This window comes from Leptosomus discolor, chromosome 6 (assembly GCF_034619465.1).
Source record: "Leptosomus discolor isolate bLepDis1 chromosome 6, bLepDis1.hap2, whole genome shotgun sequence".
Classification (NCBI taxonomy): Eukaryota; Metazoa; Chordata; class Aves; order Leptosomiformes; family Leptosomidae; genus Leptosomus; species Leptosomus discolor.
In genome coordinates, this window is record NC_141396.1 from 50,658,720 (window position 1) to 50,802,898 (window position 144,179).

The window sequence follows — 144,179 nt, forward strand, 5'->3', positions numbered from 1 at the left end:
TGCTGAACTTGTTTCTTATATATATCGTCATAAAATGGTTGTAAACTTCAGAAGATGATCCTCTCAGACCATGTCGATGGGTATTCTGGCTGTATTTAAAAAAAATAAATAAGTAAAATCCATGAGGATTATTTTAGTAGACAATTTAAACAGCCAGAGATTGTTAACAGTACACAATTTACAGATTTAATGTGGTTAAGACATAGCCTGAGAAGGTCTGATAACTAAAGCACAGGCTATTTAGATACATAACCTTCAGATGAACATGTTTAAGTTTTTCCGCAGCACTCATAACTGGCTTATAACATATATTCAGTAAGCAATTACATAGACTTCAGATTATCAGACCATAAGTGATGGAAGAAAATTGGTGACCTCTGCAGGTCATGACCTAGCTTTCTGTTTTGTTGCTGGAGTTGCATCTGGGTAAAACTGTCCAGTTGACTTCAGAGGCTGGGAAATGTGCAGGGCAAGATCAGATGAGTCACTTAAACTCTCTTTTCATATCATTCCCATAGACAGAGTTTATGAACAGGTATTTTGTTTTTTTTTTTAATTTAAGTGTATTTACTTTGCCAGAAGCATACCATTTTGTCATGTACTACCTGTATTGTGTAACTTCCACAAAAGACAACAAAGTCAAGGCTTCATGTGTAAGTTCATGGGCTGTCTTGCTGGAAACTTAGCAGCCCTGCTATGTATGAAGAAACATGCAGTGTTCCTTCTAATACTGGTTTATTTTTAATTACAGAAATTTCAGCCAACTCTTGCTGTCTAGTGTGGCTTGCAAAACAGTGAATAGTTCCATTTCTGCTGTCTAGGTTAGAACTGAAACACTGGGGATGCCCAGTTTTTATAAATCCCCTGTCAGTGCAGCAGTGTCGTTCACGTTCATGTCACACGTTGAGCACCTGTGCTATGTTTTCCTTAACCTAGCTGAGAACTTCATCCTCTCCCTTCTGAGAATAAAGGCAAAAACATTTATTCCCCGTTTATTTTCTCAGATGTCAATAAGACTGTTCTCCTTTACTGTGGTTTCAACTCAGCTGCCTTTATGAATGCTTTGTAAGCTGAATTATTGATGCTTGCACTATTTAAAAAAATAATGCTATGCAGTACTTCACAATCTCTTTCTGACCCAGAAATTTTTTTTTTTTTTTTTTTCTGTTTGGAGAACAATTTGCTTGAAACTTTGTGCTTTACTGCTACAGAACTGTAGTACTAGACTTCTTGCAAAAGCGGAGCTTACAGGGAACATCATCCTATTGAAATTGGTTTGCTCTTATATAATGTATGATAATGCTTTTGTTAAAATGTGTTCGGCATAGTACCTGTTGTGCCTAGTGTTCTCTGACAATATCACTTATGCTTGGTTTGCCCAAGGATGGGAGTGTTACTGTTGGATTAGACTGGTATCTTGTGTAGAGAGTTGAGGTCATCAGTTGTGCTTAGAAATGTACCGGCTCTTCAGTTGCTTCTTGTTGGTAAAGCCTGGTCTTTTGCTATTTCCTCCATACAGTTCCTCTCAGGCTTTGGGATTACACTACTTGAAGGCATACTAAAAACTTTGATTTTTGTTGTCAGGGATTTTTTTGTTTGTTTAGAGCATTGGGAATTTTTAGTAAAGATGTTGCCAGGTGAAAAAGGGTTGGATAGGGACAGTGCAAAAGCCTCTTCCTTACTGCTGCATCTCTCTCCAAATTGATTATTGGTAAGAAAGGAAGTTATGCCCAACGTCACTCCCAGAAGTTTAACATGCAAGTGGCCTGGGATGTTGCCAAATGTCCTTAGCTATTTATTATCATCAACAAAACAGCATCCTGGCTATTTGAGCGTTGTAAACTTTGGATGAAACCACTAATCCATTCAGTCTGACGTCCCTTCTGACACTGTGTGCTTCTTTGCATAGTAAGCCTTTTGAGGAACATCCTGTCCACCTGAGTCATTTCTTCCTAATTTCCATTCAGTGAAAGATTTCAGGTTTGTTTCTAGGATCTGAATTGCTCCCGCCTCTTTCCAAACCTTTTATTGCAGTGCCCTCTGAAAATGTCAGAAATCTTAATCTTTAGAAATGTTTCCCCCAAACTGTATGACTCAACAGCTTTTGCATGAAGCCGTGCAAAACAAGAGGTCAAGAAATCTAAGAAGTGATGACTCAATTGTATCACTTTTGCTAATTCCTGTCAATTGTGGATTCTAACTTCTTTAGTGGCTCTACAAACATTGGTGTTCCAGACTTTTCTAAAAACAGAGGGAGGGAGGAGGGGGAGTACTCTGTTTATTTCAACAACCACAAGCAACACTTCCAAAATACACTTCTAGTTGTATCACAGAGTTATGAATCCTAGGTTATCTAATGGTGACTAACATGGTGAGACAGTAGCCTAATATGTCCACGCTTTATTTAGAAAAGGTAGTTCCTATCGGAGACAAGGAACATGAGGGTTTCATTCACTGGTCGCTGAATCTCTCAGTACAGCTATCAAGTCTGTCAGCAGTTCACATTGCAAGATACGGAAACTTGCCTTTCAGGGTCTGACTGCAAGTTCTTAAGGATTTTGCAGTACAGAAAGAAACTCTCCTCTCTCCTTCCACCTTCTCTCCTTCCAAATGTACCTTTTAGGCTGTCCTATGGTTTGATCAAAGTTAAGAAAGGGTTGTGATATCTCTCGATCGGATAGAATTCACTTTTTTTTCACTTACATTGTGGTGAATTTTTTTAACCCTGCATTATCTCGCTGGCATGATGGTTCACAAGTAGACTGTAACAGCTTTTTAAATTCTTCAGGCAGAACATAGATTATACCAGTCGTTACATTTAGAGAACCCTACAGGTTAAGAAAAAAATTTCTTCACTGCAGCGTTTAACCTGTAGAGTCTAGGTGTGTGTCTTCAGTAAGACAGCAGTCTTTTACTGTTCTGCCTATTTAAAAATGAAATGGAAAAGAAAATCCTCCCTGGCAAACTGGGAGATCCTCAGTTTTGGGGCTATATACAGTTTGCATTGAAGAGAAGTTGGGTTGGAGGCCACAGGCTTTGACACAAAACACGTAGTTTTATTGCAATAGACAGCGCAGCCGAACTGGGAATTACTGAAGTCTGTGGGACTGTCCTCCCTGACTTGCCACCTTCTCATCGATTCAGAGTGTGGGGAATTGTTTAGCCCTTTGGCAGTAACACCAACTGTGATGTGCAGCTGATAGTGAAAGAATGAATGATTTGTTGTCCCAGAAAGACAGAGAGAGTTTGTGTTGGGTTTTTTTCATTTTTGGTTGTTGGTTATTTTTTTTTTAAGATAAATAAAAAAATCCTCTGTGGGTCATTTTAGACTCTCACAGAAACTTGAACATGCTGAACGAGTGTGGTTCCCTAGCTGAGCCAATAGGGATGGCCAGGCACAGGCAACACTTTCGTCCCACAAGAGGGAGGAGGGGTGAATGAGCTGGAAGATATAAGCTGAAACAAAGCCATGCTGTCCTTCTGAGTCATTCGCATACACTGGATGGGTAAGGCTTCCTGCTTCCTGGGACACAGAAGTGGGGTCATGATTCTTACAATGGATGCTGGTAAGTCATTTTTTATTAAATTTGTCTGTCTTTTTTTTTTTCTTTTTCTGGGAAGTCTCTCCTTCCCCTCCCCTCCGCAGCTGAAAAGGTATCTCTAAACTGGGAAGCTGAATTGTTAAATAAATGCACACTTACTTTAGACTTCCCAAGCTGTGTGCGCTTTGCTGTGTGTTACACTGGTGTTATTTCTTGACTGTTACTCACCGAAGCACATATCCTCTCTTGCAATGCAAGACCTTGGTATCAAAAGTGTGTATGCTGATTTCTAGTAAATTGTGAAAAAGTAAATTGTTGTAAAACTTCTATCTTAATTGGGAAAGAAACTGTGGTCTGAAAAGTGCATGATGTCTCACTGTCTTTGATAATAGAGGTGCTAATCTCTGCAAGATACAGGCTAGATCTTACACTTGCTGTAAAGAGTTAGTGGTGAACTAGTACATTGTCTGTGGCTTCCCCTACTATGTTTACAGAATTTTTTTGCTGGGGAGGAAAAAGGAGAAACTGCGGCATTTGTGGTAGTCAGTTCTGCTTTATAGCCAAGGAAGTCTATGTGAAAAAGGCACACACAGCGTTTTGTTTGGTTTTTTTTTCCCAAATTCAGTGCAAAAGTGAAATCTTAAATGTAATTCCCTGGGTGATAGGGAGAATGAATCCAAACAGTAAGATGTAGAGTGGTTTCTATAAAAGAAACAAGCAGTCCCAGTCGTGCTTCTTGAGAGGGGGTGTGTTTCCATGTCATAACTCGCATCCTTCAAATTCCATAGTAATAAAAAGACCTCGGATTTTAAATGGTTATGGATAGGGCATGAAGCACCAGTGGTTCTGCTCTGGCAGCCTGGTCACGGCTGCTCTTTCTCTTACCATTTGCAAGCATGCCTGCTGCATTTTTAAGAGCTCTGTTGAACTTTTGTCAGCAGTTGGTTCAGCTACTATTTTTCAGTGCAGTGCACAATGTGACAAGTTCTACAAGCTGTGTTCAAAGTGATAAACTTATTCAGGCAGATCTTGCTGGTCTGTTTTATCTCCTTGTCACATGCTCAGTTTATTCCATGGTAATGAAAAGTTCACTGTCCCCTGTGCATCTGAATTGATTTAGTTAGGCATTTTCAAGGGCCTAAAGGGAGAACTTTCTGCCTTCTTCCAGCTCTTTGACTTCTCTGAGACTTCCAGAAGGTGACCCAGCTGGGTTCTTCATGCACAATTTAGAGGAGATAGCAAACCACTTCATTTAACCCACCCACACTTAATTGCAGTTGCTTTGTTGTCATCTGTATGGGCAAGATTGAAACCAGTGACTCTTTTTGTGTTCAACGTATGTTACATGCTTTGCAAATCAGTTAAAACCCAGGCCCTTTAACAGAGATGATAAAATTTATTGCAAGCTCAGAAAGGAGTAGAATGGTGTATTTCTGTGACATGGAGGTTGATGATTTTTGTATTTTGACCCATTCATTAGAGTTGTTTCTACAAAAGCCACATTTCAGGTCCTTCTTAAAGCAGTTTGAATACCAGGAATTAGCAATCCCCTTCTCTCCCTGCTTGTACAAGAAGGACTGATGCCTAGATGGTAGATGTCGTGCCCGGTATTATAGGAGGATGCTCTGGCAGTGTTCAGGATTTATTTTGTGGGAGATACAGATCCAGGCTTTGCCCACAAGACACTTCTTCCGCTTTGAAGTACCAGAGTTCCTGTACTGCATTGGAGTAATTTCTTTCTTTGTTTTGGAAGGACTGTGGAGGCATTAATAATACATGGTTTAAAAAAGATCTTTTATTTGTGTATACTTACATACTTGCGTTGTGTGGTTTCTTTGCACTGTGAGGTGAACTATAAGGATAACGCTGCTCACCCGTGTTTCACTGGATCCAAAGCTGTATCTTTTTCTGGAACACTGTCACTGCTGTAGTTCTCAGGAATTACTGTGCTCTAGTAGTCCTAGTGGTAATTTTCAGAGTTATGTTGACTTGTATGTTTAGTAAACATACAATTTGGAAGCTCCTAGTTCCTTAAGAATTCTTAAATTATAGTTCTCATCTTCTTTGTGGGAAAATGGTTCTAACTCCCTGAAACGAAACATTGTAATCCAAGGATTTATAACAGTGAGTTCTAGTACTTTGCAAGAGTATTTAAGTGATAGGAAAAATATGCAAGAAATTCAGTGCCTTATGCCTTAATCTGGGACACAGATAGTTTATCTGCTTGGTTTTGCCCACCTTTTAAAGCTGAGCTTGCTGTTCTGGTGACTGTTTGCTTGTTTCAAATTATATGTTTGCATTACAAGTCAGGGCTGATTTTTTTTTTTTTTTTTTTTTAATGCTCATCAAATTCTTAAGCTGTTCTGTTCCTTAAAATAATTTGAAGAATATTTGTCCACTTGTTTCAGTTTTTATTAAATGCATTTTGTGCTGCTGCATTTGTCTTTGCAGCTTTTAATTTCTCGCAGGAGCAAGACTATAAAAAGTTTTGGATGGGGGGAGTAAAAAGGAGAGCTGCAAGACAGTTGACAGTATAATTGGATTTGAAGCAGCTACAGGCTGGGACTGTTGCAACAGCTGATTTGATCCTTCTGAGTTTCAAGAGCTATTTATGGTAGATTAGCTGTATCAAAGCTCTACTGTTCCAACCATAAAAGGTTGGTCCTATGTGAAGTTGCCACACTGCATTTGGTTTAGTCCTCCGAGGTTGGAGATCCTATAGCTTTTTATGTGGATAAATCCAGTGATGGATGGAAATACTAAAGGCAGATCAAGGAATAACATTGTTGAGGACTTCAGATGGCAGCGAACTCTTAAAAGGAGATTTTCACTAATAAATTTTTTGCTCTAGTGTTTGGAATCAGCACTTGGATATAGCTTCTGCATATTTACTGCATTTGGTGAACGCATGCTTTTAGGAAAGCACTGTTCTAAATTTATCTGACTTATCTGAATCATCTTAACTGCACATGTACTTGCCAGCCTTGCATGTTGATATTTGGTAACTTTTGTGAAGTCAATTTTCTGTTTTCTTAGCGAGTGAGTGTTAGGTCCTTTGGAAAGGAATCTTAGCTGAAGTGAGAAACTGCTCTAGAACGAGAATTATGAAATTCCTGGCTAAAGAGAGCTTCAAGTGTTATCAGTAACTATTTTGAGAAGACTTTGACCCCTCCTGCTGCATCTGTACCTTCTTTCTTTCCTCCCTCATGTAAAGCCAGACAAGTGGATTTTTTACAGGATTCTGAAGTAAGTAGCACCTCATTCGGAGAGCTTGTATGCAGTTGCTTGAACCAGTTGTTTGAGAATATTTGCAGCTTTGTCAGGTTGAAATGTGAGTGGGTTTATTTCAGCCTGTGCATGCCAGTCATTCAGCCTTCCTTAAGGCATTTTGTGTTTTTATTCTTGTGGTTTTCCTTAGAGGATGAGTTAATTCTGCTATGAATGGAAAGTCCTGTCATCGGTTGGTTTGTGTGAGGTGTCTCTCTTCTTGTTTTCCATTTTAATGCATTAACCTTAGGCACAGTACTACAAGCAGCTATAAGAACACTTCTATAAAAACAAAATTTTTCAGTAGTAATTTTCTCTTGTGTTTAAGAAGTTCTATAAACACATGTGAATACTGTTGCATTGGATAGCTCTGTTGTATTTTGAGACTTTGAGTGTTCTGTAGAGAGCTTCCTCCAGCTTCCTATTCTCTTATTTTTAAACACTACTAGGACAGCACAGGTGAAAGTTACAGGCACTGTTTTACTTTCTTCTTCTGCAGCAGTATCAGCTGTTAAAGGCGGGGAGCATGAGGGGCAGGGGGCTGGGAAGAGGAGAGGTTCCTTGCTTCAAGGATGTTCCAGGTGGTGTATTTTAATCTCCAGAACCACAAGAATAGTGTCCTTGCTAAGGAAATAAATTTTCTGGTTATCAGTTTCCCTTTCAGGAACTAGCAATTTAAAGCCATCTTCCATTTTCTTTTGATTACAAGTCAGTATTTCTCTGCCAAATGGATCTCGAATTTGTATTCTGAATTACATAAACCTGTATTTTAGCCTAGAGAGTAATAGAAGACAGAACATATCTGTAGAGTTCCTGTTTAAAACCTGCTTTATCAGTATAGGGATAGTAATATTTTATTGGAATAAAAACCCCCATATGTTTAATCTTTCTCACATAGACCTTGTTAGATAAACATTTAAATACTCACCTCTATCTGCATATTTTATAGGAGATTGAACACTTCTACCTGCAGAGGCAGTGAGGGTTAGGAAGAAGCTGCCCGATCAATATCCTCCTTCAGATAGCCTGATAATTTTTGTCTCAATTAACAGATGCGTACTTCAGTTTGATACCTGTTTTTAAAAAGTTTTTACACTACTTCCACTCAAATTACTATTTTTAATAGGCATCCATTTTTATATGATCTGATTTTTTTTTTTTTTCTTTGCCAATTGCATTCTATAAAGCAAGTCAACATAAATTGCTCCACCATTTTCACATGCCTGTGCTGCACTACTATAAACCTGTTAGGAGATGTCAATGCTTGAAAAGCCTTAAAACAGACCACAGAGACATCAGAAATGGAAGTTAGGTACCCAGAGTCTGCATAAGAGCAGGAACGCACTGTTAGAGCCTTTAACTTGAGTTTCAGGCTCTACACTAAGGGTGTAATGCAGCAAACATTTTGATTGATGAGAAGTAACAATATCAGCTCCTCTTTGTGCAGCAGACGCTTAAACTTGTTGGAACAAGTAAACTTTCCTCCCTGCTATCTCTGGGGGATTAGTTAGTCAATTTAAGTGTTAATTCCACCTCTTCTAATGATGTTTTGTCTTGATTGCATTGCTAAATTATCTTCTTGGCAAAAATTTCTAGTGGGAAGGAAGATTTCAGATTTCTAGGAGCTTTATTCAGAAGAACTATAGCTTTGTACTTGACATTTCTTTGCTAAATTCCTTCCTTATATTTGGTAGTGTATATGGGATAAAGGTAGTGGGGACAGGCAAGTAGTTTTAATCTAGCTATGCCATTTTTACTTTTTATACACAGAAGAGGGATGACACTATATCCATACACAGAGCTCCCCAAAACTATCTAGGTGAGAAAGTGAAATGGCAGTACACATTTCTTCTTCACAGGGAGCCAAGGTAGACTTGGAGATGGTGGAGTTCAGCCATTTGTGACCAAGGCATTTCCAGACAGGTCAGAGGAGTCTTTTGCCAGTTTTCTGTGTGGAAAGGGTATGTGCATTACCCTGCACGCATTGTAACACATGACGAGCCAAGGGTTTCTCTCTTGTTTAGTTTTACGTTGATAAAGTGGTAGGAAAGGTTTTCGTAGTCTCAGTACATTTGTTTTTGCAAAACATGATTAAGAATGTGTAGAATATGTGGTTTGTGGGTTTGTTTTTTTTTTAAAATGCAATATTGTCATTTTCCTTGCTTGGAACATGTTCACAAGACCAGCTGTTGTCTATGAAGCCTTTCATATAAGGAACATAGGTGAAAATTGCACAAGCTTATTTAGTTTCAATTACCATTGTCAGAGTTCAGATTTGTTGGCTGTTGTGCGTGGTAATTTCACTGCAGTTTTAAAGAGGCAAAAGCTCTGGAATACTTAGCAGTAGCAGGGTGGTTGAGAGTATTCACATTGCAGTTCACAGTGTGGTTTTTTTTGCCAAATGCATAGGCTTCTGTTTCTCCATGGAGAAGCCTCCATTTGGCATAATGGAGGGGAATAGTGAGCTCTCAAAGGAAGCAGGGGGCAAAATGCTGCCAGCTAATTAATGCACTAGTTTTGCCACTTTCCCAACTAGACAGGTTAGAGTTAACAGGCACGTTGGAAGGTCGTGATTTTTAATGAGCAAAACATGTCCTAGTTGGAATCTGCCTTAAGCAGATAAGAATGCATTGGGTAACTGGTGATAAAAATGCTTCTGATGTCACTTACTCACATGGTGGTGTGTTGAAGGGAGTCTTTTAGTAGACAGGGTAGAGCAATTATGCATTAAGTCTTTGCTGATTTATTTGGATTTAGCTGATGGGATGGTCTCTCTTTGCTCTAATGATGCCAGTTTTCAGATATATATAAAATAAATAAATCTGTAAACTAAGACTTCAAAGACCCAGATTAATATAATTCAGATTTCTGAGGTTGTCTCTCTTCAGGTATACAAAAAAAGCGTTATAATGAACTTGGAAATGAAGCATCATGTGTCACGATAACTAAGGCCAGGTATATTTCTAAAACAACTTAATGTCCATCACACCTAATTTCCCAACAGAGCTGAGCTGTTTGATGCCGAAAGCTGCCATGCTGTTACTAGTGGTCTGTTACAAAGGAACTGGATTCAGGTGTTAGCCGAGAGATTGCATGCCAAAGTACTGTGAGAAGTTAATAGTACTTCCACGGAGTTAATGACTGCCAAATGTGCTTCTCATGGCTTATACCTGTAAAACTCTTGGCAGTCAGCAAAGATCTGCAGGATTTCATTCTTCTTCCATCATATCAGCCTTAGATTTAGACAAAATTACTGTCTGTTCTCTAAAATAAGACAAAGCTAGCACTGTCTCCTGTTAGCTCGCTTCAGAAGAAGGGAGGAGTGTGGATTAATGTTTCAAAACGGTTGCACCAAGTAATGTAGGGAATATGCAAGTCATATGTGCTTACATGCGACTTTTCCAATCTTGCCCTTTCTGACAAGAAGCCCTGTTGAGCCTCGGGGACATCTAGAATAACTCTTTAACTTTTAGAAAATAATTGCCCCAACTGTTTATATTAGAGTGAAAAATGGATGGTATTTCAATGTCATTTTCCATTAAGTGCCAACTGGCCCTGTAAACAAAGTGGGATCCTATTGGAAGCAATGCTTCGGGCAGCTGTTGGCACTCCAGTGGTGACTATGGGTTGGTAATGCTAACCCAAATGCTAACCCCTGGGAGCTGAGACCTGGGTTCACTTGCCTTTGCTATCGGTCATCATAACACCTGCTTGCCTTTAGTTTCCAACAAAAAAATCTTGCCTGATTTGTTAACACAGGCAGTAACTGGACCTGAACAACTGAGGCAGTTGTGGCTTCAGCAGCATTGGATTTCACTACTTCTTCCTAGGCATTGTGAAGACAAGTATCTATTTTTTGCAGTGAGTAAAGCTAACCTTGAGTGATGTGCTTCTTATTGTAGTCAAAGCACCCAGAGCATATAACTCATTTGAAAGAAATAGACTCAAGGATTTAATCTTGCCATTTCTAAGCAACATGATAAACTCTTGAAGTTGAGGCAAATTAAGCTCTTTGCATGCCTTAAAAACCCTAATCCTAATTTAAAAACCCTGAGTTGCACTCAGTGAAACCTCTGTGAATTGTACAAGCTGACTTTGAAAACATAGCTCAACCCCCATCCATCCTTTCATTCTGGTCAGATAGTGCAGGTCATCTTTGCAATCAAGGAATCTTTATGTTCATTGCTGGAGGTTGTTTTTCCATTTCAGAATGGGAAATTTAATTTTATAACTATGAAATGAACTCAAGTCTTTAAAAGTTGCATTACTGTTACATGTTTAAATACCAAATTCTGAGGCTGGGGTTTCTCATGTTTTCTTACTTCCATTTCTTACTAAATTATAAGTGGGAAAACATTAGTAGAAAAAGCCTGTCCCTTATAAAATAGCACAGAATACGTTTTGGTTGTAGAGCTCTACAAACTAAAATATTCTGATTATCAGTACACAGATACCTAAAGGTATGCCACAAATGTAATTGTGGCAGATGCAATTTTGATATTGTCAAAATGCATTTGTCAGTTTATACATGCAGATGTTGGAGTTATGGAAGTTTTAACAATTACTTTGTTAGTATTTGGGGTGTGGCAAGTCTTTCCCCTCAGCCCTTTAAAACTGAACTGCGCAATTAACACAAAAATGTTCCTGTACCTCTGCAAAAAAATCAAGAACTTGCACTTTCAGTCAACCTTAACCAACTGCACTGAGAATGAAGAAAACCATTAGAAGGTTTTTTTTTGTGGTCAGTTCTGCTGGTATAGCAATCCTTTAGAACTGTGCTTCAACTGGTTGTAGTTCTTTTGTACCCGAAACACTAGTCAATCAGAACACTTCTGGAAGAAATGTATTCTGTTTGCAAAAATTGTTTGTATTTAGTGTGTGGACAACTTTGATTTTTTTTTTTTTTTTTTTCCTTGTTGAAATTTCTAGAAAGGATAAAGGTCTTTTGGCTTATCAGAGCAAGAAGGAGTAACTGAACTAGTTGGCATGTAAGAATCTACACCAGTCTTCATCTAGCTACTGATTGCCGTGTGTATTTGAAGAGTGACCTGTCTAGCTGGAGATCTCACAGAGGTAGAAATGGAATATTTAAGATGTAGAAAACTTGGTTAGTTGGGCTCTTTGAAAGAGTAGCAAAGAATTGGTTGTCTTGCAGTCTCTCAGCGCTCAAAAGAAGAGATTTGATGATCATATGCTCACAGGTAACATTGTGCCACATAATAGAGGTAAGTGTTCAGCTCAGAGGAATTCTGATAGCTTAGAGTTGTGAAGTTAAAAAAGCTCCCATACATGCGCATGGTTGGCATTTCTCTTCTGACCAGAGGCTGGAAGCCTTTGCTGATTAGTCATTAGATGAAGTCACAACTCTTTATGTGTAAGGGTTCTGTTTAGGTGGGCACAGGAAAAATATCCACCCTGGCACTTACTCAGAGCCGTAAAGGCTTAGGTTTTCCAGTGTTAATCACATTTCTGGCTATTTGGATTATGTTTATTTGCTAGCTGTAAGGATTCATAATGGTTGAGTCAAAGGAGAATACATAGTATCAACATAAGTCCAATATTTTGCTCTCTGAGCTACTGATGTGTCAGATGTATTAACTAGGAGGACTTACAGAAACTACTAATTGCAGAAAAACATAATACCATCAAGAAGACTGTTCTTCATAGCTGCCTTGCTTTAAACAATGGAGGTCAAGAGCAGTCTTGCTGTTCACTTATCTGTAGGCTGGTGCTTAGGGCCGTCTTGAAGTGGGTTCAGGTTTCAGGCTGGTGAGTTTCAAATTCAGGTCTCCCTATTTCTTTTGGAAACACCTAGGCAATTCAGACACCATTTGATGAGGCCAGTCACATTCTTTCCTACTACTGTCAGGAATGATGGTTGTTGTCCATCTAAGTTAGACATTCAAACACCCCTACTGGTTGCTGCAAATGTTTAAGGCTAGGGATACCAAGTTCTTCTGACTACTTTAGGCAGCTGATGGTTTGGATTGGCAGATGAGAATAGTGGAAGTGGTAACCTCACTTTAAAATACCGGTTTAGGAATCCCTCTCGCCTTCCCATTCCCACTTTGCTCCTGAACCTCTCTCTCCATATGCGTTAGTTGGCTACATGGCCACACAGATTGGGGAACTGCTCTGTCTGACTTCTTTCCCCTTCCTCTCTAGCCCTCTGAGTTCCCCAGTCCCGCTAACTATGGCTATACCAGTCCAGGTGCTGATTTAGTGGAGGTAGGAGGAGTGGGCATTTGAAAAGAGCTGCTTGGTGTGGGAGTGAGAATGAAGGACAAGTGAGTAGGCAACACTATGTTGGCTCTGGTTAGATAGCAGAAGGGACAAAAAACTGGGGGCACTATGAGCTGTCTCAGTGCTTTGCATTGCTTTCACCACATCAGGTGGAATGTCAGCATTTAAATGTTTGTAACTCGAGGTCTGTCGTACTGTGCTCACAATAGCATCAGTTTGCTTGGTTTAGAGGCTTAAACAAACCATGATAAGGTAGGTAGGACAATGTGTGTGCGAGTGTTGCGCTAATATTCTTATGCCAAAGAGAACTCTTGTATTTTGAGACACCATATTGATTCTTGGACCAAGCCTACTGCTGTTACTTCTAGCCCAATGTTAAAATCGCCCAGTCATCTACTTGCTTCTGTGCCATGCTTCTGAGAGAGTGTCATGGGGACTTAAGTCTGAACAGTCTTCTACTTGAGGTTAGTTATTTCTGCACCTTTTGTTTGAGATGTATGTAAAATTTTGTCTTGAATTACAAATGCTTATATACTGCCTGTGCTGAGATGCTTGGACTTAGGTAAAAATAGATGTAAGTAAAGCTAGGGCATAGTTTTGAAGTGTAGCTACAGAAGACTTATATTTGGTATCACAGGGACTTTACAGCTTGATTGCAGCCAGCACACAAGTATCCAGTTTGAAGTGAAACATTAAATGGGTATTTCTGAATTAAACCTAAGGCTAGTAGTTGAGTAGACTTTTGAGAGTGACTTGCAATTGCCTGAGACTGAATGCAGACAACGAAATGTCATGACAACACAACTCTGTGAAAGTAATTGTCAGGGAAAAAAAGTGCCTCAACACACATTCCTCTTGGCAAACACTTAAGATAAAGCAAGAACTGTTAGGCTTAGTCACCCTGCCTTGTCTTCCTGGTTTCAAGCAGCCTTCTACAGCAGGAAACTTGGTCCCTGTGCAAGACTTTGGAGAGACAGAGAGGAGTGAAAGCAGGAGTGAAGAGAGATTGAGGATTAGGGACCTGGCTTTGAGACTGAAACCTACAGCTGGTTTCAAGGAGAACAGAGGGAAGTACTGAGAGAAGAGGAGCACTCTTATGCTTTTGTTTTTACTGTCTTGATTGGATAAATGGGCTAGTTTAAACAGGATCTTCAGGTCACCTCTCTGCTGGGAACAGGCAGGGTTGATATGCTGGGATAATAGTCTAAGATTTAATCTGAGTATTGTATCATGGGATTACACCCTAGGAGGTGTAAATGACTAGTTCTCAACATGACTTCACTTACATGTCGTGTACCCTGACAATGTCTTGTTCCATACCTCAGGATATTTTACTCTTTATTCATATTTTGATTTAGTGGCTGTGAAATGCAGCCTGCTGCTCAACTGCAGAATGTAAGAAATGGTTTGAGTTGAAATCAACTCTCAATTGTTTATCACTAGTATATTCCTTCTCTCCTGCAGCATGTGACAATTAGTTGAATTACCAAGTAGTTTTCTAGTGTTTGCATTGTTTCCATGAACCTGTATTTTTGTTCCCCCTGTTAGCAGGGGAGCAAAACTTAAGAGTGGCTGTTGCATGTTCCAAGACTGGTAGGCTGAAACCTAACCATGAAAGCCAATGCAGGCAGCAGGATGCATCTCAGCTGCAAAGGGATGCTTTACTGCAGCTCCTGCTGGGCAAATGTGTGTGAATCTTCCTGACATCGAGGAGTGATTTTGTCAGTTCACTGGAGGTTAAGCATATTCAGTAGAGTACAGTAAAAAACAATGTAGTTGGTGGTACTGTTCCCATGGCCATCAAGCTGTACTCCCTGTGGGTGGTCTAGCAAGGCAGACAAACTCTAAACGTTTGGAAATATTTACATAATTCAGGACCCTGACCCTGGCCAGCGTGGCTGTATATCCTACAAGAGTGTTGGGTGCCAAAAAAATTTGAGTATTCAGCTTTACCCAGCTTATCATGTTTTTCCTTGAAGCTAAAAGTCCTTCCTGCAACCACCTGCCAAGTGTTGTAGCTGTTTAGCTTTAAGGGTTGACAGCTACCCAAACCTGGTTTTGTTGCAGGCTAGAGATTTAGCTTGCAAGCCGCTAAAAATAAATAAATTAAATGCTGGGGGGGGGGGGGGCAGGCTGTGTAGACTTTTGCAGGGCAGACTTGGTTTGGGGTTTTTTTCTCCCTCTTTTTGGAGCTCTTAGAAAAGCAAAAATCCAGCTTTTAGCTCAGGAAGTAAATTATTTTAACCCTCTGTCGTTTTTTTAAATAATAATAAGAAAATCCCCATTCTGCTTCTAAAGGAGATCTCGTACAAGTGAAAGGTCCCCCTTCCCCCTCCACCACAAAGGATCTCTCCTTGTTAGGGCAAACAGGCAGCTTGTGACTTTGACAATAGGTCTTTGTGTTCTGAAGACATAGCATAAATTATTCCCTTATCAAAGAAAGCTGAGCAAGAAAAAACAAGGCCAAATAGCCTGGTTTCTCTACAGAAGCAAACCAGAAATATAGTAATTCAACCACAGTGATGCTGTGGTTGCTGTACCCTGTTGAGTGTCCAGGACTGCCTGTAATGCAAAGCTTTTCATCAGGTTTTGGTGAGAATTTACAATTGTATTCTGAAACACCAGTCTCTGGCCAAAACTGTGGCCTGGGAGCTAGAGGAAGCATCAAGTGAAAAATTGCAGGTGATGATGTTCTATAAAGCCATTTTATTTATAGCACTTTGGACTTTCTGAAGTGGCCAATAGGCTATTGTATCAGTCACAATTTTAGCCTTTCCCTTTTTAAAACAGGATCATGATTACATCCTTCAGGACTTCTGACCTTTCTTCTTCACTGTCTGAATTCCTGGTCTCTAATTTCCCCTCCCTTTTCCTTCAAGAATTATACCCTTTTTATTACTTAAGTTATTCTTTATCTGCATTTTTCTCCCCCTTTTCTCCTGCTAACCTTGAGGAGTCTACAGGTTCCATTTGAAGACACCTTTAGATATTGCATTTGCCTAATGGTACTGTTGGAAATAACTGTTCCAAATTGAAAGCTTTTCACTGCTTTGTAAATACGGAGCAGAAACAGAAAGCAGAAACTTTGAATGCTTGTTTATGACAGATCAGACCTCTTACCATGTTTGTTCTGAAGCAGTGGTGGTGAGGAGAAAATCTTAGAATAACATCAATTGTTCTAAGGTAAGGTTTGAAGATGCCTTCAGAAAGAAAGATTTAAATTCATTTTCTTAGGAATTGACAAAAGTAGTTCTGTGCTTTCTTGAGCTGCCTCTCTGCTGACAAAGGAGAAGCACAGCCAAAGAATTGGTAAGAGAAATGACAAATACCATTTGGCTTTCTGGTTTGGTTTCCAGTTTGCATGAATATTAGGAGGAAGCTTCTAAATAATTGACTAAAAGTACACCTGGCTTAATACATTTAACATAGCCTTAAATTTCACATGCCTTACAAACTGCACTCTGAATATTTGCTGCCCAATTGGATCTACCTGCACTATGAACTTTTATTGGGCTCTCCGTTTAGAACTGGAGATGCTTTATGTCTGGAGATGGTTGGGTCACACGTCTGTAAAATACAGTAATGTCCAAGCCAGTGGTTTAAAACTGCAGCGCTGTCACAGTCCTGAAAAAAATAAACTGTCAAACAAATTATACCTTTTGGTACAGAAGAACTGTTTATGCCTCTTGGTAATGGAATAATGTGTCACAAACTTTATTTAGCTGTTGCAGTGTGCTAGTTTCATCTGACCTGTAGCACTTGCTGAAGTAAGCTGACTGTGTGAAATAGTTGTCTGTGCCCATCTCAAAAACCCCTCTTGGTTTGGGCAACTGTTCTCTTGCAGAGGAGCAGCCTTTGACCGGCTGGTTGTTGCTGCTTGGCTTGTAATTGCAGTGGCATGTAGGAGGAGACAAACAGGAGGCGATAAGGGAGAAACAGGGTTTATAGCCTAGAACCCATGAGGCCTGTGAAGAAGCATCACGTCCAGCAGAGGGGTTAATAGGCATCCATAGGAGTAGCACTTGGATGTCTGCTGTGTCTGTTAATCTCTATGAAACTACCTAGATAGTTGGACCAACTGCAGGCTTGATACACTTTCTGACAGCATAAAATTGGCTTGTAATAAATACGCTACGGAAGCAGCAGGAATAATGGAACGTTTTTTGGGAACTGACATGCCATTGGGTTTTCATAAATCCCTGAAAGTGTAATGCTGGCAAATTAATATTCATAAACCAGGCTATTAAAATTTTAAGAGAACCTTGAGGGCGTGATGATGTCAGACTCCGGAGTTAATTATAGAGATGGTAAAATTCTTGGCTAACCAGGCTGAACATGCTCTCACAGTAGTTTTTTACACAGTACAACAATCAGAGGGAGCCACAGCGTTGGACATAGGTTCTGAATCTCTTAATATGCTCCCTGAACTGAAAGTCGACCAGTGTAGAGAAGTAGTAGTGTTTACATCCAGCTACTGTGGAAATAAATCAGCTTCTGGTAGTTGAGTTGCTGATCACTTCTTTTGTGCTTATTTTCATTACTGAATTGCTCCCAGTTTCTGGCTGGCTTGCTTGCCATAAAGTGCCCTGCTGGGCTGGGAAGCATGTGGTGGCTCTCTTGAAAATTGCCAGTTGTTAAATGAAATCTGTAGTATTCACTAGACTTACTGTGGGGGATATTGATGCTACAGTAACTTTACTTACTGAAAGTAGCTATCAGTTTTAAGGATTGTTGCTTTGTTTTAAAGAGAATGTTCCTCTCAAAAGAGTTATGAAAAATATCTGATTTCTCTTTCATAGGATAGCAGTATTTTATAATGCTTTCAGAATTGTGAGGAGTTGGAGGGCTACAGAGGTCACAGTTCCAGTCCCACTTGGCGGAAACAAATTGAAAAATCTCTAACTTTTGGTGGTGATCAGTGTACTCTTATTTTTCTTGTTGCATTTTTTCCACAGTATTGACTGAAGCTTTAGAAGAAATGCCGAAGCAAATCTCTCATGCGTGTCTTTGTAGTGGTACAATGGGCAAAAATGCTGAACAGGATTCTAGCTACCCTGGAATCAGCGTAGTTAAAGTCCTAAATTTTAGGACCTTACCAAAAATTAATGTTACTGTTCCACTTCAAATAATACATACTTCTCTTCTTAAATAGAAAGGGTGAAAAGGAAGAACGTATTACTGTATGTCTTGAATCAAGATCTGTAACACAGGACCCTTTTAACAGCATAACCTATAGGAGGAAGAGGAATAAAATAATACTTGGAATTTTTTTTAGATGTAAAGTTAAAATCTAAACCAAACTAGTAATTTGTTTTGGTCAAGGAACTTGAACAGCTCATCACCTCCTTTATTTTTCCAGAGCAAGGAACAGTAAATGCTATAAAAATAGATGAAGCAGTTCTTAAATCCCAACAAAAAGCCTGAAAACATCTGTGAATCTCAAAACATGCTGAATAGGATTCTGAAGGTTTGGGAGGATTTAGAAAATAGTTCCAACTTGTTTTGAAATTGAAATCTTTCTTAAGAGGCAACTCTTCAACAGTCAGTAAGTCTGACAGTGATGCTATATGACCATAAAAATGCAAAAAGTGTTTCAAAATTTAAGATAACTTTATCAAAAATAATGCTCCCAAGAGTTCTCATCAGCTGGGGGAGTGCAACAAGAAACCACTGCTATGTAGTGAGATGTGCTGCCATTTTGAGAGAGGGAAAATCACTTACTAACCTCAGCTTTCAGCAGGCCTTGTTGTAGGGTGACTAAAGAGACAGTGTCTGCTTTTGGGTGTGAAATGCAGGCTCCTTTTTTGACAGAAGCGTTGGAGTCCTCTGAGAGGAAATCATATTTATCACTTAACTAATCTTGCAGTTGGGTGATTAAGAAAGAATGAATTCTTCCACATTTACTGCTCAGTCTTTTTACTACAAAGGGACCTATACCACAGAAACAGTCTTTCCCCCACCCACCCCTCCCTGCTTTAAGCTTACCAAACATGCTTTAGCTGTGTGGCCTGTCTACATGAGATCAGGCAGGAAAAAAAACAACCCAATGTTTGCGAGATGTATTTCATGATGGAAAACAAAGCTGAAGACTGTTCTAGATGAGACCTTTTGAATCTAACTTGCAGGCAGGCAAAACTGTGTTGATTGCCTCCATGCAGGAGGAACTGAACAGATGCCAAACCTTCATCACAAGTCTGCCATCTGGGAAGAAAAGCCACGTTTGTTTGAAGTCCAGGCTTTTCCTTAGCAAATTAAGTGGTTTAGTAGTTATTTCCCCTTCATTCTCCCATAGTTGCCTCGTTGTTATGTTGCTACTGTAGTTGGTTTTCTTGTCTAAATTTTGCAGACTTTCTAGGTGAGGAATCTGCATCTTCATGCAGATGAAGACCACATTCAAGATTCAGATTCAAGAGATTCTTTGGGTACCCTCCCAAGATGAGCAGTATCCACAGGCCTAAGTACTGCTACAATCAAATCAACCATCCATCAAAGGATAGATGCAAATGGTTTCTGTCATCAAAGCCAGGTGTTTCCATGAACACTGTGGTCTAGAAAGGTTGGAAGTGAGAAACTGGCTTGGTGGTGATGGTCCACCCTAGCACCTGTGCTAGGCATCTGCAATGAAGTGGGACATTTTCTCCTTGGCTCAACTGCACTGAGCCAATGCTCCAGGAGGAGCATATACAGTAATCCAAGGTAAAGATTGTGCAGAATGTGAACTTCTGGAACAAAGGTGGGTTTTGTTTTGTTTTGTTTTTTTCTGAGGAAGATGAAAGTACATTTAGATAGATATCGCCTCCTTCTGTTTTGCTTTAATGTCTTTTTGATGGTTCCTGTATCTGACCTTAGCAATATCTGAGAGGAAGAAGATGGGGAAGAAAATCTGAATGGAACTTGATCGAGTCTTTTTTTCCAAAAGAGAAAAAAGAAAAATTGCTGAATCTATGGTAACTTTCCTAGCTGGGAGCATTTCTTGGTGTGAGAGAAAGTAGTGTGGACAAAGGAGATGCAAACAAATGCTGATGTTGCAGTTGAGGTCAGGTTGCAACTTCAAATTCCTGGGTCTCCTCTTCTCACTTGGTCTCCTCTGCCACTAATGTTCCTGAGACTCCTGGGAGATAGGAGTATCAGGAAGACGGCTGGCCTCAAGTTTTAGTTCTGTTTATTTTTGTCAAAATAGGCTGGTCAGTGGCTGTGTAAAAATAGTCTCTTCTCACTGTCTGTGGGAAGAAGGGGGATGTGATCTCAAGGAGCCATCTTGCAGGTATTGCAGTGAACAGACAAGTACTAACACCAACATATGAGCTGCATCTTATTCCTTGTTTTGGAATATTGGTGCCCAATTTGAAGCTTTATGTCCAGTCATTTTTTAGCACTTCAGTTAGCTCCCTGCTCCCCTCTCATTCATAACCAGTGCTGCCTGTGCTTTTCATATGACTGCCCTCTTATCTGGAGTCAGTCCTTACTCTCAAGAGCAAATAGGCTGCAATCCTGAAGATAGCACTGTGATAAAGGCAGTAAGTGCCCTAAAGAGTATGGGTGTGTGAGCTTCAAGCATTACAGGATTTATATGGTGCTCTGGTCTCTGCCTAAAAGCAGAGACTAGAATTCTCTTTCCTTTAATGATTAGTAAGCAATTACAAACGTGGCTTTTTTGTTTGTTTACTTTTTCAAATATAAACTCCTCATTTGTTTTTTTTTTGTACAGGGACAGTTAAAGGAGCATATGGCTGTATTGATTGTGCAGGGCTGCCACTCATTTTGCCAAGTTGTTGGTAGTTTGCATGTGGCCAGGCAGCATTTATGAAAAAGCCCTGCCCTGCCTGCCCCTGTATTGTTTCCAAATAAAGGCATGTATGAAAGGGGAGTTAAGCCTCCAACTGTTGGACCTTAAAAGAAAGGACCTTTTACCCATGGATTGAAAAGAGGTGATTTATCTGCAACAAACTGTTTCTTCCCCATACCCCCCCCCCCTTCCCTTTCTCAAATTAAATGAAAAAGTTGCTTTTAGATTTAAGTCATGCAAACTGGTTGTTCTACACTCACGCCCTGTAGCAGACAGTTCAGTAACCGAACCATCAGCCCTGGGGTCACCTCAAACTTATTAAAATGTCCAATCAATTTTTTATTTTATTTTTTTTACATTTAGAGTAATTTAAACAGAAAATTCTCGTGTTCCTGCAAGGTATTTAGTGTAAGCTTTTCCTTGCATATAAACTCTCATCTATGTGATAAGCGGAGAAGTTGAACGGCTGCCTTTATAATTTAAAGTAGTACTTTCAGTGACTTTGTGGTTTTTATTATTTCTTAAGCTAGAAGTACACTTTATCAGGCTTTAATACAAGTTTGAAGTGACATAATGGTGTTTTGCTGTGTATGACCTAAGGACATAGCTAACACGAGGTTGTTAGGAAGAGGTAATTTATTAGACCAGCTGGTATGGGGGGAAAAAATGAGACAAGCTTGCAGGCACACCAGCACTTCATCGGGTCTGAAATAGAAGCAGCAGATTTCAAGGTGAAACAAAAGTTAGAAAAAAACTACTCAGTTTAATCAGACATGCATTGAACTGTTAAAAGAAAAGCTTGCTGGTATGATACTCCTTCAGTGGAGGGGGGAGGGTTGAGCATGTAAGTGCTTTACTGGAGAAAGAAATAAGGAGTTTACAACCTGTTAAGCAGGGGAGGCTATAAAACCAGTACCTGATGAGTCCATGGCTGTTCTCAGTATCTAGGGGAATTAGGAAATGTTAGTTCTTTATCTTCTCTTTGGAAGGGTTTATTTTTGTAGGTTTTTTTGAGAATCAAGATTGCAAGATCAGTCATTTGTAGACAAGTAGGGTTGGGTTTATCTAAAGGAACTTTCTCAGGCAAATCTAGTTTCAGGCATTCTTTGTCAACTGGTTTCTATCCTTAGCCTACATTACTAACTTAAGAAGTTACATAGTAGTCAGTTCCTAGTTGTGAAGGTGGTGGCAGAAAGAAAAAAACAAACAAACAAACCTCTAGTGTTGTTTGGGTTTTTTTTTAAAAGCACAAAGTATTTACTTTCAAAATCAGATCAAATTATTCTAACAAGAAGCCCTAAATGCTAGTTGTTGTTTTTTAATCTATTATGTTTCTCAAGCAGAAACCAATTTCAGAGTTGAAATATTAAAATAACAATTTCAAGGCTTTGCAGAACAACAGACGCTTTATTTGTGCTGCTGACAGAGTTGGCAATGTGCTGGTTTTAAGGTTTGAAATAGGATGTTTTATCAACGTGAATACAATACATATCTGATGATACACTGTCAATGTATATTGGACTGCACACTGTGGAGAGCAGAGGAAAACTGGTGCTCTTTTTCTAAAGCTTTTCACTATTTTTCTGTAGTGCTGTATTCTAAAATGACTAATATTATTGTTAAAGGAATATCAGATTAAACATGTTAAAGTAGAAGTCTTCTAACTTGCATGTCTGACTTCTTAGTTCTTTTTAATGGACTGTCTGTACAAATGACCTCTAAATTAACCTCTGTATTTATTAACAGTTGCTTTTAAAGTAATGGTATCTCGCTTTATCATGCAAAATTGACTTACAATATCCATTATAATGCTCAAAACAGTTGATGCTGTTTGAGTGGTGTATGGAGTCCCGGGAACCAGCCTGTTCTTTTTTTCTGAGTCCCACTGCTGTATTTAAGAGGGCAAAGCTGTTTACTCAGCTGTGTCCTGTTAGTACCACAGGGGCTGGATAGGTAACCCTTGCATTTAACCCAAGCTCTGGGTAGGTGGAGGAGGTCAGAAAGGCTTAATCTAATTTAGATAAATTACCTGCCAGGAAAGGGGTGTAGCTGTGCTAGCATTTGTCTTTCTCTGCCAGAAGACAGCTTCCTCGAACCTGCTGAACCAACAATTTGTTAAAAGTTATCATGTATTGGGAGCAGTTTAACAGCAAGTAGGATATATTGGTGGAGAGACTGCAGCATCTTCTGTGATCCTTGGTGATGTACAATGTGGCATATCTGTGTCTCAGCTTCCTTGATTGCAGTTTTATAGAAACTTTCAAAGATGAAGGTATGTTAAAATATCCCTTTCACATGGTGCTTCAGTCATGTAAATCTTGGGTCACATGGCTAGCATTGGAGCCAAGGTTTTTTCAAATTTTTCAAGAAATTAGCTGTAACTAGTTGTGAATGTCCTGTACCACTACTGCTTTAGTAGTAGTACTACTGCTTTAGTAACCTGTCGTATGGGTCTTGGGAGTTTTCCTGAAAACCTGAGCTGGACACCAAGTCACCCTAAGTCTGGTCTTTAGGCATTAGATGGCTTGGGTATGGCCTCTGTGTAGCAGGTTCACAGGGAAACTAATCTTAGAAGCTAAAACTAATATATTGTTATAATATTTGACCAAAAAGGAGTAGCAGCACTAGGCATTCAAATAATTTTTATGTGGAACATGTTACAGAAAACCTGTAATCTAACTAGAGCTTAATGGAGAGAGGTGGCTTAGGTCTAATAGATATGGGCTTTGTTTGTATATTGGCTGTGCATTTTTTAAGTAGCTTTTATTTATGGCAGAGGTAGCCAGCATGCTCTATGAAGTTGAAGTAAGAATATTTATAGGATGCCATCCTGATGCGTTAATACTACCAGTGCTTGGAAAGAGAGAGAATAAACAAACTGGCATAACGTTTGTGAGATTAAAAATGGGGAGGGGGGGGAAAAAAGGTATTTATAGCCATTCCAATAGATGGAGATAGTTGTAACTATCTATTATTCTAACATAATGGGACCCAAAATCTGTTGTGAGTTCTTCTCACCATCTTATTTTCCAAACCCATCTCTTAGGGTAACTGGAAAGAAGTCAGAGTCCTGTTGCAGCCTCTAAATTGAAAAGTGATGTATCCTGTAAGGAGCCCACACTTGTTTATTTTCTTCACAATCTAAGATATTAAGGGGGAAAAAAAATATCTACAAACAGGAGCAGTTAAGCCTTTAGACAAGGAAATAGAAATAAAATGTAAGTTTGATTTTTTTTTTTTTTTTTTTTTGAGGGGGAGGGGCTGGGGAATAAATTTTTTGCAGTATTTAACAATGTGTGTTACTGGATGTTCCTATTGAGATATTTGCCACAAAGCAGTGAACGTGGTACACCCTCAGTGGCATACTTCACCCATTAGAAAAAAACCACCACAACTAACAGTTTATCACTAACACAGAGAAACAACTGCTTGACTTTTTAAATAAAACAATGCAGTGGTCTACACTGATGTAGATTTCTGGTATTCCTGCTGCTGATTCAACTTGGCGTCCCTTAGAAAGGTAAAGAAGAGAAAGGAGGAGACTATGTTAGGAAGTAATTTTTCAAGGTTGCTTACCAAACTGTCTGCTTTTCTTTGCTTCCCTATTTATTACAGGACAAAAAGATATGATAGGTGACTAAGACTCCTTCAATCAAGAGCTGTGTGTTTATACTAACAGAAAATTTTCTTATAGTCAATAGATGGAAAAAAACCTCAACCCCCTCCCTCTCCAACCAACCAAACTTTTTTCCTGCAAACCCTGTAAAATACAGTTTCTATAAAGATGGTTTTTACACACCCTCAGACCCTTGGAATATGAGAAACTGGATGCTCTCACACTCTTCCTCATCGTGACTTGTAAGAAATAAAGATAATTCTTGGCCAAAAAAAGCTCCCAGAAAAGCAACTAGTTAAGAACTTACATACGCCAAACTGTTTAATAGAATGCTTTCACATACATACACACATATGCCCTTGAGGGAAGAAAGTGAGAATTTGACTATAAAAATGAAATTATGCTTTCCAAGTGAAATCCCTGTATAGTGTCCTCTCTCGGAGCAGTCCTCTAGTTTTGTTCAGCCTTCATTAAATAGCATTCTAGTGCTCAGATCTCCTTGGATAGGATTTTGTTATTTTACTGCATCTTGTGAGCTAATGCAACTCCTGGACTTACTCCAGTCTGTGCTGTCTTGACAACTAGACTTTGGGTATAAGCTGCCGATTATGGTTTCAAACTTCCCAGGAAAAGAAAATAAAGAGCTGAAGAAACTGCTGCAGCTTTTCACAGTGATCTCATGCATGGCCACATGCTGTCAGGATGTTTAAGTTTCTTGTACTGAGCTTTAATGCAGGCATACTTTCCATGGGAGTTTAAAATACTGCTGTAGTTTGACTTAAAGCCATTGGCAAGCAATATGCTTACAAAATAGTCTAAATGTCTTGAATTGTAGCCTTGACTGAGCTTTTTTCTGTTTACTTGACTATTTAAGAACTTGATATTTTTAAGTCAAAGCAAGATATGTGTATGCTGAAGTGCAACACAAATTGTTATTTATTTAGAGAAGCTAGCTCTTCTGCTGCTTTATTTTATTCAGTTTTTCCATTAGCACTTATAAAAATCAGGCCAGGTGTAGAAAGGCTTGAACTTCAAAATCTTTGTGTGGAGTGTTGGTATACAACTTAATTGTAAATGTGATAGTATTGCTGGTATGCTGAAATAAAGTTCCTAAACAGCTTCTGGAGGCTCCCTGCTGTAGGAAGAAGGACTATTTTCATGCCATAAGTATACCTTTCTGTAGCCTTTGTGAGGAGGGCACTGTGCTGACAATAAACTATGTGCATTTTAGTGAATTTCTTGTGTACCTGTCTCGTACGTGCTCTGTTAAGGTGCTGAAGCTCATGTATAACTGCCGTTTATTGCTTGGATCACAAACTGTGAGTCCAGCCCTAGCTGTAGCTGTGGGGCCTGTGAGGATGATGAGGCATTTTAACAATGAAGCTTCTTGGGGTCCATGCACCCCAAAGTTCACCAAGGCTTGTGGCATCTCATTGCTCCTGAGTACTGCGAGGTCCTTGATTTGGAGACAGCGTGGTATGGGTGGCGAAGAGAAGCCTTGCTGCAGAACTTGCCCTGTTTCTCTGCTGGGTCTTGCAGGCCATCCTGAGCTCTGTCCTCCTGCAGTGACTGAATATGTTGTTGCTGCCTCATCTGAGCTAGCTCAGCATTTAGCTCGGCACTAGACTGTGTTCACATGTGACAGGCCCCTAGTGACTGAGGATTTTGTCGCATCACTTGGCACAGGGCTGTGTCCCACTGTGTCCTGCTGGCTAAGAAGCATTGTACTGTGTATGTCTGTGGTTTCGATGATAATGCACTATTCCTCAGTGATGGGTTTGCCTCACTTTTAGACAAATGCTACTGCAGGTATATTTTCAAAACCTGGGTTGTAAGAGCTGCCTTGCAAGGACTTAGTCCAGCACCCTTTCTGTAACTGGTTGTTAGTGTATTGCTGTAATAACCAGTGACCATCAAGACATCTAGGGAGTTCTTCGTTCTTTCCAGCTCTAATTTTTTCAAGCTGCCTGTCTTTTCTCTCTTTTAAGGGATCTCTTTTTTTTTTTTTTTTTTTTTTTTCCCCCATTACACACAGTCAGTGCCTCTCTTCAAACAGCACCGCATTCCTTTGATGCTATTCATGGGACAAGCAAGTTGACTGATGAAGGGAATTTACCTGCAAAAGAAAAGTGTCCAAGACTATCAGCATGCTTACATTATCACCCTCTGGTTGTTGGCCTGCTCCACAGTGTGCTGCTGAAGTTAAGCTTTGGTTCAGCTCTCACGAATGCACATCCTTAGTTTCCATGTGCAGATCTTGCCTGGTAAAGGGGCAAGTAAGTATCAGGTCTGCTAGATTGGACAGCCCTTTACTGAAGCCTCCTGGAGAAGGAAAACAAAACCCTGCTCAAGAAGGTGGCCTGGTTTGGGGAAGGGGTGGAGTGGAGTGTGTAAAGAGAGCCATTGGGGTGGGACTGGGTCTCTAATGGGAAAGTCTGCAGTGGAACCTGGAGAGGAGCCAGGGGAGAAGTGGAAGTAGACTTGGAAACACTGAAGAATACAGGTGCGGTGGGATTACCCATGGGAATGGGTTACAGGAGGAATGTGGAGGTATGCAGAAGGCAGGAGAAATAAAATCAGAAAGAGGGGTTGGCAAGGATGAGAGCTAGGAGGCTAAAAGTAGTAGATCTGGGAATGGCAGTTCTAGTCTCAGGAAGATCTCAAGAAGCTGAGCTCTTCCCATGTGGCTGTGAAAGCTGTGGTGTGGCAGAGCACTCCTTCCCAGCCATCACACAGGCATCAAGGTTGCACCAGCCTTGGGGACTGTCCTCTGTACATCCCTGAGGTGGCTCAGGGAGGCTGGACTAGAACAAACCTCTCAGCTCCCCAAGCAGCTGCCCTTGCTCTTTCATTTGTAGGCTGATTTCTCTGCTCACTACATTTCATTTGAACGAAGTCATGATGTTTTGCGTTTGAGCTTGAACTGACCATCTGTACACCAGCGGAAGAACACCTCCCCATTACCTCATTGAAACCCCATCTGTCTCCTCAGTGAGTTGTGCCTGCAGCACGTAATTGTTGATTACGTGGTAGGTGTGTTTCCTCTCGTGTGACTGAGGGCTGGGGTGGCAGTTGACTCGAGTAAGTTCGCTGGAGGAAGTGGCCTGTTTGGAGGAGTGTGTGCAGAAGAAATTCTTGAGCCTTGATTTAAAGCTGAGGTCTTATGTGAGCCATTACTCTGTTCTTTCAGCATCACCTTTGATATGCCTAGATTTTGCTGAAATTACTTTTATACCCTGTTGAAGAATTCAGTGAGAACTTTATTCTCTAGCTCTGCACCAATCGGGTACAACTGAGTACAGTAACTGTGCTTTGTCCAGAGCAATGAAAAAGCCACGCTTCTTTGTGAGGGTGGCTTCTCTACCACTTAGATGTCCTTTTGCATTTAAGGTATTCGGAATATAAATAAAAAAATGTTAATTCTTTTTTCATTTTTTTTCTGTCTTTAGCACGGTGGAGGAGATACTGCAGTATTTCTAAACTGTCCCAAAAATTCCTTCCTGAAGCCTGTCTTTTGGAATTCTTGATGTCAGTGAGCAAACATAGAAAATGGGAGTGTTAGAATGGAGAAAAGTCAGCTGTTACTTTACCTCCCATTTAAAATTAAAACTGCAAAAGCGTAAAAGCATTTGAAAGCATTTGCTAGTGTGCAGTTACAGAAATGGTCCTGAATTAACTCGTGTCAAATAAGCAGTGAGGGCATCTCAGTGTTTTTCTGGATGTGCCTGAGTTTATTGAGATTCTCCTTTTTAACTAAGAGGAGAGACAATGTTCCCCCTGCTACTTTGAGTTTGTTGGTGTGTATTCTGAGAGACTAGAAATGAATGAGTGAACCCATTTCCTCTAGCAAGTAGTGCAAGCCCGATAGGTTTTCTCCCATCCCAGCCAGGATGTGTGAACTTCCATAGTTCAGGACTATCCTGACTTCTTCCTAAAACTCTGTTTAATGTACACGCACCAGTCCATCTCATTCCTAGCGTGTTGTTTAGTTTCCTACAGCATTCGTGCTGCTGATCTAAGCAAATTTGACACAAAGTGAGATAGCTTGTTTTAGGACTACCTGTGTATAATTGAATCTGACTGGCCCTTTTTGAATCTGTGTGCCCCATTTCTTTGTATTAGTGAAGCATATATTGGGTGAGAACAGACTTTTAGCAGAAAATTGGCAGTTCTGAGCCAAGATTTGTGTGTGCATCTGGGCAAAGCTTCAGATGTGATGATGTGCCTAAGCTTACAAACTGTCAGCATGATTCCCAGCTGTGTTTTTTAACATGTGCTATTTAAAGAGTGATTTGGCTATATGGGCTATCACTTTTAATTATAATAGCGTGAAACACAGGTTCGTTGCAGGAACATACCTGGTAGCTTGGTTTCTTTCAGTGGGGTGATAATCATGTTTCATTTTACTCCCTGTGTGTTAGAGATTTTTCTAGCTGCGAGAATCATTTGGTAAATGTATTGTTACATCTGGTAGTACAAGGTAAGTATGTAGGCCTCATGGGGTGGTGTCATTTTCATAGTACTGAGGAACTGTGATACGGAGTTTTACAAAATGCAAGAACTACAAGTTTCCAGGGCAATGGGCAGGATCCTCAGTTTGCTCTCCAGTGCCCTGCCATAGACCTGTGCTCTCTGTGCCCATGCCTGCTGGCTGGGGACAGTTTCTGTGAGCCCTCTGCCTGCACTTGCTGGGGATACTTCATTCAAGGCAGCAAAGTGCTTAGAAAATTGGACGCCAATTTTAGAGATACCAGGGTACAAATAGCATCTGAACTGTCCTGGTATCTTACTGTTCAGTGCCAGACATGGGGGAAATGAAGGACAGAAATACACTGTCTGTGCTGACCTGCAGGGAAAAAGCTGCTTGAAGGGGGCTCTCACAGTGCTGCAGGACCTGAGGTGACCCATGCTGCTCAGAGCGGGATTGTGGCTTTCCTTGGGAAAGAGGATAGGATGGTGGCCAAATCTAGCATCTTGAAAGTACCTTGGGAGAGGTATAAAGGAAAAACTAGTCTGAATCACAAGAGAGGCAGCGAGCAGCGGAAGCAGGGGGTTTTTGCCAGATAGCTATTTTGGGGAGAGCAAATCATTGCTTTTGAAGCCGCCTGTCTGAATTGCAGTGGATCTCACCGTAACTGATGAAGAATGTTAAATAATTAAGTAGTAGTGTTCAAATGAGTATCTGTACCTTGCTTTCATCTAGTTCACTACATTGTGGTGTTTGACGAGTACCTGTCTGCTGTCTTGGAGCTGTGAAGGTGGCTGTTTATACCCACGCTGCTGGCCTACTTAAAAGCGATTCATGCAGTGAGAAACCTGATTATTTTTTCAGTCTAGTGGTCCTAAAATGTGCTGTGGAGAAAACTGTGCCTGAACTTGCTGCAGTTTCATGCTGCCTGTGGTAAAACTGAAGTATGTCTCCCTCAGCCGTGAGCTGTTGGCTGAGCTTAACCTCTCATGGAGGAGCAGCAAGAGCTCCTGACTTGTGCCAATCTGCCGAGATTCCTGGGGCTCTGCAAGTGCAGGGATGGCAGCGCGGTGGCACAGCTGTCGAGGAGGGATGGCCGAGCCCCCTCCGCCTGCCAAAGGGGTAGGTAGGCTCCAGCCGCCGCTGCGCTGCCGGCTTGCAAGGTAAACACTGGGTGACCTATAAGCCAGCCAGTCAAGTCGCGTGTGGCCTTATTAGGCAAGCTGCGGCGGTGGTGTCTGGGGACAGAACATGCTGGATGGTGACGGAGAGCGCGCAGCCCAGAACAGATCCAGCCCAGACCCCGAGAGATACGACCCAGTACTGCGGCGCTGACAGCGTGCTGCCAGGGAGCTGCTGCTGTCTGAGTCCCGCTGTCAGAGACTGAACTCTGCTTGACAAATATCAAGAATTATGCTAAAGATGGCTTTAAAAAATAAAATCCTTTTGTGTAAACGTTTATGACTGTAGTTCTCTTCCCTGACGTATTTTTCATGTGCTTGATTATAACCTTAGGACACCGGTTCATGCTGTTACTCTGTATACTGGAATGCTTTGTGGTGGCCTTTGCTGGGAAGTGTGTTATCATTCCTTGTGCTGCCTGCTTTCAGAGACACACCTGAATAAGAGGAATTATTTTTTTCTTTTGGTATGGCTTCAGGACTTGTTTCTTCTCTCTTCTTGTGCAGTTTTATGCCCTTTATTGGAAGACTGACTGTTATTGGCTAAAGCAGTGATCCTACTCCCGTGAGAAGGGGAATATTGGCACCCGCTGCCTGTGTGCAGACAAGGACTTGACTAAGTTGCTTCATACCCACCTCATAAAAACTGACTTTCACATGGAAGAAGGCTTTTTTTTTAAAAAAAAAAAAAAAAAAAAAAGTGTGTATTTTTCCTTTAGTAAAAATCCCCATAGTACGGTACAGGCAGATGCTGTGTGAGCTTTCCTGGGCAGCTCTGGGAAAGCTCTTCGGATCTGACTTGTGATTAACTTGCTATTAGTGACTGGTAGCCTGAGTGCTGGGCATATTTGTGATTTTTGCAGGGGCCTTAGGAGTGTATGAGGGCAATACAGAGAAAAGGTCATGGCTTCTATGAATTTAAACCTGCTCTCTAGAGAACAGGCTCCAGATCTGCAGCATCACTGTGCTAACCAGATTTTCTTTCCTCATGAATTTTTGCTTAGCCATGCTGGATGCAAATTAAGCCTGGTACACGTGCTTTTTTATAGTGACATTATTTTCAGTGACAGTACGTGTAGTTGAGCTGTCCTACCTTGACCATCAACTCTTGAATAAAGCACATGCTTTTACTTTATTTCTTTTACTAAATATTTAATTTTCTGAGAAAGCGTTGCAACATGCTATAAACAGGACGGAAGCTGGGGTCATGGATTTGTTGTCTGCAAGGTTGCTGTCTGCCTGAGGCTTGAAAATGACAGTTATATTTCAAGGTCGGTATGCAGGGATATGATGTGGCCTGTGAAATGTCACATCATAGTGGTAAACAAAATTGATGTTTTCCTTAGATGACTATCACAAAGAGCCAAAGAACTTTGTTATAAATTCTTCCTTGTGGTATGCATGCCTCTCTCTGCTCCCTTATTGGGCTTTTACATGTCGGCATGCGGACGTAGCAGCGCAGAGGTGTTGAAGAGCAGCCAGGAGAAAACTCAGTAGCGTGTCTGGGCTTTCTGTGTCACTTAACTGCATGGGGCCATTTGCTGCTCCAGGTGAAGAGACAGCCTTGTGCTGGTTGTATTGCACTCGGGCGGAAAGTTTTCTGGAGACTGAAGAGACTAGACGTGTCAAAAGATGAGGAAACCCATCCTAGAAACCCTGGCCACTTGTTTGGAGGACAGGAGTTCTGCAGGCAATCTCTCCCAACAGCAGTTTAAGCCCTTGGTTTTTGCAACAGCGAAGTAGTAGTAAAAGAAGCTGCTGCTTGTGTCACAACTTCAGTGAAGGGTGTCCACAGAGCTGTGGCTAACCCTGTGCCTTCACAGTCTGAATTGCAGCTGCTATACAGTGTGAAATGCTCTCAGATATTGTTTTGCTAGGTAAAACCCCATGTCTCCTCAAAGTCTTTGGACTGTTTAATCATTTAAATTGTATGTACTGGTGGGAGAAGAGTTCCTGCCTTATCCTCATTTCCATCCATTTGCTCAGTCTGTGCCTAACCAGGCCAGCCCTGTGCACGCCTGGCATCTTCTGTTACTGTTTCAGGCCCACAGACAAATAGGTCTGACTCACTTTGGATAATGTGCCTCACTGGTATATCCGATTACCACATGTGAGAGGGGTGCGTGGCCTTTGAACTTCCTTTAAGGAGGCAGTCTAGACTGATCCTACACCTAAAGAGGAAAACCTCGAAGATCTTTTAGTTATGCTACACTCTTGCCATACGGTTTTGTGAACGGTGATACGAGATGTAGGAATGTCAGGGGACATTACCTTCATGATCCTTATTCTAAAAATGTGTTGCAAGGTTGAGAGGTACCAAAAAATCCTTTTAGGAGCAATTCGTTGCTAAAATTAATGACTTGAGCAAGATTTCTTCAAATCTGAAATAGTAATCCAGAGACTGGAAGGTTTTTTTGGTGTGTGTGGAAAAATACCTGTTGTTCTTCCTTTACCCAGCACATGAGTAAATAGCCAGTACGAAAAGGCCATCTATATTCTTTTAACACGTCTGTCATCTTGTATTAAAAAACTTAGTCCCTTTTATAATACTTACTAATCAGCTTTTTTGATCTCTTTGCATATGACCTGTTTTAAAGTACACCACACATGCAACAGAATGCTGAAGTTTATCTGAAGACTTGTCCAAAACATAATCATAGCCAAACAGGAATCTTCTTGCCAGGATTGTTATTTGAAAACTGTTGCATGGTGGGAGTAGGGAAAAAAAGCAAAGTGAAAAGGATTACATTTGCGTTCCACTGGAGGGATGATACCATGTCAAGAAACTTTATCCTAGTTTAAAAGTCCTTATAAGTGCCCTCCATTTAGGAAATGAATATCACTTGCCCACGTACATGGGGTTTGGATGGCAAATCCGAAACTAACTGGCGTTGCCAACCCATCAATCTAGGATGACTGAACATGACTTGAGATGGTAACTTGCTCTTAAGTGCTTATACTACCAAAGTACTCTTCTGTTAGATTTTTGACCTGTCCTTTATCTTTGAGCTAAATAATCTCCTGAACACCGTGGCAGAAATTGTTGGAGACTGGGAGGAAGGGAAAATAAGAAAAAGGAGGCTTTTCTAGTGCCTTGCCACTTACCTTAGAAACATGCCTACATGCCAAAAACTGACAGAGTGGCTTGAGGTGGGTGAGTAGCTGGGGAGGGGAGGTCAGATGGAGTGATGGAAGAGAGTGGTCTGGTTTAGCCCTCTCTTCTGACCTTCATTCCTGCGATTATCCACAGCATCTCATATCTTGGCACAGCTCACTTTGACTTGCTATTCCAAGGGTGCTCTCCTTGTCAAGAAAAGCAGTGGAATACAATTCGTGAGCTCCTTTATATCTCTACTCATGAAGTGTGGATGAAAAAATGATTTCATCATCTTATACAGATCATCTCAGTTTTCCATGCTGCTCAGACTTCTGTTTACCTAACTAGCATATTTGCTGAAAGTTTCTTGCAGTCGCTGTGGGTTTTCTTTCCTCTGCATTCTTGTTTTTTTTTGGGGGGGGGGGGGTTGGTGGTTTTTTGTTGTGGATTTTTTTTATTATTATTATTTTTAGGCTTTCTTCAATCAGCTTTCATGGGCTTCTTTGATTTTTGTTTTTATGATAACTGCAAGTCACAACAAAGTATCTAGTTCTCCTTATCACAGAGGAACTCTTCTAAATATAAATTCATAAGCAGTCAAAATTCGGAAAGAAAAAAGACTTGATCTTGGTGAGACCCGATTCATAACTCTTCAGTGTTTTGGGGCTGGCAGCCCTGTAAGTTGGGAACAGTTTTGCAAGCCGTTTAAACTCCAGCTTTGATTACAGTGATTAGTTTTGCCAGACAAAGGAAGATATTTTCCTTCCCTTCCTGTGGGAAGCTTCAGAACAACATTTAGCTGCCAGCTGGTCTTTCATGAGCAGTCTCAGATTTGAAATGTATGCATGCTTAACCTCTAGCTCTGCCCAGATGACTGCAAACTTAGCTTCCAGCTGGGCTGCCTCCCTTTCTAACGTCTGAACTGTTGTTCTCTCTTTGTTTGCTTATGTTGGAGGCTGCTAATGCTCAAGAATTAATGATGGCAGAGGAGGACAAGAACATTACTACCGATTTGTAACACAACCTTGATAACGCATTTTGGCTGAGCATACTTCTAGATCCTGGAGACTCGATCTCTTTGAAGGACAAAATACTCTTCCTCCATCCCTCATCAAGTATTTGGAGATGGATTTCTTTTCTTCTGGGAAAGACTTGCTCTTAAACCTGCTGTTTCCAAATAAGCAGCAAAAAGCTAAATCTGAGACTTCTTTTCTTTATAATGTTGCTTGACCCTGCTGAGTTACTATTTTTACCAAGGTATCTTCTCCACTGCTAAAGCTCGTTAAAGGACAGCATGAAGACCTGTCTTGCAATAGGTGATCCATTTTTGGTGGAAAGGAGGGAGGGAAGTTGTTAGTTACCTACAGGTGTATCTTCCTAACTATCTATGTGAAGTGCATAGCATTGGTGTAATACCCTAAGGCTCCAGCATCTCATGGCTTTAAGAGTTTAACATCCTTCATCTTGAAGTGATGCTGAACAAACTGTGGGGTCACAAATTCTGCACAGTAGCACAGTTTCAGTATTAACAGCAGTGACATTAATGTGAATTCATAGATACCATGCACAGAGCAATGACTGGTGATCTCCTTCCAACCTAACATGAAGAGAGCTTGAAGCCAAACTCTAGATTGTGGGTAGGTTTTTTTTGTGAAGACCTTGATACAGATGTTGCTTTTATTGGGTATTTTACTTTCCTCTATAATAATTCTCTATGGTCCCATGAGATGGCCCCTGAATTCTTGACCTGCCAGCCATAAATAGTGGGGAAAGGAGTCCTACTTGCACCAAAGCCTATCATGAGTATTCCTTTAAAGGTGGTAGCCTATGCTCTAGGAGAAACTGGCTTCTTACTGTGTTCTGTGAGTAGCATTTGAACAGCACAAGCAAGATCTCCTTTAAAATATACACATTTGTGAAAAGGCACTTTAGAGTTTTTCTGCAGCTCCGTGTGCTTTACCTTCTGCACCCTGTTCACCAGGAGGATGCTGAGGTCAAAATGTTGGAGATGATGCATAGCAGAGGAATGTACGAGCCTGACCCGTCCCTCCACAAATACAAACACACCCCTCCTCTCTGTCATACGGGACATTGCCAGACGTGGGGGTGACAATCGAGCTGAGCTCACCTCCTTTGTTAGCCAGAAGGGTTGATCCCTTTCCTGATCATAAGATCCTGTGCCTTTTCTCTTTGTTCTGACACCTCCTGAAAAGCATACCTAGCAAAAATAAAAGGAAATATTTACCACCAGTTTAATCATCTGACTGGGTCACCAGGGGAGCAGGACCTAGCAGAGGTCCTGCAGAGAGAAGTGGGTAGGACTGTCTTGTCTTGGCAGCCATGAACTATTGCATCAGCTCAACTGTCAAGTCTAACTTCTCCTTCAACCTTGCTGGAGACTGCAGCCACGAGATTTATCAAACGTATGTTATTTATCTACATTTTATGAGAAACAGTTCCCTTACTGTGTACCAGATGAGTTAGAGGTGCTTAAAAATGCTCTAGCTAATAACGCCTCTATTCACAATATCATGGAAACAGTCTTCACACAAGCAGGGTTCAGAAAGAAGGGACCTTTTCAGAACTGGGTGTCTTTATTGATACACCTATGCAGATACTGGTCCAGAATGTCCCCATTACCTGTTAGCAGCGACTTCTTTGTTATTTCTCCACTGTCTTGTTTTTGTGTTTTAAGCACACCTGCATTTATGTCTAGGCTGTAAAGCAGGTTTTCAGGTTAATGGCAGGTTTGAACCAGTGTCGACAGATTACATTTTTTGTTACTGCTTTTGTATGTACTAGGCTTGAGTGAATACATGTAGGCCTTCACAGCTGGTCGAGAGAGCACAGCAGTGTTCGCTTTGTGTTCTACGGGTAGTGCTGTGAAGTGTTTAGAATTAAATGTAAGAACCAGTAAGGTTACAGGCAAAGGAAAAAATGTGGTATGTACCAACAAATATTTTCTGAACATAGGGTGTTACTTGGCGAACCAGAGGCAACAATGCCTTCTTCCTTGTGTTTGGTGACTCGCTTTCCAGGGAGCTCTGGACTGCTGAAAGATCAGCTAATAAAAGGTGCTTTGGTTAAAGTGATTATTCATGTTTAAAATAAATAAATAATTACAAATTGTAGGGCCATTAGACAAGACGGAGTGCATATTCTTCTATCCATCGCAAGAACTTGTTAGCGTGAAAACCAGCATTTTGATGACCTAGACAGGCTAAATACAACTTTGTGCTGAGCCAACAGAAATAGGTTTTTGATAGGTTGTATTTTTCACTTGTGGTTAAGCAGTGTCTTTCATGGCATCATTGCTTATTATTTTGCCTGTACCTAGAGGTTCCCAGCATGGATCAGGGTCCTGTTGTACCAGATATCACACAAACAGGTAAGAAAAGTCAAGAGCTTTAGTCTTGTGTTTCTAGGCTTTTCATGGTCCTGACAACCCCGCCCTTGTGATGAGTTTTCTACTGATACTAGTTGAAATCTTTTTGAAGGGAGGATGTCTGTTGGAGGGAAGCTAGTACGCGGTTACTGCCTTTGGTTGGATGGGGTTAAGTACATGGACCTGTTTCAATCACATAGTTAATGCTTCTTTGTGTGTCTGTGTTAGACAATCAGGTAGTTCTGTGTGGAAAACTGAGCCAGGGTTATTGCACCATTTCAAACAAATACTTCCAGACTTTCAAAATGAAATACAAAGGGTTCTGACACTTCAATCCAAAATCCATCAAATCTATTTAATAAAAAATATGGTAGCTAGACAGTACTTTTGTGCAATTTTACACCTTCTGTCTCAAATTAAAATATTTGGAGCTGTAGTGTCTGTTCTTAAATCCCCACCCCCACCAGTAATTTTGCTCATATGTTATCCATAAATCTTGTCTGTTTTAAATGTTCCAACTAATAGTTAGGCAAAATGTTTAGCATAATGATATGATTAGCAGAGTCCACTTTTTTGGCAGCCTGGATACTGTTTTTCTTAAGTAAGCACTGTAGTTTATCCTGATTAAAGATACGAAGGAATTATTCCTCTTCTCGGAGGGTTTTTTCTTTTATCTTTTTTTTAAATTTTTTTTAAGTATGAGGATTTAAGGGTTCTGCATTCATTTTGCAGGAATATAACGTGTGATTTGGCTGGGTCTTTGAAGTGGTAATATTATAAATCTCCCAATCACCATTGCCCAATCTGTTTTAGCATTCATGTGCCTAATTTCTGTTTGTAATCTGATTACTGGCTTGAGCTGCTCCAGCTTGCAGCCTATTGCTATGCATTTACTGTACTCCCTGGGACGCGATAGCCTGACAGCTCCAGTCCTGTGCTATGAAAAATCTCTACACGATATTGCTAAGACAGGCCTAGGGCTGTGGCTGGTTGAGAATTAGCTGCTATTGTAGTTTCTCTTTGCCGAACCCTTTGTTTGTGCAACCATGTTCAGAAATCCTTGGATATCCAGCTATTTGGGAAATGTTAAATACTCTGAGGAGCAAGGTAAGACTTCTAAGTAGATGGAAGAAAATGCAGTTCATTTGTGTATGTTTAATCTCTCTTATATATAGGTATGCATGTGTAAATATTGTTTGACTGGCTCTTCTGCAGCTACATTAGCTACTTTAGCAATCAGTATGCAGTTAAGTCACAGAGGCAATTTCATTATTTCCTAAAGGACACTTCTGAAGGATCGGATTAGATGGATCTTTTAATTAGTTTAGCTTGCCACCGACTTAGGGCCTTTAAATATACTAAGTAACACTGGAAGGTTGCATGTACTTTTTTTTTTTTAAAATTCAGCATTTTTAATTTCCTATGTATTGAATTATGGATAGTGGTTTTATCTGGTAGTTTGTACCTAAGAGGGAGGGGGACTGGACTGAACAAATGGTTAAACTTGTGAGCAAGTTTAATTTATAGTTCAGGAAATAAACTCTTAATTTTAAATACAAATATTTAAAATTATTTTAATGTGGTTATGAGTATGTTTAGAATTCTTTAGTGAAAGAAGAAACAAAATGCTGTTGCAGAGATTTTTCTTCTGTGTATCAGGTACTGTGAGGGTGGTTTGGTTTTGTTTTTGTTTTTTTTTTCTTTAAATTAACCATTGAATTAAGACTGTGTTAAGCTCATGTTTCTTATGTGGGCATATTTATTTTCTTTTGAAGCAGAGTTGGTTTACTTTTTTTCCTGTGTTTGTATTTAATTTTAAGACTTCCATGTTGTAGTAAATAAGTTTCATTGGACTTTAATCCTCCAATGTGGGATTTAATTTGAACAGGAGGAAATACATAAAATATCAAAACTGTGTAAGAGAATATAATTGTCTGGTTGGGTTTTCTGTACTGGGGGCAGGGAGGAGGGGATGGTTGAAAAGAGAGGAGCTTGCCCCTGTGAAATACAGCAAAGATTTAAGATGGTTTTGAGGCATTATAGATGTGGTATGTATGAATGTTACTGAAAGTGTTTAATGGGTAGCAAGAATCAGACCACTTTGTGTGCTGCCTCTTAGCAGCCCTTCTCCCAGCAAAGCAATGAAAGCTACTTTCTTCCCTTCTCATATCCCCTCTCCAGTTTTGGCTAGTGTAGGGAGAATTTCTCTGTAGTCTACTTGTGGTTTTCATGGTGGACAGCTGTTTTAGTGCCAAAAACTATAGGATGGGTTATATCCTGTTAGAACAGCTATAAATTTTAAGATATGCCTGGTTCTGATTAGCTAAGCTGATACTGAGCTGGGCTTTTTAAGTTACTGCATACTCTTCTCACAGTAATGTAAATCTAGCCTTTTTAGGGGATACTTATGGCATGGAGTGCAATTTTAATGTTGTAGTGTAAAATGTAATAATTTATATACCATTCATACTGTTTTTCTTATAATGCTCTGTTTTGGTCTAACAAGATGTTTCTGTGTAATCTGTGTGCTTTATTCTCCCTTTACTTAGAGAAAATGAATGTTAACAGAAACAGGAAAAAGTTGCCTATTAAAGTTGAAGAATGCTATTAGCAAAGCTGCTTGAAATCTGCAGTGACTTGTAGCAGATGCCTAAAAAATGCCTTTTTGCACATTTTAAGCCTCTTTATCAAGCTATTAAAATGGTCTTTTATGTTTTACTTTTTTTTTTTAAAAAAAAAAATCTGTTTACCTGGGGAGCTGGCAGAAAGAAGTGGAAGAGAGGAGAGTTAAAAGTTTTGAAGGGCAATAGACAAAAGATACATTGTCTAAATGAAGACCCACATTGTCAGCTGCAATAAGTTTCATTAAATCCTTTCTGCAAAAATAAGAAACATCCTACATAGATTTTAAAATGCATTGTATAAGCAAAAAAATTTTTTTTGCCAGTTAGCTCTTCTTTGAAATAGTTAAATCTCAGTAGAGTAAAAGGGATATTGCTTCTTTTGAATTGTTCTGAAGTCCAAGTCGCATAATATTCAGGTCTGTCTTTGAAAAATAATGTGAACACTGCATCAGTGACCAGTTGTTTATTAATTTAGGTTCTTGGGGTAGTTGACTTAATACAGATGGGGACAGAAGGCAGTTTTCCTATTGGGAGTAAATTATTAGTAGCTTCACGTGTTTTTCAACAGCAGTCACAGGACAGGTGCTCCCCTGCTTCCTGGCTAGCAGTTCTCTAAGGTCTCTTAATAGCATCCTCATTGTTGAATAAAGGGAACTGGTACTTGGAGCACTGGTCCCCCCTGCTACTGGTCATCGTTTAGACCTCTAATGATGCTCTTGACTGCAGAAATGAAAAAGTTAAATCCGGGGGAAGAGGGAGGAGATTGCCTATTGCTTGTTATGGTCCACAAAGGTTTTGGAGCCTAGTGGCTTCATGATAAATACTTTTTGAATATAAGACTGTGTCTGACACAGTTTTGCTCTCAGTGTAAACGTGTTCCTCTGTGAAAGTAGGCATGATCTAAGGCTATTCAGAAAAAAATGGGAGCTTCCAAACAGTAGACAACCTTCAGAAATATTTCTGTCATGGATGGTGTAATACTGTTGTTGCAACAGATCCTCAGCTGGGCATCTCTGACTTCTGCAGTGAATGTGCAGTTTTTATAGTATTGCTAGGCTGCAGCCAAAAAGGCTTTTGCTGCTTGCAGCATTTCTCGTTTGCAGAGTGCCTCATAAACATGTCTACTGCCCATTTTATAAGCTGGGAAACTGAGTCAGGGAGTTTAAACGATAGCCTCATGGTGCAGTGCTACACCACGAATACTGGGATTAGATCATGGCAGTTCCATAAAGTATTGACACTTTTCGTATGTTTACTGTCTGTACTCATTTTTGCAAGGCTTTGGTTTATCACCATCTGGGACATGCCAGCTTATGCTCCTTTGACTAGAAGGAAGGCCCTTGTATGCAGTCCTTTCCAGTGGAAAAGGACTTGATTGGAGAATATAACCTAGTTTCCTAAAAGTTCCCCATTTATTAAAGCATCTTCACTATGCTGTGGTTTTTTCATTTCACAGATTTTGAAAAAGAAAACTCAGTCAGATTTAAACCTTCACGATTGCTCCAAAGGAAGAGAGCGTTAAGGTAAGGTCAAGTTTTTCTTGCCCAGTGAAGATGACTGGTTGCATCACTGTAACTTGCAGTCATTGCTTGAATCTATGTTTCTTCTTTTGTCAGAGAAAATTATTATTGGTCCTCTCACAGGACCAAGCTTTGGCATAAAGCAGATGCTCTGAACAGGTATTGAAAACACCAGCTGTCTCCTACGTAATGTGAAAATATAGCTGGCATTGCTAAGGGAAAAGTCACTCTGCGCTGAGCCTCCTGCCACTGCAATGCCCGTTTTTTCCTTGCATGGCACGGGCACAGTACAGACATATAGTGAACCAGCTTGGCAAACTGATCTGTCTGAAAAAGAAGGTGGCTGAAGTGGAGGAATTAATTATACAGCCATGCAGAGAGCTTTGTCAGCACATGGGAGGGGGACACCGCAGAGATGAATGGAGAGGTGATGTTGCCACTTCTTTGTGGGGCCATGCTGCCTTGTGCCTGCAGTCCTCGGTTCCACAAGGCTGGGTAAGGGGATACAGTTCACAGTTAAGCAAGGTGGCAGGTCACATTCCCTCTCTCTTCCCATCCTCACTCCGACTGCTTTTGATGTCCACCTTTGTGCTTGCTGGACATCACGGCGGAGAGAGGAGGTCAGGGAGTTGGGAATTGATCCTTGCCCCAGCAGCCAGCTGTTTTGTTGGCTCAGCTGCACAGGAATCCACCAGCCTTAGGCACCCAGGCTTGTGTTTGCTAGCATCTTTTCAATCAGTGCAGACCTTCTGGAGCGTGCCTGATTCCCTGCCGTGTTATTTTAGGTACTGTAGAAAGACGGAGGGAATAGGTGTACAAAGATGCATTGTGTTATGGAAGGCAGGTAGGCGAAGGTAGAAATGAGAGGAGTAGAGAAGGATGTGACTGTAGGATGGACCTTTTACATAAGAGTCCAGGGAAGGAAACTCCCCTGGAGGTAGAGAAAGAGAAGAAAAATTAACGCCAAGCACCTAGCTGGCAGGTGTACAAGTGGATTTTCGTGCATGTGTTTCAATCACAAAATCGCAGTATATCCCGTAGCTTTAATCCAGATGGCAGGGCAGCGTTACCAGTGGCATTTGGATCAAACTTCTGCTTGGTTTTGGGCATATAACTAGGTTAGTGGGACAGCTATTTAGAAACTGTATGCTGCTGCTGCAGCAGCAGATGAAGTTTTCAGCCTGGAATCCCTGATGTATAGAAGCAGCCCACACTGACTTTGGAAGCTGCAAGAGCAGTGTAACTACTGAGGCTGTCAAATACTCTACTAATGCCACATTATACATTGTTTTTAAAGAAAAACTATTGAGGTTGTGAAATGTTCTTGCCTGTGTTTTAATAGGAATCATATGAATTCCTGAACATTGGAGAGGGTAATGAGTTTGTTGGGAACCTGAGGCCAAACCACACACAAATCCTGTGCGAAACAAACTTGTGGGACCTCATGCTGTTGATTGCATTTCATGAACCATGATCACAGGCTGTATTTCAGGCAAGCAAAGGAGAAGTTGTTCCTCTTTCACTATCCAGATTTAACAAGGACTTTAAGAAGAAAGAATTCTTGCAAACTTTTTTTTCTATTTACAGAAACCCACGTGTGCCTTAAATTCTTTTAATAGTAAATGCGCATAGCCTAGCTGTTAAGTGCAGAAACTCCTGGTGCTGCTGCTCAGAATCTGCATCTAAATTTATAGCATGACTTGAGAAATTAAGAAAAGCAAAGGTAAATAGATGTAGTTGTGATGCTTCTAGAACAGACTTGTGGATGAGTTTGAAAGTGCAATACGCTTGGCAATCCAAGTCTGACTGTCTGCCTCTGCTTAAGCAACTAAATTGGTGCTCCAACTGCTCCTTTAGCAGAGAAACAAATGAAGCAGGGAGACATCTAGATAGATCCCTTTGACAAAAAAAAGGAAGTCTTGGTGAGGATTTACTTATGAGAGTATTTTTTTTAAAACCTTTATGAATAGTGTCCTGTAATTTTAAATTTTTTTTGATTTTTACTATTTGGAATTGCTTTAACATCATTCCGACTCAATTTAGAATCCTAATGAAAGTTCTTATTGAATATTGTGACATGTCCTAAATATGCCTGCTTTCATTTTTAGAACTGATTTTATATATGTATCTATAAATACCCAGTTGTTTGGCTTGACTGTATCATCTTCAGAGCAGTGCTCTATCTCTGAATTCTCTGTGCAAGTGAAAGCAATGTGATTGATATATCGGTTTGAAACATTTTGTGTTTCTGATGTGCAAATATTTAAAACAATTAATGCCACCTGCAGCTTTGTGAGAGAGAGCAAAAATGCCTCTGAAGAGGACAAACTCTGTTGTGGATAAAATAGTCAGTATATGAAAATAGTTAAACCTTTAAAAATAAACAAGTAAATAAAAGTTGGCAGTCTGTCCAGAGGGAAGTGGAAAATAAGAGCATGAGAAACTGTAAAGGGACGTTGACAAAGTGGATAACCTGTGATACTGTGTAGCCCAGTGAGGGTTAAGCTTAAGAAGTTTGTGGTTATTAAAAGAATTTTAATGAAATCTGCCAGTGAGCAAAGGTTGGAAGCCACGCTCAGTACAAAGGAGGAGGGAGCTCACATACAGGAAGAACTGGATGACCTTGAGGAGTAATAGAAAAAGGATGTAATGTAATAATACTAAGTGCACAGTTGTGCATTGGGGGCTGATATATTTTTCTGTCACTTGCAACTGATGAAAGCAAAGCCTTGCATATTAGTTTCTCATGCGGGATTGAGCAACCAATATAGTGTAGATATAAAAAAGCAAATGTGTTGTAGATCCTGGCATTCGTCTGGCTAGTCATATAATAAGGCTTTCTCTGTTAAAATTCCTTTTTTTATAAAACATTGCTAAGACTCAGGTCTGGAATCAAGACTCTGCAATTCTGGTCACCTCATACAAAAAAAGATGAATTAAAACTAGAATAGGTAGAGAACATTTTTACAGATAATCAATGAAACTGAGAGCCTGTCTTGAGGAAGCTGAGTAGATGTGGAAAACTTCTCTTAAGAAAAGTAAGTAAGATGACCAACAACACTGGCACAAGAACAAATGGATGGAAACCAGTGAAAGACATTTGGACTTTGAATTAGAGGGTCTCTGGCTTCAGAGACCCTGGAACTCCCTGGAGTTTGGAGGAAGGGGCAGGAGTGAACCTAACTAGTTTATAGTATTTAAAAGTTTGTGGGGGATCCACAAGCAATCCAATATTGCAATTCTTTTTAGAACCAGCAGGCTAGTGCCAGTCCTGATTCTCTATGATTTTACCTTGGAAATTCGTGTTGGACTGAGGCATAGTTGTGGATGTTAGTGCACAGTTAATTTAAACAAGGATTTTGCTGTATGAGTGAATGCTTTTCTGTACTGAGTCCCATGTTTACAGTAACTTAAGGTGCTATACTGTCACAAGCATTATGGAAGCAATTGAAGATGCTGCTAAATAAAGCCTAGGTATTCAAGTCATGAGCTGGGTCCCTCAGCACTTTTGAGACAAGTCTTAAGTAATCAAATTGATTTGACAAAATAAATTTGGGTTTGATCTATAGCCTTAGGGCAATATTCTTCACATTTTTCGAACTCATCTTCAGCCAAAAGGAGTAGAAACTGCTTTCAAATGGAAACTGTGAATCTCTCCACCTGGGGGTTCCCCAGAAGCTGTGTCTGTAAGAAAATAACATATTGTGAGGCTAATAAGAATCATGAGTGCTGGCAAAGTGGCGTTAGGCATATAGGAACATACGATTAACTGTCTAAGTCTATGCCCAGTGTCAGATGACACACACGCCCATTTGCTTGTGGCTGCTCTGTGCTATTTTTTTATTTTATTTTGTTTTATTATTTAGTTCCATTAAAGCGTTTTCACCCTGTAAGGATATACACTTTTCTGTAATGGAAAGCTTATTGCAACTCTTCATCTTCTATTTGCTATTTTCTGTAGTGGCTAACATTGCTTTTCTTGGCAGTACCTGGCATAATATCTGTAAGTGCAGTTGTTGGAGACAATTTGCAGCAGGTGGCATAGTGCCTGAATGTGATACAGCCCAGTTTGTTTATTGTTGTTTCAAGGGTTTTATTCTCTCTTCAATGTCTTAAAAAGGAACATTCTTTATAAACGATAACAAAGCAAATACTTCTTGGACTTCATGTAAAATGTTATTAGTCATTATATGTTGAAACTCTTTTCATGAGAAATACTATTCTGGAATAGTGAGTACAGTTGTTTGGGGTTTTTTTACTATTGTTTCTTTGCTAACCAAATACCCTTGATGTAAGGATATTCCATTCTTTAAAAAGCCATTTAAAAACTGTCCTAAGGAAGCATTTTCCAATAGTAAGGCTAGGCAATTTATCGTATCATAATGACAGTGAATCGTATGGCACAACACTACCATGGCAAAATGAAGAGCCTAGGATCACTGTGGGGATTTGTAGCCATTACACCTGTCTACACAGTTTACTAAAGGTTTTAAGAGTAGTATAAGTTTTCTTATGCCTGATTGGAATAGTTTAGAAGTCATAATGACAGAATACAGCAGTTGCCTCTCAGTTTTTAATAACTGGAGAGAAAAATCTCACTTTGTTTTTACCCACATGGAGGATTCCTCCAAAAAACACTCTGTAGACAATTAGTACTACTTTAGACCCTTATGACACCTGCATTTTACAGTTAAAATTTGTATATTTAATGAACATATTTAAAGAAACATTTTGTTTCATCTAAATGGGCTTTTTTGCTGGTTTGAAAAGACAAGATATAAAACTAAATGATCCACTGCTCCTATTAGTGTATTATAAGCCATACAAAATGGAGAGATCGGTGCAGTAACAACAATAGGGCAGTCGTGCAGAAAGCTTCTAGGTGGAGTGTACATACAGTACTGCATTTGCCGAAATATGTTTTAATATTTATGGGGAATCATTTGCTATATATTATTTCAAATGTAATTGCTAGTATAGCATTTTGAAGGCAGTCTTGGGTCAAATATTTAATGCAAAAATGTGTCACAGTCAGTTCCAAACAAGTTTCAAATTATGTTAGGTTTGGCTTTGTGAGCTTCTTGGGGTTGTTTCTTATTTCGTTCTTATGGAAAATATTTTCTTTGCTATCTCTGTTAGACTATCTTGCAGTAAATTTGTTACATCTTGGCTTTATTTGATTTGTGGCAGAAACATCCACAGTTCTGTAAACCAGATGTTGCTTTCAGTTTTCAGAAGGAGTTCTCATTTGAAGATAAAGAAGAACTTGCAAACAGCACAAAGGATATTGATGCTAATCTCTTAGCAGTACTTCCAAAAGGTAGGTAAGGGAGACACATTATGAACCCAAGTGGTAATTTAACAGCATGTGAAGTTTAGCCTATGCAAGTGCAAGGCACAGTTAAAGTCTCTTAGGCACAGATGTTTTGTAAGTGACTTTTTTTTTCCCTGTGAAGTATGCATAGGGGATAAACCACACTGCTCTTTTATAAGGCCTTGTTACATGCCAGCTTCATAAAGTTCAGCTTTGTTTACCTAGTTTTCAGTAAGTTAAGAAGTAGTTGAAATTCAAGGGGTTTCTTTGTACCACTAGATTAATACAGAATTCAAAGGTATTAACTTGGCTTGTAGTCATAGCTTTTCCTGGTACCCTTCAGTGGTTGGTAGAATCGCTGTGCTTGCATGACCAACTGACTACTCACTGAATTTCAATCTTGCATGCTGAAGGACCTGCACTACACATGCGTTTTGGGACTATTTTTTTAAAAAAAAAACTTCTGTCTTAGTCCAAGTAACTTATGAAGAAAACAGCAGTTCCATCTTTATCTTTTGACACAGTTGAGGTAGAGGTGAGAATTAATTCTCTTGAATTAATTAGAGGAAATCGCAATCCACTTGGAAATAATTCTTGACCAGTAAAGTTTGACTGAAGAACTACATGTAACTGGCACAAAGAGGTTGTTCCCTTCACTCAGGGTTGTTCTGGATCTCAGAACTTCCATTAAAATTGTGTGTGTGTTCTGACAGTATTTACCCTTTTCAGACAAACTACAAGGCTAGATGCACTAATCCCAGCGTAAAGCAACGGGTTTGCTCTTTCAATGTCATTTGTTGCAGAGTTGCTTTAGAAAGGAGCTTTTCTTCCAGCATAATATTTAAATGATATTTAAGTCATGTGCTTGCTTTTATAATATAATCATTACAGGTGTTCAGAAAGAGACTTCATTGACACAATGATGGAATAGAGTTTACACAATACAGACTTCTGGAGGGCACTAGTGACTAAGAATACATAGTCCCTCATTATTCCACATACTTAGTCTTAGAATCATTCTGGCCAACAAGTTAATCGTGGGAGCCTTCGCTTGAGAAACCTTCTCTGTAAATTGCTTCAAAGAACTAAATTCTATCCCAAGATGTCTCTGTTTCCTAAGAATAAAGGCATCAGCAGTGGGAGCTGATGGTTACATTCTGAGGGGACTACTTGAGGCCAAACACTTTCTGAAAATTGAGGTTATTTGTCCCATCTAGGGCCTAACTTTGATCCAGATTTGCATATGTTGGAAAATCGGAGGAATATATTTAATTTTCCACTGATGCAGTCTGAACTGAGGTTCAAAGAGTCTAGCTGAAGTCTCACACTTTGCTGCCTGCAGTTAAGCATTGAACATGTTAGTATGCCTCCGCTAGCATAAACAGAAGGTAAATGCTTCTCCAACCTGATTTGTACACCATCATCTTTCCAGGTGAGGAGAGGAGGAGGTAGGAACAAGGCTGGTAGGCTTCATTATTGTGTTAGATTTTCCTCAAGATGAAAGCAGATATACCTACATTGAAATGGTTATTTGCCATCTCTGAGAAATTAAGTTTCTGGCACGCAAACTTTTGATCCATGTCTATTCAGGCTTCACAAATGTATGTGTTCACTCTCTACTAGGGACTTTTGAAAGGCTTGATTGAGTTTTTACAGCTTCTCTATTTTAAAAATAAAACTGCTGTCACATGCCTGCAACTTCATCCGCATGTATCCCCTCTGCTGTTATCAAAGAGGGCTTTCAGCAAAACCATATTTATATTCTGTAACAAATGTTTCTGAAAGATTTCTGAATTCTGTAAGAAATTTCTTACCTTAATTGAAGAAATTTTTAAAACATTTTTGTAAAGTGGACTTCAAATGTACGTTTTGGTTTTTATTCTGGAATGAGACATGGAACAATACTGCTTTTGATAAATACTGGTATTATAAGGTAAATTCTGCTCAGGAGGTCTACAGTTACCGAAATTAAGATGCCTCTTGACAGTCTGCCTTAGAGGGTATCCTTCTGTACCATCCTGCTCAACATTCTAAAATAAAGCCTGAAGTTCAGGGCCGTTACTGAAGTGTGGCTGTTCTTCCTGTTGCCCTTAACTATACTGACCAGCAGTGCTTATACAAAGTGTGTTGGCATGAAGCGACTGAGATAAGGAGCTTTTACTGAGAAATTAATTATTTTAAGCTTCTTAGTCTTTTCTTGTGTGCTGAATGAGATCTTTGTGCTACCTTTTAGGTAGAAGTGTTATTCTTTAAAACTGTCATGAGTGTCTTTGAGATGATGTAGTTCATGATGGTTGTGTGGAAAAACATCCCATGAACGGATGGGGAATTGGCTCCAACATTCAAATTGCAGACTAAGAAAGAGAAACCTGATCACCTATGCTTGCAAGGGCCAACCAGTGTCCTTGGGAGTGAAATTTCTCCAGCTGGCTGTCACGTTTTGAAGTCAAATACTTTATTCAGCAAAAAGAAATCACTAGAGTAGAAGGCTTCCTGCATTTTATCTTCTTTTTTTGCCTTTTTGTGCTCCTTTTCCCCACTTCCCCAGGAGAAGAATATTGCTGAAACTGCTTTCACAAAAAGCTTTGCAGATGTTGGCCAACCTAGCTGATATTACTGTCTGGAATCTCAAGTGTGGAAAAAGTGTAAGGCAGCATAGAGTAGTCCCATGCTATTTTTGTCCCATCTTGTTTGGGAAGGTGTTGGAGAGATGCTTCATGAGGCCGGTGTTCTTTTTAGGACTGCAAAGCGGTAGTAGAATCTCTGGAACTTCAGCTAACACACAGCAAGAGGGTGTTGAGCTAATGCTGCTGGGAGTTCTTTGGATGTTCCACTTTTCTTGTATATGGACAACTTATAGTCGAGTTTCCTTTTTGGGGGTGGAAAAAAAAAAAAGATTACTTTAGTATATGAAGCTGTACTTTAGAGCTTTACTAAAGCTGTGTAAAAGACCTGTTCTCTAATGAAGGTTTTAGGGACTATGTAAATTGGTGACTAGGGAAGAAAAATTATCAGGATTTGGATGGAATATGGTTTTGTTAACTGTGAGCTGTGGAGGCCTTTGACCTGTCTGAAGTGGCAGAACAATTACAGGTTTTGTTTTGACCATTTTATGTATGTATAGCCAACATATGGAACAGAAAAACTAATAGCCAGTGGAACAAACTTAAACAGAAGTAGATTTGGCAGAAGTAAGAGCAAAGTATTTATGAGAAATCATTTCCTTTGGTGTGAATGTGAGATGAAGACTGATTTCATGTGCATAAGTTCCCTGTTTAATACAGTTCCACTGCTAGCACTGCTTCAGTAGGCAGGCAGCAGCAGGAACTGCTCGTGCACTGAGAGAAAAGTCTATGAGCACGCAACGTAAGGGCTCGTCTTTGCTTTGGTGTTAGTTCAGGATGCAGATTTTGCATTGCCCGAGTCTAGTTTCTGTCTGTCTCCAGAGATCTGTGCCTGGAGCTTGCTGACTTTCAGAGGCTGGGTTCCACTGTCAACCTGGTCAACAGCATAGGCTTCAATCTGCTTTGCTGCAGATGCTGAAACTAGGCATGGAAGAGGTGTCCCTTGGGTTAGCATGGTTACGTAGCTGCATCTGCACTGCTAGTTGCATTGAATGTGTACGTATTAGATTTTTTTTTTTTTTTTCATGGCATGATCATAGTCTGAGCTAACCTGGCTTGAGAAATTGAAGCGGATAGCTTGAGTCTGCTTTCTGTAAAAATGTACACTAAAGGAGTTGTTTTGGAGAGTGGCCCAGTGTATTTCTTTCCCCTGTTAATCGCACATTCTCGGTAGGCACTCTTCTGTAGCCTCAGATTCTATATTCATACCTCATTAATTTCCTTCTGAGTAGTCATGATCATTCTTGCTGATCCAAGACATTTTACCTGGAGTACTAGAGGCTTTTCAGCACGTGAGGTTGGTACAACAGCCAATGTCAATAGTATGTGTCTCTGAGGTATGAGTACTGCTATTGACTACAGCAATGTGTGTCAGCTAAGCTGAAACCCTGACTTAGCTATGCATGTAAGCTCTTGCAGTAGAGGAAAGGGAGAGAAGGTGCATCTGACCTTTCAAAGAGTGGTGTTTAAGTAATGTTCATCTTCTGAGTACCTAGAGCAATGAAGTCTGGTAGGGACAAAAGTTGATTTACTTTTGCAGTGGTGTGGAACAGTATCTACTAGACACTCCTGACTCATCAGGTGTTTCTGTTGGCAATCTAGGGTTGATTTAGCGTGCTGTAGAGTTTAGCTTGCTTTAACTTTTGGTCCCTGGGTCGAGAGGATCAGAACCCCAGAGGTGTGTTGCATCAGAACAGGCGCATGCAACTTTTAGCACCACATCTGTGCCAAGGCAATGACATGGGGATGGGGGGGCGGTGGTTGTTAGGCACATACACACACACTCATCCACTGTATCCTTTGACAGCCTGGATGGTTTCTCTTCCTGAACTCACACCGCACTTGTTTATGTAGCACTCTCCGCTCCAGTGTGTTTTGCAAACATCACTGGTAACTGCACATATGTGTGTATATATATAGGGATTACTTCAGCGATCATGCCTCCTCTTGGTTCACTACTATTTTGTGAACTGTGACAGCTGTCTACTAGCACATAACACCACCAAACAGTTTAGGGGGAGAGAAGGAAAATATGTCTAATTAAAACTGCAAGGGAAAATTAGCAAAGTAGAAAGTGATTAACCATGCAGGAATATCGTGAGAGTACATGGTAAATTTCACTCCAACTATGAGTCACTGGGATCCTTGGGATTTACTTAATATAAGGGTGTGGAGGAAAGTAAGGAATAGGGTGCACTGTTTCTCTTTAATCATAGTCAGTCCCCAACCTTTGTGTAGACAGGGTGAGCAGTAATTCCGTACTACCTGTTTTGAAATGGGTTACTACAGTGTGTAAGCTTGACCTCAGCTAATGAAAATATAACTTCCCAGTTTATACTAGATCTTGAAAACTGCTGGGATGGCATAGCAGATTCTAGCTTAGCCTGGAAGTACCTGGAGGGGAGGACTCCTTGGTGTTTAAAACTATGTGCTTAATGCACTTTTTGACAACACAAGCTTAACAAACTACGAAAACAAGAGGAAAATGCTTGTTCCCCAACAAAAGCCATTTCAAACCTCTTAACTTTATTTGACTGTTCCTTCTTATTCTAAAGCATTTGAGCAAGTTTCTGTAAGTTTCTGAAACTTAGTAGCTTATAAACTGTATAATCTTTTGTTGTCTCAGTTTCAGAATTAAGAAAACTGTTTGAACCAAACAACCAAGATTTTTTGGAAATGAAAAGGTAAAAAAAAAAGTCTTTGGACTGTAACACAAAACAAACAAAACACAGAGCTTGTTTTGTTACCTCCTCTTAGAAACTCTCCCCTCAAATCTTCAGAGATGCCTGATTTCACATTTTTCACATCTTTTTCAGAAAAGAGAGAATAGCTAGACGCTTAGAGGGAATTGAAAATGATACACAACCTATGCTTCTACAAAACTGTCCAGTATCAGTCACACACCGTTTGCTAGAGGAAGATACACCAAGATATATGCGTGCAACTGATCCATACAGTCCCCACTTAGGTAAGTAGTATATATCAATCAGTATTGGATTGCTGAATTACTTCATGTTTAACTACCCTATTATTTGTGCAGTACATAGGGAGGTGTTTTACAGAAGAGCTGTGGCCAGGGTTTGTTTTTTTTTTTTTAACTTGCCTTTTAATTCCCCAGTTGTCTTATTTGAAAAAAGGTTGATTATCCATCTTGGTTTAAAACAACAATAATTTGATAGGAGACTCTTAAAGAATTATAACTAATTTCTTCATCATTTGTATGTTCTTTTGGAGACATAAGTGCAAAAATGTAATGTGTCTATGCAGTCACTAGTACACTTTGATTTGTAAAAAAATGGGGAGCTTTTAGTTCACTCAGTGTGAATGGTGAGTAGGATACTCAAAGTTTTGGGATGGACTTGCTCATATACGTTGTACTTGTGACAGGAAGATCAAATGAAGAGGAGGAAACTTCAGATTCTTCTGTAGAAAAACAACCCAGATCATCCAGATACCGAGCAGAAATCACAGGAGGTAATACAGAGCCATTGTATAGTGCAGGAAACATGGATGTCCAGGAACTAGAGTCAAAGGCGGAAAGAATAGCTAGGTACAAGGCAGAGAGGCGGCGCCAGCTGGCAGAAAAGTACGGATTATCTCTTGATTCTGATTTGGATTCTGACTACTCATCCAGATACACACGGGCCAGAAAAGATCCCGACAGCATGGAAAGAAAGGTAGTGAAAAGTGAAAGACAAGATGATGAAAACAAGGACTGTGGCTCCCTGTATTTGTCCAGGACTGAGATGAAGGAGGCAAAGAGAGTGATTTCAGAATCAAAAGAGTTCTCCAGCCATGAAAAAGATGGTGTTTTGGATAAAGAAGACCTCTCAAATGAAAAGAGTGATAGAAAAACAGATGATGACGGTGCCATTAGACAGGCTTCTGACCCTTCAGCAACCTTGGATAGTTCTGTCTCCCTTTCAATTTCTGGACGAGAATCTTCCTCCTGTAACGAAGTGCCAATATCACCAAAGCATACCCCCAGAGAGTCCCTTTCTTCACCAAAGCGGGCAGCCTCACCAATCCATTTGCAGAATGACCAGCCCTTGCACAGTAACATCAGGCAAAGGTAGGAATGATTTTTATTTGTTTGTTTATACAGTAGATTCCTTAATCACCTTTTGCAGCAATGTCTACAGTATTTATGAGAATGTATTTATTATGTTGAAGAATGTATTTAGTGGCTTTGGATGTCTCAGGCTGGATTGGTTGCGTTTATTAAATCACAGCATTTCTGATAGAAGAAAGTGGATGTCTGTTTCTATGATTGGGTATGTTCTTGGTTTCACTTCATATTTATAGAATTTATGCTAAAATTAGGCACTTTTGAGGGGAGTGGATTTAAACTAGAAGTTGAAGCAGTTATGGTTCTAAATCAGCTCTTTTTTTTTCATAACCTGTTAGAACAAACTTTTAACTTTTTTCCTCTATATCCTGTAATTGTTTGGGTGGGGTTTCCAGGTAACGGCAAGCTGTTTCTCAATGAAGATTTGAATAGCTTCGTGACAGCTTATGCCAAAGTAAAACAGTTCTCAGAGTTACAAGCTGAAAAGTGTCTTGGTCAGTTGAAATAATAGTTGATTGGTTTTCCTGCTGTGAAAGCGTAAGATTTTCGGACTGTGCTAGTCATTCATTCAGATAATATCAGAGTATGTGTGTGAAGGGGCAGAGGGGAGAGTTAAAATTCCATGCTGAATTTGGAAAATGTAGCCTCCCTCATGGTGTGCTGAATTACTTCAGATCTGACAAATTTAGTAATAGGGTAACCAGATTCTTGTAGGAAGAGAAAAAAAAAATGGGTTTCACTAATTTCACATTCTAGTTTCCCACTCTAGTGCAAAAACAGACTGTCAAAGTGTTATGGTGACTGAAAACAACGCTTGACTAAGAATTTTTTTAAAGTATGATTTTCTCTAAGTGTGATTCTTTAATTTCTACAATAGGTGGAAAATAGTAACTGTAAAAACTTAAGTTAAAATGTTGCTGCTAAAATTGATGTAAATAGTCATGAGAACTTAATTGTGAACACATCTGTATCATGCTGAGCAGTGCTGGCTGTTTCTAAGAAACTGAAATGAACTGGCATAAGCTGAACCATTTATACTTTTTGGCATTTTTTGCAGTATGTTCAGAAACAAGCTACCTTGACTAGACTCTTTTATCCTTCACATCAAAATCACAAAACTTGATTCTTATTTGTTGTGGCCTTTCTTATTAACTCTCATAAACATACATTGAAGTTTGAGTGAGGAAGCGATCTTCCATGTCAAAGGTTAACCGCCTGGTGGATTAAGTCATCTGTTTACAGTGCCTGTAAACTGCTCAAATGTACTTAGCCTTCTTTTTTGTTTCACTTTATTGCGTAGGACACACCAGTATAGTCTCTTAATATTTTTTTTGTAGCTTTTCATTATTCAGGTGACTTCTAACTCTGCTCCCCTTCTTTGCACAGTTACGTGGCTGTATAAGCTATCATTGGACTCTCCCAATGAAGCCAAAATTTTAAAGGAATATTGTCATTTCAAAAAAGCCACCAGAGGGGAAATAAGTCAACATATTTAGGAAGTACAATCTTATTTAGTTTATGTTTTAAGCTTACAAATAGTTATCGCAGGGTCATCTGTACAACTGAAATAAGAGCTGTACTGAAAGTCCTTGTTTTGATACAAGGAGCTGACTAGGAGTTGACTCCTTGATCTGACTAGGTTATTCCAGGCTCAAAAAAACTTGTCTCTGAAGCAGTCTCAACTCAAATACTACAAAATATTATCCCTTATCTTCAAATGGTCAATTTGAGACAAACCTCTTGACTAATCCAATTACTGATAGGAAGGGATATTGAGGCAACAGACCTTTGGGAGGTTGTTTTCTTTGTTTTATGGGGTGAAGGAAGGGACGAAGTTTCCAGCCTTAGGAAGACCCATCAAACTTTATAGCCAAGAATGTGTTTGCTGCAGTGTAAAAAGGATTGTTATTTTCTTCATAAAGCAATCCTAGTCCCTGTTTCTGTGAGGGGAAACCAATGAAACATGGAATAATGAAATGCCTTCTAGGTTATTGTCTCTTCCAAGTCAGAAGCTGCAATGCAACACAGCATTGATGGGATGGCAGTTGCCCTGGTGAAATGGCGTGCTGGCACTAGAGACACACCTGAATCTGCTCATTCACAGATCAGCCTTTAATGTGGAGAAATCAGATCTCCTTATAAAGCTCTTTCATTTTTAGCTAACAAGTGAGTTTTTTCTAATGCAGCTCTATAAACCAGTTACAAGTTCAGGCTGAGCAGGCTGGAGGCATTATCAAATCATTCACAAATTACAGCTGTTTCTTTTTAAAGCTTTCCACTTCTGGCATTACCTTTTTTTTTTTTTTTTTTTTTTTAAATAATAAAAGATGCTGTTAAAGTTGGGCAGAAGAGGAATAATGAAGGAAATAGTGTTTTTAATGGGGGCATACTTTTTCATTTGTTAAAAGTTATGTCTCTACAAGATCTAATGCTGTGTGAAACACCAAGGGATCAGCTGTGTTTGGCAATCACTGGAGACAGGCCCCTTCTGCAAGGTCTTCCTTTTTTTGAGACTTAGTTGTTCTCTGTTTCCAGATAATGAAATTAAGATCCATTTTCATGTGAGTTCTGATGTTAGGACAGTCTCAGAGTCTGAACTCCATCCCGTTTGTGGTATGGTCATTTTTACTTCTCTGCTCTGCAGTAGTGCCATTCTAACAAATGAGACTGGGGTAAAAGCAGCAGGAATAGAGCCGGCAGATCTTTGATGCTGCTTTCCGTAGAGTGCCAGAGCTCTCAGTCCCCAGGTGTAAGAAATCAGGAAAGGAAGGCAAGAGACTGGCATGGATGAGTCAAGACCTGCTGGGCAAACTAAAGGGCAGAAGGAAACACACAGGCAGTGGAAGCAGGGACAGGCATCCTGGGAAGAGGATAGGGACCCTACCCAGTTGTGTAGGGATGGGGTCAGGAAGGCCAAGGACAGCTGGAGCTGAACTTGGTAACAGATGCAAAGAATAATAATAAGGGCTTCTACAGGTGTGTTAGCCGGAAAAGGAAGGTCAAAGAAAGCGTAACCTCCCAATGAGCAAGACTGGCAAGCTGGTAACAATGAACAAGGAGAATACTGAGATACTCAACAAATATTTTGCCTCAGTCTTCACTGGTAGCCTCTCCTCCCACACCTCTCAAGTGGATGGGCCACAAGATGGGGACTGGGGGAGCAAAGTCCGTCTCACTGTAAGAAGTCAGGTTTGTGACCACCTGAGGAACCTGAACATACATAAGTCTATGGGACCTGACCAGATGCATCCCAGAGTCCTAAGGGAATTGGGTGATGCAGTTGCCAAGCCACTCTCCATGATATTTGAAAAGTCATGGCAGTCAGGTGAAGTTCCTGGTGTCTGGATAAAGGGAAACATTGCACCCATTTTTAAAAACAGCAGGAAGAAGGACCCTGGGAACTACTGACATGTCAGCCTAACCTCTGTGCCTGGGGAGATCATGGAACAGATCCTCCTAGAAGCTCTGCTAAGGCACATGGAGGACAGGGAGGTGATTCGGGACAGCCAGCATGGCTTCACTAAGGGCAAGTCCTGCCTGACCAACCTAGTGGCCTTCTATGATGGAGTGACTACATCTGTGGACAAGGGAAGATCTATGGATGTCATCTATCTGGACTACTGTAAGGACTTTGACACGGTCCCTCCAACATACTTCTCTCTAAATTGGAGAGAGATGGATTCGATAGGTGGCCTGTTCGGTGGATGAGGAATTGGTTGGATGGTCACATCCAGAGGGTAGCGTTTGACAGCTCGATGTGCAGATTGAGGTCAGTGATGAGTGGTGCCCCTCAGGGGTCTGTACTAGCACCAGATCTGTTTAATATCTTCATCAATGACATAGACAGTGGGATTGAGTGCACCCTCAGCAAATTCGCAGACGACAAACTATTCTATAATTCTATGAATAACTTAATACAGCTTGCTGACTGCATTATCACTAATTTCAAATCCTTTCTGGACGAGGCCTGGAGTCATTATTTGTGTAAAACAAGTTTCCCAGTTACTGTCTGTCTTATCTTTTGAAGGAAATCACCTGCACCCACCTAGATATGGTGTAGCTCTTACAGCAGCCAAGAGTTTAAACTTGTCTTTTGTTTGGATACGCGTGTAGGCAGTAGGTGTTATTTTAAAGGCCAAGTTGCCAAGAGCCCATTCTTCATTTTAATACCCCTGACAACTTCCAGTGCCAGTGTGTGCTCGCTGGTGTGATATTCAGAGATTTAAGAATAATCTCTCAAACTCTTGTCCCTGTTTCTGAGTGGTAAAGAAGTCATTGCCTACTTCCATGCAGTGTGGTAGTCTGCTATAAGGCCGTTTGCACAAGCGAAATAAGGACTAATGCCAGCTTTCCAGGTGGCTGCCATTTTGAAGTCAGTTCCACGTATATAGGTTGCAAAATTGGTTTTGTGAAATTTAAATTTGCTGAGTTCAAATTGGAAAATAACTGCAGCTTGCTTTGAAATACATATGAAAGCTTTGTACCTTCAGTCCCAAGAAGATTTAATAATTAATCCTATTATCCATCACTGAGAAGACAACAAAGTACTGAGAAGATATCATTTTACATTGTCTGCATTTGGCTGCTGAAGTGGCTGATTAACTCTAAGTTCAAAACGTGTCTTGCGTTCTTCTCGCTGCTCTCTTCAAAGGATGAATGATCAAGTACAAATAATTGCTGCTTGGGCCATGCCCACTATAAAAATGTGCCAAAGTACACATAAGAGACGAGAAGGAAGTTTGCTTGCTCCAAAGCAATTCCAGCTGCTGGGTCAGCTCCTGTGGAAGGTTTTTACCTCCTATTTGGTCAGTTCCTTTAGGAATTCAAAAACATTTGGAAAAACAAAAGGTGTTTTAACAGTCGGTGCGTGACTTTGTTCTAAGCTTGTTTTGGATTAGATGACAACTGTAGGTGAGTTCTCAAATTTAAACTTATTTACAGTATATGCACTGTTATCTTAAAAGCAGCCGTTGATTTGACCTTCTTCAGCTATTATTATTAAAAGACTAACTAAGAAAAATTGAAGTAGATGACCTGGAGCTTAATTTGGGAGTTTCATCCCAAATGCCTGAACTGCAGTGGGAAGAGTTCTTTCAGATGTAGCTATAGGTAATCGAAAGCAGCCTGGGCGCTTGTCACCTCCAGGGAATTTGTACATGTTAGTGTGGCTGGACAGTGTTCTTGCAAGGTTAAAAGTATTTGATGTGATCTACTGTTGCTGAGGGACTGTAGATGAAGGTGGGCATTTTATGCTTTCAACTCCAAAATGGAAACAGAATAAAGTTAAGACAAGATCAAATTGGGGGCTACTTTGGTTTTTAAGCTTTTCCTTTCCCCTGTCTCCCAGTGACGCATTTTACTTGAGCTAACTGGGTTTGCATTTCTGAAGCTTTTGTGATACAGGGTTTCAAGAGGAGAGAGGTGTTCCAGACGCTCCTGAGAGTTTCTTAGGAAGTATGATTTAGCCATCTGAATTTCTAACTTCATTAAATTCATATTCCTACTTTGTTTTGGACCTAGCAGCCTTTACCACAAATCAAAGGAATGGTTTTAGCAACTTTTCCAGGTGTCCTTACATAAACCCTGAAATGGCAAATGGCAAAAGTAAGATTGTGTAGTTGCTTTTACTTCTCAAATTGTGGATGATGTACACCTGGTAAAGTTACTTTTGCAGAATATTTAACATTCAGAACACTTTTTAGACATTTGTGGAATTATTATGACGGTTTGTTTCACAGTTTATCACCTTTCAATTTGATTAATGTGCTGTGCTTTTATTTTGTGAACAATCCTCTGTAATTGAGTAGTTGGGAAACAAAAAAAGTGGTGGGGAGGGAAAATTGGGAGAAGCAATGGGAGCATGCGTTGAGATCTCAAAAATTACCTGAAGTTTTGTTTTCTGTAGTAGTGCAGGGAAAGCAAAACCTGAATGGTTTCTTCAGAAAGATTCGGAAGGGGACACACCTTCACTTATCAGCTGGCCCTCCAGGTATCCTAAAATGTAGCTGTGTGGCTAACAATCAGACTACAAACCTCCCTTTCCCTTCACTCTGTCTTCATTTAACACTTGCCTTTAATTTTCCTTTAACAGCAGCAAGTTAGAAAGTGTCATTTCTTGCGGATAAACAGCTGTTGAAACTTTTCTGAAGCATCTGCTTTTATTGTAACTTATAACCAATTGGTCTTTTGATGAAGAAGTACAAATGCCTCTAGCTTTTTCCACAGCTGCTATCATTCTGGCTTCCACTAATTTTTATAACTTCTTATTTTATCCCACTTTGTACTCTGCAAACCAGCAGATTTTTATACCACACACCAATCCATCTTAGCATTCTTAGCATTCCCTGTAATAATATAATATCCCAAAGGGGATGGGACAAGAGAAGTAAAAAAATTTATATTGAAAAGTAAAGCAAAATCTTGTTCAGAGCTACAAGCAGCTGCTTTCTCCCAGTTTGGTAACACATACAGTTAGCCTACCATAAGAAGCACTGCAGGAAGATTAATTTCCATGTTCCTGATTAAAGTAGTTCTTATAACCCGGTACTAACATCAGTGTGGATGTTCTGGAGAATGCTTGGTATGTGTAGTTTAAAGAATCACTTTTCAGACTGAACACACTTTCTGTGGTTAAGTAACTTTGAGAAGCTTCCCTGGTAAGTGCACCAATCCTCAGAGATAAGAAACACCAAAATAGTAGAAATGTTGATGTTTCAGATAACTTTGGATATCCTGAATTATTCTCTCAGATATTAATTTGTCTTTTTTCCTAAATCTTGCTCTTTTAATAGTGTAAACTCCAAAAACTCTGTTGGTAGCAAGCCTGGAATTGCACATACTTTGAGCTGGATTGCTTACTTTCAAATAAAGAGCTAGTCTCCTATTGTACTTGAGTTTCTTTCCTTCCTCAGAATGAAAATAATTGTTTATACCCATTTGGGAGGGGAGGAAGTACAAGGCTATCACTTTTAATGCTGTGTATGCAATATTTACGAGCGCTTGCCCTGTAAGCCGTCCGAACACTCGGTGTGGCTGTAAAACGGCTGGAGAGCTTACCTTCAGCTGTAGTCATAGAGCAGAGGCTGCCTCCGGCTGCACGTGCTTGCCTTCCGTTAGTGCAGTTGCACTAAGTGTCTAAAGGTAGAATACAACTCTGTTTTGCATGGATGTTACACAAGTCTAGAGGTTTTTCTAGAAAACACACTGAAGTAAAGTAACTTTTGGGAACATTCCTGTGAGTTTTGCATGTTAGAATGTAATGAAACATTTCAAAACAAAGTGCCTGTTTTGTTTTGGGTGGGGTTTTTTTTAATGCTTTTCTACCGCTGCAAGCCCTCTGAAGAGCAACAGCCCTGCCATAGTTCAGTTTGGGCTTTAAGGCTTGCACTTTCGACATTTTTTCCTCACTTACCAAAACAGGTTACACTACATATAACAGCTGAGATGTCTTATATGATACACAAAAGCACAAGTTAAAAAGTCTCTTGCAAAACATCTGAAGGGCTAGGTGGAGAGAACAATGTGTTTTTTCATCCCTTTCACGAATGCAGCAGCATCTTGATATGATGTAAGCTGCCCAGTGTTTAGACATCTTCAAAAATCTTGACTACATACGTGATTGCCAATGGAATTTGCAATTTCAGGCTAAACCGAACACTTGATAGTATAAAAAGCAGTTATGATCATCTTGTTTGTTTGAGACTGTGGGTATGTGCTGTTTGGCAAAAGCAGTTGTGACCTCGTGGGAACATGCTGTACATTTTCAGAGCTTGCACAGTTACCTTCTCAGGAGTCATGCATGTTTGGGGGCCTGTGAGTCACGTGAATGTTTTTGAGCAATGTTACTGCTAAGATATGGGAGGGAGGAAGGGGTTGCATCATAAGATTGCTTTCTTTTATGTATTGTTGCTTTTTATTTTAATACAATGTTGCTGCCTGTACCCACAGTAGGTAGTCTGTGTTCCTTCCCCGATTGGGTATTGCCGTTCACAGCTTTAATCCTTTTTCTTTCTTAAAGAGTAAAAGTTAGAGAGAAACTGGTGAAAGAGGAAAGTGCTCGTGGAAGCCCTGAACTTGTCACAGACACAGTATCTCAGAGAAAATCCCATCCAGTGCCAGCCCACTACATGCCTCTTCAGACAGAAACGTCTGCCTTTGATAGGGTTATAAATCAGCCCGTCAGTTCAGTCCGCCAACCGATACATGGCTATATTCAGCCTGCTGGCATTGCTCACACAGCTCAGCTGATGAGAACAGAAGAACCAGCAAACATCTCTGTTGGCAGCCTCCTACCAGACAATGTTAGCCTCTCAACAAAATCGTCAGCAGCCACTGCATCAGAGAGTGAAAAGAAAGAGGCACTTGGTTATGGAGCGAAGCCTGATGAAGAAGATTCCTTGGAGGGTGAACAGGCTTCCAAAGGCAGAAGACCAATTTTGCCATCTGAGATTCGCAAGCAAGGGAAGAACCGTGAAGGCCTCTTTGGAGGAGGAGAATTGGATAGCCCTGTGGGGAGTTCCTCTTTCTCAAGCAAGCTGAAAGTTAACACAGAAGTTCAGAGAGAACTGGAGTGCAGTAAGAGGCAGGCTCCTGAGCAGCAGTTCAAGACCCCTGAGAACATAGAAAGGAGTGAAGCTGTTATGTACATACAGAGTGGGTCTGTATCGCAGCCTGCCAAGGCAAAAGCTCCTGTTCGGAAAGTGTCGACAGCAAAGCATAAAGTCCTGACTCGCTCAATGTCTGACTATACTGTGGCTCCTAAGCTAGAAGCTTTTAAAAGTAAGGAGAGCATGGAAGCAAATGCACCAAACGGTGAGATTGGCATGGTTGACACAAAAGTCTCTGTTGCCCAGCTCCGTAATGTCTTTCTGGAGACTGCTAATGCCAACAAGAAAACTGAACTGTAGGTGACATTTCAGATGTATTTTCGTGTGAAACTTGCACGTCCTTGGCAAAAATTACACACACTCAACAGCAGTTGTGTTCGGCACTTAAAGCACACAGCTTAGCTCTCACCAGTGTGTACTGGAGGCTGAGATGGTTTGAATCCCGCTTTTGTGCTTCTGCTTGCTAGTGCAAGTTGTGATGTGGGGTAGCTGGAATGTGTATGTCTGCGCATGTTACCAGAGGAGCATGCAGAGTGATCTCTAGTGAATTGTTGAGATGCTTACATCTATGCTTTACTTCTCTCTTCTGTTTTCTTTTCTATGCGCTTTCTATCATGTGATTTAAAAGTGAATCTCGGTTTGAGATGTCAACGGCAGGTAGCGCTTTGTCTGCCAATGGTGACCATGAAAGAGGGCCACGAAGGCCGAGGCGCTATTTTTCTCCTGGTGAAAATAGAAAGACTTCTGAGAGATTTAAAACTCAACCTATAACGTCAGCAGAACGAAAGGAGACAGATAGGTAGGCATGTATGTAGCTCTGCATAGCATTCTGGTGCAGGTAGACACCAACAAGCTTGTGAAGAGAAGTTGTTCATTTATTAGCATAAACATTTTGCAAGGTTGTTGTTTCTCTTTAAAAACAATCAAGTATTTGGTATAGCTCCTTATAAAAACCAAAACACTGCCAACAAAACCAACTCTTTGCAAATCCCCCACACACACACACAAAATGGTGAACAGCAATTAATCATAAAGTATTGTAGCTGTCTGGTTCTCTCTAATGATAAATGCTTCTGATTTTATATAAAGAGTTTCCTTTCCATCTACTCTGCTTTATCATTTTCTTTTTTTGTAAACACCAAAGCTACATATTTTATGTTAAAAGAGCTGGCAGCAGATCTTAAACTTTTATCTTCTGCAAGATGAACTGGAAATAATTTTCCTTTACTGTATTCAAGTTTGGCTGTAATTGCTTGCCTTTTTGCTTTATTAAAGGATGTCAAAGTGGAAACTGTTGAAACTTGAAAAATAGAGAAAGTTTTCCCACTCTTAAGACTTTTGATGTCCTGCTACTTCAGATGGAGTTTGAATTTAATTTTTGATGTCTTGTTTCCAACTAACTTCTTTCTGTTTGATAATTTTTCACTAGGTCAATTTTGAGTGCAGAAATACCAGCTGCTGAAGGTATGTTACTATGCTATTTTCTAACGAAGAAATGGGAGCAAATCTGTTTTGTTTTAACTGAAGAACTGTTTGATAATGCAAACAAGTCCACATGAAAGTAACTATCATTGCCTATAATATGTTTGAAGTACCACTTTTCTTTGGGCCATGTCTACTACAGACTTGATTTCGAATTCGTTGATAACGAACCATTGATGTGGATATCAGACTTTGTATGGGAGGCAAGGGGGGGAATGGCTTGAGACTTTTAAACATGGGATTGTTGGGGTTTTTTCTAATTTAGACAATAAATAAACTACTTGGTGGAAAAAAAATACACATTTTAATCAGTGGTCTAGGACTAATAACTAAAAAAGCCTTTAGTATCTTGTGAAACTCATATTGATAACATGTTTTCTAGCTAAGGAAGTTGCAAGATGCAGGTTATTAAATTACATAATTCAGTCTGCCATCTTGCTTCTCTTTCCCTCTTGTCACTCTCAGCGAGTCTGGCACAAATTAAGTAGGTAATCTCATGAGTAGCTAAATTTAGATTTAATGCCATATGCTATTTGAAAGGTGATACTCTCTGCAGCTTTGAGATGATGGCTCTTGGATCTGGAGGATGCTGATTTCAGCTCCTAAGGATACCAGTTGAGCCTCTGAAAAATGGGGACACAAGGTGGTAGTCAGAAAGACCAACTCCCAGGAGAGACCATCTTGTATGGTCAACTTGTAGAAGGTAGAGTTCTATACAGCAGGATGAATACTGACCCTTAAGACAGTTTTTCAGTCTAATTATTTTCGTAGTTCATGTGTTATCATAGACTAATACACTAAGTTTGATAATTCATAAAAGTTTGTCTGGCTAACTTGAAAACGTGTGAAATGTCCTCAAGATAAGTCTTTTGTTCTCAAATCCTGTTAAGAATTTTCCTCTGGTGTAATACTTGTAAATACAATTACACAATTTAGTTCAGGATAAGTCTTTTTTTTTTTTAAAGAGAGTAACAGTCATCTTATTTACTGGTGGTGCTTCTTGTCTTAGTAAAACATAATTTTTGAGGAGTTCAGAAATCATTTAGTCAAAAAAAAGCCTTGCATTTAATATGAGCTGGATTCATTACGTTCGGCCTCCTTTTTTTTTTTTTCTCTTTGTGTAGACGAAGAAAAATTGGATGACCGAGCCAAACTAAGCGTAGCTGCAAAGAGGCTGCTTTTTAGAGTAAGTATTGCATCTTCTTAATAGAAGGCTGAGTTAAACACTTCATATACAAGATGCTGAAGAACCCAAAGTACGCTTGAATGAGCTGTAATGCGGTTAACCAAGTCCAAGCTCCAAATTTTTTATTTTTTTTTTACTTCATCTTACCTACGTACGCAGTAGTCTTGTTTGTCTACAGCCTTTTTTAAGAATGTCATTTAGAGATGTGTAGTTAGTTTTAATTCTGTGATGTCTACTGTGCAAGTACATCCTGCTTCTAATTCAGAGATGGACATTTGGGAAATTTACTACTTTGCATGCAACAAAGCTAAAAAGAAAGTACTGGTTTAGAACTTTTCTTCCATGGTTCTAATTATGACATATGTCCTCTTAGGAAATGGAAAAATCATTTGAAATGAAAAATATTCCTAAACCACCTACAAGAAGTTCAGCAGTAGAGAGAAGACTGCGGCGTTTGCAGGATAGATCGCACACACAACCAATTACCAGTGAGGAAGTGGTCATCGCAGCTACGTAAGTCTTGTACAAATGTTGCCTCTAACTTTTGCTTAATTCTAGGATTAAGTCCCATATATGGCGTTTACAACTTTGTAGCAAGGAAAACGTTTATTGTTAAGGGCCAATTTCCTTGAGAACCACATGGGAAACTATACTGAAATTCCTTTTTAGAAGCAGAGGGACTAGTAAAGCATAACTTGTATGAACTGTAATTTGGCAGAAAGTTTATGAACCTGTAGATTATGTAAATGGGATTAATCATAGCATTGGTTTATAACTCAAAGGAAGAAGATACTTTGCACTGAGGAAAATCTGCACATTTTCTCATGGAATGTATTTGTATTGGGGAAAACCTTTTACGCTCTGAAATCTTGAATGTAATTTTTGGAAACTCATTTCTTGCACTGTGGTCATACATCATGACATTTTCCTGAAAAAAGGAAAGTCATTTTTTGGAAAACTAAGCAAAGGTGAATGGACGTTCACCTAGTGATCTACTAAAAGATAGCTTATGTTACGGGTAATGAGCAACTTCAAGAGATAACCTGTTTGCTCCTCTAGGTTTTTAGTTCTTTCAAAATATTTGAAGTTACTTTGCAAAGGTCACAGCAGATAACTCTGTGATTAAAAATCATTGCTGTTTGTTTTTTTCTGTTTTGGTTTGGTTTGGTTTTGGTCTTTTCTGTGGTTAACACTTAATGTATTGCTTTTCTTAATGCTTTTTTCTTCTCTCTCCTTGTGAATTTTCCCTCCTTGGCAATTCTTTTAAAGTGAATCTACCCCTGCTTCACGTTCTGTGAATACCCACACAGTAGTGACAAGAGTACCTAGTCCCACTGTAGTTAAGAGCACTGTACAACCTATCAGGTACTGGGGGGGATAAACATGCATGTTACGTGGAGCACAAGATTCCTCAATAGCAGATGCATCTTTAAAGCCTTGAATGCCTTTTCAATGTGTCAAGTCAATACTCGTTTCAAGAATATTTAAAACATTTGTCAACTTCATTTGTGTTTGCATGATAAAACAACGCAGCTTTTTTTTATTTGTCAAGCATCTGTTTTCAGGACCTTTCTAACCACACTTACCTGTTCTAGAAGCGTATTATTCTTCTTGGTGAAAGAAGTGAATTTGCATGTGAGAGAACCTAGCAGAACCCTCTTTGCTCTTGTACTTTTTTTTGTACAGTCATCTTGAGATGAAAATATCGAAGCTGGCTGCTTGATTCCACAAGCAGTACATACCCTCTTTGTCTGTCTCTACATATATTTTAACTTACCAAATTAAAGGAAAGATAAGAAATTGCACCACCTATAGGTAAAGTTGCAGAATACCGTTTGCCTGTTCTGAATGAGAGAATTCTAGCAGAGACCACGACAGAAAAAAAAAAAAAAAAAGAGAGAATACTACTAATTCCATAAATGTGGCTGAAGGTGAACAAAATATATTCTCGCAGAGGTGAATAAAATATATTATTGTAGAGACAAATGCATTTACAGCTTTTACAAATGAATGTGCCTTCAGCATTGGTCAAAAATCTTCAAAATTAATGGAGTATGTTTCAAAACTATTTTTTGTTGTTGAGCTACACCAGATAACTCAAAACAAAAGAGAGTCTGAATTCTGTTCCACTTAAAATTATGAAAGGCATTACAATTTATGCTAACCTAAAAGCAGCATTAACTTGGAGTTTAAATCCATCTTTTAAATGTTTTTATTGTATATGCTCCACAAGTTATTTCTAATAAAATTGAATTTTATGTAAATTGCACTGTAGGACCCGTGTTTGTTCTACAGCAGGCATTTAAATGTCTCTCCATAGCTCTCTATTCTGTATAAAGAGATTGGTCTGAAAAATGTCTCTTCAATCTTAAGTTCCCCTTTTACAAAATTGTTGTGTCCTAATCAAATGAATTTATGAATGAAAAATTAACTTTTTTTTAAATCTTCAGCTGTTGAATTAGAATTCATCATGCCAATGTTGAACCACTGCATAACCACTTAGGCTGCTATATTACATTGGCTATTGTGCTTCATGTGCAGTTCTTCTGCTTCTATCAGGTTGAGATTTTAAAACTTCATAGTGGCTTCTCGAAAACTCATTTCCAGTTCTGTTTCTTCAGCTTGCAGGCATCAGCACACCAAAAAATTTTAGCTAAAGAGGAGATAAGAGCAGCCAAAGAGGCGATGGGGCAAGATCAGTCGGATGAACCCGATTCTTCCACCTTAAGTTTGGCAGAAAAGATGGCTTTGTTTAACAAATTATCTCAACCAGTATCCAGGGCCATCTCCACAAGGACTCGAGGAGATATTAGGCACAGGAGAATGAATGCTCGTTACCAGACTCAGCCAGTCACTCTGGGAGAAGTTGAGCAGGTAAGTGCAATCTTAGCTCTTCTTCATTTGTTTCTTTTTGTTGGAGAAAACAGCTTTAGTGGAAGATGCCGTAACAGCTGGCCTTTTCTTTGCTCTGAGCTATGCGCTGGGGTTGTGACATATTCACAGGAAAAAGCTTGTCAGGAAGCAGTCTTCTGACATTGAGGAACAACATCCTCTAAAATGTTCAACTTCATTGGTATGTTTTTTAAGTAATTCAAGACTATATCATCTTTGTGATTAGCACATGCTGTACTTTTCACAGTGTCTGTCTTTTCTGGTAGAATATTATTTGTCTCCTAAAAGTAAATTCCTGAGCAAAGGGGTAAAAACTGTGACACATATCATGTTAGATGTATTTTCAGGGAATTTTGGAGCTTTGTCATGTGTGACTTTCAGACTCTTTCCTGAAAGTACTATTTATTTCCATTATTAGTCTGGACATATTCTGTCATTTTCCTCTGGGAGGGGGCATTGATTTTTATTTTTAATTTTTTCCCTAAAAGCAGAATACTTTAGAAATTCAGGAAGTTATGGTCAAAATGAAATGATTTAATATGTGCAGTGGAATTTTGCTTCCTGTTCTGGGATTCTTCATACAATTGGAACTGCAAAGGAATGCCTTTTTAGTGAAGTTTGAGCGTCAGATGGCCAAGCAGCAGTCCTTCAGAGCTGATGTTCACAAGAGCAGAAACATCAGTCCCTTTGTATTACAGCATTAAAAGAAATCACTTTTAACAATGAAGCACAACTCCTATGCCTGTTGTATTTCTAGGGATTTGGATCAATCTGAGTGTTAGAAAGTTCATACCCTTCTCTTTCGATACACTTCATTCATGATTATGCTTTATAATAATAGAATAGTTAGAAGGCAAATTATAATTGTACTTAATTTCTACTTTACTTATGCATGAAGTAGTAGTAAATATTTGGCAAATCTGTTTCAGCAAGATTTCCAGACCTTGCATAGTCCTCTTTCCATTTGTTTTCCACATGCCAACCAGGTTGTGGCAGCCTGGCCTCTTTTAATGATTGTATCACTAAGTTGTTTGAGGGCCAGAAATGGGCTGAAGCAGGTGAGAAAGAAGTGACAGTCACATTAGGTTGTCAGACTTACAGAACAAACTTGCTCTTTAAGCAAGGAAATACAGAGGAAGGATGTTTTATCATCTCTTTCTGAACCTAGCAAAAGAAACCAGAGTGGACTCTGGACCAAGTTCAATAGGAGTGTATTTTCAAAAAGACTTTCTATAGTGAACTGTTCATTTGGAGAGTTGGGATGTTTTGAGATGCAGTTACAGTTCTTCTAGGAAGAACCAAAAGAAAGGTATCAAAATAGGTAACTAGAGGTTACATTACCAAAATACATAATTGCACATGTAAATATCTTGTAATTAAAACTGAAATCCATTTGCTGATATCCTCTAAATTTCTAATTCTGATAGATGCAATGGAAAAAGAGTAAACTGGTAACTATTTTCTTACTTTCTTCAGAATTTTTGAACTAGCGTGGTAGTCTTTGCTCTGCTTTACGATTTGTTTAATGAATGACTGTGTTGTCCATGCTTTATGGAATTTGCATGTGTATTTTTAGTTTTCAGTTGATTTCCCTCTGCTGGTGTGATTTTTGTCTATTCGTTTTGCATGCTGTTCACTAGCCCTGCAGTTTAAGAAAACAAAAACAAAACAAAAACCTCTCCTGATGTGTATGAAGGCATGTTTGTCAGTCTCTTTCATAGCTTTTGTCACCTTTGGAGAAGACAAAGCCAAGCTCTGCATTGCAGAAAAGTGTTGCATCTTGACTATGTCTAGGAAAACTTTATAAAACTAATATGTTAGAAGAGTAGAAAAGGTAATTGTTCCACTCTGGAGGCTGACAAAGCAAATTTGGAGAGTTTTTTTTAAATATGCTTCTTAGATTCAAATACTTTGCTGAGAGAGGTACATGACAGCCAATGTTTATATTTGAATAATGTTTATATAGACTAACAGTCCTGTGTAAAGGTGATTAATGTGGCAGAAGTGTCAGGAATGTCCACCCTATGTAGGACAGCACAGAGCAGAGTCTCTCTCTGGCACTGAGCTAGCTCCGGAGCTGGAAGCTGCATAACCGTATCAGAGCAGAGCTGTGCCAAAGCTAATTAGTCCTGCTGAGATACAGAGTTGATTAGCCTGGGCACATGGCATGTCATCCGGCGTCTGGAACCTGAACTAATTTCTTTCCCCAGTGCTGCACAGTACCATGCCAGTATGAGCCTTTTCATGGAGCCCTGACACAACGTCATGTTGCATGCTACACATGCACCCTTTATTACTAAAGATGTTGCTGTTCACATGCAGTTGTTTCTTCCCTGGGTAGAATAATTCATCTGTAGGCAAATTGTGGGGCAGTTTTGCTCTCCTTATCTGATTCTAGTCTATATTTATAAAGCACTATATTCATATGGAAGCATGCCTCCAAAGAACTGATGTGATTAGGCTGTTTTCAGGAATTGATGATTTCAGAGCTTTTAAGTCTTGTCTTTTTTTTTCTTTTTTTTTTCTTTTTTTGTTCATAGGTACAAAATGAAAGTGGAAAAATTACTCCCCTGTCAACTGCACTTGCAACATCAGTTTCAACAATGGCATCTACCCTTTCTCCATTGTATGCTGGAGACCTGCACACAAAGCCAGCTAGTGATGGAAGCATGAGTGCTGCCGCTAGAGCTGATCTGAGGTTCCACTCTTCAGCAGAAAACTCGGACTCTTCAGGAAAACGCACACAGAAGTCAGAACAGTGGCAGCCCTCAATGGAAGAGCCAGAAAGCAAAAGAGCATCAAAGAAGCATGAAGAAGAGAGAAAGAGGTTTCTAGCACATGAAGCTAATGAAATTACAAAGTACAGCTCCTTTGAGGAAGAAACCACACATCCTGTTCCTGAAAAAACAGGAGACTACCATAAAGAGACAACATACAGCTTCCTGAGGAAGGGCAGCACGGAACTGTTTAGTTCACAAGCACTTTTTCAGCCTCTTGAACAGAAGGAAATTGATACTGGCATGAAAGGTAAATGGGCAGTCAAAGAAGGCCAGTCCTTTGAAGAAAAGATGGATTTGGAAAGTGTTATGAAAAGCAAGACTTTGCAAAGAGGTGCAGTATATACTTGCTATTGGTCTAGTCTCGTTCAGCAAACGATGGTGTTTCTCTAGTTTTAAACATCTTCATTTCAAGCATTATCAAGGCTGGTTATATTTTCATATTTTAATACTGCTTAAAAGTAGAGAAATACCTGTGAAAGCTCAAGTTTTACAAATACAATTTTCTCTTTGTTATTCTTTCAATTCTTCAGCCTTTAAAGATGGCTAATTCTTACTGAGATTCTCTTACTTTGAAAGAACTGGTATTATATGCTGAAGCTAAAATTTATCCTTTCCTCTTTTGCCCTTGCCCCTGCCCCTCCAAAATGCTGAAGAAACTGAACTTGCTGCTCTGGGTGAAGTGTCTGCTCTTAATTGTTGCCTTCTCATGCATATATGGTTATGTATTAACTACGTACGTATCTATATAGCTAGTAGTGGATAATTTTCAGACAACTAATTTTGTAAAACTAATATTTTTCTCTTCAGTGGGGTGACAAAATATAAACCAAGTAATTCTCAGAGCAGTTGCATTTCTATATGCACAGCATAATTAAAACTTAACAAGTAAACTCACCCATCTTTAAATAAAGTGCTTTGGAAATAATGTCAATTTGGTCATTGCATAAAGCCTTCTGTTCTATTTAGAAGGAAGTTGTATTAGTTTTCTGCTTTATTATGATGGGGTCCAGTGCTAGAAGCATTTTTGTCTTCATCTTGTGAAGTTAATTTACTTTGAATTTAATGGTCTCTGAATAGGCATAGAGAGGAAGATTCTGCATGTATTCCTCAAAAGCAGTGTCCGTTGTATCCAATTACCTTTCAGTGACTGCAGGCAAGCCAGAGACTGGGATAAAACGGGAGCAGCCATGTATCAGAGGGGTGTTGTGCTTGTAAAATTTCAAAAAGAAAAAGATTTCCTTTAGGATAACTGTAATGGTGCATTTATCTTTCATCAAGGCAGTTTTTCCCGTGGTTTGATTGCTGCTTGAGTAAACAAAACCAGAAAAGCCCCTAACACCTTCTTAGAAAATAATACCTTTATTAAGCTACTAAGTGTCCTCCTAAAATGCTACTTATGCATTAAACTGCTTTACCAGTAAGTTAATTTATTTAAATTTTGTCTGCTTCTCTTCCCCTACTCTTTGTTCCCCTCTCACTTTTATCTGTCCGTTTGTTTTCCTGTTGGTGTGATGACGGGAGCAGTGGTTTGTGCCTCATCCATATGAAGTTCAGAATTATGTATTGAACATGATATTCTGTGGCTTCATGTGAACCTCAGTCACAAATGGCCAATCTATGCAGCACATAATATTGCACAATCAATCTTTGTACTCTAGCTCAGCCAGAAATTTTTTCTGTTAGGGTAGCATGTGATTTGAATGTAAAAAAATCCAGACTTTCTGCTTCAGTGTTGATGATATAAAATATCTTTGAGAATAGCACTAAGTCTAATTCAGCACTTCTCTTTTGAATGGACAGACCACGCCGAGCCCACTTCTGAACTCAACAGCGCATCAGCAATGAGGACAGTTTCACAAACTGCAGCTGCGGTATCCTGTAGACTGCAGGAGCTCTCTGAACAATTGGAAGGCAAATTTTGTAAGAATTCCTGTGAGATGTTTTCCATTGGAGAGAACAAAGCACAAGCAACTGAAGATGTCCTTGATAATTCCAGCAAAACGATGTCAATTAAGGAAAGGTACTTAAATTTCACTTTTTTAAAAATTATCTCTATAAATACAGTTATTAGACTGATGGTATAAAAATCAGCTTTAAACCTGTTTCTGGAAAAGCTAAGCAGTGATTATTAGGCTTTATTAGATGTCAGATACTAACAGCAGAAACATGCAGCTAATCTGTCTGACATGCTTATAAAGCATGATGGTGAATAAGAATTACTGTTCAGAGAATGTGATACTCTGATTTTCAAAGAGCCTCCTGAATACTCAATAAGTAGTTCAGAAAATGAAAGTTTTGACTTCTGAGAACTTACTGTAGGGATTTTGAAAGGGTAGTAAGTTGGTCAGGTTTGTGGGAGTATTAGAAGTATTTTTTTCAACTCAAGATCATTCTGATCTGAAACAAAATGTTAAGTGTTCTGCATTTTCATGGAGAGTAGGAGTTCATGGCTGGAGCTCCAATGCCTGCTGTACTACTTAAAAGTCATTCTAATTTAGTTAAAACTTTGAGAGTATAAACTTAGCCCCAAACTGTAAAAGGATCTGGTAGAAGTCCAGTGAGTAAAATTACAATTATTTGCTTCAGGTTGACAAATAGGCCTATTTTTACTTCAGTTTTTCTGCAGTGAAAGCAGAACCAATAAATAAAAATAGCTGCTTGATTAAACTTTCACTGTGTAAAAGTATTCCCTCCTTTGGTGGGGTGAGTGTGGTATTAGGAACTCCTAACCATTTTTGGTTCTTTTTAAACGTGACTCCGAAGCATGCTTCTTAAATTCAGGTATTTCTAGGAGGTACGTGAGTCATCCTCATTTATGGAGCATCCCCACTCCCTGTTATCCTCTTAACGTAAAGAGGAGGTGCAGGGGCAGCAACAACGGCTGTGCAGCCTTAGTCCCCCTTCTGAAGGATGTGCTTACCTTTTTCAGTTTACTGTTGTTGTTTTGTTTAAAGCAACCTTTATTCCCCACCCCCCTCCTCCTCCCCCTTCTGTAAATGTGTCAACTGTCTGGGCAGATAAAGTTTAAGACCCGTAATCTCTGGTTTATAGGTGGTAAACGATCTGCCTTCCCTGATCTCGAAAAAAAGGTTGGAGGTAAGGGAAAATCCAAGTATTAGCAGCTGTTTCAGTCCTAAATTTAATGCTGCAGTTGAGTTGGTCTCTTGAGGAACTGATGTTAAAGACTGTCAGTCACACTCACAATCTGGAATCACTTTTGCTAGGCCTCCCAGACTGTCTAGTCAGTCCCAAAGCTGACAAAAGAAAATACCTGCTGTCTTGTCAGGAATTTGTATATTCTGATTCCACAAATGTCTGTAAATGGCAGAGCTGGTATCAAAATGTTTTAGCCATCCAAAACACAATGGTAGTCTACTACTTGGCCCGGAATTAAAAAACCACAACCACTCATTCTCTTTTGCTTGGCTGTAGCTGATGCCAGGTATTCATAAACCTCAAAGAACGTTTCTGCTAAAGATTAACTATTACACTTTGGGTATTTTTTTTTCCTTTTACATTCACTAACTTCATCTTCCCATCTAATGGATTTTTCTGGCTGTGTCAGACATTCTTTCACCTTATGAAGAACAGCTTTTCCACAGATGTAATGATATTTGGGCAGGATGCATACATGCTGGTCTGAATGAAAGTGATTTTCCACAAAGACTTACTTCGCTGAACTAATATTATCCCTGTGGCATGAGTGCATGCCTGGCATTTTCAGAATTACCTATATTATATGGAAGAATGAAAATCATGATTTTTCAAGGAAGAAAAGACACCTACCCTCTCTTCTTCTGCAAACACACAGCTTGGAGGTGAGAGGGAGCAAAGGCTCATATCTTTGAGTAGTTTTGGCTGTCAGGGTAGATCCACTGATGTGTTACATATGAGTGGTGGAAACCTTTTTTTAATTGTCTTGCCTTCAGGAAGAGGAATGTCTTGGAGGATTTTGAATGGAGCATCATTTGCATGTAGCTGCCTGTCTTCGTGCATTTATGGAGACCAAAGTTGCTAGAAGGCCACTCTGTCAGCTCAGCTCAGCTTTGGAAGTCAGCCACATGCCACGACCACCATTTAAAAAAATCTACAGATAACTAATTTCTGGTGGACCTCTTACCATCATTCATACCTTCTCGGGAAGAACCCAACCTAAACTTAGTTTTCAACCTTTTTTTGTTGTATGGATGCCAGAGCAAGACTTTCTTATGCAGACTAGTCCCCACTATAGTGAATTTATGCACTTTTTAACAGTCGGCTTCCTTTTTGTGGTTTCTTATGTCATATCGGCCACCAGGATTTATGATTTAGCTGGACAGATCTAGTCAAGTGCGAAAAGTGTGAAAGCCAAGCCTGTGACCAGTTTAATTGGTCTCAAGGATAACGCTAGCAGCTAAGATACTAAAATATTGCCACAGAAGAAAGATGTGTAATTTTTGACATTTTTTGCCAGGACTTTTGCCAAGATCTTTCATACAACACTCCTCATTTAGGCAAAACCATTGTTCAAATCTTCAGTATTAATCCAACATTTTGCCTTCAGCTGTGGAAGCTTTTGCTTTGAACCCATCCTAACACGTCTGGGATGACAATCATTTCTATCTTGATGGCAGGTATTCTATCTCAGTAGCGGGTGAAAGAAGGACATGAACAAGTTGTTAAAGATGGGCAGATATATAAAAAGCTTTTTCCTTTCAAGAAAAGAGTAAACTGATTTTTTTTCAGATTGGAACAGGAACTTTGGAGGCAAAAGCAGTATGACTGGAACTGTGAAAGTTAATAATGAATGGTTATTCTTTATTTATCAAAAGTGAAAAACTAGAGGTATGCAATGAAACTAGTAGGCAGCAGGCCTTAAACAAATCCAAGGGTTAGACCCAGTAATTGCCTTCTTTTTGAAGACTTTCCAAAGAATCAACTTCTGTCTACTTTGAGTTAAGCTACTGAGCTGGTGGGCTTGCTTGTGTGAACCAAGTAGTTCTTGCATCTTTATTCATACAAAGGGTGCCCTCTAATTGTTGCTGAGTCAAGGAAGTCTGACTTTATTGCTATTACCATCGTTCGAAACAAATGCATGGCTGTAGGTTTTACACAGAAGTGAAGTTTTCCATGGCATAATGGACATACATGTTTCTTGAAGTGGTGATTTCATTGCTCAAAACAGACATGTGAAACGGAACAGAAATGTACTCTCACTCTAGGAATGAGTTGTTTCATTAGATACAAGTGAAGAGTGGAGGGCTAGTATGAATCCATCCTTATGACAGATGAGAAAACAAAGTCTCCAGAGAGACAGAAGCATTCTCAGAATTATAGATTTTCTCTTCCTGATCAACCAGGCTGTTTGGGGCAAAGGTGTAGGGCAAATACCATGCAGTAATGTCAGTTAAAAAAAAAAAAATTATTTTCCACCTGCTATGCTGAGCAGCTGTAGAAATTTTTAAAAACAAACCCATCTTAGGCCAAAGCTGACCAAAATGCCTTCCAGCTTCAGTTATCGCAGATCATTTCTGAGAAAGCTGACCTGAGACAACATAACTATTGAAGAGAATTCATCTGCATGGTGGCAATTCAGTCCCATCTTGGTCTCCTCCACAGTTTCACACATGCATGGATGCACTCCAGAAGATTAGTTCTGGGCAGTGAAATCTTGTGTACTGGAAACAATGACCATGGCCTCAACTCCTTGTTGTGAGTCCTTCTCACCCCTACTCATCCTGTGCTGTGAGGTATGAAGCAATCAGGCAATGTGAAGCCTGCCAGTACTGCCTGCCTGGGCAGGAAGAGAGGAAATAATTGCTTTCTTGAATACTAACATTCTTACTGCCATTGTATTCTGTGGATTTACTGTTTTCTGCCTTCTCAGTTTTTCTCAAATGACTGCCTTAGGACCAATTGGTCATCTTTGAATAGGTCAGTAGCACAGCGCTACTGAAACTGCATCCCCGGGATTTTTGCAGGAAGCAGCTGCCTGAAACTTGGCTTCTAGCTAGGGTTTTTCAGTCCTACCCTTTCCTTCTCCTCAGAGTTTCAAGACAAGACTTACTGTGTAAGGGTAACAGTAATTGCATCTCTAAACAGGAATCTCCATATCTTGTGGTCAAAATAAGTTTATCCACTGAACCTGATCAAATATTGCTAGGGTTAAGGGGTTTGTATAGTCCTTACTGAAATGCCCTAGATTAAAGGAAGCTATGTAGTAAAAATCAATTCAACTAAAATAAAAATTATTTAGTGGACCAATGCAACTGTTTGCACAAGTACTGCAAATATACATTTTATGGATTACTCAGAATGATTTCTGAAAGGTAGAAAGTTCATACAAGTATTAATTTCTGAAGAAGGCAAGCTGAAGATCATGTCTGTGTAGACCTTCTATTCCTAACTGACTTCCCCTATCCCCAGAGCTAATCACCTCAAGGTTCTAATTCTAGCAAAATCAGTCTACATGCAGTCCCCACCAGAGCCAGTCAGTGTCCCTTTGTGCTATATTCAGAATTTTGCTCAAGATTAGGAGATAGCAATTCTAAAAGATCCTACTTACCTGAGATTAATGGTAATCCACATTTTGTATATAAGACATCCTTTAAATAAGTTGAATCTTGCGGATAGATTTCACAGCTGTAGTGTAGTTAGCACCAAGTTACTAGTGCGTTGGTACTACTGATTTGTGTCACAGCAATGCCTGAGCTAAGCAAGAAGATGCTGAGTGATCTTTGGAGTCTGATAGTAACCTCAGTCACTGGAGTTGTAGTGAAAGCAGTAACTGCAGAGTTGTCATTTGATGTGCCTGAGACCTGATTGGTGGGTACCTGCTGAACAGACTTCTCTTTTTCTTGGGTCTTAAAGAAAATAATTTTTAAAATCTTTTTAAAATGAGCACAATAAAGACCAAAGGTGGGATTGATCTTATTAACTTTGGATGTCTGCAGCATAAGGATCCATAACCGAGCTAGTCACTCTCTGCACCTTATTGACAGAAGGAAGCGAAAAAAGCGGTGATTAATCTGACCTATTTATGTGCCTACTTTAGGATGATCTGTGTTGCACCTTGGTTTCCCTTGACTGTATTGTCAATTTCTACTGACTATATGAAGTAACTGGGGTGCCTGTCTCAGATCTAGATGTCTGTGTTTTGACAGGCGATTCCCATTCAACATGTTCAGTAAAGGCTTGGTGTTTGTTTGTGAGCTTTGCATATGTGTATGAAATGTAAATAACTATCGTTAATGTTAGAAAACTTAATTTCAAATTATCTTGAATGCAGTATTACTGAAACAGTAAGGGTAGCTTTTGAGGACAACAGGAAGTACAGTGTTTAAAGTTACCTGTTGGCATGGTTTTTCTTCTAGGTTGGCATTGCTGAAGAAGAGTGGTGAAGAAGATTGGAAGAGCAGGCTCAGCAAAAAGCAGGAATATGCAAAAGTGTCTGTCACTGATCGCAGTGCACAGATGCAAGAAGTTGAGCAGCTGTTGAAGAAGGTAACTCTATCCTTGTTTGGAAAAAACGTCTTGCTTGAAATGCTTCAGCTTCTTGAAGATGCATCCAACTAGACAGGCATGCCTAATATTAGCTGCTAGCTCCTGCTATTCCTTTTGTTGTCAGGCTTGTTTAAAAAGCAATTCTCCCAGCATGAGAGCTCTTTAAACGAGAATCTCTTCACTGTCTTGGGACATATAATATTGGTTACAGTGTCTTTATATCAGCAGATTATGAACCAGTAAGTGGGTTTGTAAGGTTTCTGGAATGTACAGGTATAATGATTGAAGCCTTTTTCTCCCCAATAAAATTGTCTTCAGACTTTAAGTTCAGGTGTTTTCTTTAGTGTGAGTGAGCTTGTGAAAATTTCAGATTCCTAAAGCTGTCTCTGTGCACATTTTTTTTTTTTTGAGCAGTAATTTTGGATCCTAGAAGCACTGAGGAAATGCAGTACCAGAGCATCCATGAGCAATTTGGCTTTTGGTTATCTTGCATGATCTTTGGTGTTTGTGGATAGCCAAAACCATCTGGACAAGGTCTGTGTTGGTGAATAGAGTGGGAGATGGGTAAAGGGAAGTCCACGTTGTTAGCATGCTCTGGCTATGTCTATACATGAGTAAGTTATGTTGCCCAGCAGGAGTGGATCTGTAAAGCAGAACAGTTACTGATGAGGACCTGCTATCCATGCCATACTTGCTCATTTTGCTTCAGTGAAGTTTTGCTTCAGGCTAAATTTAGTCTGCTCCTGTGGCCTGGCTGCTGTTAGCAGCCCTGGTATTACGTGGGAATCCAGGAGTGCACTTCAGGGCTTAGTTTCATCCAAAAGTCTGTGCATTCTGCAATGTGAACCGAAGCACAGAAAAGTGAGGGTCATTGGGAGATTTGCTTCAAAATGGACTGCTGGTTCAAACTACAGGACTAATGTAGAGTTGCTTCCCTTTGAGTCTAGTATTTTGAATAACAGTGCCAGATAAAATAGGCTGTTTCAAAAGCCTTTAATTTTTGAAGAAGTACTTTCACAGAGGACAAGTGAAGATAAAATTTGTGTTATAAATTTTACTAGTGGGGACAGTAATCTTTGGGTCCTATTACTTAGTTTTGAAAATGCTGCTTCAATTAAATAGTATAGGTAGACAATAACAAAAAGGCTCCAGTGTATTGAAGTTGTTACATAGTCTGTCATTATTGAGGGTAAATCTGTGCCTGAACATGTGACTCATCAAGGGTGGTGTGTTAACTGGACAGAAAAACAAGAAAGCTAATTTCTGCAGTTTGGTTTTGCCCTGTGGACTTGCTCAAAAATCCAGTTGCTAGTTTGAAAGATGTCCTAAAGCCAAAATAGTTTCAGCGAGGAAAGCAAAATTGCGGTCACATTTTTAACAGGCTGGTCTCCAAAATGACAACTGTTGAGATCAGATAACAAATGTACTCCAGCTAAAGACAATGGGGTTGAGGAAAAGCTTTAAGCAGCTGCCAAGATTAGGGCAGAGAGAAAATCTTTGTTCTCTCTTCTTGCTCCCCAGCACCCATATCCTCCCTGCTGTGTTACCATGTGCAGCAGCTTCACTCAGCATAGCACAAGTTAGGCTTTTAAAGTAAGTGAGCATGAAGTGCTTGAAGAGTACAAGCTTTGAAGTGACAATGCTAGCAGTGGGTGTTTCTGTGACACTGGGTCACCCACTCTGTTGGTTCATGTTAGCTCTTGGCTATTCAGAGCCTAAATCAAAGGATTTGCATGTCTGCCAAGGGGTGAAATCTTGGATGTGTAAGACAAAAGGCTAGTCTTACTAGATACACAACTCCTTGAACTGTATTGGTATTTGTGATGCTGATTTGTTATGTGATACATGGTAAATAATGCCAAGCTTCACTAAGTTGATGACACTGCTTACAACACACCATGTTGGCTGCCCTTAAATCTGGGTATACTATTATTGATAATTAATCAATGTGATGACTATTATCCTTTGAGGACCATGAAGCAGTGTGCCACTGAAGTCTATTTGTAGAAGAGCTTTGAGACTACGATGTACTTAAGAATCTTAGGGTTTTCTGTTGCTGGATTGCAATAAAAATGCAGGAGTTGTATTGATGACTGTCTTTTGAGCTAGTTAGAATACAGTTTCCACACATGGCAGTCATGCATCAATACCAAGGGTCTGTGAACTTCTGTCACACACTGCTGGTTCAAAATAATGCCTGAAGTTTGTAGTTGCAGTATGTCACTTCTGTTAATGTGTCAGATAGCTTTTTAGGTTTTCTTTCATGTGTGTGTCTCTTAAAAGAGACTAACTTGTTCTAGAGATTTGATTATTGAAGCATAGCTGTATAAAATAGAAGTTATTAGAGTACATTTGTATTTCTTATAAACAAGAAAAGTTGAAAGATTCATACTCTTAATAAAAGTTACATTAAATAGTGCTATTTGATCACTTCTAGTCAAAATGCTTCTGTGCAGTTGTCTGCATAGTGAGATATTTCTCCAAATGTGTTATAGTCATTTATATATAGGCTAAACTGTAGAAAAATCATAAAATTCATGGAAAAGCTGACAGAGCAGCCTCAAATAGGGGAAAAAAAAGACTAAGGAACTAACTCCAGGAGATACAGATGAGGGGGGAAGTTGAGATTTACTTGGAGGTCCAGCATCTGTTTTGATGATCACTGCACATAGGAGGAAAATTTGTTGGAGGCTGTGAGACTTCTTAAATTATTTGTATGTATGTTAAAATGTACTTGGACAGGTCAAGGAATAGCTCTAACATCAGGGGAACAACTGTACACTGAGGAATATCTTACTGGAAAAAAAATACCCTCTTTTATTTGGGAAAAACATTTTGGATTTACTATATTTGTATCCATCATCTTAGGCCAGATGGTGGAAGAATTCCAGTTTGTTGGGTTTTTTCATGGGTAGAAAAATTAACTAATTGTCCTTAGTATCAAAATAGCAAGATTTACTGGAATTAAAATTCCTATTTTATAGTCAGCCATTTTTAACATACTCCCTGATTAATGTGATTACCAGCTGTATTGCAGTCGCATTAAAGCAGTGAATGGCATTTGAAATGCACTTAAATTCTTATAGCAAGTTCAAATTACAGCTCAGCACTGTTGTTAAAGGCTAGAGCTGAACAGTCAATTCAAAATTACTCAGAGATGAAGAGTATAAAAATCTTAAAGGGGGTAAGTCCTTAAAAAATGACCTTTAAGCAAAATAGTAGTCTCTTGCTGGAGTAATAGTTTTATCCATTTCCTGTGTGGCATCCACCAAGTGCTCATATCCAGTTCTAATCAAAGCTGAAACTCTAATGATTAGGCTTCGTTTTGAGCCACTTTAATGAGCTGCATTTACCCATATTCTGTGTGATGTTCCACATTTGCTTTAACCTATAGAAAGGAAAAAGAATTATAGATGATAAAGCCATGTCTAATCAGCTTTGGGTAAGCCCAGCTCTGAGGCAGGGGTTATTTGTAGGCTTTGTTTAGAATGGTGAACTCACCTTCGCTGAGTGCGGTAGGCTTAGTAATTCCCTCCAGATGGCTTTTGAGCATCCCACTTTTAGTAGTCATTCTTTCCTTTCGTCCAGAAAATAGATGGCTTGTTATTTAGCAGGGTCTGATTAAACTTGCAGCAGAATTATTCACATTGTGGTTGACGTGGTTCATCAATTTAATGGTGCATGAAAACAGAGACATAAAAATTACCGGCATATGAGAAGTGTATCTTCTGGCTGTGACATTTTGTTCTGTGTTGAGTTGTAGTGATATTCTTACTAACTTGTTTAATTCCTGCATGGAATGGCTTTGGTAAACATGCTGTTGTGTTATGACAACATTGTTGATCCCTGGCTTTCCAATAGGGAAAGCATTTCTAGAAGATGAAAAAATTCAGGTTTACTTCATTTTAAGAAATTTGTGGAAGAGGAGTTATTTTCCCACCCTGTCTCCATTTCTGATAGTCCAGTTCTTTTCTAATTCCTTTGCTTTGCTTCTGTCCTTGTCATAGGAACCTGTATATGCTTCTACTTACTCTCCCGTTATACCCGTTCTCCATAAATTTCATCCTTTTCTACCTATTAATCAGGTGAGCAAAAGTCTGCACAATTTAAATGCTCAACAATTTAAAGTAAGCACATTTTGACAGGATTTTTTTTTTTTTTTACATAGGAAATTGATAATCCTCTTAACTGATTCACCAGCTTAGTAAATGCTGCTTTAAAGAAACATAGTATTATGCCACTATGCTGTGTACTCTTCTTCAATATACATTCTGCTAGTGTTTCTCTTATAGGTTGCTTTTCTAAAAATTCTGTATCTGTTAGGGTATATAGGTGAGAAAGTAAAAGAAGAAGATATTATTGCATTCATTATAACGCTAAGAACTTGCAAGTTGTTAAAAAGGGTATATAAAAGGAGCAATATGTAACTGCACAGTATTTATTTTAGCATAAAATGCTGTGTACCCCGTCTTATCTGTAAGTGATGTGCATATACAATGTAAGACATAAAATCATCTAATTTATCAACTGTAAAAAACAAGCTGCTTTAGTTCAGAGATGACTTTCTTATAGTGCTTTTCTCTAGTCCCTGTCTAAGGGATTTTTGCCTTGGCGCATCCTGCTTCTATTCTCTGACTGTCCCATCTTCCTGCTTTTCTCTCTCTTTCTTCCTTTAAGGTCTGTAGTACTAGTTTGAAAGAATCAAGCTGTCTGATTTCTGATGAGCGTCATCCTTGGAGGTGGAAGGTGAAGTGCTGTATAAACTTCCTATTTAATTATTGGAGTAAGACAGAAAATTGACATTCAGATCTAAGATGCACGTTCCCAAAGCAACTTGCAGTAACAGAGTTAACTTTGTGTTTGCTTGGGAATAGAGTTCTGCTGCTGTTCCAGTAAATGTTAGAGAAGCTTCTTGTGAAGTGTTCCTCAAAATCATGTCCGTATGTCTGCAATTCCATCATAAACAACTTGAAGAATTTACTTACGAATTAATAGATAATGAGAAATAGAAACTTTCTTCAACTAGAGCTAGGTAACAAAGTTGTCTTTGAGCAGAAATAGAATACTGGATCTTGATCTGAGCAAACAGTACCTGTTTCATATGATCAGAGGTAAAAAAAGCAAAGGCAGGAGTGGGTAAAGAAACAAGGTGAAGAAAAACATGAGGAAACAAGGAGAGTTCACTGGAAGGTCCCAATAGATCTATGCAAATCTACTTCTGCTTTATTACACCTTCTTGTCCCTTGCCTCCCAGCTCAGATCTGTGGTTGTAGTACTATGAGGAATCCGCTGAGTTCTTCATTCGCACACAAAATACAGTGTATGTTGCATGTGGGGAGTGTTCTGACCAGCATGCGTAATGGCAGTGAATCCAAGGGGCAGATACTCACTGCTAGAACATCGGATGATGATTATGGCAGAGGCTACTGGAACTACAATAAAAATTTTGACTACCGTTTCCACATTCACTTTCATAGCTGTTTTTGAGGATGATCTTTTACTCTGAATTTTTTTTTTTTAATTAAAAATTAAGTTTGGGGCTAGTAACTGAAATGTGTTAGTGTTACCTCTTCTCTGGGAGCTGCGGATTTAATACAACTTTATTACTACTTACTTCAGATAACCTATTCATTTTGTTGTGACAGAGTTCACCGTCTCTGTGTATCTAGGAACTAAATATAGAGTCTAACTTAATAACATAATATCCCTTCAGTAGTGAGAGGAGGTCCTTCAATGGGCTGTTCATCCCATCTATCACACCCAAAAAGTGTTCATCTTTCCATTGACCATGGTGAGCGACATCCTGCCCTCTGAGAAAGCCGCTCCCTTCTCGCATAGTGCATGCAGATTGGTTGGTTTGTTTTCTGGCACAATTAATAGTTTGGTTGTTTACACCAAACACAAGTTCAGTATGTTCTATTTTGCTTAAACCACTTCTGAACAGAAAGACGTGCATTTGCATTCTCCTTATAACAAGACCTACATAAAGTTGCAGAGGAAAACAATGCAGAAGTTTTCCATACTTGTAAAACTGTTGGATTCTTCTTGTGCTTTGTCTTAGGAGCCTAAACTAGAGACGTTCTTGTATTAAAAAGCAAATAGATACTTTTTAGATTCTTCTTTTATATAATTTATAACGTTGGTTTTAAATGGATCCTCCATTTGAAAAATACATTTTCTATGTTCATTCCTGGTTTGGACTCCCCCAGGTAGGGGCAGCCTTGATCTTCAATGTAGAAAACCATTAATTCTCTTATTTCTTGCATCAAAAAAACCCAAAACAAAGCAAAACCCCAAACAACAAACAGCATGCTAACGGACTCCTATCAGTTGTGTTCTTGTGACCTAAAGGGGATACTGCTTGGACTGGAAAATTGTAAGGTACAAAATGGAGCATCGCCTAGATGTGAACCCTTTCTTAGCATGAACTGACGCTGCAAAAGCAGTGGCATACCCCCAGGAAATGTGTTACAGTGCTAGAAAAGACCAATATCATCATCCAGCCTAGCCAGGCAGTGGGAGAAAAGTAATTTCTGTTTCTAACTGTTCTTGCATTGAGTCTGTAACTCCTCCTCAGACTTAAAACAGACCTTTTGGAAAAATATGCAGTCTTTATTCTAAACTGTCAACATACAGAAAATTCACTGCAATATTAAGTAATTTTTCATGTGTAATTACTCTCACTGGGTAAAACTTAACCTTCTCTTCAGTAAAAATAAATACTCTTCTGATTTAATCCGAAGTAGATTTTTTTTTTTTCAAATCTTGAAAAAATATTTTAGCCCTTTCCTGTAACTGTTCAAAACTGTCAGCATCCTGGATAGAAGTGTAGAGGATGGAAATGGATGAGCTATTGCAGTACAGATTATCTGTTTGGAACAACTGTTCCATGAGAATTTTTCTCATCTTTTTCTGTCTTCCTAATTGTCTGGGTTTTGCTGATTTCCCTTATCAAATAAGATTTTTCTTAAAAGCCTTGTTTACCAGAATTTTCTGATAATCTTTTTTTTACCCATCTGTGTGTTATTTCTTCTTTGTCTTCATGACTATGTTGGTGTCATCCTGAGGGTCTTCTCAGCAGAACTATGTCTTTTTTCCATGTGCAAGAAAACATTTTGCTCACAGTTGAATGAATCAGATCACTGCATGGCTCTTTTCTGTTTAGAAATAATTTTTCAGTCCGTTAACTAGTTTGCAGCCTGTAAACTGCACTGATTTTTATATTGCTCAAAAAAACTTCCAGAGTGTCATCTGTGATTGTCTAATATATTAAAGAAATCAGAGGTAACTCTGTTAACATATTTAATCATACTTGATCTCATCAAACTCACCATTTTGATTAAACCTGTTTTCCATAATGCCACATGGAATGGCATTAATTATGTGCCTGTGCTTTGATTCTTTATTGATTGTCTTACAACAGTCTTCCCATGAGCGTATGGAACAACACACATCTTGTGTGACCTGTACCTACATGCTTTAGTTCTACTGCTTCTAAATAGTGTCCCCATCTGAGCTTTTATCAGCCCTACACATTTACTCATTTTCAAATGCCTTTTTTTTTTTTTTTTTTTTTTCCCCCAAAAAATCACTGCTTGTGTTTGGGGCACCTCCTATTCCAGTTATTTCATGTTGTTGGATGCCAGTCCATCTGATCCTTTTTCTATTTCACTTCATTTTAGGAATTTATCATTTCTCTGTAACAAGAGTTACCGTGAACACATGGATGTATTTTTCTTGACAAAGTAGAATATTTCATTGAATGTTAACATCTTTTTTTTTTAATGGAAAAAAGCATTGAAGCTGTTGTCTTTCTAAGCTTTTATTTATTCCTGACACACTAAAATAATTATTGTTTTGGCTTTTATTGGGATCTTTAGCTCCCCTTAGCAAACTGTCACTATTACAAATCTGAGACTTATTCTTCTTTCGCATCTTTTTTTTTTTTTAACTTGGAAATAAAATTTGCACTTAAAAGCTTGTCGCGTTTTACCTTTCTTGTCGTATTTTGTCCCGATCAGAATGTGCTTTGACCAACTCATTGCTCCATAAATGCTGTCATTTGGCAATTGTGAAGGCTTTCTAAACTACTCCCAATTACCAGGTGTATTTGTTCTGAAATTTGACAGTTGTGTTGGCTCATGTTAATTTTCCAGCTATAGAAAATGATTCTTTCTTTTAAGCATCACATACACTTTTGTTTTTCACCAGGACTGTTAGAGCAAATTAAATAGGTTAGAGGTTGCTTGGTGTCTATTAAGCTTATAAATTTTTTTTTAGTTAATTTGTTTATTAATAGAGGAAGTCTTCATGCATTAGGAAGAGATCTAATATGGAATCGCTCTGAGTTTTGTAACATACACATTCAGCCTGATTTAATTTTTTTTTTAGGAACTCTAAGGATGTCTTGCCCAACGGAGCAGCTTCAAATCTTCATTAAAAAAAAAAAATACATAGAATGTTTGTTTCTATTGTTGGACAGCTACTTACTCTCTTTTTTTCCATTGACAAGGCTCCAGAATTACTCAGGTTCTTTCTTACAATTTACATGTGCAGTGATTAACATATACACATTCTAGGTCTGTGTCCTCAGAATTTCCAGCAGCTCTGTAGACTCTGGAGCTTCAGGTATTTGCTGGAGACAGAATACAAAATTAAGCCCCATGTCACTTAAGAGAAAGAAAGAATCCATATGACTCTACTTCTTCCTGCCCCTCCCTCGCTTCTATTGTAATCAAAGCCAGCATCTTCACTAAGTTAAGAGTACTTGTTTTGTGTTTGAAATTTTTCTTGTGGTTTCATTAGGTACATATTAATTTCCTGCCAAGGGCTCCTTTAGTATGTTACTGTGAGGTTTTTTTTCTACCAGCTGTTCATACCAGAGGTGGCTGTGCTTCGGACATTGAAATGGGTAGAGACTGGGGGAAGCGAACAGAGATTACTTCCAGTGTTTTTATTTTAAGCATTCAGATGCTTTTACTGAAGAGCAAGCAATATTGAATAGACTTGCATCTTGTTATTTCTGTCGAACGTTTTGGACTTCTAGGGAACAATCAGAGGTTTTTATCTTGATTATCATGACTTTCAGTCATAGTGTCTGGCTGCCCACCCATCTTTCCTAATAAAGAGAGCACAAGCATTACTGCAGAAGGCTGCAGAGGTACATGGAACCAGAGGAAGGTGTGCAGGGCTCTCATATCCTAATCCTTGTACAAGCCACTTCTTGGCTTGGCTTTACTCTTCTGGCTGATGGATACTGTTACTGGTAAATGCTGAAAACTACTAAATCTCTATTTTGGTGTGTCCTTTGCAGTCACAAGTTATATAAAGTGACTGATTTATTTAGTCTGATTGATTTTTAAGAAAACAAATAGATAAGAATATCTGGGTTCATATCTCTTCCTTGTACCTTGAAATGGAGAAGAGTGTTTACTTTGTGTTCACAAGCTTTTGGGTCCTTTTTCATTTCCCCTCTGTGGTTGTAATGAGCTAGATCTGTGATAAAGCTTTAGATTTTAATGTGGTTTTTCAATTCTAGCAGCTAGGTTGTAAAGAAAAATGCCAAATGGTACACAACTTGGAAGTAATTCTAGAGTTGACAGTCCCATGCACTAAAAGTACTTTTATACTTGATTTCTATGCAGTATAATCCCTGAAATGTTGCTACTTTTTTAAGATAAGTGCATTGAGGCAATATTTCTTTGGCCCGACCTAGCTACAGCAGAGTATGTAAATTCGGTTTCTTTCCTGTTTAATGTACTGTCATCAATCCTTTGTGTTAGGAGGGCACTAAGATACTTAGTGCTCCTAGCTGCTTCTAATCACTCAAGCTGTTGGCTGCCACCCTCTAAAGCAAGCAAGAAAAGCTGACCTAAAAAAAAAAAAAAAAGAGCAGGGGGGAAGAGATGATCACAGTCATTGGAAAAATATTCAGTAGAGCAAGCTGACATAGGAACTAAAGTGAGCAGCCTCTGGAGAGATAAGGCTGCTAATCCTGCCTGGAGAATTGAGTTACTGTGAGAGACCGATTCAGAAATCACCAGCTGAAGTTAAATTTCTTCTTTGTTATTCCCTGGGCCACCTCCAGATTTGCACACTTGAAAACATCTGCTGAAAGTCAGTTTAGTGATCTCAGTAGTGCAGGAAGTCATGCTTCAACAGAACAAGGTCTGGAAAATCATATGCAGAGTAAATGGTTTGCTTTGCTTACAGGGATACCATTTGCCTTGGCTAGTAGTTTCAAGAAAAGGTCAAAGAGCATAGATCCTGGTCAGTTTATATATTTTCTTGTAAACATCTCTTTCTCTTTTCCCCCAAAAAAAGCAGAGAATGGCAGATAACCAAGAGAGTCAGATGACCATTGAAGAAAGGAAACACCTAATTACAGCTCGAGAAGAAGCCTGGAAGTCCAAGGGTAAAGGAGCAGCCAATGACTCCACACAGTTCACTGTAGCTGGCCGAATGGTAAAAAAAGGTCAGTGATGAAATGATCCTAATATAAACAAGCCGCTGCTTATCTGTCTAGTCAAAATAAAGTCAAGCAAAAGCTGTGCAGAAACAGTATCCATGTTTAGCAAGAGGAGGACATGATTGTCATGAGGCTGTTCACTCTAGCTTCTTGCGTTCGTTGGTATTGATCCATTTTGTTCTGTGCTGTTGCACTACCATCCAGTTATTACTGGGCTCTGTCTGACGGGTGGTAGTCAATCACTTGAAGAGTCATATGTTTCGGTTTTCTTTCTAATACAAGCCAGAGGGCACAGTTGGATTATTCTTTCTTATTTATTCTTCCTTTGAAAACCCAGGTGCACTGTCTAGAGAAGAGTTGTGAAATCTAGTTGTTGCTATTGCTGGCACTTGCCCTGCTCTGAGGATCACTGGGAATATTTAGCAAACACATGTTGTTTTTATGGATGCTGTTTTGGTCCTCAACTTGGAGTGTTGAGTTTGGCTGAAGAAATCACTGAACAGATTTCTGCATAGAAGCAGGGAGTAGAAATGACAAGGGAGCAATGTTGATGTTTTGGAGATCTTTTGAATTCAGTCACTGTTTCCAGGTGCAATCACTCTTCTGAAGTGGACAGGAGTCTCTGAAGGCTGTACATGGTAGAAATATAGCTATTCATGCAGTGCGCCTGGGAAAATGGTAGCTTTGGGAAGAAGACATCTAAACTGATCTGTTCTGGTTAATGAATATTAAATTTTGTTTTGTTACAAGAACCTGGTTATTAAATACAGCAACAATGAACCTTGAGGTCAGTGACAACCACCAAAAAAAATCATTGTGGAGTGAGGACAGTATTGCAACAGGGAGTAACTCCATTTGCAATCTAAGCCACATTCTGTTGGAAGATAAACAGGTACATGGTATTAGGAATTACATCTATTAGTAGCATATCTTAGCTGCTGCTTACATTGTTTTGCCACTAGAAATGCCAGTGGTCAGTTTTTCAAGACTAACCTATTTTGGACGGTCGCCAAGAAAAAGTGTTCCGTTGTCTACAGACTGCTTTTTTTTTTGCCAAATAGATTGGTCTTTGGAAAGGAGTAGAAGGTAATAACGTTTGCTCTTCTTAATGGGAAAAGAAAAATACCTTGAAAGGATCTCTTTAGGTGCTGCAATCATTCTTTTGGAGAAGCAAGGTAATCCAGTGACAGCAGCTTCAATAAAAGTAGCCCAAGTGGAATTTTATTCAGATGTGTGCTATTTCTGTCGCCTAAAAGAATAAATTATCATGATGGGTTTTTAATTTAAGGTATGATGAGAAAGCAATGCAAAATTAAATCCTTGTTATATACATGTGTTCAGATGCTGTATTTTAATTGTTTCTTATGGCTGAGAATTTTTCAGTCATAATTGGAAGGTGATCCTTTACTAACATCTGAAGCAGTTCTCAATGTGGTCTTGTGGATTAAGTCCTGGGAGAGCTGCTTAAGAGCTGTGTCCTCTTAAATACGTCTTGATGAAGGCTTTACCAGTTGATTTAAAACCTGCTGGAATTTTGAGTCTCTGAGGTAATAGGGAAGAAAAATTATTTGTGGAAAAGCTACTCAATTCTGTTCTAAATCTATCTTGGTGTTCGACAGTTACGACTTGCTAGGAGTTCCATTAAAGATAGTGGAAACATAGTTAGTATGTAATCTCCCAATATCTGTTGGAGATCAGTTTAATCTGATCAAAATAACTAGAGGCTTAAACTTATGTGGCTTGGTAATTAGTAAGCTATGGCTAAGTGGAAAATAGATATTAGAGGAAAGTTTAAATGTCAGTTTCCCCAGTTACTGAAAGTCTAGGCAACAAGAAGTAATAAATGCAATTCTTTACTTCAGTATGCTTTTTCTACCTATAAAACCCACGAAATCTATAGAGTGCCATATCTCTTACTGGAGCAACATAGATTCACGTGAAAAGAACTAAACAAAAACATCTTATTTTATCCACTGGGTCCAAAATGAATTGCTTTATGATAGTTACTGAAAAGGAGGGAGGAGAGTATCACAAAAGGAGGGAGTAGTGCTTGATATGATGGGGACTCTGACTTCCATTTCTACTTCCATTTCCACATGTTCTTGAAAATGCAACAGGGCCCAAGAATTACTGCTTAATCCAGGGACAGCATCCACGGGTTAGATGCATCCCGCTATGTGTACCAATAGAGATGGATTTTCATTAAATAAGGGGGGCTGAGGAGGTGGTGGTGGTGAAGGTGCCAAGCAAGATCTTGGTAGTTTCCCTGCTAAGCATATCTTTTTGTTAAGAACAGGCTTGTGGTAGAACTGGAGTTGAAAACATAGACCAAGTGAACTGCTGCTACCTTGAAAACAAGCAAAATTACTGTAGTCAGGAGAAAGCGTGTGTCTTGTGTTAGCTTGCTTACAGATACTTGAAAACAAAGCTTTGTTCTTGTGAATGGGACAGTTTCTGAGGCTGCTGTTGATTTAAGGAGCAGACAGGGCAGTACGCTTTGCCATCCATACAACAGTTGTGGAGGCTGGGGAAGTATGAGGGACTGTAGGAAGAGACCAGGCTTGTCTGTTTTCCCTAAATAGCTTCCCCTGTCACCATTGTTGGAAACACGGGCTGACCCTGGACTGCACTTCCTATGTTCTCTGTTCTTATGCAGGCCTGGCTTCTCCAAGTGCGCTAACACCAGTAGCATCCCCTTTCAGTAACCGGCAGAAGTCTACCACTCCAGTTACAAAGCCCTTGGAAGGTAAGGAATAAGAATGGCTGAAATACGTTCAGGCATTTTTACTTCCTGTCCATTAACAAGTTTTACTTTCTGGTTTGCTTAGAAATTGAAGCCAGGCCTGATATGCAATTGGAATCAGATATGAAGCTTGACAAGTTGGAGTCGTTCTTGGGAAGGCTGAATAACAAAGGTTGGTAGAGTTACCAAAGGTGGCAACGTACCCACTCTCTGACTTCAGTAAATCACTTGAAGTACCTCTTAGTTAAAATACGTGGTAACAGAACCTGAACAGTCTTTGTTCAGGCTGCACTTACTGATCACACAGTTTATTTTTGTGATTCAATCTTGGCTAAATTTTAACAAAAAAGCCTTATGCTATTGTATTACAAATGTACAAAAGAGTAAGTCACAAGTGCCTAAAATAGCTTTCTTCTTTCTCTATACTCGATGTACACATTCTTCTTGAGAGCAAAATTTCTTAAAACCGCACAGCCAGTCTGAGCCATATTGCCATATAAAGTGAAACAGCTTTAAATGTAGTTTCATCTTATTAAATTCAAGATAGGACACTATGCTGCTCCCAAGCACAATTCATTCACCTTCCTACTTTTTTGAAAACTGACTCTCTGTAGCAGCTCATACCGCTTCCTTGTACAGCTTGTTGGCTACCTCTGAAGCTGTCTAGAGTTCTCTGGTGTTTCCATCTCATATGCCTGTCCTCCATTAGTAAGACAAAATCCTTTTGTAATTTGTAAAGTGTCAAATTTCAACAGAGGAGGCACTAGCATACGATAATGATTGTGCCATACTCACTAGTGTGAAGGAGTGGCTTTTCCACTCGTAGGTCTAGTAGATCTTTCCAAAGGAAGGTATTTATTACGTGGTTGGAGGCAAGATGGAATATACAAGACCATAAAATGCTTATATCATCCTACCAAAACAACTCATTTTTGATAGTGCCTAACGTTCTTATTCAGCCATATTTCCCAACCATTTTGTAATAAAGATGATTGCACATGAGTAGCAGTTACAATCCATTTTTACTATTCTTTTCCAACAGACTTTTCTACCATGTCTCCCTCAAATTCCATCAATTAAAACAAAACAAAACAAAACAAACCCACCAACACCACCAAAACCCCACCCCAACAACTACCAAACAAGCCATGTTTACCTTTTCTGGACTTAGAAATTCTAGTATGGTTATTTATTGGGTGAAGTGTTGGGGTTTTTTTCCCACAGTTGCTGGGATGCAAGAGACCGTGCTGACAGTTACAGGAAAATCTGTGAAAGAGGTAATGAAGCTGGATGATGATGAAACGTTTTCCAAATTTTATCGCCATGTGGATTTCCCTTCCTCCTCAGTGCCTTTGGACCTTGATGAGGACTTTGATGCCATCTTTGATCCTTATGCACCAAAGTAAGAACTATTAGTTGGTTTTTTTTTCCCATTGTTTTGAATGCAGACATAGGGACAGCGGTCAAAATGTTCGGCTTTAAGTCATCTTGTAGATAGCTTAGTACTGGGCATGTCTAATTCTTCTCCACATTTCTGAACTCACTCTTCTGCCTGATTCAAGGAACTGATCCTGATTTCCTAACAAATGTCACACCCAATATCAAAGCAGATTTCTTGTCATGAGATGATTCTGACTAGGAAAATTAACTGATGATTATAAACACTGCTTGCTTTTCAGGTTAATATCTTCTGTAGCAGAGCACAAACGTGCAGTTAGGCCTACACGCAGAGTCCAGTCCTCAAGAAACCCCCTGAAAATGCTGGCAGCAAGAGAAGATATTCTTCATGAATATACTGAACAAAGACTGAATGTTGCCTTCATGGAGTCAAAGCGAATGAAAGTAGAAAAAAGTAAGCTAACAGGATGATTTGTACAAGACACTGTCTTGCTATTTTAATTAAAAACAAAACAAAAAAAAAATCCCAACACAAAAACCTCAACTGAAGGAATGGAACATATTCTCTGAGAAGCCATAAATTGATTGAGGTGTGAGGTTGAATGTAGACTGCCTGGAAGGTCTGGAGAGAAGGGCATGTGTGTGAGACTTCCTCAAGGAAAGCTAGCTACAGCCCCCTCCTGTGCGTAGGTTTAATTATGTATTTTTAGCACAGTCACCTTGGGCAGAGAGAGTGCCGCTGCACCTGCAGGGTGAGGACAAGAGATCAAGGAAAGCAGATCTAGTGTTACGTTATGCTGGAGGGGAGAGCTGGCAAGAAGAGATAAACTTTTGTTCAGGTACACTGGCCTCAATTTTGGGTCCTGGTTTTCTCTCAGAAACTGGAATTATCCTTCCTGACTCTGAAAGATTAATTTACATAAAGGATCAGTGCTCTGTGGCAGGGCTTTGTGTTTTACTAGTTACACTGCTTTCCTCTGACAACCAGATGGACAGCAAAAGATGTTGTAAAATTTATTCAAAGGTTTGTCAAGCCACTTTTACGATTTTGGGTACAAGTTTTCCTTATTATGTTTTAATAAAGAGAGCTCATCTTTAAATATTGCCTGTATTGATGGAAACACTGATTACATATGTAATACTTTGTTGCCATTTGACAAGAAGGATTTCCCTGACTTATAACTTCATAAAGTGTTTTTTCTTTCCTTGAGAAATAAGCAAAAGTAGACAAGAATTTAGGCTTTTAGTTTACAGTAAGACATGACTAAGACTTCGAAATGTAAATGGCTGTTGCATCACACTGACTGAGACAAATTTGAAGGAAATTTCAGTTAATTAGCCTTGGCTGCTCTGCTGTCTTTTATCATTAATCAATTATAAGGCACTGAAGATCTACACAGTATTTCACAAAACATTGGGTAATACATGTTTCCTAGCAAAGCTGGTATTTCTGCCAAATAACATAATTCTGACACTGACAATTGACCTCTTGGATGATATCTAGAAACTTAGGTACTACGAAACCCACAAAGCTCTTGGGCCAGCAGTAATATGAGTTCAACCTGGGTCTGCTGTTGGTATTGAGAAGGAGAAGAAATGGAAATAATGGGGGCAAATAATTTTTTTAATGTAACAACCAATTTTTTATAATTATGTCCTTTTTTGGGTTTTGTGTGTTTTTTCTCCAACTTCTTTTTATGTACAAGTGTCTACAAACTCAAATTTCTCAGAAGTAGCACTTGCTGGCTTGGCAAGCAAAGAGAACTTCAGCAACGTTAGCCTGCGGAGCGTTAATCTAACAGAGCAAAACTCTAACAACAGTGCTGTGCCATACAAGAAGCTAATGCTGCTGCAAATTAAAGGTATGCTGGGACTGCTTTTACTTTCCATACATAATAGGCCGATTGTAACATATGGGAGTTACTACCACAGTTGGGTGCTTAGCTTTTTCTAGATCTCCAGCTGGAGATTTATGTCCAAAACCTAAAAGAGTAAGTGAGAACTGCGTGACAAATACAAAACTTTACAAATAGGTTTGCATTGTGGCCACTGGTGTGTGTTTTCCAAGGAGAAAACAGAACATTTCAGGAATTCTAGTCATCTCCTGTGGAAATTTTTGAACTGCCCCATTCTTCCAGTGCTCAGTATAACTTGAAAGTGACATGACATTGTTCTTGCTCCACTTCCCCTTACAGTGCATAGTGATGTAGCTGATTCTGCAAAATAACTGCTCCTTTTTTGGCAAAGTAAAATTCTTCAAACTTTTTTACTGCCTACAGAAGCTGTGCCATAGCTTCACTTAAGTAAATGTAAAGGATTCTGGAATTTGGCATTTACTTAATTAGTTTCTTCCCAGAAGGACACAAAGTTGTTAAAGCAAGAACAGGAAATAATAGAAATATTAGTTGATAGGAGGCAACGTTTTTGTTTGTTTGTTTGCTTCTTGTGAGTAAAGCCTTTTTCCACAGTAGTAGTCTTTTAGTTCTTCTGGAATAGTCTGTTTCCATATATTTTTGCTAAATGTGCTGGGATTGTTTGTATTTCATTCAAAACAAATTAGATCTAGGCATCTGATAGCAGTAGTCAAAGGAATATAATTAGCTTTGTTTTTTCTTTAGGAAGAAGACATGTTCAAACAAGATTAGTTGAACCAAGGGCCTCGTCACTGAACAGTGGAGACTGTTTCCTGTTGTTAACTCCACATTTCTGTTTCTTATGGGTAGGAGAGTTTGCAAATGTCATAGAAAAAGCAAAGGTTAGTACTAGTTGGTTTTTTTACTATTTATTTTTAGAACTGTCATAGTACATGTCTCTGATGTAATTGAGCCTTGGTACCAGTTGTCTCAAAAAGTGATGTGTAACTGATAGTCAGTGACAGGTAGATACGCGTGATTCCTGTAAATATGTTTTAGCCTGTACACTGAATGAAAGCTGACATAGGAGTGTGTAGGCTGTGAAGCTGCAAGAGAAAAGAGGATATCCTCAGGAAACAGATTTGTACTCAAACAAAAAATAGTCTGAATTGCAGGATGTCCCTTTTATTCCCATGTTCATTAAGATCGAGTCTTGTTTGAAGGCAAATGAAAGAATGAATATATTTCTGTAACATTTTCTTTAGTGTCTGTTTATTTAGTGCAACAAATAATAACCATTTCTCCTGCTATTTGCTCTATTATATCCTGTCTACTTTTGCCTTCTCCCTGAACAAGATATGCACAAGTATTAATAATATGCACAAGACTTAAGCAATCCTGTTCAGATAACTGTTAATCTCTTAGGCTTCAGAACTTGCAACTTTAATTCAGACAAAGAGGGAACTTGGCTGTAGAGCTTCTTATATACAGACTATAGAAGAAGGAATAAATACCCACACCCATGCAGCCAAAGACTTCTGGAAACTCCTTGGTGGACAGACAAATTACCAGTGTAAGCATTCTTACAGTTACAGTGTTTGATGTTTTATCACAGTAAATTAGTTGAGTTGGTTCTCTTTAGTAAAGATAGTTGGTTGTTCAAATTTTTTATTATTTTTGCCAATCTTTTCCTTAAGCTGCTGGAAGTCCTGAAGAAGATGAAATGTATGAAGCTGCAATAATAGAAACAAATTGCATTTACCGCCTTGTAGAAGATAAACTCATTCCTGAGGATGACTACTGGGGAAAGGTGCCAAAATGTACCCTGCTGCAACCAAAAGAGGTATCGTGACACTTACTGCTCCTGTGGTAAGTGCAGGAACGTACAGCTGGTAACAACTTTCAGTAACTGCAAATGCTCATGGAAAGGCTTACTGAAACTTGGGTCCTCTGTGTTTCTGAAAAGCTTCTAAACACATTGCTGGCTAGAGTGTGGTGCAGGTCTCAAGAAATAAGATCATGTTATCTTTAAAGTGAAATATTATTTTGGAAAGTGTAAATCTTTTTGTCAACAGTGGCTCACTCCAAAGTCATGAAAGTGCAAAACAGGTAGCACTTTGGAAAAACAAAACAAAATAAAAACCTGTTTTCTCATTCAAGCATTTTTATTTCTATCCTTAGCAGACTTTTCCTTTTCAAACAACCATTTCACCCATCTAAGTAGAAATGAGAGCAGATTTCCAAAATAAAGACACAATGCATTTTCTTGAAAGTATTCAAGCTGCTGCCTGTTTGCTGAGCCAGTTACCCACACCGTAAGTTCTGTCAGCCTTCCCCGGCTGCAGGACAAAGCGTAGGTCTAAACGAAAGCTGCTCTAACGGACAGCAATTGATCATGCAAAAGAATCAGGTTTCTGGTAGCAAGACCTCTAATCTGCTAGTGACCTAGCTACCACCTAAAGGTACACCTCATAGTATTCCCCATACTTGCTTCCAGTCATCCTCAACAATTAAACATCACAGTGCAGACCACTGCCCTGGCTTTACTTGCAGTGCAGTGCTAGTTGTTAGTGTCACTGCAGAAGCTCAGATATTTGGAGGAGTTTGTGTTCAGCACGCTGCTAGCTTGCAGTACGAGGAAACTGGAGGATCAGAGTATCACCTAACCTAATGGTAAGTTGTTTTTTTGGTTTTGTTTTTAGGTGCTAGTGTTTGATTTTGGCAGTGAAGTATATGTATGGCATGGAAAGGAAGTTACTTTAGCACAAAGAAAAGTGGCATTCCAGCTGGCAAAACACTTGTGGAATGGCACCTTTGACTACTCCAATTGTGACATAAATCCTCTGGACCCAGGAGAATGCAATCCCCTCATACCCAGGTATCAAAACTGGAGTTTGGTCTCATTGCAGAAATTTATTTTTCTTGCCCTTATTTCAGTATTTAATTATATTTTTTTTCATTTGTTCTCTTGTACAGAAAGGGGCAAGGACGCCCAGACTGGGCTGTGTTTGGCAGACTCACAGAACATAACGAGACCATACTGTTCAAAGAAAAATTTCTTGATTGGACAGAGCTGAAGAAACTCAATGAGAAGAATTCTAGTGAATCCCTTCACCAGAAGGTGCATATAATAAGCATGCTAGGTATTTCAAACTACATGACTTAGCTGGGATGGAAGCCAGGGAAGTTTGTTCTCAAGGAACCAGAGCACTTTCTTTATCTGGCAGGCTTTGACCTAGGGGTCAGAACATCACCACCTACAGTGAACCCACCGAGTTGCTTTATATTAGTATCAGCTCAATGAACACTACCAAGGTGGCTTTGACAATGCAGCAAATGATGACAAGATGTCAGAGTACTGAAATATGCAGGAGTCAAACTGTTTGGGTGGAACTGTGTGGCAAGAAGAAAAAAGCTATGCTCAAAGAAATCTCTTCTGTGTTTTTTGACAGGAAGAATCCAGATCTGACTCTAAACCATATGATGTCATGCTAATGGTAGCTGTGCCCCAAACAACTGTAGGCACAGTCTTGGATGGAATGAATATTGGCCGGGGCTATGGACTTGTCGAAGGAGAAGATGGGAGGCAGTTTGAAATTATCACTGCATCTGTGGATGTCTGGCACATCCTGGAATTCGATTATAGTAGACTGCCTAAGCAAAGCATAGGGCAGTTCCATGAAGGAGACACGTATGTGGTGAAGTGGAAGTACATGGTGAGCACCACAGGTTAGTGAACAATTCCATTTCATCCTGCTGAAACATGGAGAAGTGCAGCTAAACCTGCCGCTGTTGGTGGTGAGATCCAGACCTAGATTTCCTCAGATGTGAAACTGTTTTAAAGGTTAGAAGTGCTACTTTAGCCTTCCTAGGCCATTAAGAGTAGAGCTTACTATTTTATTTTGTTTTTAAAAAAAGCATTAAAAAAAAAAGCTGTAGTTATTTTTCAGACATCAAATGTAATACTGTCCATCTCTCCTTTTACCCAACAGTGGTGTTGTACGTGTTCACAGGACAGCTCAATAAGCCAGAATTGTGCCCACAGCTTAACATCAAAGTAACTAGGCAGCTGGACTAATGACAGTGGTCTGAATGTCTTGCAAGAGAGGTAGGCTTAGCATCAAGGAAAGCCTTTGCTGGGTAATGGAGAACAGTAACAATGACAGGAAAAACCCTTGCCAATGCATTGCCCTTGCTGTCCTTTTTGCTGTTTTTAGAAACCCTTTGCTATGGGTTTCAGTCTCAAGTGGAAAACTTTAGCAGCATTCTGACAAAGAGCCTGAGAGCAGGTAAAATGTTGAGAATCCGTCAGCTTTGGTATGCTTATTGGAACTCTACCTTCTAGCACTAAACTAAGAATAGGTGGCTTTTGTGGTAAGTAAAATAGAAATAGTCTAAAAATGATTGTTCCAAATAGGAAAATATTAAAATTGGTTGAAAGCAGTCTTAACAGCTATACAGTTTCAGACTTTTAGCCAAAAAATGTAGGTAGGTCTTATTCAGGATCATTGAGTTCAGATACTGGTAAATCCAAGAAAAATACAAAAGCTTGTAAGTCTTGAGAGAGGTGGGTAACAGTAATACTGAACTGTAAACAGACTCCTAATCCACATGGATGAAAATATATTCCATCATTCCAAAACAGAATAAATTTTTATGTAGGAGGCTGTACTTTTGTGGGCTGAATGTACACATAAGAATGAAAACAATAAATTTTAGAAGTGACTAGTGGATTGAGTATTCTCAACTTGAAAAAACTAGGATGATTTCTCCTAAGTATTTCAGTTGGATGCTGCTCAGCACTGCTCTAATCAAGGACGAAGTCTTAATATTCCTTTAATAATCTGGGTTAAATCTCTTGGGGTTTATTAAATCTTTGATTTAATTATATCTGTTTATTCAGTATTCATTGGAAAGAGTAAAATATTCCATAACTAGTTGAATTGTTGAACTTCACTTGCTGTAAACATTATTTGCTTAAAATAACATCTAAATACTGATTATTTTTTTTAAAAAAAAAAATAAAGTTCCTGCTAACCCACTTTCCAGATCAACATGAAATACTGAGTTAATTTAAATAAATAAAGCTTACCTAAGCCTCACTTTTTTATGATTGCAAAATACTGCTTTGGTGTTCTTTTGTTCTGTAGTTTTCCTTTCTAATATCACTTTACCCAGAAAGACTTTTCTTTTATGCCTGTAGCTTTCTCAACTGTTGCTGTTTCCAGTATCACTCAGCAGCCAGCTACTCTCCTGCTGCCAAAGAACAGTGTGTAATGTGGAAAATGAGCCATAATGCAGTCTTCTGGTAACATGACTGGACATACCATTTCACATGCAAATTGGCTCAAGTGATGTCAGTTCTATTTCTCCAGATAGTACCAGTTCTTTCTACATGTCATTTTCTGGCCAACACAGGCATCTCTGCCTGTGGGCTTACATCCACCTGATGAGACAATGCCAACTTTGCATGGGGACGTACTGGCTTGGAGACCTAATGTTCCTCCAACTGGACATTTTATCTTTCCTGTTCTGGACAGGATAGTGCTGAGCTGGCAGATGAGATTAAACCACGTGCTGTTTAAACTTAGAGCCAAAGTACTTTCTTCAGCATGTGCTTTCTGTTTTGCAGTTGGAAGCAGGCAAAAAGGAGAGCAACAAGTAAGGGCTGTTGGAAAAGAGAAATGTGTGTATTTCTTTTGGCAAGGAAGGCACTCCACAGTGAGTGAGAAAGGGACATCGGCACTGATGACAGTGGAACTTGATGAAGAGAGAGGAGCACAGGTAAGCTTCCTGCAGACCTAGGTGGCAGTCCTGGTAAGACTTGCCTGCCTAAACAGCCACTAACGGAAGGTGTGGACTGTCTTTTTTGCCTCCTCTCTTCCAGTAAAGGTGTTCTTGCCAGTACAACTAGCCAGACCTCAAAATTACTTTTGGCTTTATTCCAACTTCCAGAGACACATAAGCTCCTTTATGGATTGTCATTCCCAAATCCCGCTTCTAAAGATGGTGTTTCTGAGAAGGGCTGAAGAATGTCTTTTCCCCTCTTCCTGCAGGAATAGGTGAAGCACAGTTAAACAAATTTGTGCCTTCACTTTAAGTGCATGTTCAGATAACACAACTTCTTCCTAGTGCTAACAGGAGAAGCACTTTCTGCAAGGCCAAGGCATGAAAATACGTTGGAAATTTTCAATTTGTTTACTTTGTAATTACATACTAGGTTGCCTTGTTTTGCAGAGATTCTAGCAACTGCAGATTCAACTAGTTTGAACCTCAAACAGAGGAGAGGCTAGCTTGCTTGGTCTTTAGGCAGAGTTGGGCTCTGCTGTGGCTTGACTGTTACCAGCATACAAGACGGGAGGTTTAAAGTTAGTTTCTGTAACTTGATAATGCTGTAATTAGTTTTTTAGTGGCAGTTTAGACATGACCAGTAAGACAGGAGTTCATAGAGGAGATACATAAATACACTTGATCCAGGGTGTGGGATTCTGTGCCAACATAGCTGATTTAGCAGTTGGCTATATCGGTTTCATAATCACAATGCAATGTTTAATGAGCAAAGAACATGCAGGTTGTCATATAAACCAGTTTTACCACAAATTTTGAATCTACTTCAGTTCCTATGTTATCTCCATAATAGTTTCAAAGAAAATCAGCCAAGATGGCCCAGTCCTGTAAAGAGTTCAAATAATGGTTAGTTTAAACTAATCTAAATTAAAGTTTATTTGGTATTGCTTATCCTCTGAAACTCTTGATTGTTGGATTCCAGCTAGAGGTTTCTTTTAATATGCAGGTCACATATGAAACCCATTGCATGCCGATGTATACGGTAATTGAAACAATAGTCGGCAGTTGTAAAGTAGAAGGAAGGCCATCTTCGTGTGTGGCCGTAACTATGTAATTTTTAATAATCCATAGAGACTAGTTTTCCTGAGTCTGTATACTTCCTTCGTTTTTTAATGAAGAGTGGTGCTTTCAATTTCCAGGTACAAGTGCTTCAAGGGAAAGAACCGCCATGCTTCCTGCAGTGCTTCCAAGGAGGGATGATTGTGCATGCTGGAAGAAGGGAAGAGGAAGAAGAAAACACACAAAGTAAATTACTGTTAGTTAAGAGCTTCTGCCCCAAAATCCTTTTTTACCTATTGTGAAGGTCTCAACTGCCATACTCTGTAGAAAAGGGAAATGAAGGCCATGAAACCCATGGGGCAGCTTCGCAATGCTTTGTTTCAAGGTAGTTTGTTTCTTCTTTGAGCATAGAATGGATTTTGTCACCCTAGAGCAAGCTGACTTTATTGTATTGGTACACATATAAATTGTTCTAGTTGTTTCTTAATTAAGCAAAGTGGCATTTGCTTTAAAGTGTGTTCTTTTCTACATAGTCTGGGCAAAAGAGGATTTTTATGAACAGCTCTTCTGCTCCAAGGAGGACTCTAAGCTTTTGTTACCCATTCATTACTTTTTGCAACATATTCCTTGAATGCTGCAGTTGGGGTAGGAGAATTTCAGTGCAAGTATAGCTTGGACATGTTCCAGTTTGCATCTGAATGTGACCTCCTGTGCCTATGGTGCATAGGGGGAGAGGAGCTGAATAGAAAGAGTACTGTATTTGTTTCCCTTTTTTCTTCCTGTATGAAGCAGAGCTGAAACTTGACTCTTCTGCTCTGTTAAGCTCTTCAGCTCTTAATACTTGTACTCTTGTAGCAGGGTTTCAGAAGGTGTCTTTTCTGCAACGGGGTTGCTCAAGTAGCATTAGCCAAACCTGATGCTTAGCTAGTTTATTCTGTGACGATATAGGCATGTGATATGTGAAATTCATCCAGTATGAGAACAGCTGTTCCAGAGCAGAAGTCTTGAATTTTCAATCCCGTGTGACTGTATAATACTGCTGCACTGTTCCTGTCTGCTCCAGGTGACTGGAGGCTATATTGCGTGCGAGGAGAAGTTCCCAATGAAGGAAACTTACTTGAAGTAGCATGTCACTGCAGCAGCCTGCGTTCCCGGACATCCATGATTGTCCTCAATATAAATAAAGCTCTTATCTACCTGTGGCATGGCTGCAAAGCACAATCTCACACCAAGGATGTAGGAAGAACAGCAGCCAATAAAATAAAAGAACAGTGAGTGTCTGACCTATATTTTGGAGATGTTTATACAGACTACTGATTTACTTAAAGTACTCTGCCTCAAAAGAAAAGTTGAAATCAATAAAGCTGTCCTCTGAGTACAACTGCAGCATGTGCATGCTCGGTAAGGAGGAGGAATGATGGGTAGACGATTCGGTGGAGTGGGGAAAACACAGTCAAGCCTTGTGAATAAGGAGAGGAAATTAATTTGGGCAAGCATGCGAGGACAGCAGTAGTTACAAAAACAGGCAGTGAGAAACCCTACTGAGAGCTCTCGCAAGCATCTCCGCCACTCTGGGTATGTGATCAGAAATGGTATGAGCATGGTTGCTGAAATTCCGTATCTTGTTTATTGATAATTTTTGTCATCATTTTCAAAAAGCCTGTGTTGACATGAAGTGTGCAACAAGCCTATAGGGTGCTTTTGGGTTCTAATAATGTGAGTGGCCAGCAGGTTTGTGTTAGCTGTGTCCAGGGCAGGAAAGCTGGGTTCACTCTCTGTCTTTGTGTTTTGTAGATGTCCGCTGGAGGCAGGGCTGCACAGCAGCAGCAAGGTGACGATACATGAATGTGATGAAGGGTCAGAGCCCTTGGGATTCTGGGACGCATTAGGAAGGAGAGATCGAAAGGCCTATGATTGCATGTTGCAAGGTAGACCTGCATTCTGGATTTGGCACTCACATTTACTGACTTTACTGATTTACTCACATTACTCACTTTACTGATCAACGGTACTGTGAGATTTAATGTAAAGCTTTTGAAGAACTTCTTGGTAGTTGAGATGATCCCTTCAGAGAGATGCTGTCAAAAATCTACTGAGTTAAGTTATACTGTTCTAGAATGAAAGTGCTGGAAAACCAAGTGTTTCATTTTGTCCTCTTCCCCCTTCTTCAGCCCCTCTGTATTCATGCAGCACAGAGCAGCAGTTAACACTGTTACCAACACATTTTGCTTCTCTTCTGAAGGGATTTGGGAGGCGGTTCTGCACACATTCTTGTGCAGTCTTTGCTCTGAAACTGCCAACAAAGGTAGCAGGGGGATTGATTTACCAAGTGGAAAATTTGTCAGCTAAAAAGTAAACTCTGAGATGGGCTTGCTTCACTTGAGCTGCAAAACAACCAGTTATGAAATGGCTGATAGTAACTAGCCAGATCAGATTTAGAGTGGTGGCAGCCAGCCTTTTAGCTCAAGTTCTTCACAGCTGTTGCTAGTCCCCCAAGACATCTGGTCGTCTTTCTTGATTTTTGAAAAACCAGAGAATTTACAATCACTCTCAAAGCTGATTTTTTTTTTTATTTTTATGTTTTACATTCATCTCTGGCATGTTCTAGTGGAAATCTTAATTTTTGTTCTTTAAAGATCCTGGAAAGTTTAATTTCACCCCCCGCCTGTTCAGCCTCAGTAGTTCATCGGGAGAATTCTCAGCCACTGAGTATGTTTACCCTTCAAGAGACCCTGCTGTCATCAATTCCATGCCATTCTTGCAAGAGGATCTTTACACTGCCCCACAGCCAGGTATATGCTTTAAAATACTTAAGTTACAAGGAAACAGATCACTGTATCCTGCATTGTGTAGTGATTCAGTAACTGTAATCACTTTTAACTTGATTTATTGCAGGAAAATGTAGGCATGTGATGCTTATACAGCATTAAGCAATAACAGTAATTCTTCCATGGTAAAGATGATGAGAACTAATCAAACGTACATGTATCCCAAAAGCTTGCTATAAAAATACATTGTTTATATCAGAGAATCTGAGTTCAGCTGAGGTTCAGCTGGATGAATAACAAAAGGGATTGGTAACCTTTGAAATGATCCTGTCCTGATGCTGACAAGCATGTAGGACTGGGGTTCTTTAGGGAATTCCGGGAACTAATACGTGGCTGATGATGGATTTGTTATTTTTTGGCTGCATAGCACTGTTCCTTGTTGACAATCACCATGAAGTGTACCTGTGGCAAGGCTGGTGGCCTGTGGAAAATAAAATTGCTGGATCAGCTCGAATCAGGTGGGCTACAGACAGGAAATGCGCCATGGAGACAGTGCTCCAGTACTGCAAAGGTAACAGATTGCTGTTCCTGGCTGCTCTGAGTGTGTCATAGCTTTCCATGCCTTACTTTCCCACACTGAAAGGTACTCAGGTGCTCCTCCAGCATTATTAATAAACATCCGTGTATTTGAAAATACATTCTCCACTCTTCCTAGCAAACCATTTGTCTAGTAACGGCATTGTTCCCAAATTGACAAGATACTGTGCTGACTCAATTCTCAGAGGAAAGGCTTTATTTCTCTTCTGTGCCCCCACTGTGGAAGAATAGGTCAGACATCAGATCCCTAAAAGTGAATTCTGAGAATGCAGTCTCTTAAACCTGAATGCTTTCTGTCTAGCTTCTCTTAGTTTTCATAAGCTTCTGTGTATCAAAATACTGAATGAAGATAGTTTGCTGATGTAACTGGATTTTGAGTGGGCAAGGTGGAAAGACTTTGAAGATCAAGAGTAAGTCTCACGTGGAAACAGGTGCCCATTGGAAATGCTGGAACACAGAGCTGAGGCTCTGTGCTCATTTCTACAAGAGTTACGGCCACTCAGTGTGCAGTGATTCAAGCTGCAATTGATGATCATGTAAGGGTACAGTGACCAGATTATTTTCTGCACTAGTAGAGTTTCCTTGAGACACCATAATGCTTTCCTCTCACTTCATCTAAGGTTATGGGAGGCTGGGAACAGACCTTGCATCTTCTGATGGAGGATGAATAAAGGAAGGTGTGGGGTTACCATCCAGGAAAGAGGGCATAAGCAACAGCCATGTTCTGTCAGTTGAGAGCAGTTTCCCACTGTGAATACGTCACTAGGGCTTAACTGGTGCAAACTATGTCCTCTTGCAAGGAAAGCGGTATCGCTTGTAGACCTTGAGACCTCACCATGCCACTGATTTCTTCTGTAGCAAATAAACTTTACAGCTTGTGACACAGCTGATGGTAGCTGTCATCTTCTCCCATAGACATTTGTATAGTTGAAGATGGAAAGCAATACCCCTGTTGGATTCTACCCTTATGAGGATAAGCCAGTCTCTCCAATCTGCAGGTCAAATAGGAGTAGGAGCAAGTGGTGTGTTTCTACTCTGTTGTCTCGTATCACTGAGAGGAGGTGGTAACACCTGGCAAGCAACAGCTGAAAACCAGTAGTGGAGACACTGGAACATGACCTTTATTGGCCTCTGTTACTGCTCTGCATTGTTCGTCCTCTGGTGTCCCTGGCACTGTCCTGCTAAACAGCAGCATTTGTTCCGGATGGGGTGCTAAGGAGAGGGCAGTAATTGGAAGTCTTTGGCAGCGACTGCTGAATTCCTAAAGAGGCCAGTTACTTGTTCTCCACCACCCCCACCCCCAGTTTTCTCAAGTCAGAAGGAGTGATAAGATGCATTTCTTTGAAACCTTTTCATACAATGTGCTTCACAGCAGAAGTGAAAGTCAGCACAGAGGAACAGAGCCCCATGCAGTGAGCCCAGAGTTGCTTAGCAGGCTAGTGAGAGAGATGGAAGTAAGATCCCGGTCTCGGTGTTCCTGATGCAGCGCTGTAATCTCCTGGTAATGAAAATCATGTTTTCTGGCCCCACCAGAGATGGAATCAGATACACATGCCAAGGTTTGGATACTTTTCCAGATTTCTTGAACTTCATCGAGTTCGATGATACGAAGAGGGTTTAATACCTTCTGCAGTGGATTGAATTTGCTGCATCCGAGTTTGATACACAGTGGAAAGCTCTTCAGTGAGTCCTCAGGGGTCTGAAGTTTAGCTTATGTATCATAGGACAAGTTTTTTTGCTGAGTGCTCACTTCTTTACCACTGGCCATGACTTTGCAGCAGCTGTGGCTTTTATCCTCTTTTTCATGGGGTAGTTCTCAAGAACTTTGGGCTGTGTGGTTGGAGAGGTACAGAGCAAGTTTGTTAAAGACCAGTTATTCTTGTACTATTTCTATGCTAAAGCTGATGTGAACTTCTTTAGCAGTTTTTTACTTTTTATGTAGTTTGTTTAAGCTATGCTGTTCTAGTGGTCTGTCACTTTCATGATCTGGGATTCTGTCAACCACTTCAAAATTTCATTGCATCAAGCTGTCAGGGCTGACTAGCTCTTATGTGTTGTAACTTAACAAGATGGAGAAATTGAATTTCAAGAGATACCAATGCTCTGCAATTATTTTGACTACCAGTATATAGTTTAGTGATCAGAAGCATTAAAACACTTTTGTCTTATTTTTTCTCTTTCCATTTCTTTCCTCATCTATGTCTCTCCCCACCCCCACCCCTCCTTTTTTTTTTCTTTTTATGGCTTGCAGTGTGTAACTACATGATGGTATGAAAGAGATTGATTAGCAACTCTGGATATCCCTTGAATATGCCTAGCAGTTCTCCTTGTGCATAAATCTTATTTAACTTGTCAAAATGTCTTGGAAGTTTTTCTGTGGTTTTATCTGCTAAATCAGCAGTCTGGAGAGCTGAGCTGCAGACCGCGAGGAGAGGGAAGAATCTGGTTTGCCCTTCAATGATTCCTAGCAAGGAGATCAGCTTGTGCTGAGGGCAGAGTTCATGCAATGAAAATGGTCTCCACATACAAATTCATCTTACCTATTCTGGAACATTAGCAAATGCCACTCTCCTTTTATTTCTTGGCTGAATTACTGAGAGTGGAGCAGCGCAACTAGAGCAGATTCAACCATTTTTTAAATGCAAAGTTTTTAAGTTCTTGTTCAATCATTCGTGGTAGAATGAACAAATAAACCACCGTGAAAATATGTGGAAGAGAAGACTTAAAATCAAATATGCGAATGATAAATTTCCAGTCTAAATTGTATAGTTAAAGCACTCGCACTCTAATACCTTTGTTAGACTACTCCACAGGGCTTTTATCTCTAGTATTCAGTGTTTTGTGTGAAGATAGTCTCTCTAATCAGTTTGCTCCTAACACCTGATGTAAAGCCAAACCTGTAATGTCCAGGTTTCGCAAACCTAACGGAACACTGCTGTCCAGCCAGGCTCTCCGTCTGCATTCAGCACAGGCGTTGCATCAGTTCCCTGGGTGCTCCTCTGCAATCGGGAGGAGGGGGCTGTGTGCTTTTAGACCCTCCTGCCTGACAGCCCACACACATCAAGTGCTGGCAGAGACTGCAGTCAAAAATGGGGTCTTTTGTAATGGATTTATACGCTCTGGACGAAATCTTAGTGCATTAAAGATGCTATCAGAGTGAATGTAGGGAATAACAGAATTTTTCAAGAAGCAGTTTTTAGGGAAGCTACCCCCCTCAGAGGTGAGGTGGTGTCATGTTGCTCTGTTAGTTTCACCTGATGCTGGACTTTGCAACATCTTCAGCTTTTCCACTGCCTATCTGAAAGGAAGATTTGATAGACAGGGTTGTTTGAATCCAAGTAAGATAAAGGTATAACATTGTTTTGAATGATAGCTCCTCCCAGTCCCTGACTGCCTGTCTATCTCTTTCCAATAATATTTGGAGTTTATCAGTGCTTTTGAGTCCTTGGGGAATGAGCTCATTCAACCAGTAGGGCCTTTTTTCACCAGTACTGGGCATAATGACTTTAAGCAGTTAATCTAATACGGCATTACTGCTAGGCAGGGTTATGTCCATGCCCTATACAGTGTGCACACATACATGTTTTGAAGAAGCAGGACAGTCTTTAAAAATCATCAGTAATTGCCATCCAGCTATTGCAATACCTCTGTTAATTTTCAGATCCCATTCCTTTCTATTCATAATAACAGAATGATTGTGTTAGACTTCAGTATCCCAAGTTAAGAACAATTTAAATGTTCTCACCTCAGCCTCCAAGCTTAATCTTTATTTGCTGCTGGCAGGACACTTCTGCTGAGCATACGAGAAGGTTTCACCTACCTGAATTTGGCTAATTTCAGACCATCACACTCTGCTTACTCTATTCTGACTCTATTTTTGTAAAACAAGAATACATTGGGGGAGGGAGTAACTGGGGGGGATTGTCAGTATACCTGGTTTGATCTTTGTGGTCAATACAGTAAAAGGTAGATTTAAGAATACTGAAAAAAATGTTAAAAGGTGCCATATTACATTAAAAAAAGCCTGGTGAAATTTATTCCAACTGCCTTAAACTACTTCAGCTTTTCAGGAAGAATTGATTAAACATGCTTACAAGGTAACTTTGGATAGTGGGTGACATTGCAAAATACAGTACCATTTGTGATGTTTCTCTTTTCTTTGTATTTTGACTGTTCTTTGTAATTTGACTGTTCTTAGGAAAAAATGTAAAGAAGCCCCCAAAATCCTATCTAATTCATGCTGGTCTAGAGCCTCTGACCTTCACTAATATGTTCCCAAGTTGGGAACACAGGGAAGACATCGCAGAGATCACAGAAATGGTAAATCTTTTCATTGCACAGACTGTTTCCTATTGCTAGTTATTGTGTCTTGTGTTGTCAGTAACATTGCTTGTTTGTGCTGTCAACCCCCAAAATCCAGAGGATGAACTTACAAGCTACAGTTCAGGAGTCTGCACAGGAGAAAAATAATAGAGCTGAATTGTGACTGGGACCATGGATATCAGAGGCATTCCTGGTTGTTTTTTTCATGTAACTTCTCATATTCTTTTTTGTTAGAAACAGGAGGAAAGTTTTACCTGAATCATCTTTTAGGAAAAGATATGCTAAAGTTCAGCAGAACAATTGTTTCAATCATGTGAAGCAGGCAGCAACATGCAGTTCTGGGCTGTCCTCCAGGCTTGAAGAGAGTGCCCCAGAGAGGATCAGCTGGCTCCAGGAGCTCCAACATTGACTTTCCCCACCTGGGAAGCAGAGTCACAGCTGAATTACTTGTGACTGCTTTAAAAGCCTTCAGTGAAGGGGCATCTCAAGGCAAATGACATTTTGTTTTATAAATCTTCTGCAACCATCCTTAGTGGAAAATGCTGGCTTCGTGACTGAACGCGGAGTTCAGCCTTAAACTGAGAGTACGGGATGTCCTTCTGCTAGTGCGGACCTTGTTTTAGCTGTGAAATTGTTGTAGGGCAGGGCTGTTGGCCTGCGTGCGGACCTGGATGTGTAGCGTTGTGCTCCGTGGGCCAGGCAGTGCGGGCTGATCCCACGCCATCTGCAGACTGCAATGGCAGCGGTTGGTGGTCACAGCATTGTGATCCCGTTCTCTGTTCTCTTTTTCTCCCTGCAGGATGCTGACGTTTCTAATCAGATAATCCTTGTAGAGGACGTGCTGGCCAAGCTCTGTAAAACAGTGTATCCGTTAGCAGATCTTTTAGCTAGGCCTCTGCCTGAGGGAGTTGATCCACTGAAGCTGGAAATTTATCTTTCAGATGAGGACTTTGAGGTAAGGAGAGAATAAGTGCACTGTTGCTCTCTGCATGTATGTCTAAGCATGCTGCGAAGTCATCTGGCAGTTTTGCTACTTGTAAGTGTTTTTACTAATGGCATATCCTCTCATTTTAAATGCAGGTTGCGTTAGAGATGACAAGAGAAGAGTACAATGCACTGCCATCTTGGAAGCAGGTTAATCTGAAGAAGGCAAAAGGACTTTTCTAAGTTGTGTTTATTGGAGTGAGCACTAAAGGGATGTCTGATGTCACTTTCTATACCCTTTAGAAGAATTGTACCCCACATTTACAGAATAAATAGAAATAATCTGAAGTTATTAGTGACTACCTATCTGGAGGTGTGTAATATTATAAAAGGCCAAGAGAACTCTTTGGAAATGGAATTCAATTTTGACTCTTAAAGGTAAGGTTTCAGTTCTGCTCTCCTATGCACTTAAAACAGTAGTTTCTCGAGCTACTGCTGCAGGTGTCCTTTGGCTATATACAATACTTGCCATTTTGTTTTTGAAGAAGTTCTCTTTGTAAAGTGTTATTTTGTTAGTTTGTGGATTATAAAGAATTTATATTTATATAAACACATAGAACAAGTATGTATTTAACAATACAATATATATTCACTTTCAAGACTTTCATGTCAAAACTACAGAAAAGTAGCTGGATGGCAGTTGCTTGTACTGAATTAGCTATACCACCAATATGTATCTCCTACACATTCTGAAAAGTTTCTCTTTGCAATAGTTAATGAATTGTTCTCAGTGCTGCTTCAGGTGCTAAACTGAACAAAGCGTTTGTATTTATAGCATGGATTTCTTGAGAAACTATGCGAATCAACCTTTATACTTTATTATCCAAAAATGTATAGTGCCTTGGTTTTTGTGTACAGTTTCTATACAAAAAAAAAAGATTGGTCTGCATTTTGAAGATGGCTCAGAATGGTCTCCTATGTTACTTTTATAATAGTAGAAATAAAACCATCTCAGTTTCTAATACTTGTTGTAAACATTAAACATGTCTTTTGTGATATAAGAACTGAAAGTAAAAGCTTCTGAATAAACTCTTAGCAATGCTCTGACTTGTCTTTATTTGTTACTGTAATCTGTACTAAGTCATTTGAACCTTCCAAAATATGGTATTTTATCAAAATATCTTAACCTTAGATATCTTCAGGTGTTGTACAGAGTTATAATTTGAGAAGCAGATAATGTAGAAAATAATCAATGTATGAGATAAAATTAGGTTGTGCAACACTGATGCTGAATGTTGGAACAGTCACAACTCCTGTATCCTTTGAGTTTCCTTGTTTTATACGTGAAACCAAAATTATTATGCTGGTTTTCAAACTTCAAAAAAATCTTTTCAACTTTTGTGCAACTGGGAGTAAAACTTGAACTGAAAATGAGTATGGCATCGTGTCTATTCTTTCAGTAAGCACTGGAGTCAAAATCATTTTCATTCAGCTGATTAGGACATTGAATAGAGTAAAAATTTGCTATTTGAAATGTTTTTCAGGCATTTGGCATTTCTATTAACAACTTGGGTGGTTCCTCTCTGGTAGCCTAGTGGATTTCACATTTTTGTTCCTGCCAGCCTAAGTTTCCTTCTGCCCTGCAGCCCTTCAGAGCTCCTCCTGCCTCCTCAGTGAAAAGCCATTGCCTGCAGCGCTGCCTGTTGCTGCTGTTGTCATCCTCCTAGGCCCAGGGAAATGAAGGAGGATATTTGCATGTGTGAGGTGTAGATTTCATCAAGATCTGCAGTAAATATTGCTCCATAGTTAAAATTAATCTTGTTTTGACAGATTGGTCAGTAAGTTGTAAGCTAACCTTTAAGGTAAATAAAAAGGCTAGAAATAGGCAAGTAATGTTCACCTGACCTGAGATATTACAGATTAATTTTCAGCACTGGTGTATTTCCTTTCATTACTGGTTTCTGTCAAGAACTGAAATGAAATAACCCAAGAAAAGGGTAGCAACAGAGCCAGGACACTTCTTACATAGCTCCTCAGAGGTCCTCTTCAGAGCTCTCTCTTCTGCATGGGATACACTATTAGTTTGAAAATGCAGGGCTTTATAGTGACAAGTTTACTTCTCGAGCACCAAGAAGTTTCCAAAGTCACTGCTGTATTCATCGAAGTATTTTTGCACCCATATATTTTCCTCCTTCTCTGGTGATAAAATCAAGCAGGAATTAAGTTTTGTTTATTCATGTTCAGTCTGTACCGTGGGGGTAGCAGGTTCCTTTGTTTTGATTTTTCTCTCCGACAGAGAGCTGATTTGCATAGCATGATTGACCTTGGTTTTTCCCTCTGACAGGGTAGTATCATTTGCTTTTGTTTTTTGAAAACATCATCAGCCCTCCAAGTGCTGCTGAAGGGCAACATCCACCCACTCTTAAAGCCTTTAGATTCTCAGCTAAACAAGAAGACAAGCCGGCACAGGCACCGGCAGGCAGTGAAGCATAATCCAGTGTTGTCAGCTCTGAGTTCCCGTAATTTTTACACAATTTGGTATCTTGTGTGCCAGTTCCAGGAACAAGGACACAGAACCCAACTTCCTATTTCAGTGCATTGCCTAGGAAAGCTTCACAGTTTTGCAGAAATTATATTTTATTGTCTTTAATATACTGGTTATTTATCCAAATGCTTTCTTGAAATGTGGAGCTGAGAATAGAAAGCAAGTGAGTGTAAGGCCTCAGAGCAAGCTGTGGGTTATGCTTTAGTTTTCTGCTACCTTCCCTCTCCCCTGTGGGGATGCCATTTATGGTTGGAAATTGGAAAGGGACATTAAAATGTTCTTGAACTGTTTTTACAGCCCTGCATGGGAAATACAGCTGAAACAGGTTTTGTCTGGGTATGGGGAGGGGGTGGTTTGTTTGCATGGGTTATCTAGTGGTGTTTGCTTGTTTCAAATAGACCCCCGAGAACACACTTAACGTCCAGGGTGAATTCAAAGGCAAAGTACCTGGTACAGGGACTCTGCATGTGAAAAAGGCAGTACCTGGAACACGGCATTCTGCATTTTCTGTCGATCTCGCAGCTTCCAGGCCTTAAGCCATAATTCTTATCTCCTATGGTTTTAAACTGCTCAATCCTGACTCTAAAAAATACTGCTCTTTGATTACACAAGCATTCCTGTACACATAAGGATTTGTTAGCAGTGAAACAGGCTGGAAACCTGAATACATCAGTATGTCAAAACAGCAAATAAAACATCACGTCTGAAAAATCTGCAGCCTGTATGCTTCAGGCAAAAGAAGAGGGAAAATAGAAGGTAGGTAGGGGGAGAAAAGACAAAACTAATCTTTTAACAGTTTGGGAGAGCTTTCTGTCCACCACCATCCCACGAGTCTCCTAAACTGCTATTTAGCTGAGCAGGAGTTGCAGACCCATGTGCACAACTGGTGAGAGCTGATTCTGAGCTTCTCTGAAAGCCTGTGGTGCTTTCATGGGAGCAGGGCAGTAGCAGGCTGGTGCAGTGGAGTCCGAATGCTGCAGAGCCCTCTGGGATAGACGCTTTGGCTGGCTGAGACATGCTCCCCACAGGGCAACATTAACCCCACTTGACTGGAGTGGCAGGAAGAACAATTTGACTGGTCTCTGCCGCTTACTCTCAGTCTAAATTTCCCTTTTGGATCAAGTAGCAGATGAGGAGAAATGGCTCACGTACTAATAGTCTCCAAAGCGCCTGCTTTCCACGTCCCCTTGTGCAGAAATAAAGAAGATTTGCAGTAACAGGTCATTGCTGCCCAGAAGTAGGAGTAAACAGCCTGTACACCCCAGTGACCGCTCAAACGGGTGAGGCCCATGTTCACCTAATGCACTCTCTCTGTACGATGCTGGGAGCTGACAGCTGATGCTACAGGGAAACCCCTTTTGGGCACAGGGCGAGGATCGTGCTCAGCCAGTCAGTACTGGCTCTGGGGACACATGGTCCCCTTTGCTTCTCACAGGGCAACAGCATGGTCTTGATCACACAAGCCCAAAGTGCTGCCATGGGTAGAATATCACTTTTAACTGCCCTCCTGAGACCGAAGGTGTGAATTGATCTTTGATGGGGATGAAGGAGGTTGGGGTGCAGTGCTTGGGATGCCAGGGTGGTTCTCCCGTGTTCTCGTGTTTATACGCCCTGTAAGGTTAATGCTGATTCTATGTTGTTTTCCTGCGATTTGATCAGTGCAGTAAGACGAGCACCTGGAAGAACAGCTAATTGTGAGTAACTCCTCTTTCTGCTGCTATGCTGGTATGAGTTAGTAGCTAAAACTGCCTGAAGAACAGGCTGGAGAGTCAGTGCAGTTTCCTCATTCACGATGGCTCTGTAGCTAAATTTTATTAAAACCTGTGACTGCAGGGTGGTGTTGTCACAGTGTTAAGTTTTTCTCTACCTAATCCAACTATCCTGGTCCTATAATTATAATAAACCACAGCTAAAATATTTTAATAATATGTTTCCCTTCATGTTAAGCCTTAGCCTGTGTGCTGTAGTCACTTCTTGCTAGCAGCGTTTTTCTGGATGCTGACTTCTGAACTTGGAGGTGAACAAGCACAAAACCTCTTCACAGACAGAGGCATGGCCCAAATACCCAAGCAGTACCAATGGCCAACCCCAGAAAGAAAGGCTGAAGCAGCAGCTCTTCCTGCCAGCAGGCACGAGGGCAATCCCAGGGACCGTGCTGGTCAGCCACTGCCCTGCCTGTGAGGGAATCCGCTGCGCCCACACGTACCTGCCCACAGGGTGATACCTCTTGTCTCTTCAACGGTGTCTCTCCGTTCAGCAACAGTGCCGGCTGCAAGGCATCCCACTCTGTGACTTGCAGCTGGTCTTAAACTCCCCGTTTGGCAGCCCCAGGACCTGCTCTGTATCAGGAATGTTTTGTGGGGGATTTTTCAGTTTGTTTTTGTGAGACCTGGGGGTAGGTGGGGGGAGTATGCAGGCAGCCAAGCGGCAGTATTTTGCCAGCCATGCAGCTGGCAGCCCTATCTCGTGGGGAGTACAGCCCTCCTCCTTGTTCCTCTGTGCTCTGGAGTGGCTGAGAGCAGCATGGACTGGGAGCCAGTCATGTGGGGACTACTCCTAGGGCTGGGGAGCTACTGAAGCAGCAACCCCAACCAGCCCGTAACGCTGCACACTCTGGAGCTGAAGCAAAGTAAATCTTTATCTCTGGCTTGTGCTTCTCCTGAAGCGCAGAGTATTTCAGAGGAATAGCGAAAAAGAGGGAGGGCCGTACTCTGTGTGCACACCATCATCTCCCCTGCAGCTGGGCTACTTTGCCTTTGGGTGCTCCCTGCCCTTTATTCCTCAGGGAATCGGTGCAATGTGCCCAGGTGCCAAGGCAGCAGGCACACGGGATCAGCAGCAGGGACTGCATCTTCGCTCTTTCATGCCAAATCTGGGGCTCTCTGTAAGGATGTGCAGCCCAAGTGGCAAAGATGGCCCCATCCTGTTTCTACAGGCACAGTCATAAGTAAGGGCAGCCCCGTGACTTGAGGTCCACACGCAGTCCTGATGCACTGACAAAGCAGAAAGCACCAGTCGCTCTCTTGGCAAGACCATAAAGTGCTACTTGTATAAAGCTTTGTAAATCACCCCTGCTCAGTGTAGTCCCTTAGACTAGCACAGGAAGATATTTTCATAGCAAAGACCAGACTCTGGACAAATTTCTTCTGTTCTGTGCTAAAAGATACACTACACAAAAGAAACAGCTTTCGTTTCTGCTTTCTCATCACAGTAAGGAACTGAGGTATTTGAAAAAGACTTTCCTTTGTCTTTTTAGAAGGTAGAGTCAGTTGTAGAGATTCACGGTAAAAGCTACCAAAGGAGCACCTGAGGTCCCTGGCTCTGCTACATGTGTGTCTGCACACACACAGTCCAGGCCCTGTGCTGGCAAACCCTTGCAGTCATGCATTTCTACACTCGTGGCTCTACCAATCCAACCAAGCTGGAAGGGGCCTTGAGGGCAAACATTACCTAAACCACCCCAAACTTCTGCTCTTTCCTCTGCAGGGACCTGTCCAGGGAACTACTCACCAAGTTACAGAGCCAGAGAAAAGTCTAGAGCACGTGCACTGCTGGAAGAGCGAGGGGAGGCAGAAGAAAGCAACCTGTAGTGTCCCCGTTCTCCATATTACTAGCCAATACCTGTTCAGCTTTGATTTTACGCTCCTCTAAAGGGTGGTGTTTGCTCAGCCTCCCCCTCTGCAGCCCGTGGGTTCCAGGCTGTGCTAACCAGCACGTTCATTTTCCAGTGGCCATTGCTGAGCCAGTTGTGCTGTGATAGCAGCACTCTGATATTTAATCCCTTTAATTTAGAAATATGCTGTACAAACTGGTAACTGTTTACATGTAGGGCTATTAATTGTCTTTATGGCAGCCAATAAACACATGGAAGTCTCGATACTATCACTACTCTTGGTAATGGTGACTTGCTGCGAAGAAAGGCACCTGCTTCCTAGCACTCCAGAAATTGGATGCTGTATATAATAATGTTGTTGAAGCGGTAACACTTTATTATAAGTGCCTCTGTTCGTTCACTCTATGCTTTACAAATTGCTCATGACTTATAGACAGAAAAGTAATTGATTTGGCTTGGTTTATTTATGGGGACCCAGGCAATATTTTATTGTTTCACAGCTATAGCTTTTTTTGAACTTAAGTCATTTATGTAAGTAGTTTCCAAGTAAAATCTCAGCTAGTTCTAATGATTTTTCTTTTTCCAACTCTTGACTGCTACCTTCATTTCACTGAAGGCTTACAGTTTAAATACGTGGGGTTTTTTTAACAATTCTAACTTTTGTGTTTCAGGAATACGATTGCTGGTGCCTTACTGCACAGTTAGGGGGGGTATATCATCCCCCCTCCTCAATTCTTTCCAAGTGGTTTATTAGTGATCTGGGAAAGATGATTATTTCAGAAAACATTTTCCACATTTGGCTGCAGACCAGAAGCAGAACCGTCCTGCACCATACCACACCACACCAGTGGAATAAACACTACGGAACGTAGCACGCTTCCCAAAAGGAAAACTACCAGAAATAGTTTGAAGTTTTCACCTTATCCAGAAGCCTCCGGTTTACTTTAGTATCAAAATTTCCAGCAAAACAGACTTAATTAAGCACCAAATTCGCTTCCAGGTTACATCCCTAGAAATGACAGCCCTTATCAGCCACAACCGAGTGTGAAAGTGGAGCTTCTGGAAACACACTTGCGCATGCAGCCTCCTTGCTGTCCCATGAGGGATCTCTTATGGGTTTATTTCTTCCTGAAGGACATACACCAAACCTTCCCCTTTCTTAGCCAAACCCATGAAGAAAAGTTAGAACGCCTTAAAGCAGCATTTTCCAAAGAAGGGACTGAGCCGTGCGTGGGGAGGCAGGCAGAGCCCAGTGAAGGCAGGCAGAGGATGTTTGCTAATGAGAAGGCGCTCCAGGTAGATAGGATAATGACTGAGCCTTCTTGGAAGGGAAGGGATGAGGAAAAAACATTGGGAAAATGCCAGCAGAAAGTGATTAAAATGTCTTTTCATTTTATATTAAGATGTGTCTGAAGGCTGCCAGCCTTGTTCGAATTTAATAGGAGCTTGTCCTTGCTCCATGTTCACACCACGTCCTGTGAGCCACAGCCACAGGATCTTGCGAGGGCAGATGACCGGGGAGATGACTGGCTACCGCGCTCCCCGAAACACGCTGGTGAGCGCTGTGCCTTCTGCTCCGCCGGACTAACGTAGGCGGCACCGGCACGCCGCTGTGCTCCAGCCCCGCCACCAGCTCTGCCGGCCGCGGCGGCCTGCCACGCCGGGCTGCCTCCCGGCCCCACTCGCCGTGAGGACATCACCCCGTGGAGGCTTCACGTCCTTCCTCCAGCCAAACCCGAGCTGGACGCAGGTGCTGTATTGCCTCGGGGGACTTCACCAGGCGCCCTCCATCGCGACAGGCGTTTAAAAATCCCGGGGTGCAAAGGGGAGGCAGGGGACAGGGGCAGGTCGGGCGCCTCGGGGGGTCGGCGTTCGCAGGGCAGAGCCGCCGCTCGCTCGGTGCCAGCCTGCGTCTCCCCACACGGCTGCCGCTGACGGCCGGGCGGGCGTCAAGCCGCAGGAGGAAGCGCCTGCGGGACGCGGGGCAGGGCAGGGCAGCGCGGCTGCCTGTCTGTCACCGCTCCTGCCCTCACGCCCCTTTGAGGTCCGCCCTCTCGGTGCCGGGTGCCGCAGCCCGGCGCCCCGGGCCACAGTGTCCCCAAGGACGGCCCCGGCACCGGGGCTGCAGGCCTGCCGGCACCGCGCCTCACGCCGCCCGCCGGCCGGGCGCCCCGGGGAGCCTTCGGGGGCCTCTCCCCAGCGCCCAGCCCTGCAGCGGGAGGCGCCGCTCGGCACCGCCCCAGCCCACGCCTCGGCCGCCTCCCTCCCGCCGCGCCCCGGGGATAAACCCCCGCCCGCGTGGCCGCGAGGCTGAGCCCGCTGCCGCCCCGCCGGCCCCGGGCGGCAGCGCAGCCGCTCGGGCCGCCGCCATGGAGCCGCGCCGCCGGCAGGTGGCACCGCCGCTGCGCTGCCCGCGGGGCCCGGGCTGTCCGGAGAGCGCGGCCGCCGGCCTGGCGGGGCCGAGGCTGGGCCTGCGGGCTGGGCCTGCCCGCGGGGCCGCGGAGGGTGGCCTCGCTGCGGGCCTGTGCGCTGCTCGGTGCGAGGCGGCGGGGGCGGGCAGTCCTGGTTACTGTGTGCCCCAGCGAAGGCCGTAACGTTTCGCTGTACGGCTTCGGATGGGTGTTTTGTGATCAGGGGCGTTCATCTGTGCCCTGCGGGGGGGGCTCGTGGCAGGGACGCGCCGCGGGCAGGCTCGGCATCGTTGTACGAGAAGTCGGGTGCTTGCGGGAGTGCCCAGAAAACGATCGCGGGGCTGCCGGCCGCTGCCTGCCCGAGGGTCGTCCTCCCGAGCCGGCCCGTCGCCGCTGGCGCTGGGCTGCGGTGCCTGGCTCGCACCCCCAGGCTGGCGGGGTTACACAGGAGTCCCACGGCCAGACACTGGCCGCCATGTGCCCCTGGTGCTCCACTACGAAAGGGCTTTGCCTCGCTGCACAAGCCCCTCATCAAAAGGCATCAGCAGCCGTATTCCCTCCCCGCCGTCCCACCGGGGGCGGTAGAACTGTGCTGACCCGACGCTCTTCCCACGCAGGCGGTGCTAATCCCAGTTGGCGGACGCTCGCTGTGGTTGACGTGAACCATGCTCCTCCATCCAGAAGCACATGAAAAGGGCAAAACCATCTTTTGGCCATGAGAACAGGAGTGGCTCCTCGGGGACCGTGGCCCAGGGGACAGAGGAGAATGGAGTGGACTGCCCTCCGTGCTTCAGCAGGGGCAGTTTTGGGGCTGAATATTTTCCCTGCCAGATGATTATCTGGTAGGCAGTCTAAACAAGCTGGTGCTGAGATCCTGTCCCCTGCAGCAGCTCAGGGAATGACACCCTGGCAGGCACATGCTTGGTTTTGTGGCATTACTTGCTCTGGGATAAGCCTGGGGAGCGTGGCCGCCCTTTCCCTCTCCCTCAGGACCCAGCAGTTTGGGCTGGCCAGGCTGCAGTTGTGCACAGAGCACACCCCGAACACCAGGCGCTAGGGAACTTGTGATGGCTGCGTGTCAGTGAGTATGGGTAAGGTAGGTCCACACCGGCCTCTTCCAGCCCCTTGGGCCCTGAACGCACACACATGTCTAGTGGCTCTTTCTTCCCTACTCCAGCAAAATAATTGGCACATTGACTAGAGGAGCAGTGGCTCCCAGCTGGCATGGATCAGCCACGGCTCGCTGGCCCCAGCCGCTTCACTTTGAATTCGCTCACTTGCTGCCGTCTTTTCCTTCCCCCCCTTTCCTCCCCGAGCCGCACAAAGAGAGCTGGCAGGGCTGCCCACCACCCCGGTGGGCACTGCTCACCTTGCCAAGCAGGGCCCCCTCGCCCCCTCTGGGCCCCCTCCCTGCCGCCCTCCAGCTGCTTTGCCCCCTCCCCCCCGTCACCATTGTGTTTACTTGCCCTTGGAATTGGCAGGAGACATCAGCTACGCTCAGATGATGAAAAGAAAGGGAGAAGCACCTGCTGGCATTTGGGGCTTGGGTTTAGAGCAGTGCTTGTCCTGAATACATGCACCCTTATTTGGGTGCTCAGGGACAGAAAAGTTGGAGAGGGGCTTTTATTCCACTGCTGAAATATTCAGCCAGATCATAGTGCAGCAGTTTGCAGAGAAACCACCTCCCCCACCCCTCACACACACAAAACTATTATTTTTAAGCACTTTGTGTTGAATACTCAAGTGTTCTTTTATCTTGCAATGGGAAGACTGTTAGGAAGGGCTAAATGGACTAACCAACAGCAGCCTTCTTGCCCTGTTGCACCAGTGACAGTGTGTATGTCACTTGCTTACATTATGTCTCTTGAAAGCATTTGGGGACCACAACAATTCCAACCTGTAAGACGCATTTTAATACCTAGGCAGCCTGTAACACCAAGTGAGAAGTGAAGGACATTTGTCCAGGACATGAGAACTAACAGAGTGCGGGTAAACTGCTCATGCTGGATGGTTGTTGGCAGTTTGCTCATTTCCAAGGCATAGATCCAAATGGGTGACCAAAACCATGCTTGGGCTTTCTTCTCTCTCACTTGCTGTGACTTTTTCATGGGGTTTATTACTGTATATATAGAAGGGTGAGGGAGGTGGGTCTTGCACATTCGGCCTGAAGCAAGTAGTGGTTATGAGCCCCATACGCACCAAGCCAGGTGGCAGCCCAGGGCTGCCCAGGCACAGAGAGCTGGTAGTGACGCGAGGTGCAGCCCGGTGTCACACAGACATAGCAGTGGGTCTGACGGTGGTATTGACATATTTGCCTGGCATTGCACCTGAGCTAATAAGCCCTGGGTTTGTTAGCTTGGGCACAGCACTGCACTGACATCAGGAGACATGCACTGGCTCCCAGCCCACCAACTGGGATGCCTCCGGGCTGTTTCACCCATTCTGGTGCTGGGTAAGCACAGACGAGGGCCAGGACAGCTACGTCATTCAAAGTCTCCCTTCCTCACTTTTTGTAGCACTTACTAAAGCTGAAGCCCCAGTAGTTCCTCAGCTTTTGCTCCTGCCCACAAGAGGAGATGGCAGGACCCGGTAAGCTAAGGGAGGGAATGGAAGCAGCTCTAACTCTAAATGGCTTTGTTGCTGTGACCACTGCAATGACCTGCCTGCCCACTCTTCCTTTTGTCCTTTTCCAGCCTTCAGACTTGCAGAGCATCTTGCACCTGAATCCTCCTCATGGCTCCACACAACTGCTAAGGGGAGGTTTTGGGGAAGCAAACACCACCGCTCAGATCTATAGTTAGCAGAGCTCTACTTGATTCACCTGCTGGATTCTAGGATCAGAGTCACCAAAAGGAGGCAGGTATATCAAGCCAGGTGAACTGTACCCAAAAGGCTTTTCCCTCTCCCCACTGACTGTGAAGGAGCCCGGGGTGTATGGCTCCACTGTAGTGTGAGGAGAGAGGAATCCCACTGTTGGAGTCTAGAGGTGCATAAGTTTTCCCACTAACCCAGGGCTCTGTGCAGGAGGTCTGCCTTGAGCCCTTCCCATTGCAGCAGGACTCCTCACCTTCCTGCCTAGAGCTGTGCAAGAGCCTGGGGTCTTCCTCCCCTCCCTGAGGGACTCCAGGGTACAGGGGTCTCCACTACTGATCTCTGCACAAGCCACAGCAGACCTGGCTGCTATTAGGCTGGAGGAGGCAGCACGAGCTTGTGTTTACCCCCTAACACTAATTGGAGCTATGGAGAGATGTAGGGTTGATGTCTGGCCTGAGGGGCTGCAGAGCCTTCACCTGCCGGGTCATTTTTCTGACCATCTGATGTCAGGCTGCTGGGGCAGGGGGAGGGCGGAGGGGCCTGAGCTTATGCAGGGGGAGCTTGGGCTAGTGACTCCTGTGTCACCTACCAAGCACTTCAGGGTTGGGTATTACGGGTCTGGGGACCACATCACATCAGCCACTCCATGGAGCTGGCCCTGCCTGCCCAGGTATCAGGCAGCTGGGTGTTGGAAAGAACGCTCCACGGGTTGAGTCCGATTTAGTAAATGTTAGTTTGCAGAATCATTTGCAGTCTAGTGAAATGTAAGCCATTTCCTGCTAAAAGAGCTGTTTTTCTAAAAGCTAAAGCCAGTGAAGTTAAGAATGCTCACTTTGCATCGGCAAACATGATGCCTCAGTCATCGAGTGGGAAAAAGCCTCAAGGAGGTGAGAGGTACAATGATGAAAGGCCATGAACAGCTGCTGAAAGTGTTCATGATCCAGGAGTAACTTTACATAAAGAACTAAAACAGAAATAAAGCCCGGTTTGATTAAATGGTTGGATTCAGGAAAGGAGGTCACCTCCTGGAAAGCAGCTTATGTAGGTGTGAGGCGATTCAGGGTATTTCTGAAGAGGGAAAATACGCAACAGCTCACTGGCTAAAGCACAGGCCACCCCACTCCCAAGTAAGACCACAGACTTCCAGTGACCCTTGCCATCGCCACTTCGGTCCCTGTGCTCTCAGGGATTGCTGATGTCCCTGTGCCTGGTCTCTGCCTCCAAAACCGGTGCACACACACATGCACAAATGCACACACACGCATGCAAACAATTTCAAAATTGCTGAAATTCGTTCACCTACACAAAAGCCATTTCAAAGGTGAAATTCAAAGGTGGTGAACCTTTCTGCTCTCAGTCAAGTCACGCTCAGGGCTCCATTCTTTAGGTAGCACGATGGCCAAAATCACCAGTAGAAACTATAAGCACTTGGCATCTGAAAATCAGGACATGTTCATTTTTGTGTCTAACCTCAAATAACTGCTTGGAAGTAATACCTGATGATCTCCCCTGAGGACCCAGGGGCACCTTGCGAGTCACTGTAGGAGCTGGAAACCTTTAAGCCCCTGTGCCCATGTGGGTCAGCTGGCAACGGCTACTGATCCTGCCCATGTAACCGGGTAGGCAGGAAAAAGAAAAGCCATTTGATAACTCACAGTTTGTCGCGGTGACTTACAAGAGGTGGGATATCGTGGCCTGGGTGATTTCTTTGCAAAATGGCTGGCAGAGAGCCTGGGTACACATCCTGGCTCATCTCTGCTTTCTCTGTAATTTGGCCCAAGCAGTCGAATGCAAATGAGGGAGGATGTAGCAGTAATATGGGGGAAGCTGGAGAGGTTAGAAATATGAGCAGGAAACAGCCAAATTAGACTGTGCCTGGGAAAACTGAAGTTAATACATTTGGGGGAAATAATCTGAAATGCTGCTAGTCAATAGGACAGAGAGACCTGGAAAGCAGGCACGTCGGTTAGCAGCCATTGCTGCAACGTGGGACAGGACAAGGCTGTATGATTAGGGGCTGCCCACCGAGGTGTCCCAGCGCAGAGGGAGGATGTGCGGGGGCTGCAGTAGGGCTCTGCCGGAGATGCACCTGGGCTGTTGCAATCGTTACTGTGCACCTCGGGCCCGGGGTGATGCAGAGAGGCTGGAGGGCTTTCAAAGAGCACCACCACAGATGAGAGGTGGGAGGGAACGGCTGGATGAGGAAAGCCTGAAAGAATTCAGCATAAACAACTTTTCCAAATGATGACTAAAGGAGGAGGATATGATAACCCTCTGCAAGTATTTGAAGGCTATAAACACCAAGGGTGGCTCATTTGGGATAAGATTAGATGTAATGGGATGAATTTACAGACAGGAAAAAATGTGTTTTATGCAAGGACACAGGTACAAAGTAACAGAATGTGGTAAAGTTTCCCGAAGTAGGGGTGGAGGTCCCCTTGGCGCATACAAAACTGCTCTGGGTATGAAAAGAAAACAGTCCAGCATGGGAGAAGTAGATGAAGTAGCTCCTCTACCTTCATGTCTTCTGCTGTGAGGCTTGCTGTTCTGTAGAAAAGAAAAACTTCTATTGATCTTCTTGCTTAAAATTCCCGCCAGAAGCAAGCTGAGTACAAAAGTAGGTGACGAGACTCTTTTCCTACATTGGTGAAGGACATTGCTTGTCATAACCTGGAAGTTTGCCTGCTTGTGCAACAAAGGAGGTGCGATGTCCTGCTTTGTGTGGGTTTTGTTGAGGATGGCCAAGAGCACATAAAAAGGGATAGTCAGCTGCAGCTGGCTATCACCTGTGTCACTCTGAGCACGCCCGCAGTGGCAAGGTGATTTTGTCACATGCTGCATTCTTCCTGGAAATGAAATTCAAATTAAGGCAGGGTGATAGTGACAAAATGTTTCTCTTATCCCGTGGCAGCTGGGAACTGAGGCGGACAGGCTTTGCACATTTCCAAAAGGAACTTCCATACTGGGGTCAGTAGCGTAAAAATCGAGCTTGCAGTCTTCTTCCTATAGAGAGCAAGGTTTGGTTGGGCCCCTTCCCATCCATGAAGGGAAAGAGATCCTTGTACTGAAGCTTTTCCCAGCATGGCTGGACCATTTTAGAGAGACAGGAGACACATACACCGCTATATTGAGAGGTCCATCCCACTGGCTGTCAGCCCACCGTGCACATCGCTGTCTAGCACTGCAGGCCCCTCTGGCCAGCACAGCCAAGAAAAAACAGAAAAAAGAGAAAAAGAAAAAAAAAAAAAGATTTTCAGAGAGATTTGCTTCGTTTTACAAATGGTGAGGTGGCTCATGAGCGGAGCATAGGTCCCTTCACCTCCCACTTGAACTGATACCGAAGGTGAAGTCACACCTCCTGCCTTTCAACACCTGTCTTGGATGTCCTGGGTCACCCTTTGGGTGTCGTCTGTGGTCCCGTGACCACAAAGGCAACTCAGGTGCTCAACTTTAGGTGCCCCGAGCTGTACTGCAACATGACCGTCCAACATAGTACAAACATCCACTGTATTTATTTATTTTCCAAATAAAGGCAATGGCCACGCGCCCCACGATTTAAATGAAGCAAGTACTTTTGTTAGGAAAAGGTGTTTGGAGGCAGTTAAACGAATCTAGAAATAAATTTGCCATACGGCATGTTGGGAGTGTTTGTTGGCTGGGTACCCAGTGACCAAGCTGTAATTAATTCCTGGGGTTGCAGTGACAATCAAATCAGGGAAGGGGCACTCCTGTTCCACCACTAATTTTTCTTCACAGTTGAAGTGAGGCACAATTTTTCCCTCATGTTTTATTCAGATCCTTCGCAGGCTCTGGCTTTTATAGGCATTTTTAAGGAAAAAATCAAGACTTGGATGCAATCCTATCACCTGCTGATGGCTCCCTCCACTCCGGCGAGTGTAAAGCTAGGCAGAAAAGGGTTTTTTTTCCTCTCTCTGTCTCTCTCTTCCTTTCCCACTCCCCTAAATCTGTGTGATCTATAGAGGCCGAGGTATTCAGTGCTGCTCAGATCCTGTACTGTGGCTCATTAGAATGTCAGACTCACCACTGCACACCCGGGGTGCTCGTTCCTATTGACATCAATGGACAATGAAGTCGGTGGGAGCTGGGGAAGTAGAAAAAGCCCACAACTTTCTTTATGACGAGATTAGTGGTCAGAGTAGCTTTAAATTACGTTAAACTCCTCTTGTGTCATTAAGCAGAGTTGTCAGGCTGTCTGGTCCAACACAAACACACAAACATTTCAGTAAGTTTTCCCTTCTTGTGTGACTTGGGAAAGAAACGTGTGTCTGACACTCGCCCGTGCTCTGCTGGCGGGCTGTGCCAAGGCTTTCGTGTCTCTGGTGACTGGCAGTACATGAGGAAAATGGATTTTGCTGCTGTGTTTCCAGCTTTTGTAATGCATCACACAAACGGTTTAATAAATGCAGAGTAAAGTGAAAAGTAAATCATTCTGAGAGAAGCCCAAGGTGATCTGAAAGCCAAGCACAAAGCTGTCCCTCCACTTCTCTGGGACAAAACCCTCCCATCCCTTATTTTCAAACTTCAGAACGGAGTTAGCGGCTACTACAAACTCAGTTGTTCTTTATCTAGTTGCTTCCAAACCTTATCTAACGTATTTCTTAATGGGAAAACAAGACTGCTCACAAAAATGATGCAGAACCATAAAATAAGCGTTGACCAGAGCTAAAATTTCAGTTTGGAAAACCGAACTATTGCTGTCTGTCACCTTTCTGACGTTTAAAAGTATCTTTGTACTTTTCACATTCAGACAAATACATGCCTTTCCCTTAGGTTTTATATCCCCAAATATGTCTAATAACATTTCCAGTTTAATTCTGGAAATTATTTTAATGAAGCCTGTCTCTCTTCTAATAAACTGATCTAATGGAAGCTCATTAAATATAATCGAAAGGTTTCTCATGTAATAAATCATCATAATATTTTATTGTGTGTGAAAGTGTCGGTGATTCTCAGTACTGCTAAACATCCCATACGTGAAGCAGTCTTCCAGAATATTACTGAGGAATTACTTTTTCCCTGGGTTTTCCCCAAAGAAAAACAAGGAGTTAATGCTTCTACTTCAGTTCTCATTTTCTGCTGCACCAGACGTTTCTCAGGGAAGCAGAGGGGATCTGGCAGCGGCCGTGACTCGGGCTCGGTGCGCATGGCCCTGAGGTTCGGTCTGGGCGCAAGGCGGCAGCGTGCAGCGGGGCTGCTGCGGTGTGGGCACGGGCACCGGCTCCTTCGGGAGTTTTCAAGTAAGTGCTAAAAGCGGCCAGTGCCTGTGTGGCACAAGGCATTTGATTAGCATGTTAAATACTCACATGTATGTGTCAAAACAGTGCCAGCTGAGCAGGAAAGCAGCGTAACTCATAGTTTGAAGGAAACAGTCATATTTGCAAACTTTCTTTTTTATCCCATAGGTCGATTGTTGCCTTTTGAATAGTGAAGGTTTTTTGGAAGCAGAACATACGTTGAAGTCCCTTATTAAATCAGCTGGCTGAACTGCAACTGCTGAAGGCAATGGTGAGAACTTGCCAGCTTCTTTTGAAAAGCATCCTCTTGTTCTGGGCATGGTTTAGGCTATGCAAGTTTATTGCAGATGCTGAACTCTCCCCCAGAGGGTAGGGGCACGCACTTCAGCATACATCATTACACAGTTCTGGGACATTGAAAGGCTGCCAGAACAAGTTATCTTGCTCCACCTGGAACCAAGTGAAAAGGAGATTTCTTTCTCTTTGATTTCTCGGTGTCTCGGCCAGATGAACTTGGAAACTCAACCTGCCAAATTCACACGGTTTGAGAGGGTTCAGATTAAACCTATGGGACCTTACTGTGCTTTCCAGAGCTTTCTCCTCACATTCTTCTTCTAGCAATCCCTTCCAGCTCCGTCAGCCTGTGGGCCTGACACAAAAAAAAATCCCAAGGAAAATGCCTCAGTCCCAGACTTTTACCTGCCACCTCGCATGAAGCTGGCCCAGCACGCACACACTCATTTCTCCCATTTGGGCCATCTGCACTGGAGGGCCAAGCGTCAGTGTCCTACGCAGGCAGTGAGGACAAGCAGGTGTCTCACCTGGCGTCGGTTAGAAACAGGCATGGTCCCACTGCAGCCTCTGTTGCCCTGCAAACATTTGTACCTGGGACATAAAGCACTCACACTTAAAAAAAAGCCAACACAAAAAACAAACAAACAAACAAGCCAAACCAACCCGTTAGCCCCCCACCAAGTCCTATTTTAGGGACACTATGAGTTGTTTTAAGTATAAGGAGTAGCATCAACATTCAAACCCCTGGTCTAGGAATTGCAGAGACCTGCTCCCCTGGCCCCACTCTGGTTACAGCACTGCTGGTCAGGAGGAGCAGGAGTGCAGCCTTGCTGGTAGGTGCTCCAGGGGCCCACGGGAAGGGAATTAATAGTCCATTGATCATTACATGCTGCCATGCTCCCTTCCCCATTTTTGTGGAAAGGCAGCCAAAATAAAAGCTGCTTCAGTGGAGGAGGGGCCTGTAGTGACAGGACAAGGGGCAACAGTTTTAAACAGAAAGAAGGCAGGTTTAGACTGGACATAAGGATGAAATTTTTTATGATGGGAGTGGTCAGGCACTGGCACAGTTTGCCCAGAGAAGCTGTGGATGCCCCTCCCTGGCAGTGTTCAAGGCCAGGCTGGATGGGGCTTGGAGCAACCTGGTCTAGTGGGAGGTGTCCCTGCCCATGTTCCAACCCAAATCATTCTGTGATTCTAAGTGCCACCTGCAGCAGAGTGCTAGTGAGGGAGGAGCTGAGGGTGCTGGGCACATTGCAGGATCAGGCCAGGTGCAGAGGCAAGACCTTGCAAGGCAGCCTTGACCAGGCATGTTTTGGTCATTGAGTACTGGGCATTTGGACTCAATATACTCTAAAAACATATTAGATGACAAGGTCCTGGTGGCTGGGAGCTGATGAAAATGAGAAGGCACCTGGGGAAATCTGGGAGCAGCAAGAAAACAGGAGGTTGGAGACAAAACTGCAATTTTTTTAATCCCTTTCTTCTCTAGAGTTTCACAGTCTACTAGGTTTGGCCTAAGCTGACATGAAAGATCTGGTGTGTTTCCTGTTACACGTGAATAATGACATACACACCAGTAACACCAATATTATTATAATTTTTAAATTGGACTTCACACGTAATTTTTACTAAAAAACATGTATTTTGAGATTTATAGTTCATCTTAGCCTGGCTTTCCTCATTGAGCATGACAGGAGTTTTGGGAAGAGTGATGAGATACTGTGTCCCTGGGCAATGCCCATCACTGCCCAGAGCTGAGTCAGTAGTGCCAACGTGCCACCTGCATCTTTAATAATGTCAAACAGCTTCAAAACACTGACATCTGCTCATGAAGTTTGTAGTTTAAGTGATTTCTCAGATATGAAAGTCAACAGTCTCTACCTGGAACCTTGCTCGGAAAATGTTTGACATTTCTATAGCAGGCATTTGCTCACTTAGGAAAGAATTATCCAGAGAAAATAAGGGCTTTGCTGCTCAGCCAATTCTTATGCACACCACAAGCAAGCTCCCCTACCCTCTCTTTTCTCTACATTGTCATGTTTCTACAAGAGAGAGACACACCACAGCCATCCATCTGCATGCAGGTTTTTCCCCTCTTGCAGGAACTCTGCTTCACTGCTCATACACTGGCATATTTTGTTTTATTTTCGTTTGACAACTCACTAGAAGAAGACCAGTAAAACTGGGTTGTTTTTTTTTTTTATTTAACTAGGAATACTTATAATTGCTCAATAATGTAACAAATCTTGTAAGGGGATTTCAATTTTTGCCCAAATACCAGAATCCCTGGCAGAAGTTTAGTATTTCTTACAATTTAAGCAGGTCTTTTAAAAGCCTAACTGTATTTTAAAATGCCTCATCTTTTTTTTTTTTTTTAATAGCTTTGTGTACGTACTGTGGGGATGGGCTGTATAATCGCATAAAGACTTGGATAACATCCAATCCAGATCAGCTGCTATTACAGGAACAAATCAAACAGGGTTGGGTTTTTTCCCCTTTACTCAAAACAAGAAACAAGGCTGGAGCTGTGTCGGGTGACAGCGCATCGGAGGTTAACCCCGGCATGCTGAATCTGCGGTTGGGTTCATCATTTACCACCAGGCACATTGGCCAAGAAGGGCGTGTGTGTTGCAGTCATGCACACACATACATACATGGAGAAAACACGATGGATGTGCATGGCTATATACCAAAAGAAACCCCCAAACTTGCCCCATACACCAAAATGGGGCTGTTTGATCCTGGGGTGATTATAAAGCCAGGCTGAAGTTGGTGCCCTGCTCACTCAGCAACTCCAGATGTATTCAGCAACTTGCCGAATCAGGTCCTCGTGCTTAAGTAAATCACAGAAGCAGGAGTGGCAACCCCAGCACAGGTCTGGGAGGAGCTCCTATCCCTGCTCTCCCCACCGCGGCTTTCTCAACCTCCAGCCCTGCTTCAGCCCCCATACCTCAGCACCGGGGAGCAGAGCCTGATGACACAGCATGGTCCAAACACATATTTCTTCCTTATAAAACTACAGAACAAGACATTTGGCTTCTGTTACTAGAGGCCTGGGGTGTAATTAATCCACCCTATCTTGCATTTTTAATTACATCTGCACTCAAGTATCCAAGTCTTTCACAACCCCAATACTTTTAAGATGCAGGGAAAATATTACAGCCCTGTTTTCACAGGGAGAGAGGCTGCGGCACAGAGACTCTGCGTAAGTAGGGCAAACTTCAGAGAAAACCCGGAGCACAACAGAGAACAGAACCCAGATGTACCCAGGCTCATGCTTTGCTTTAAATACAGCACTAGGATCCGTCTCATTCATGATGCCAGTATAATGGTATTTCCTCTCCTGGAATGGTGCATTCAGCTTTGGCCAGCACCTCTCTCTCTCGGAAAAGTCAGAGGGAGTGAGGAAGAAAAAGGCCAGAGAACAGAGAAGCACAACCAAAACAATTTTCACTGTGCAGAGGACCTCCATACAAGGCAAGGAAGAGGCACAGGAGCCCACGGAGGACCAGGAGCTGCTCTGTGCCTGGGAGAGCAGTGGGCAGACTGGCAAGCTGGCAGTGTGGGGCTGGGCTTCAGCCAGCTGCAGAGTGCCAAGGCTCGGTGTCAGGGAATTTGGGCTCAGCCTGGATCTGCTTCTGTTTTCTCTGTGTCTTGGAACAAGCCATTTAACACTTTGGGGTTTATCTACTGGGGTGGGGGGAACTTTGGCAAGGTGTTTTAAAGTGCAAGTTTAACATGTGCCAGGTGCTGTGAGCTAACTTCCCTGGTCAGCCCAAATGCAAGGCAGATCACTGCCTTTGTGAGTGGCTTCTCCCAAAGGTGCTCTTAGACCTCTTGTACGCAGGCAGTTTGTGCACAGTATCATGGGCATGTGTGTCATGATGAATGTGCTGTGAAGTCCCACCTTGGTACGTATACAATGGTCCTGGCAGAGGTAAGCCCTTAGTCAAGAAGAACAAAGCTCAGCTTCATCAAAGCTTTGGGGGGTTGGATTAGATGATCTCCAGAGGTCCCTTCCAACCCCTAACATTCTGTGATTCTGTGATTCATCAAACCTGAAGACCCTCAGATGTACAGGTGGTAGAAATGCAAAGTTTTCTTTTTTCAGGCCTTTATCATTCCAGCATGACCTGTCTCAAGTACCCCGCACCCTTAACTATGCAATGGTAAAATGACATTTACCCAAAGGAAAAAGAAAAAAAACTTCAAAGACGTGAAAAATAGTCAAGAAAATAAGTTAATGGGGCCAAAATGGACTCCAGTGTGCTGGGGAGCCACCACCCAGGAGGATTTGAAAAAAATCTTTCTTTAGCAGAGCTTTTGACCCCGTATAATTACTTCATGGACCTCTTCTAGCTCATGCTTGCAACCTATGGAAAAGGGGCATCTTGTCTAACAAAAATCTTGCTTTTCAGAAAACCACGTGGGTGAATATTAGAGTTGGGAAGATGCACGATTTTACTGAGGACACTGGTTTTGACTCTAAGCCTGTGTAAAAGCCACTAAAATGCAAGCACATTGTGTGCTGTGCTGTAAGGTGGCTCAGCAAGGCTCCCAGCCCAGCCTTGGAGGATGATGATTGCCTCTACAGTGGAGGGAAGGACCTGGTGGGCCCCATCACCCAAACTGTGGAGGAGCAGGCAGCATACAGCCCATGCCACAGCTGATTTATGAAAGATGTACGTGACACCCTGCTCTTCTTCCTGCCTGCCTTGCAAAGTTTTGTGACCACTGCCTTCAGCCACCCATGACGAATTAAATGAAGAAGCCATGGCTGACATCCCAATGGAGGCTGTGCCATGCTCTGTGCAGAGCTATCAGAATAGCTGGAACACTGGTAGGAGAGAACAAGCAATTCCTTTAAAAAGCAAGTTATTCCAAATACCACCTTCCTTCACCCAAATCAAGCCTTCAAAGCCTACGCTGGTTTGACTGACCACGTTTGCCCTCATCAGAACCTGCTTCCCCACTAACTCTTCAACGTCTGATACTCTTCATTTTTGGAGTCCAGAAACATAAATCAATTAGAGATAAAATTTAATTTAGAACATCAAAAACAGTCACATTTGGAAACAGTCTAATTCCCTGATGCTCAAAAGCACATCACATTATAATTTATCAACCATCACATTTTTAATGATGTCAGACATTTGTCATAAAATCACCATTAAATTGATATCTAATGGCTTCTAATAAATGTCAAAATGAACTTGCAGATGCCTATTTGAAATATAATAGGAGCCATTAAACAGCAATTAAAAAGAAGTTTCACAAATAATGTTTTATATTAGGTAAGTCACAGAGCCAGGCAAGGAAGGGACAGTGACATTTTGAGGAACCTCTGAAAACGCTCCCTCGTGCCACGTATTTCTGCAACGATGGACTGCATACCTCCCTGGAGAGCAGCCTGCACTTCCTGGGCATCCAGAGCCCTCCTTGCAGGATGAGGCCCCAGCCGCTCGTGATGTGGATGCCATTAAGTCACTGCTTTGAGGCCCAGCATGGACGGTATGTGGGGTAATGGCGTTATCCCCTCTCTCCCTTGTCCCTTGCTTCTCCAGAGGCAGAAAGGTGGCCCAGACCCTTCCCCATCACTGCCCTTCAGGGTGCCAGGAGATGCTGGGGCAGGCAGGGACATGGGGCAGGAGGGGAGAACCGCCAGTGTGGGGAGAGGCACCGGTGGCCCATGTTATGCCTATGCTCCTTCTGTTCTGGAGCTGTGGTTTAAAAAGTGCATCTTCTATACACAGAATCACAGAATCGCAGAATCACAGAATCACAGAATGGTTTGGGTGTGAAGGGACCATGAAGTTCCAACTTTAGGAACTTTAGTTCCATCCAGTTCCAACCCCCACTCGCTATGGACAGGGACATCTTTCACTAGACAAGGTTGCTCAAAGTATATGTACACATGTATATCCAATTTATATAAAACATACAGCTCATTAAAAATATGCCCAGGTATGACGCCCCTAGTTCTTGTGCAGCACAAAGATTACTTTCATCTGCTATAGAATCAGAGAATCATTTTGGTTGGAAAAGAACTTTAAGATTATTGAGTCCAACCATTAACAAAACACTGCCAAGTCCACCACTAAACCGTGTCCCTATTCCTTGAAAATGACTGACAGACATGTAGCCTTTAAACATTAACAAGATTTTCATAGTATTCACATGCTGTCTCAATCCAGCCACAGCTCAGAAATAGTTAAGAAGATTTTAGTCCCAGCTTGCTCCATTCCAGTGTCAGGTTCTCTTAAAAGAGCAGCTTGCTTTCTTCTTTTTTTTTTTTTCACATTAGCAGACAGGAGGGAGGGAGGGATGGGACCATTAATCCTGTCGGGGCTCAGGCCAGTGCGGTGAGAATTAGGTAAGCAGGAGGCTGCAGAGCCCGATGGGGACAGCACGTTCTGGCGTGGTCAGGAGAGCAAGCAACAAACCAGCGCCTTCTACACAAGTAGATATCAGCAGCCAGTAATAGATCCATTGTGTCAGTACACAAATATGTTGTTATGCTCCACCTTCCGTCCTGTTTGTTTCTTACAGTACTATGGCTACTTTCCTCTCCCATTTACGTAGCCAAGAATTGGTCCTGACACAGAAAAGCAAGAAAAAAAATCCCATTCCTCCCACCCTCCCTGTCGCTCATGCTGTAAAGGACCTGTTTATACAACTGTGGAAAAGGGTCTGCATTTGCATATTGAATGGGATCAAGAAAATATGTAACATATGTTGCAAACAGAACTAATGTCTAAACACACATGTAAACCTGGGCTAACGGGTCCTGCCAAAATATTTTAACCATCTGTTTTTACTTAGCTGTTTTTGAACAAATTATGTTTATTATGTTAATTTATTTTACTGTCAACAACACCAAATGACAGAGTTGCTGCTCAACAACATCATTATATATCACATTCTGGCATAATACCAGCAGGTTTTTTTAATGCAACAGGAATAAATGCATATTAAAATGTCAATTTGTTTAAAATCTAGTTCAGGGTGGTAAATACATCTGCACAAATTCATCATGTTCCAACAGACACTGTTTGCACGGAAACTACTTCAAGATAAGACACTTCGACAGGTCTTGGAGAAAGAGGCAGGAGTGCAGAGGTCCTGCCTGGACTTCTGGCTCTAGCTTTGAGGTTAATCCCAGGAGGAGGGGAAGGGGGGGAGCGAAGTGGGGGCTAATTCACATTTTAAGGAGTTGCGATTAAACTTCCCACGAGTCTATTGTCATTTGCAGCATCCAGGAAATCTCCCTTAGACAAAGAAATACTGAAATTGAGATCAACCACAAAAGAATATTGATCTTCATCTCAGGTCCACGGCCTGTTCCCCAGCATACGCTGTTGGTGTCTGGGCAGGAGTCTCTGCCCCCAGGCTCTGCCCCGGGCTGATGCAAGGCAGGGACACCCAGTGCCTCAGGCAGCTGCTGCTGCAAGCCCACATCCAGCACATGAGCACAATGAGGGATGCTCTGGAGGCCCCAACATACTCTCAGTTATGTTGCATGGTATCTTCTGGATCGGCTCCTCTCTCTTGATCAGATAATTTTCTGCTCATTGCCCAAAAGCAAATCTTTGTTGCATCAGGATTATTTTGCTGACCCGCTAAGAAGAAAGATCTGTTCTCTGGAAGGGAGGGTCTGTCAGTGGCTTCCTCACCCTCCTGGCTGCCCCTCCTTCACTGCCCACAAATGCAAAATCATTCCTTTTCTGATTTCCAAAGTCAGTACCTGTTCTCCTAAATCAATCTGCTCCCCGAGTCTTGTTCCCATGTAGACAGTTTCTCATATCTTCCCTAACAAAAACGACTTTTTCTCCAAGTAACTGGTGCAAAATCCCATCTTCTTCTCCCACACAGGCAGCGTGATGTTCTCCTTTGGCCATGTTTCCCTTCCAGTGCCATTCATGGGATGGTGTAGCCTGCTTTTGCTGCCTTATTCCCCTCTCAGGGCAAGCTCACGGGGCTGACCTTCCCTCAGAGCGTGAGAGGACCCTGCTTCTTCCAGCTCTGGGTCTACACATACTTTTACACCACTCTGCAGGCAGGCCAGGGAAGTGGCCAGAAAACCCCAGCCTACCTCAATTCATCCTTTGCAGTGGTGGGAAAATAGACTATGGTCCTCTACAGCGGTAAGCAGAGATTTCTATGCACTCAAGAAGACAACTAGAAAAATGGGAGAAGTGGGGAGTCCTCTGGGTTTTGTGCCAAAAACCAGAAAGAAGACAGACTGACTTTCCTGCCCAAATATTCCTCCTTTCTCTCCTGTGCCCAGATCCAAAGTGCTGAATCCCATACACCACTCTCACCTCCATCTAGCGCAGACCTCTGCAGCTGTCTTGATAATGGCCAGGTACTATAAAAGCAGCAATTGGGACATGGTAGGACAGGCTATGGCATTTTCCCTGGTATTTTTGTATGGACCTAAAAGAGAAGAAGAGAGAGCAAAATAAGCCTGAATTCTTCAGAAACACTAAAGAACCAGAATGGGACAAGATGAAAGCGGAACAAGTGGAAAAGCCCAAGATGAGACCACGAACACAAGGAGTGCTTTCTGGCCATCATGAGCCACCCTGCTTCCAACAGTTTGCTCTGGGAGCTGAAGGAACTCGTGACATTTAAGCCAGTGACAACGTGATGTATTACAGGATATGGTATAACATAAAATACAATCAGACCATGGTCCTGCAAAGACCCATGCATATGCGTAACGATGCACATGAACGGTCCTGCTGAGGCCTGAGGAATTACTCTGGCACAGATGGTTGAACACATGCAGAAAACCTTGCAGAGGCAGAGCCCGGAGAGGCATGGTCAAGAAGGCACTCTCCCTCCCTGAGAAATCCTAACACAGCGTAACGCTGCCTCTGATATTGAATCAATTAGCTGAGAAGCAACCAGTAAGGAAATATGATATTGCTTTCTGGGGATTAAGGATCAGGCATCTTGGGACAAGATTTTGTTTAAGACAAGGAACAGGCTCCTTTTGATTAACCTCAGTCTTTTGAGAAGTATAGCGAAGAAATACTGTGCACATAAATATTTTGATCTTGCTAACAAATATTATAAGCCATGCCGTCTTTGTTTAAATGCCCTTCCCCTTCACGACAAGGGCGGTTGATGCAGGATGGTAAAGGAATCGTTGTTTATGGCGTCCACTATAGCACTACACTTTGTCAAGTGCAGCGACATGTGAGAGGCAATGCCACACAGTGCAAAGCTTAGGGGAATTCCCCCTCCCCCTCCCCTCTCTAAATTCTGGTTTTATGAAGAGAAAGGTTACATGGTTTATATTTCAGGAGTTGAAGTCCTGAGAAAATAAACCTCGGTCCAAGTACTTGTCCAGCACACAACAGATATTCCATAAAATGTATGGGCTGATTTCACGCATATGGCTGCTCATTTTACAAGGGGATGATTAAGGTGGTCACGGTTATGTTGGCTTTTAGTCCACAAATGCCTCAGCTGTTCTGGATTCATTTAAAATCATAATGTACCTCTGTGTGCAAAAAGCAAGCAGCCAGCACTCCTCTGCTCTTGCCGTCCTGCAAATCCAGCCCTTTGCTTTTGATGGTGTTTCCAACATGGTTCATTAGTGGCTATTGACTTACGTGGTCCACCTCTTTCTTCTCGCAGCCTGCCATCTCCCTCTGCTCTGGCACCAGAGACCCATGGAGTGGGCAGGGCTGCCTTTGGGAAGAGATGAATTTTTATTGCAGTTTGCTGGCTTCCACCCCCCTTCCTGCTGCCTTTCTTGCTCTTTGATATCTCCCGACCGGTATTTCTCAGGCTGCCTCCCGAGGGATGGCAGCCCGCCCTGCCCCGGCCTTCCAGCCAGAGCACACCGAGCTGCTCTGCTGGCACTTTTGGAGGAGTAATTTGTTGAGAAGAAGTGTTACCAGTGGGAATGCAGTTCAAAAGTGCTTCCCCACCCCCCCCCCCAGGACTGAAACTTCAGCACTTGCACCCCAACCCAAAGGAGAAACATGCCTGGCACCATCAGGAGAACCAGCTTTTCACCCCTGGGAATGGAGAAGGCTTTTGCAATGAGTTCTGGGTGGTGCAGTGTCATGCGGTGTTATTCCTGATGAACCCCATCCCCTCCCCAGGAGTCACACAGAGAGTGATTAAAATGGCAGGCTGTGACTCAAGAAACATAAGCACCTTTTCCCATTTTAATCTGATTTGGTCATCTCAGCTTTTTCATGCACACTCTATTTGATACTTCCTGCTTCAGAGATTTTTCTTGCTGCAGCTGCCCAGCATCCCGTCCCCTCACCCTCCTCCACATCTTTTCCTGCACTTGGTTTATCTCTTCGCTTTAAAAAGGAAAGGCATTTATTGCTTCATTCACATTAAGTGATTATCATGTAACAGAAATAAACTGCTTGTTCCTATATAATCATAGATCGCTTTGCAGAATGCAGGCTTCAAACAGCAGAGGTAGAACTCTGCAATGTTTTCCTCTGAAGCAATTTTCGTTTCTTAAAAAAAAACCCAACAAAACAAACCCTAAAACCCCTAAGTCAGTATCTTCCCGCAACTGCAGCTGATTTCCTGTGTAAACTAAAACCATGTGATATTCCATAAATGCTTCCAGCTCTAAATTACAGGAAATGAAAACCATCATGGAAAAGGAAAGCTTTGGACTAAATTCCCAGATCAGATATCATTATGACTCCATTTCAGTCTGATTACAATTTGAATGCTTTCTAACATACCTGTTAGTAATTAAAGAAGCTGATAACAGCTGATAGAGTGCAATGTCACCCAGGGCTGCACTGCAGGACAGAGACATCTTCCACACCCAGGGCAGTGCCTCAGAGGTGCCACAGCTGAAGTCATGAGCTGAGGTTGATCAAGGGAAGCATTTTTATGTAGCCTTTGTGAAGGTCAGGCTCTGAACTTCCAACTGTATTAAATTGCGTGTGCCATACACAGTCACCGTTTGCAATTAGCTGGCCACACACCCACATCTGCACATGTACGTGCTGTTTCACCATCAAGGGCTTCATGGCTGTGCAGCTCTTCATTGCTCAGTAACATTTTTTGCAGTAAGAAAGAAGGAGTACCGGTGCTGGTACAGAGCACATACATTATAAGAACATAGGAAAGGAGAGGAACTGATCTCACTCCATCCCACCTGAATTTGGAATATATGCTTGGTCCTTTGGGAGTGGTGTTGTCAACTGCTACTTAGAGCCTAAGGGCTGCTTTAATCCCGTGGAAAGCTGCGGGAGAGATTCAAGCCATATTTGCTGCTATAATATGCACCATGCAGTCTGAGTGCACAGAAGATCTCCATGTTTTCCCCATAGGTCCCTGGACAGAGAGCACCCACAGCCCCTCATAGCTGTGATGAACGCACCTCACAGTTAACAGCCCTCTGCCTTTTGGGCGGATTCTCTGTAGCTCTGACTTGCTGGCAAGTCAAGTGGCCAAGCTGAGATTTATGGACACTTGTCCCAGTGTTCTCCTCCCGTAAGTGACTGCAGAAAGGGAATTTTCATTACTGTGACCAGCGCGTTCTCTTCATTTCTGCAGAGTATCTGTGTCCTTCAAGGCACTAAATCAGCCTGGCACTGCTAAGAAATAGGGACTTCAATTAAACAAATTAATTGTGATGCTCTTATACAATTTGTTAATTGATATGCTAGGAGATTTTTTTAGTTTGTTCAGCCAAGATCATGATAATTTTCCTTTTGAACTGATGCAGTGAATAATTATCAGACTGAAAAGAAGTTGAGGCAAAGTACTAATTTTAAGGGCAGTTCTTGCGTACATTATCATTCATTTCTTATTTCAAATGTTACAGGAGCAAAGCGTCACTCTTACTATGGAAGGGAGTCTTGCTGGGTGTCACACCGGTGCCTGTATGCCACAGACACCCTTTCAGATTTTTTAACCGTTGCTGTCACTTCTTCACATGTAAAACGTTTGGGGCAGTCCCTAGTGCCTCTGGATGTTAAATTCTAGGCTGTCCTGTTCCTGATCTTATGAAAGCATTTCTATAAACAAGAGTATCTCAGCCATCAATATATCATTCGCATTTAGGCCTCTATTGATTTCTGTCTTGTTACCAGAATGAGGCAGGTGCTCCAACGGGCAGAGGGTCACACATCCGATGCCAAAGGAACCAAGACAATTTGCACAAATTGAGGACTTCAGCCAACACTTTTTATAAGCTGTTCTTGCTGAACGTCCCAAATGAGAGGCTTCAGTGCCAGCAAAATCATTAAAGTGAACAGCTTTGCCTTCTTCCCTACCCAGCAGACATTTCTGTTAGGGTAGGTCATTAGTTATTCCTGAGGTTGTTAGGTTATCACATTGAATCTTAATCCATCTAATTCATCCCAGCACACTCCCATTTGTTTCTAGTGCTCGCCTTTTAAAATACCATTAAATCATGTCAAAGGCCTTCTCTGCACCTGCCAAGAAAACTGCGTGCATTCTCCAATTTTCTTTGCCAGGTGAATTCTATTTAGTATATTCCGGGAGAAGGCAGCCCATTGCAAATCCCATTTCTCCTTCTCCTATTTCTCCTTCCCAAGCACACTTCCTCACATGCACTGGGGGATTTTAACCTTAACATACCCAGCTCAGCCAGGGCTCCAGTCAATCGGTGTTGTCCTGAACAGATGCTGGTGGGTTTCCATTGCCTTGAGCTAGTCTGGGTGTTCCACTTTCTCTTGCTGAGATAAGAACTTATCAGCAGGAAGAAAGAGGAAACCATTTGTCTTTGATAGTGTAATGTGAAAAGAAAGAAATTGCAACAAAACCTGCCCTTCTTGTCCATAAACCCCTTTGGTTAAAAATTCTTAGTAGGATACTAAAAATAGAGAAACTCCACTGAGATCAGTGCACAGCTTTAAACCAAACATATAAATTAGTAAAGAAATGGCATTCTCAGTCCTAGATAGATTGTAGTGAATTAGACCGAGGCATTTACAGAACAAAGGAACCTAAAAAACCCCTAATCTCACTTTGAAGGAAAAAAGTCTCTGATCTTTCCACCTGCCACTTCTCTCTGTGCCAAGAAAAACTCGAGTATAGACCAAAAATACTGAAGGAGAGTTGAGTGTTGCCTTAAATTTATGTACCACTAGAGAGTAGGGTTGAATGTGCTGACTGAACTTATTCTAATAACTTAGATGGGAAAAATCCATACCGCAAATCACCTTACTTACATTGGTTTCACAAGAACTATTTACCCAAGAAAGAAAAAAAACCCTGAGTGCTGATTGCTTTCTTTCTCACCCAAGAAGCAAGAAATACACACGGTCAGAACCTGATAATTTTCTTCCAGCTGCAATATACAACAGAAGAGGAAGGGGAGTAGTTTGTTAGACCACATAAAGGATTTTCCACAGAAAACAAGCAGGGTTGCAGAGAGCTTGTGTTCGTGCATGTGTCATTGATTAAATGTTTACAATTGGTACAAGATTTGAAGGCACGCAGGGAACCAGGACATCCTGGGATTGTGCTGATCTTGCCTTAGTCACCATGGTGAACCTTAAGGAGTGCGTCGGACCTTGTATTTCTGAGTCCGTGTCAGTGGGCCAGAATTCCATGCTCTTGGGCCGTACTGTGCCTGTTACCTTACGGCAAATGCTTATTTGCAGTCTCTGACCTTATGGATACCCTTACACTGTGGATCTTGGTTTGGTGGAGTGGGCGAGGGTCATGGGCTGGCGGTGGATGAAGTACACAAATGCAGGGGGTAAATGGGTTGCTGCAGTGCATTCATTGCCAGTGATTACAGGACAAAAGTCCCCTGCACCCTAAATTAGCTGAAGAGAGCAGAGCCCTAATCTCACATGGCCAGGCCTTGTCCCCATGTAGGGGTCTCTGCTGAAGATGCCAGGGAAGTTTCCAGTTAGCACCAATTGAGGCAAGTTATTCTGGAGTTTTAATCGGGCAGACACGCCTGCCCTGGGAAACAGCATGAGACCACCCGCTTGCACTGCATAAGCCACCAAAACCCCATTAAACTTATAGTAACCATTCTCAATCACTACCAACCCATAGTAGATTTGAACCATCCACCGAAAGGTGAAAGGTTAATGTGAGCTAATTTTTTTAATCATTGCTGTAACATTAGGAAGAAGCTCTGTTAACCTTTTGGGGACTGCTGACTTACTGCCTGGTGTTCATTCGGGTGATCCTACGGGCTACAATCATGACAGGGGAGTTTCCCATGAGAGCAAATAAAATCCAAGAGGTACATTTTTCTTCTCAGCGTTTGCCTGCTATAACACTGAACCCTTCATTAAAAATGTGATAAGCCATGCAATATATTTTCCTGTATATTATAGCCTTTAATCTTTAATGTTAATGACAGAAATGTTACCATTAGCAGGACCATATTTTGCTCCATACTTCAGACATTCTTTTGTAACCGTGTTTTCCTGTCCTACTTCAAGCAGATGGTAACTATTTCAGCTTGAATTCCTTTTCATATTAACATAAAGAGAATTTGAAAAAACAAACTAAGCTATAATATAACTAAAATAGAAGAACTTACAGCAGCGAAATGTCAAACACTTTTTTCCTAGCCATGACCACCCTTTGACTTTGCTCTTACTAGGTGTGTGCCTTGAAAGTGAAGTCAGTTTTGTAAATACTGCTGACGAAGAAGAATCAATCCACCTCAATCCCCAAGTCACGCTGACTTGACTTGTGCACGAATCTTAGAGGACAAATTATTGTCTGATCAATTGGAAAATTCGTGTGATTACGAAGCATGTAAAAGCCGTGTTGGAGAGTAGGGCTTGGTCCAACAATTAATAATAAGGCTGGTAAAGAAGGAATTCCTGAAGTCTAATCCCAGCTACATGTTTCTTCGTGTCCTTTACACAAGCCTTTGCAGCTTCCCTTGTAGCTTTGACCTTTGTAGCTGTTAGATGCAGATAATAGCACTGACACCTCTACGTCACACCAGTTTTGCGAGGAGTCATTAATGTAAGTCATTGCATCTACTTACAAGGTTAGCATCACATTTCGAATCCAGTTATGGCAAACACCTGAAAAATGCTATGGCATTAACCACACCTCTTCTCAAGGTAGGAAAGCAGTCACGAAAAAATAAGTCAGATCTGAGGTGAGGACCAGGGAGTGGGGGGCATGAGGAACATCACTCTTTTTACGTGCAGGGTACCAAGTCTGCTGCATGAGATTGCTGTGCCCATAAGGCCACGGAAGGTATGAGGAAAGATTTCAGTCCTCATCTTGATCCAGAGAGTTTCCTTTAAAAACAGTCTTTCAAGCACAAGGCTTGGGGGGTACGCAATACCCTCCCACCACCGCCAGCCCTTCCTGCAGATGGTTCCTCGGTCCTTGGCAGTGGCCAAGGGTAGCTGGGGCACCAAGGTGTGTGCTGGCCAGGAGGGACCCATGGACTTGAATAGCCAGTCTGTGGGATGGCCATGGAACAGTGATCTGCATGACAGGCAGTGGTCTTCGCAGCTTATGAGCTTCCTGGAAGTATTGGAGCAGGGACAGATTTTTAGGAAGAAGATGGACATTTGGGTGCTATGGCCTGCAGTGACTTCTGTTCCTGCAATAAGGCTAAGGAAGGGGATGGGGCACCCGTGCAATGACAGACATTAGTGACACTATAGCAGGCAAGGACAAGTGCTAAACCACTGCTAGCGGAAAGGGTCTGCTCCTGCAGTGGCCCTACTTTCCTCTTCTTCTCTGGGCACTGGGCCTGTGGCATCTCCTCATCATGCTGCTCTGCAGGAGGAGGGCAAGCACAGTTCCTCCTGTTTTGAATCATGGTTTAATCCTGTTGGCATGGACTGTATAGCTTATCCTTGAAAATCATTACATCTTAGCACTAAACCCTTTCTCCACGAACCTCAGCTCCCAGCAGCAACACTCCTCCGTGCCAGGGCTGTAACATGAGCTTGAGCCACAGCACACTGGGGAGCAGCGGGGCTGAGCGAGGAGCCCGAAGCTGTGTGCTGCTTGGCATGAAGCTGAAGGGACAGGGAAACCTGAGGTTTGAGAGCAACTCTTGCCTGGTCAACATATGTCTGGTGACCATGGGCTCTGTGTCACAGGGAGCACTCTCCCTGACAGGGTGCAAGTAAGTTGGTCAATGATAACACACTCGTGGTGAGCCTTTGTCCTTCTGATAGTCGGTTTGGGTGACAGGGACAGGACAAATCCTTGCCTGAACCAACAGCAGAGGCAAAACTTGGTGAAACTCTTGAACGCAGGAAGGCACAGTGTCACCTCTACTTGAGGAAAGGCCAGCTCCTTTCCAGCCCCTTGGCCAGCAGTGGGAGCAGGACCAGGACTGCCCTGCCTAGCTGGGGAGAAATCCAGCGAAATGGAGATGCTGCTGACAAGCACACCAGTCCCCATGATCACAAGGCACAGCCCCCCGCTGAGTTGCATAAACCTGAGCCCAGAGCACTTACCCCACAAAAACAGGGAAGAGCTCTGGCTAGTGGGCACCACTGGAGCCGTTGCAGGCTATTTTGCAGACTCAGGGGCAGCCACCTGATGGGAGCAAGAACCACCAAGGATAACAATCCTTCTTACCCCGAATAAACAGAAAGTGAGTCTTTCACAAGCTGGAGTAATCCGAAACTAATGGAGGACGTCCAGTGCTTTTGCAATACTTTAAGTCTTCAGAAGTGCTTCACCTTAATGCTACTAACGACATTTTACTGAGCTGGATCACAGCACTCCCATTTTACTGGTTTTTATGTCTTAAGTGTGCGCTCCACTGTTGATGGCTCTACTCATAGGCAATGTGCACATATGCTAAGCTATAGAGGTGTATCCATTATATGTCTAAATGATCTTGGGGGGAATGCAGAGTTAGGTAGACATGGTTTATTAAGAGTCTTATTTTGAGAAATCATTTGCACATGTGCACACACACTCTGCTTAATATATATAATGAATTCTGGGAGAATAGGTAGACAGTATTTATTTATCACTGCTTATGATTAGACACTCAAAACCAGGATGTGTTTTCCCTGTTTACCAGACTTTGACTGTAGGAATATGGTATTTCAAATAAAAACCCAGCTTCTCAGAGTATCAGGTTATGCTGAGGAATTTGTTCAGGAATTTTGAGATTTTTTTTTTTCCAAAAAGTTATTAATTTGAAAGTGATCACAGCCACTTGCTCTGCCTTGGCCTTCCAGTAAGGGCATGTGAGCTGCAAGGGCAGCAGGGGAGAGGCATCTGCCTCTGTTGGGGATTCTTCTGATTTTCAGCATTTTTTTAAGGCAAGGACCATTACTGCTCTGCTGAATTTAATGTTGGCAGAGTGCAAATGAGATCTGAGTATCAAATCAATCCTTTCCTGAATTAAGCTCAGCTGAGATGGGACAGGTCTCTGGCTGTGCAATAGGGGGCTTCAGAGGCCTGAGTATCATTACTTCTGAAAATAGAAGCCTCTACAACCTGCCAGGCTTCTGCATAGTTGGATGATTTTTCCCCTCATTTTTTCTATGCTAAATTTGGTCCTGAACATCACGTGTTTTAGGCATTAGTGGACCTTTTATGCCTCTTATCTGTAATTTTTACTATTAACTTTAAGCCCACAAAGCTAATATTTGAAGATCGGCAACCTCATATCCACAGTCCTTTTTTGAGGAAAACCTAAACTTCTCAAAATTCCATTTAAAATTCTACCAGTGGCAATGTGTAAGAGCTGTAACTACCGAGGGTCCTGAAATACTGGGACAGCCCCAAGTAGCCGTGCAATGGGAAGATGGCATTAAAGCCTTCATGTGCCTGACCCAATAAATCAGTATTGTTTCAATCTTCTATTTTCATTAACAGCTCTATATTGTAAGGCTGACATCATAAATCTTAACTGCCACTAAGGCTCTGTTGTGATTGATAGTGTCAATGTTGTTCTGTTGCTTGCACTTGCAGCTATTGTCAGTGTAATCCCTGCAACCCTGTTTGGAGGATGTTGTATATTACACCAAATATTGGCATCTTTTTCTGGATTTAAGCAGAATATTTCCTGCAACTGTAATGTAGTAGCATTAAAATTTAGGTGATGATCCATATCTAGCAGAGCAAACACTAAATCAGCAATGGGCTTAACACAAGGCGAGAAACTTTTGCCCTCCAAGGAGCTGCAGGGCTCTTGCTTGGAAAGGGAGGGAGGCATACG

General features: G+C 41.4%; 1 protein-coding gene across 2 annotated transcripts; it reads left to right on the plus strand.

The window, feature by feature from the left end:
- Nucleotides 1-3,502: 3,502 nt before the first annotated feature.
- SVIL (supervillin) lies at nucleotides 3,503-109,328 on the plus strand. Of its 2 annotated transcripts, XM_086466384.1 has the most exons (40): nucleotides 3,503-3,566; nucleotides 40,666-40,732; nucleotides 45,958-46,049; nucleotides 51,294-51,351; nucleotides 51,484-51,635; nucleotides 52,055-52,739; nucleotides 60,754-61,638; nucleotides 61,971-62,141; nucleotides 62,772-62,806; nucleotides 63,949-64,010; nucleotides 64,384-64,523; nucleotides 65,280-65,375; nucleotides 66,632-66,884; nucleotides 68,330-68,353; nucleotides 69,443-69,929; nucleotides 71,483-71,702; nucleotides 77,035-77,164; nucleotides 81,172-81,249; nucleotides 81,842-81,910; nucleotides 87,488-87,638; nucleotides 90,289-90,378; nucleotides 90,461-90,547; nucleotides 91,600-91,777; nucleotides 92,055-92,227; nucleotides 93,480-93,635; nucleotides 94,392-94,528; nucleotides 95,052-95,199; nucleotides 95,324-95,469; nucleotides 96,329-96,504; nucleotides 96,603-96,747; nucleotides 97,079-97,355; nucleotides 99,259-99,410; nucleotides 100,613-100,718; nucleotides 101,536-101,743; nucleotides 102,267-102,400; nucleotides 103,109-103,264; nucleotides 103,668-103,811; nucleotides 108,036-108,157; nucleotides 108,960-109,115; nucleotides 109,241-109,328. In XM_086466384.1, exons 1-40 carry the CDS (start codon nucleotides 3,503-3,505, stop codon nucleotides 109,325-109,327), a joined length of 6,897 nt encoding a protein of 2,298 aa, XP_086322510.1. In that variant the 3' UTR covers nucleotide 109,328. The 2 variants fall into 2 exon arrangements, with proteins under 2 accessions (XP_086322510.1, XP_086322509.1); XM_086466383.1 differs by lacking the exons at nucleotides 3,503-3,566; nucleotides 40,666-40,732; nucleotides 45,958-46,049 and adding an exon at nucleotides 58,642-58,725 and having other exon boundaries at nucleotides 51,329-51,351.
- Nucleotides 109,329-144,179: the final 34,851 nt, after the last annotated feature.

Coding starts and splice junctions, on each gene's coding strand:
- SVIL (XM_086466384.1), top strand. CDS start 3,503: ATGGGTAAGGCTTCCTGCTTCCTGGGACACAGAAGTGGGGTCATGATT. Junction 61,639..61,970: donor GCCAACAAGAAAACTGAACT/GTAGGTGACATT, acceptor GTGATTTAAAAG/TGAATCTCGGTTTGAGATGT. Junction 108,158..108,959: donor TCGCAGAGATCACAGAAATG/GTAAATCTTTTC, acceptor TTCTCCCTGCAG/GATGCTGACGTTTCTAATCA.